The sequence below is a fragment of the Bactrocera tryoni genome, chromosome 5, assembly GCF_016617805.1.
Source record: "Bactrocera tryoni isolate S06 chromosome 5, CSIRO_BtryS06_freeze2, whole genome shotgun sequence".
NCBI lineage: Eukaryota > Metazoa > Arthropoda > Insecta > Diptera > Tephritidae > Bactrocera > Bactrocera tryoni.
In genome coordinates this window covers 4943079-5064974 of record NC_052503.1, presented here as the reverse complement: position 1 = coordinate 5064974, position 121896 = coordinate 4943079, and the positions used below count along the sequence as shown (strand labels likewise).

Below are 121896 nucleotides of genomic sequence, written 5' to 3'. Positions count from 1 at the left end.
ATATAAGTAGGTATTAAATGCAAATAGCATGATATTAAAATATCCATAAACAAAGTGCACATACATATTTAAAGTCTATATACGTATATATGTAAATGTTTATATACGTATATGTATGTGTGTATATGAAGACCACCATTTAGCATGCCATTAAATTTGATGTATATAAATTATGCATTCTTTGTGTCATTGACAATTTTCTAATTAGCTTTGTTCAAAAAAACGCTCCTAGAAATTATAAAAGAACGCATGGACCCAAATACACACATATGTATGCACAAACATCTCTTATACAAGTACAAGTGTATATGTTGTGCGCATGACATACTCACTAGCGCAGATAGTATAAGTATGTACTGGCGCGTTCATAATGTATGTACATCAGTAAGTCAGTATTGGTGAAGGTGGGGCATGCGTTCAGAAGCGAAAAGCTGAAACTTGCCACCAAAAGTAACAACAATAAAAGCAAGAAAAGCTACGCAACTCAACGCACCCGTATCGGCGCAGCAGCTACGCATGCTCGGTTGCCGAAAAATCGTGCACTCGTTTTTTTCATACATATATACTACATGCTTGTACATACATACATACATACATGTGTAACAATCTAGGCAGAGAACATAAACCAAAGTGTAGCAAACGGCAACGCCAATAAACAAACTAAAAGCTGCAAAGTGCATTGCGTCGGCGCAACCAATAGTAATAGACGCACCAATTGTAGTTGTTTTGTTTGTTTTGCTCAAAAAGCGTTTTGGCGCATGCTTCGCCTTTTTGCGAATTCATAATTTTGATTCATGCCATTATATGAGTGCATAGATGTGTGTGTATTTGTGTGCGTGTGCGTGTATGCACAATCTCTAGCTGCTTGTCATAGCCTTTTTGGATGTTTAGACAATTTTTGTTGCCACTGCCGCAGCCATCACCGCTGCTGCCGCCACTGCCGCCACTGCAGACGCCGTCGCTGATGCTGTGAGCGTTTGGGGTCCACATTGACCGTATATAAACGACAATAGGGCCTGGCTAGCTGGTAGTGTTTCGCGACGCTTCAGTTCGTTGGAGCGCAAATAATACCGTTAACGCCCATTATAAAGGATACGCGCGCCGGCGACAAAATCAACAATTCTATCATTGGATATGTGTGTGCATATATATAAAGGATTGAATTAAGTGATCTATTGCCAGTGACTGTCCAATGTGATAAGGACCTTATTAATATGTAGTGAAATCAAAGACTCCGAAAAACAATTTATATTAGAACAGTTTGTAATTTAGAAAATATCAAGAGAACAAGGCATGAAGGTGAGTGCTTAAAAACAAACTAAATAATCGAGGTGTGATCCGTCAAACATATATCTACATACATACATATGTGTGTACGAGTATGATTTGTAGAAATTGTGCATGCTAGTCGGAGCCATAAATGGAAGTGTTAATTTTATAAATTTCAGTGCAATAACAAACAACTGAAACAAATTCATTGAAACTCTTTAAAATTCTGAAGGATGTGTGATGATGTAATGAGGAATATTTTGTGGAGTGTGATCAGAATTGTACCATCAAAATATTGATTTTAAAATTAACACTTACAAATTCTTATTTACTTATGAATCTAATATTGATATTCTTTTTTCGAAAAACCTTCTGATCTACTTCCAACGTAAGAAATTTCCCATAAATCAGTTTGCTTTTAGAAAGCTTCACATAAAATATAAAATAATTATTATTACTTACTACGTGTAAATTTAAAGTAAAACGATATTTCAAAATTAACAAGAAAGTATTGAAACCCATTGAAATTATTGGCTTGTAATTTTAGAATCTAGTGGGAGATCGAATGTTCTAAAGAAGGTTGTGAGGATGATATTTCCCAGAAATATGGAACACTCTCATTGGGACTCCCTAAGCATTATTGCTTTTCAATTTCCCTTACTAACCCGAAAAATACAAAGCCACTTAACATTATTCGATATAAGATATACCAGACACAATAGAAAAAGAAGTACGGTTAAATATCAAGCAGGGGTCTTGAAACTTGCAAGACTCAAATTAATAGTGCAAAATGATCAATGGGATGCATAAAGTTACCTCACTTACTATCATTATAAAAAAAGTCAGCCGGATGTTCGAAAATTTTGACATTAGTTAAGGGCTAGGGCAAGCTTTCACCGGAGTTTATCCATTTTAGATACAAAGGTACTTCATTTTGAGCAATATATTTTGCATAAAGACACCCGTTTGAAGTTTGAAAATTTTTATATTAGTTATAAGGTAACTAAGAGAAGTATTGAGCCGATACAACTCATTTTTGACACACAGACATACTATTATCACACAATGACCGATTTTTTCGATAAAAATTCAACTAAAGGCGCTGGGGTCCCTATATTCGGTACTTAGGGGCTTGAAGAGTTTTCGTTCGATTTAGACATTTTTGGACATAAGATATCACACTGCAAAGACACTATTCCGGGACAGTTTTATCCAGCTGCATTAGTTGGTGCTTTATTTGCATACTGGAATGTGAAAAGATCAGATGGAAATTAAAATTGTTTTATTTGTTATGTGGGAAGTATTTTAGTACTGTAACTTTGGAATATTAGAAGAATCTTATGAGCCAAATTGATATGAAATCGGTTGAGCAGGTTCCGAGATTTGTGATTTAACCTGAAGAAGGGCGTACCATGCCCATCGTTCTATTTTGAAATCGGCTCCTATAATGTCTTCTTTCGACATCCTTGATATAAATTTTAATGTCTCTGGCGAATTTAATTATTGATTTATCACACCTTTAGTAGTTTTTAGCAAAACCGCGGTATGGGGAGTGGTCGGGGTCAAATCCGATTTCACCAATTTTCACACAATCGTAAGAAGTGATATAGCTTTATAGGTTGGAAAGATATAAACATAAAACTGTTTAGTAGCGGAGCCACACGCACTTTTCAAAGATTTTCAAACCAGAGGATACCCTCCTTAATGTGCTTCGTTCTGCCAAATTCAATTTCTGTATCTTAATTTACGCGTTAGTTAATGGCGTTTTACACACCCATCTACAAACTCGTCATTGCATTTGGCCACTTATGGTCATTAAATTTTTGTTAAATTTCTCTTACAATTTATATTTTTAACTTATTCGGGCTCATGCTATGGTATTTTTTATTTTCACTTTCAGGTAGCATTAGCATTATTGTGCCTTTGTAGCACAGTGTGGGCTAGTACGAAACCAATTGCGATTCCAGATTGTATACTCGCTGCATCCGACGGCTATGCTTATCCACCACCAAAAGTCCAGCTGTCAGTGACTCCTGCCAGAGCTAAATATAAATTATCAAGTCAATCAGATGGCGGATATATAAATATTGATTCGGTAAAATCCTCCGAATCATACTACGAGAGTGGAGCTGGTGAAAAACTGCTTCAAATATCCACAAATGCAGCAATAAAAGAGGGAGGTATTACATATGCAGACCAACCGCTCAAAACGCCGGGTATTTTACAACCCCAAATTGCTATTTCAAAAACCGTTCTTCTACCGCCAAAGGTGGAAACGATCTCTAATGCATATTTACCGCCAGCCGCTAATGTCGTGCCAAAACTTGCATTAACTTCACCGGGGTTATCCGAATCTTATCCCACATTACCCAATATACAGTTACAAAGTTTGTCTGCGCCAACTATTTCAAAGAGTGCTGCATATGAGTCATCTGGTTATTCTTACTATCAGTCCAGCCCAACAATTTCGAAAACCACTGCGTATGTTAATCCACTACAGGCTGGGCCTATAAGATCATATGCACCTGCAATATCCTATAGTGCTCCATACACACAAAAATTAGGAAATGCATTAGCCTCGGTATCATTAACAAAATTGGAGGGTAACTTGTTGGCCGAAAAAACGTCCACTCCACTTGGCTCCTACTCGTACGCGCCGAATCTTGCAAGCACATATATTTCAACCGCACCGTCTTCAGCAGGATATCAATCCCAATATCTAACATCTTCCGAAGATTTATCTAAATATAGCACAAGTGGTGGAATTTCTCACCAATATGTTTCGAAACCTATTCAACGAATTAGCGTCGGCCTTCCGGCTCTACCTAAAATCTCTACAGTTGTAGCACCAGCAGTCTCTAAAGTGCAAACTTACGTCGCACCAGCAGTTCTCTCTAGCGCCGGTGTCTCAAAGTACGGAACAAGTGGTGCCTATTCGCATCAACAGATCTCACAGCCAGTGCAATCTACATCGTATGTGACAGGAATAGGCGCACCAGCAACACCGTTAGTAGCGCCGGCAGTAACGTCGATAGGTTACGCAACCCCATCCATTTCATCCATTCATTCAGGATCTCAGTCTGTAAAGTATGCAAGTGGTGGCGCAGTTTCGCACCAATATGTTTCAAAACCGTTACAAATAGCAAGCAACCAGGCCGCACCTATAGCCACAGTTGGCACTGTTGCTATTCCAGCTCTATCAAAAGTCGAAGCTTACGCTGCACCCACAGTAACAAAATATCCTTCTAGAATTGGAATTTCTAAACTTGGCGGTTATGGAGCCTCTACTATTACACAATATACTTCAGGTCATGGAATTTCTAGCGGTGCAATTTCCCATCAGCAAGTTTCTAAACCTTTACAGCCACTTACTTACTCAGCTCCGGCGATCTCAAAAGTTGCCTTGGTGGCACCAGTCGTTACACCGGCTGTTACACAATACTCAACAGGCTCCGGTTTATCATCTATACATTCAGGATCACAATCTGTAAAATATTCCGGTGGTGGCGCAGTTTCGCATCAGTATGTCTCGAAACCTGTACAGACAGTGAGCTATGCTGCTGCACCAATTGCGAAAATCCCGACTGCTAGCATTCCGGTTCTCAGTAAAGTTGAAACTTATGCCTCGCCCTCTATTACTCAGTATACGTCTGGTTTGGGAGTTTCCAAATATGGCAGCTATGCAGCACCCACTATTTCTCAGATTTCTTCAGGTCACGGACTTTCTAGTGGCGCCATCTCTCATCAAGAAGTCATTAGACCGGTGCAAACACTAACTTACACCGCACCTGCAGCACCCAAACTTTCTGTCATTAAACCTATTTTACAACCAGCACTAACTTCTATTCCAACGGGCGCTCAATCTGTCAAGTATGAAAACAGTGGTGCGGTTTCGCACCAATATGTTTCGAAGCCATTAAATACTGTAAATTATGTCGCAACGCCAGTAGCTAAAGTGCCGCCGGTAGCGGTTCCGGCTATTGCCGTCCCCTCTCTCACCCAATATTCATCTAGTCAAGGCTTGTCGAAATCTATTAACTATGCAACTCCAGCTGTAACATCTATTAGCGGTGGCAGTTATGCTTCTTACGGTTCGTCCGGTGCTATATCGCACCAGCACGTTTCCAAGCCTGTACAATCAGTTACTTATTCAGCTCCTTCAATAACTAAGATCTCTGCAGCGGCACCAGCTGTAACACCTGTTTTAACACAATATGCTTCGGGCCCTGGATTAACTTCAGTACACACAGGTTCACAATCGGTCAAATACGAAAGTGGTGGCGCTGTCTCACATCAATATGTATCCAAACCAGTGCAAACAGTGAGCTATGCACCTGCCCCAATTGCAAAAGCACCTACGCTTGCCGTTCCAGCAATAGCTAAAGTGGCCACTTATGCGACTCCTGCCGTAACACAATACTCATCAGGCCATGGCATATCAAGCGGCGCTATTTCACATCAATACGTTTCGAAACCCATTCAACCATTAACGTATTCTGCTCCAGCTATTTCAAAGGTTGCTACCGGGATATCATCTGTTACTCCTATTGTGGCCCAATACCCATCGGGCTCGGGCCTAACATCTTTAAGTTCCGGTTTGCAATCCATTAAATATGGAAGTAGTGGTTCAATTTCGCAACATGGTACCTACGCTACAGTCCCAGCCATTCCTTCGATTTCCTCAGGAGAAGCTATATCACAGCAGCATGTATCGACGCCTTTAACATATTCAGTTCCATCGCTGACTAAAGTTGCTGCCGTGGCGCCTGTTGTAGCGCCGACTCTCACCCAATACACTTCCGGGTCGGGCTTAACGTCTGTACATTCGGGATTACAGTCAGTGAAATACGCAAGTGGTGGTGCAGTTTCACATCAGTATGTATCCCAGCCTGTGAAAACTGTAGGTTATGCGTCAGCACCTGTGGCAAAAATAGCGACGGTTGCTGCCCCTGCCATTGCTATACCTGCCGTTGCAAAAGTGGGAGTCTACGCCGCACCTGCTACTACGCAATATTCTTCAGGTCTCGGAATCTCTAGTGGAGCTATTTCACATCAACATGTTTCCAAGCCCCTGCAACCGCTGACATATGCAAGCCCAGCAATAACTAAAGTCGCCGCCGTGGCACCTATTATAAGCCCAGCACTCACCCAATACTCTTCAGGGTCAGGCTTAACGTCTGTACATTCGGGATTACAGTCAGTGAAATACGCAAGTGGTGGTGCAGTTTCACATCAGTATGTATCCCAGCCTGTGAAAACTGTAGGTTATGCGTCAGCACCTGTGGCGAAAGTAGCTGCAGTCGCTGCTCCTGCCATTGCTATACCTGCCGTAGGAAAGGTTGGAGTATACAGCGCACCTACTATCACGCAATATTCAACCGGTCTCGGTATAACAAGTGGAGCTGTGTCACAACCCTTGACTTATGCGTCCCCAGCAATAACTAAAGTCGCCGCCGTAGCGCCTATAGTTACGCCAGCTCTTACCCAATATTCTTCAGGCTCAGGTTCACAGTCCGTCAAATATGCAAGTGGTGGCGCAGTTTCTCACCAGTACGTGTCGAAACCTGTTGTAAGTTATGGACCAGCACCCGTGGCAAAAGTAGCAGCAGTTGCTGTTCCCTCCGTTGCAAAGGTAGGCGTTTACGCTTCACCTGCAATTACCCAATATTCTTCTGGATTAGGAGTATCACAAGCTGGCTACAGCTACGGCACGGCTCCCGCAGCTGCAACCATACAACTTGCCAGTCCGTCTATTAAATCGATACAGTCGGGTTCACAATCTCTAAACTACGCTAGTGGAGGCGCTATTTCACACCAACAAGTTTCAAAGCCGGCACAATCTCTGCTGTTCGCCACACAAGCTGCAACATTGACAACCCCAGCTAAAGGTTATCTCGCGCCTGCACTCAGTATAACAAAACCATCAGCATATCCAGCTCCTGGCGTAACCTCTATCCAATCAAGTACTGGTTTTGCAAAATATGGCTCCAGCGGCTCATTTTCACAACAATACGTCTCCAGACAACCCATACTACAATCGGGGTCCAGCGTCACGATAAGCAACGTTAACGCATACACAGCACCCTCCACCGCGACAGTGGTAACTAGTCCTGCGATAGCTAAAGTAGCAACTTATGCCGCACCTGCCTTAACATCAACGATCCATACAAGTACCGGCTTAGGTGGATTATCCACAAGTGGTGCGACATCCACTCAATACTCCGGTATATCTTCCAAAACAGGTATAGCTGGACTAACCCTAACTTCACCGGATTTAGGTTTGGGTAAATATTTATCCAATGGCGTGGTCCTACAACAGCAGCAAATTCCAATCGCAACCAGTTTGGCACATTCGCTTTCTGGCAAATCTAGCTACCGTTATTCCGCTTTAACACCGCTTAGCTCAAGTAATAATATAAAATGTATTTGATTATCCTTGCGATTATCCTTGCCTCCTTATATTTGTTTAACCGGTGACCGTGACCTAAATATGAAATCCTCAAACCTAATCCACCTGTCATAGTTCTTTATTGTCCTACTAATAGAATACATAAATCCTGTTTGAAAAATAAAAAGGTGATGTATATGCTAATGTAGTAATATCTCCAAATATAATCCAAATGCTTTATTATTTATGCAAATACCTCTTACGGGTTTGAACAACATATCCGAGTTTCTTTGAACTATTTGTACCTGTACCTATATATTATAAATTCTGCAAGATATACATATATAGTAAGTAACATAAAACCTTCGAACTAACTATAGCCTCATATGGGCAAGCATGTTATTGATGAGCTTTCAGATTTCTTGAGCTCTTTATAATTGCTCTTTTATGTCGATGAAGTTAAAATTATAAGATTATTTAAAATTCATATGTAAGTTTCAGTAAACGCCTTGTTCTAAGGTTCGCCAAGTTACAGTTGTTCTAGCCTTGGCATTCATGGGGCTAGACGTTTCGTCTTTCCCACCCCTGAGAGACTAAAGCTCATACCTCGGATCTCATATCTTTGGCGAGGCAAACTAGCAGGAATCGAAATCAATTGCCTTGGTAAATTTGTGATGGGCTGAAAATATATCGCTATATGTATCAAGGCTAAATTGAATTATTCAAAATGAAGTCAGAAATTCACTATGCTTATAGTTCCGTACACAATTACGAGAACGAATTTTTGCACAACAACCGTATTAAACACCCGAACCGCTAATTCTGTTTTGACCTTCCCGCTTTATTTATAAAAATATTATTTTTTTTGTAATACATACATATATCAACGGATGAGTGCAAGATCGGCCAACTCAAAATGTGTGTCAAAAAAATATTTTTTTTAATCCATTTTCGAAACTGTAAATTAATAAGTATTTTTATTCATCAGTTGGCTATTCCCCCGCTCCCATAGCGCATGGTTCATACTATGGAGCGATCGCTTTAGGACACAGCGGTCTATCACCAATTTTGAAACTAGATGGTTCGGGACCAAGTGCTTTGCATGGACTCGGGGGTAATTTAGGTATTTCGACATTGAAATTAGGAACCCAACCAGCCTTGCCACTTTTAAAGAGCCAAGGAGAAATACTTAATGGCTATGCACATGGAATTGGCGGCATTGGACCGTTAGGCGGTGGACTCTACAGATATGCACCATCAGTATCGCCTCTACTGACGCAGAGCGCCAGTCCCACAGCGTACTTAAAAGCCCAACCGACACTCAAAATACAACCAGCTGTTATTAAAACGATTCCAGAAAAGCACTACGAACATTATGTGTGTACCACAGTGAGAAAATATGTAGATTTTGTAATACAATACCATCTCTTTTCATACATTTTTCAGAGTGATCATGCAAGATACGCCTTCGAGTATGGTGTCAACGATCCTTATACCGGCGATATCAAACATCAAAAGGAAGAGCGTGACGGTGATGTTGTAAAAGGTGAATACTCTCTGGTGGAACCCGATGGCAATGTTCGTACAGTCAAATACTATGCCGATTGGGAGACTGGATTCCATGCTGAAGTCATTAATAGTCGAGATTCCGCAAAATTAGTCACAAAACGGAGTTCACCGAAATCGTGAATAATTGTTAAGATAAATGAATGAAATTTAGTTAAATACACTCATCATCATTTTGTATCATCTTTTACGTATTTGTAGTTAGTTTAAAGGAAATATGAAAGGACTTTGCAACGCATAGCATTTACATATTCATGACATATGTACATACATATATGAAACCAGATATTTATCGTCATTTTACTCGTATACTTTTCCCTTTAGTCGTGGTATGTAATCCGAAAACACACAACAAGTTTGGTCCAAGACCTTATGACATAACTTGCCACCATTTTTGTTTTGTTTGTTTAAAAAACATATCTTTGTATGTATGAATAGCGTGGCATCATCCCAGCAGCTAGAGATATACTCTATATTACATATGCATGTAAATATTTTTAAAATAATTCTCTTTTATATTGACGAATCGCGACTTTTCACAAATAAATCAAGACCCTCCATTTTTCAGCTGATAAAGATCGTTGTAAATAATAAAATAAATACGTATAAGTTAGAATGTAATGTTTTTCTTACATCTGGAATTTTGTCGAGATGCGGTTTTCTAGTTTAAATGTTCAGAAATTTCTCGAAGATTGATTTGTGATTGAATTTGAAAACCCATTTTTAAACTTTGTTTTATTAAGCCCTGTACAAGGTATATTAAATTTGCCACGAAGTTTTTAACACCCAGAAAGAAAGACCGGGGACTATAAAATCACTATTTAAACGAGCTGAGTCGATTTTGCAATGTTCGTACACCGTTCGTTTGTCTATATACATACATACATGTATGCGAACTAGCTTCTAAGTTTTGAGATAAGGACCTGAAATTTTACTGGATATACATATGTAGCTGCCATATGTCAGTGATCTATAGTGGTCTCTCGTATTGTTTCAACAATTCGTTTAACCCAGTCATATGGACGAGTTTGAGGCTCCTAGGTTAATACAACCATTGTTATGTGTTATATCTCCGGATTCCGGATCCGGATCGATTGTGACATGTGATCTGATGTCATTGCTCGCGGATTGCAAAAGCGGCATTGATCCGTGAAAGAGTATGTGTAAAATTCCACAAGCTGCTGTAATTTGTTTTTGGGAAGAGCTTCTGGTACTATCCGGCTGTTTGTATCAGCTTCATTTGCAAGGAGATCTGCTAGCTCATATTGTTTTCAGTAACAACCCAGCTAAGCATTTTTTGCACTCCAGTACCATTAATGATTGGATTTCAACCGACGAGACTGCCTATCACCGAGAACGACTTATCGTTTTGCAGAAGGATCTCTATCTATATATGTATGTATATCATGGGCCTCAACTTGAAAACTGATATTTTGGTAGATGGTCCTACTATATCAACCCCAATTTCATGTGCCGTTTTCGAACCGTCTGTATACGCTGCATTGTGGTACTATGAAGGTACTCTTCAAGGGTAAAGTCCTTTATTTTTGCTGCTCAGGGACTCTTCAACCTTTTCAAAGTAATATCGTTTTTAGGAAAAGGTGCCAATGGTAAATTCTCTTCAATGGCGCTCCGTTTTTTGAGCGCTTATTGCAGGGCTAAAATTGACCTTTTTCCTGACATCTCCACGGCGATATGGAGCGAAGTGAGGACAAGAATCACCTCAAGTGCAGATATTGAGCCTGTAACCATAGCATGCTTGATACAAATGCATGCCAGCTTCGGTATTTTTGTCAACTGTTTCTTAACCATTGTGAGCGAGACTCTAAACAACCTTTACGCGGTCATTGATCCGACTATCATTGTGTACATCCAGTCTGCCAGCTAGACGTTCGCACACCATTGGTGCTCTGGTAGCTATCGCAATCGTGGAATCCACGTGCTTTTTTCACCTAAGTTGTTTTGAATCTAACTACCAGCCCTCGATATTTTATTTCATCAACCCTGGCCAATTGTCGTTCAACGGAATGGACGTTAGCGTTCTCAGGGATGAAAGAGAATTCCCTCGTGGGAATTGAACGAAGGTCGTTTCTGATGGGTTTATTTTAAGCCCAACGTTTATTCACCATCTTTTTGCTAGGATGAATCCTCTGTAGATGATATCACCCAATGTGCTGTCAAATTTTTTTCTTGCTATAATGACAATGTCGTCCGCATAACCTTGGCAGCGGATGCCATTGTAGGTTAGCAGATCCAGAGCTAATCCATGCGGCTTCCCTGCAAAAATGACAGCACTCCCTTTCGTCCTTCCTAGTTGGATGCTACCTGACCCTTTCTTTCTTTCAACAATTCTTGTTCTGAAAACCACATCCACCCGCCTTATACAATACAAGAGCAAATATCGGCCATACAAATTGACTGATCAAAAACAAGTTCTTGTATGGAAACTTTTTATTTGTCAAGGATATTCCAGCTTCAGTGAAACCGAAGATAACGTTTTCTCTTACTTCTTATAAATCTTGTGCAAAAATTAAAACCTTAACCAACAAAGCAAAAAACAATATTAAATAGTCAAAACTTGCAAAGCCAAATCGTTTCCAATCATCTGGCCACCAAAGTACTGGGGTGTTCCAGTCGCAAATATTTTGCAAGGCATTATATTCGACGCTAAAATGTGAATAAAAAGTATATGTATCAGCTAATTATCTGCAGAAAAACAAGTGTCGCAACATTGGTGCAGTTATTTGTCCCCTACAGTTGGACAAGATATGGCTGTGTTGTAATTAACTTGCTTGGCAAATGCAGCTGTGCAGCTCCAGAGGGAGCGTGCAGTGTCCACTGCTCGAATGTACTCTAAGCGTCGGTGCTATTCAAGGTTTTGTAGCAAGCGATTTCTTTACAAAAACTTTCTATGCATTGATCGTTTTTGGGTTCATAAAACCTTTCATTCCTTGTTTTGAGACTTTACCGAAAATTTTAACCATTTTTAAAGCATCGAAATAATGAGTTGTCAAAAAAGTCTTGCTGTATTTTTATTGAGTTTTTTTTCTTGAAATTGAAATGAATTTTTGATGACTCCTGCCCAGCTCTTGACCGATGCTACGGCTGCTACTATGCCGGTCTCTTTCGACCAATTCAGCGATTTTATCGCAATTTTCGACGACGTCTGTACATCTATTACGTCTGTACAATAAAATAAACCGCGCTACTGAATTCCTTTACTGCAACGGCGAAAGAATAGCTTATAACCTTCAAAAATTAACTTATTCAAATTATATGTTTTCCCGAGTTATTCTACAGTGATTTCTATTTATTATGAATTTTCCATCTTTCGCTAAATTAGAAACCGGTCTTAAATAACTACTTAATGAGTTTTAGCAGCTAAACGCTTGTCGCGTTCCTCAGCAATGCTCAATTTAACACCCTTGCCCTTTGGCAGAGAAATGTAGGGTTTATTGCCCTTGCCGATGATGAAAACATTTGTCAATCTGGTGGCAAACACATGTCCTTGCGAGTCCTTTACGTGAACGATATCGAAGGAACCGGGATGTCTCTCACGGTTGACAACAGTACCGACACGACCCAAATTTCTACCTCCAGTGATCATGCAAAGATTTCCTAAAACAATCAACATATGAATCTACCGGCCTTTTAATTGATTTAGCACATGGTATTTACCTGAGTCGAATTTGATGTAGTCAGTGATTTTACCGGTGGCAATGTCTACCTGAACAGTATCGTTGGCCTTGATGAGAGGATCGGGGTAACGGATGGTTCGGCCGTCGTGTGTAACCACGAATGGAACACCCTTGGCACCGAGCTGTGTCTTCTTGACTTTGCACAATTTGTACTGTAGGGAAAAGTGAAATAGAAATTATTTGATATGTTTTCAGAACTAACATGAATCTTCAGAGTTCGTCGAGTAATTTTGTAATTGCACGTAAGTGTTACCAAAGTATCACAAAAATCAAGACATTCAGTGACCGTCGTAACAAAAATTGCTTTTGGCTTACTTTTGAACCACATATCTGTGTGGAATCATAACTATATGGTCTTCGATCAAGCCAATTTATTTGAATCTTACTAAAGCAATGAGTATGAAACATACCTTGGCTTCCTCGGCTGAAATGCGGTGAATGGTGAAGCGGCCCTTAACGTCGTACACCAAACGGAAGAATTCACCAGTTTTTTCAATGGTGATGACATCTGTAATAAAAGATTTCAATATAATGATATACAATATTAAAAAATTTGAAAAACATTACCCATGAAACCAGCTGGATATGTTGGGTCGGTACGGACTTTGCCGTCAACCTTGATCAGACGCTGCATAACAATTTTGGTCACCTCAGCACCATTCAGCGCATACTTTAGACGATTTCTCAAGAAAATCATCAAGGGCAATGACTCCCGCAATTTGTGTGGGCCACTGGAGGGACGAGGAGCAAACACTCCTCCCAATTTGTCCAACATCCATGCCTTGGGTGCTGCTAAACGCTTCAAATGCTTCTTGGGACCTCGCGCCTGTAATCAAAACACACTGATACATTGTCACATCTCACTATCCTTTTAAATATAATCATTAGCCAGCTGCGAGTTTCACTACCAAAGCACCAATAGTTCGCCATTTCACTCAAGTATCAAACAACAAACAGCGACAACAAACTATTGGTTAACTGCACGAACCCGTACATTAAACTTTGAAATATTAACATATACATTAAGGCAGAATGTTCAGCAACACTTTGTAAATTATTCAATAAATTGGTATATTTAAAACGTACGATGGCAGTGAATTTCCCCGGCAACTTTTACACCACCTACCATCTTGTCAAAATACGTGAAAAGGAAAGGAAGACGGCAACGCAGCCGGATGTTAATCGACTTTTTGACAGTTCGCTTTGTTGTGATTATGCGGTGACAGTTCAGTGGAGTGGAGAGTATTTTCTCCGGCCAATATGGATATAAAGCGACACCTAGATTTCGTGTTTTTCATAGGGTGAAGTATATTTATTTTATATTTTATATATTCTTTATTTGAAATTAAATGGATTTATGAACAGAGAACGTTTAATTATATATACGTTAATTAATTATTATACGTTCTCTGTTATGAATTAGCTTCAAGCATAGCAACTTAAAAATAGGAGCAGAGAACGTTTAATATAGAGAAGGTTCAACTATGGACAAGCGTGTGAACTGTCAAGAGCTAACAAAATCCTATTAGTGGATTTCACCACTTTTGGCTCAGAAGGAGAAATTTTAACAATATTTTATGTATCTGCAATTAGCTAATTAATTTTAGTTATTTAAACAGAGAACGTTTAATATAGAGAAGGTTCACCGCGTTGCCAAACTTACGATATTTCATTTTTTGGAGGGGTACTCTTTTCTATTAGTGGATTTCACCGCAAAAGTAGGGGTACTATTTTCTATAAGCGGATTTCACCAATATTTAGCCCATACACGGGCACACAAGTGCGTTCGATCGGTGTGAATTCGTTTGCCCGTACACGACACACAAATCCATTTTGCGTTCGTTCTTCACAGAGTTAACATGTGCGACAGGCAAGCGGAACATTTCTTCGAATTTATTTCTAATGTAGCACGTTTATATATTTCTTTGTATATCGTAAGTTATTCCAACGTTTATTTTTCTTACACTATATGTATGTATGAGCGCTTAGGCAAAAAGCGAAAACTTTGAAGCGTGATTTCTCGGTTTTCATTTTTACGATTATTCTTAATTGGCGAGCAGGATAGAAAAAAACTAAACGTCGTATGGAATTAGGGCAAAGTTTATAATCATTGGCATAAAATTATCTTCTATTTAAACTAAAAAAAATATTAAGAAAAGTCAAGTTTTAACATATTTTTAAACAGCATAAACTAAAATTTTTTTTATCAAAAGCCACTATTTATTCAATTTTTAATAAAATTTTAAATTTTACACTTTTTTTTTGGAATTTTCTTAGTTTAACTAGAAGATAAATTAATAAAAAATATGAATCTCTTTGAATTTTTTGTTTCCGATAGGAATTGCGACCTGCATCCTGCCCGCCGTCCGAAAACTGCACATACGAGATGCATCGGGCAATTGCTTCCGAAAGGCAGAATATCAAAGATTTCGTATCCAAAAAATTTGTGAAAGATGTTCAAGTATATAACTATAAAGCCGAGAAATTTCGCTTGAATCAATTATTTCTTTCCCTCCCAAAAAAATCGTCAAAAAAATCGATTTTTTGAAGCTTCGAAAGCAGGTTCTGCCCTTAACACTTGCCATTGTCCGCGATCTTCACTGTTCGGCGACACGAGAGAAATGAGATTTTGTGCGCCGACAACGCCATACACGATACACATGCTCGCGCACCGATCGTAAAAAATCAAACATTTTCGCGAACATGGATCGGTACGCGAACAAGCCCATACACGATAAACCGCAAGCGCACACATACCGATCGAACGCTCTTGTGTGCTCGTGTATGGGCACTTTTAAGCGGATTTCACCAATATTTTGCAGGAGCGTCGAAAATAGCAGAATTGAGCATTTTCAGTGTTAAATGAGAAAAATTATGCTAATTTCAATGTATTTTACAGATTCGCATCCTGTTTACAATTGCAAACATGGAAACAATTCCTGCGCATAACATATGGATATCATTTATAGATTACATATGTACATATTCTCCATATTTCGATGGTGAAAGCTCATAATAGAGAGTAACATAAAACAAATGAAATATCGTAAGTTACTGGCAACGCGGTGCACCTTCTCTATACTTTAAACGTTCTCTGTTTAAGTTCTCTATATTAAACGTTCTCTGCCCAGTGTACCTATTATTACTATTGCGCGAAAGATGACGCTCCAAAGAGCTGATTGAAGTAAAAAACGTTATTTTACATTTTCAACGGAAAACTTTTTTTTTCAAATACACAAATAATTTTACCTTTTGTTTAAATTTTCTGGAATGAAACGAATCTTATTAAATGTATTTTTAAATTTTTTTTATTGTTTTTGCTACATACACTTTCTGCTTGTTTTCTTTTCGAAACCCCGTTTCTTTATCAGGATTTTAGGATTTCATAAGATTATTGTTAAATCAAGTAAATTTTTAATTTGTAGTGATTTGACTACATTTAATCTGTTCATTAATCTCGACTGTCCTCACTAGCATTTATAAAAAGGAAACATTGTATGTCGCACTTTGTTATGAAAGCATTTCTTGATTTGGTAAGTCAATTGCCAGGTGTTTGTTTATATTTTTTTGTATACCATAATCTTGCTTAATCCAGTAGATTAGTGAGATAATCTACTCAGCAGCTTAAAACTTGTGGCTAAATGACGGTCGAAACACGTTAGTTGTATGGACATATATACTTGTACATATATTTAGAGACAGACTTACGATTTTAAAGAGTCTGTGGTCCCTACTCCATCTCCGATCAACCTGATGAATAATTACAATTTTGCCAAATTGTTGACTCCCCTTTTTGCTCCATTAAGGAAAATATAATGTATACAAATTTTTCCGTAGTAGTTATGTTTATTTGTTTGTTTCTTTGAGTTGACAAACGTGAATGCATTATATAATATATAATCTACTTAAATAATAGAACCTAAACTTCAAATCAATCAATTAAATGTTGACAACTCTCAACAGAATGTAGAATCTTGTATGTAGCAATTAAATATTGTATTGTTTGCTGTTTCTGTTCAGCAATTATACCCAAATCTTTTCCAATTGCTCATTCTGCAGCTATTTTAAAGTAGGCATGTATGTATGTTACAAATTTCTTAGCATGCGATGATAAATATTTTCAAAACAAATTTCAAGATGTTTAACGCAAGTAGGATTCGTTTTGAAAATTAGATCTCATTGGGGGTGGTGTCTCCAAAAGTCCTACTTACCTAAAGTTATAGTATTAATAATTGTGTGGGTTACAAACTAAATTATTTTGTGGAGTACAAAAAAATAATTCAGGGGAAATGATAAAATGTGGAGCATACACATTATCCAGTCGTTTCTGCACATGTCTGTCTACCATTGTTAATTCAGGTCTTTACTCGTTCTTTTTCATTGATTTTAAAGCCCTTTCACGCAACTGCTTCTCTAAGTCTTCATTTACTCCTCCTAGAAGTAAAGATGCTGATGTAGACTTGCCGGTACGTTCGCGGACTTCATCCTCCTCGTCACTGCTTGAAGAGCTATCAGCCTTTTTGTTCTTCTTCTTATGTTTCTTGTGTTTCTTACTCTTCTTGGTGTGTTTTTTATGCTTCTTATGCTTTTTCTTTTTCGACATTGCCTCAGCTTCAGAATCCGAAGAACTATCATCGTCTGAATTACGTTTTGATGTTTTCTTTGCCTTCTTTCGTTTCTTCTTTGAAACTTGTTCATCATCTGAATCCGATGACTCGCGCTTGGATTTTTTCAAACCAGAAATAGAAACTGCACGTTTCCGAGAAGCGGTTTGTTTCGATTTCGAGCTAGCTGTTTTGCTTTCTGACTGTTCTTTCTCAGAATCATCGCTTGAATTGGATGAATCGTTATCCCTTGGAGCATGTTTCTCGACTACTATCTTTTTATGTGCTTTCGAACTACTTTGAACCGCTACTTCTGGTACTTCGTTTAGATATTTGCCTTTACCGCGGTTGCTTTGCACATCAACAGAATTCCGCTCTTCTCGATTTTCTTCTGTGTGTGTATTCTTTTCTTTGCGCCCAGCCTTGCCACTTGATGGTAATTCTGCCGATATCTGACCTTTGCTTGATCCTTTAGAATTCGACTTTTTCTTAGCTTGTTCATCGTCACTATCATCGTCAGATTCGTCGTCACTTGTTACTGACTTTCGTCTTTTAGATTTGGTACGCAATTCAGAATTTTTCATCCTTGACACTCTTGTTTTTTCAACTGCATTACGCTCCTCGTCATCTTCACTGTCATCACTATCGCCGGAGCTATCTGAAGACGAGGAATAACTTTCTTTACGGTTCTTTTGTGGCTTCTTCTCTTGCGATTTCTTTAGCGCATTTTTCTGCAGTTTTTCACGTTCGTGAGGCTTCAAAAATGGTGACGGTGTGCGAGACAAACTCGAACTGTATCGATCACGTAACTTCTCGTTGCGTAAAGTTGAACCAGTAGTAGCGACAGCGGCTACAGCCAGCGGAGCTTGCTTCTTTACTTGGTGAGATTCACTTTGATTTGAATCCACCTTTGCTTTACGATTTTCACCACGTTCTTCTTTGGATAAGTCAATGGTTTTGACCGAGGGACCTGCATATTCAACAGATGATCGTCGTCCTGAATGGATTATAATTTAAAAAATTTGGTCAAATTTTTCTAATGTGCATAGTTACCTGAATTTTCACGAGCTTTTGAAGTTTTTTCCGAAGACTGACTGGAGTCCCGACCGCTTCTATCGCGGGACCGTATGAGACTTCTTGAACGGTCTCCGTTGTTTTTAATTGGACTAGTTTGTTTAGTTGTGCTGGGCTGACGATTCGCTGATTCTTTGACAGGTTCATCGTCTACCTCCCAATTCGAACTCTCTGATGAGGCTCTGGCTTTTGGTTTTTGAACATTGCGGTTATTTTGATCCCACCGACCGAAATTGTTTCCTCCACCTCGATCACGAGAGTTGTCACGCATTGGAGAGGATGGTCGGCGATCACGTGGAGCTGGACTAAATCTTCGTTCTCTTGACCTTCTTTGGTACTGCATATTTTGGGGAGGAGAGAATCGCCGCTGCGGAGAAAATTTGCGGAATTGATTTTGCATCGGTGACATACGGCGATCGCGATCACGTTCGCGCGAGTATCTGCGCTGTGGTGAGAAACGACGATCAAAGCGTCCTCCAGGACCACCTATACCTCCTCCTCCGCCCCCGCGACCTCTGCTCGGACTGCGGCGCCAGAAGTTCATACGACCACGGTTATTTCCTCCACCTCGACCACGAAAGTGCATCATTGGAGAGCGGCGTCGATTAAAACTGTAATATAAAAAAATTGCCATAAGCAAATATGTATATATTTTTCGAAATATACATTCATATATATGTACATATGTATGTATATCAAACAAAATATATTGCTGTATTCAAAATATTACTCACCGTCGGGGTGAACGCGAACGTCGCATAGGAGAACGTGATCGATTTCGTGATCTAGAACGATTACGAGATTTTGAACGGCGACGAGATCGAGAACGTTGATTGCGTCCACCGCCGCCACCACCATCATTTCGCGGACTTCGGTTATGTGGTGAGAATCGTCGACCAGGCATGTCTCCTCGTCTGCCTCTATTGTCCGCCATCATTCTTCGCCCACCGTCTCGATCGCGCTCACGGTCACGTTCCCTATCCATGGAGCTCGCTGAAGAATCACGATTATGCCGGTAATGTCGCTTCTTTTGAACGCTGTTCTTGTTGCGTCGTATCTCGAAGTCCTCTTTTCGCTCAGGCGATGGCGAAAGACTGGTGTTTCGTGAGCTAGATCGACGTACGGCTTTTTTGTTTAAACGTTCAGAAGCTCTTGACGAACGGGAAGAAGATCTTGAACGTGAACGTGAACGTGAAGACACAGCACCTCTTACTGATCTTTTACTGGCGGACCTATCAAAATTATAAATTATATTACATAACTTAAAGCCATTTTATGATATAAATGTATGTATAATTAGAATTTATATTAAGATACATACATATGTAAGTTTAAAACAAGAACCTTAAAGTTTATTTTTAAATAGTTTTTCCTTTATTCACAGAATATACTTACTTTTAAATATTACTTTATAAATTGTTATATTTTTCAAAATTGTTTTTCCCTTATTTTTGGAAATATAAGAACAATTTATGTATATATAAAAGCTTCAAATAGTGTATCCCAAAAATGTTTGTTGTCAAAACGTATTATACGTATACACATGTAGTTCAGGATATACCAGATTATTTTGTTTTTCGGTATCAATGTAAAACTAAAAACATATTAACTATAAAATATTGTTCTAACATTTTAAATTAAATATGTGTAGTTACTTTATACCAAAGATTTTATATATATTACCTTGAACGAGAACGGTCTTTAGATGATTTGCGTGCCGTGGACTTTTTGTCACCATCAGATACACGAGAGCTTTCACTATGATTCGGGGAGGGAGTACGCTTTTTAGTGTCGCGCTTTTTAGCAGGTCCATTGTCTTCATGCCCATTGACAGGTGTATGTGGATTAGAGTGTCGCGAGCTTGAACGCTTCCGATAGGGAGATGAAGTTGTGTTTTTGGAATTTCTTACTGCCGCTGGGGATGACTTTCGCTTTACAGGTGATTTTGAACGTGATCTTGATCTCGATCGTCTATCTTTCGAACGACGACTTTTCGATTTCGGACTTTGACGTTTTTGAGGCGAATTAGAACGTGAAATCTGACGTTTCTTACTTGGTGGCCGTCTAACACTACGATCCCTGGAACGACTACGAGTGCTGCGACGACGACGACGATCTCCGCCAGATGATCTTCGCCTCGGTGAACGCGATAGTCGCCTTCTATCTCTTGGAGAATTGCGGCGTCTTTGCGGTGACGAATTGCGCTCACGAGATGATTTTCGCACCACTGATCTATCTCTGGAGCGTTTTCGTGGTGATCGATTGCGTATTTTTGATGCGGCCGCTTCTGCTGCTGCAGATCTTGCACTAGCATTTGGTGACCTGGAACGATCACGCAGTAAAGCTGCAGCTGCTGCTGCCGCAGCATTCACACCGGCTGAATTACCCCCCTCAAATTGCTTGCTTTGGGAAACATTACCTAAATTAGTTTCTTCAGCCGAATTCGATCTAGATTTAGCTGATAATTGTGACCTAACCTGCTCGATAGCGCTCAATGTACTTGGTGGTAACTGCTGCTCACGTTGACTCATTTCATCACGTTGTCCATCGTTAGAGCGATCTCTACCGGTGCGCCTGTCACGATCGCGATCCCGATCGCGTTCATTATCCCTATCGCGATCCCTGTCTCTATCCCTATCTCGTGAACGCGAACGATCATTTTGACGTTGTTGCTCTTCCCTCTTAAGTATCTCATCTTTCTTTTGCTGAATAAACTCGGCAGGGATTCCACTTTCGCTCTCTTGTGCAGATAGTAACAAAGACCATAATTCACCCATAAACTGTCGTGCATTTTTTCCATTTAGAAATCCTGTCATATTTATTTGCATCTTCTTTGGGCAAGGAAATTTTTCTTCCTCCAACTGATTGTAAACAAATTCAACCACAACATCGTCTTCGATGTGTAAAATATCCGTGATTTTTTTGCTAATCCATGGGCGCAACACATCTAGTTTCACCTTTGACATATCCACACGTTTATTTAAGCAGTCTCCAAACTTCATTTGCTTCATTAATTTCTTCTCCTTGTCGCTGAAGCGAGTGTCTTGCTGTTGGGTGGTGCCCTGGAAATATTTATTGTTACCGAATAAGTTAATTTTAACGAAACAGAATATATGTATGTAGTCTCAAAATTTAAAAAAAAAATAATACATATTTCAACGTCACATCCCTTTACTTTATTCCAGAAAAAAATTCTTTGACATTTTGACATTCTTTATTACAAAAGAATGATTTTCACTTTTTCCCAAATAAAAATCTAAGTGCAAATTAGTGATAATCTTATGAATATTTTTATAAATGTGCGTATTTAACCAATTCAAAACACTGGGAATTTATATGTTACGACAGATAGCAACCAAAATCATTATTGGAAGTTTTACATTGACTTTTAAGTAATCTAATGCTTAGGATAAATATTTGCACATTACTCCATCACGATCATGAGCGATTCTTTTCGCTTAAATTAACGTTGCTTGTGTAATTTACTAGAAAGTGATGAACCTTAAGTAAATTAAATTATCTCATAAAATATGAAACTATTTTTAAATAGTGGTAACTATTTAATAATTTAACTTCACATCCAAAAATGTCTTAACATGCATTTAAAGACATAACCTAATTTTTTCATATTATTTGTTTATAGTTTTAACTCGCATAGCAATAGACGCGTAATCAACCTCTGGGATAACTTATTCGCAGAAATATATTTAATATGTCTCTGTAAAACATATTAGATTAAAAATACGATAAGGTGTGAAACGCATTTTTCTCTTAACATAAGTTCGTTCATATTTTCAATTTCCTACGTTTTTTTTATGTTTAATAGATGATGTTTTGAGATGACAAAAATCACTTCTAAAAATTGTATACATTTAATTATTTGATTAAAGGAAGTGATGTAATATTAATTTCAATCTTATATATTTAAAAGTAATCACACTACTTACCGTGAACATCATTTTCAAGCAGTTTTTTTTAACAGTTGCGAGTGGCTTACAATTTTTTAGATATCCACAAATGAGCACCTTCACGTCATGACAGTGTTTCAAAAAATCTTCCTTTAATGGATTTGGTTCAGTTATAGTAGTTATATACCTTGTTCTTAATTACTCTCAATTAGTTGTTTCTGCCACACGGAAAAAGTTGCGCCCGGCAACTGGGGCTTCAGATACGCACACGGCGGCAAGCGTAAAATTCAGCGTTTTGAACAGAAAAAACAGGAGGCGGGGGTAAGTAACCACATTCGTTATTTTAGCACACAAACTAACCTCAAACGTTATCAACTCAGTATAATAAACTTATTTAATATATTTCCACAACGTTTATTCTAAAACTCCACATATTTTTACTTTATTATATCAGTAATAAACTTTTTTCGCACATTAAAAATTTTTCAATGCGGCCTGCTGCACTGCAAAATGGAGACGACGCAACGAAAAATTCAACGAAATCAGAGCTGCCATATTCATGAAGGAAAATTAATTCAAAAGTAATTACAAAACGAAGAATTCACAATAGCTGCTGGCTAAAAATAACTACAGTTTTGTAAAATCCATACAATACCTTTGAACTTTAATAAAATTATATATATTTGATATTAATTTAAGTTTATATGCAAAAAGTGCTTAATTAAAGTATTCTACAATTATTATTATAATTCAAGACATCGGTATTGAGGATCATCTTATAATTAATGCATTCATTTCAAAATCTTGTGTCATATTTTTTCAAGTGGACTAATATTAAATGTTGATAAAATTAAAACCATAATTGTGTAGAAGCATTTCATTTTTATTCCCTTAAAGTTATGTGTTGAGAGTTTTAAGCTTCTCTGTAAATACATACATATATTTTCAGCTGAAGCTAAAGAAGAATGTCAAACGAATACGTCAAAATCCACAGGAACAGGAAGTTTAAGCGCAAATCTAGTTGAAGATACAATACACAATACAACAATAATATACCAATGTAACACTTTGCCTCGTCACAGTAAGTTACTATAATTCTTTACTAAATACAACTTACTACAGAGGTGTTTTAAGCTATTTTAAGTATTAATACGAATAATATAATTGAGATTATTTAAATGAAGTGTGAAATTGTTTCCCAGAACTTGCCTTATTTAATTAATTTACCTCTATAAATTACGATTGACAAGTCTATCGTCTTGATAGGAATACATATGAGACTGCCTCTCATTACCACACCATATCCGTTTCCAAATCATAAATGTAAATAATAGACTATAAAAATATATTAAATTGTTATTTATTAAAAACGCTTCAGAAGTAGACTAATGTTTGTTGATATTATGGTTTATTAAAATCATTTATTTATTACAAATGTTACAAATACATGCATACATACGTAAATGCAATATTCAGTTTTCCTCCTTAATTCTTATACTACATACATTCATAGTTTTTTATTTCATTTGCAAAAAACAAATCCGCACTTGCGAGTACGTTTGGTACGAGTGTACATACAAGAATATTAACGCTAGCTTAACACATAACATATTATTTTCATTTATAATAGATATTTGTATTTATTTGCATATATGTCATTAGCATAAAACAAATTAAATATAATTTAATAGAGAAAACTTTTAAGCAATCAATAAATAGGCAATCTTAAACCTAAGCTTTTGTTCGTATATTTAATTATTTCTGATATACTGTTACAGAGAGTCATACATACATTTGACTTATAACGAAACCCCTAATAACAAATCTATGCGATCAAAATATCGTATTTAATTTAGCTTGTATGTACTTTTATTATATGTCTGTATGTTTTTTTATCCTGTTTACATTGTTTTGAACCAAAACACCTTTGCAAACAGACAGATATGTGTATATATGGAAATACAATACTTTAAAAAGAATATTTTGAAAGAAAACCTTGTATATCGAAAAATAATTGTATTGCTTTCGTTATTAGAATGGCGACACTCATATATTTTCTTTAACCACTTACATAATTTTAGATTTTTAAAGTTATGATAGATATTCAAGTAATTTGCTCTTCAATTAAATTATTTGTAAACAACATACAACTAACCTAGAGAAATATATTTACGCATATTTATCTCAATATGAATTCATAAATATGTATATTTATAATAATAAATATTTTACGACTAAATATGTTTGTATATTAATAACTGTAAATTCAACAGAGAAAACTTGTTGAATCGATCGTATTTAGAGTAAAAATGGGCATTCGTAGCAAATATAATACAGCGAAAAGTTACATCATTTATGCGTACAAATGTCCATTTTAAACAGTTTACTTTATATGTAGTTGTGTAGCAGTATATCAGATATTAACAAATTAAACTTTTATTTGGTTCTGGAAATAAACTAAGGTATCATATTTGGCTCCTGCGCTGCCCCCGTAGAATATTTGGGTTTGCATACACACCCGCTCTCAACCAATACGTAGTCCTGACCAGTCAGTGTGACTGGACCCAACGGAATTACAAGAAACAGATACGGCACATATGTCTGAGTGCATTCACCACGTACAACGTCACATTCACCCGATCTGGGGAGAATAATAAATGAATTATTAAAGTATTAAAATATATCAATTGGAGTTATGGAGAGTTGCAAAACAAATAAGCTCTGACGCGCTATTTTTCAAAACTCTTAAATACATCTATTCAGAACACAGCTTTTTTCAGCCTAAGAGCTAAACTCGCTTGAAAGATACTAGAAGTGTAAATTAGAAAAATATTAAAGTTACGGAATCATCTTAAAACTCATGATGGATCAAGAGTTAGGAAATTAATTGCTACAACTACTAAGCTTTTAAAGAAATATCGTTTCTTATTGAATTTTGCGACACGTTTTCAACACACATCTTTCTTATGAAACCGACTTACTCGCAAACTTCGAATACGACTTGTTGTAACAGATCAGGGAACTTTTGAACAATGGTAACAGGCTGTCCAGATGTCAAACTGACTCCATACATTGGCGCCGTCGTATTGTAGCGTGTTTTGCACAGGCGAGATGGTGTTTCTCTGCATTGACTGACAGGTGCATTTGACAAAGAGCGACCTATGTGATTTATAAAAATTTAACAAAGATTTATAGAAGTTGCCAGGTATCAAACTGATTGAAATAGCTCACCAAAACGGTTGTTGGTGGGAAGATCATTATTGACTTCGTCATAGGCACGTAGTAAAGCATTCGTTGTTATCGCAGGATCCAGCGTTGAGGGGAATTTACTTTGACGCCCACGCCTGGAGTTACCGTTCCAATTCGAGAAGGTTCGTGCCACAGCCGCACTGATGAGAAAAAGGAAATTATTAATAATTACTTTTTTTTAAGCCTAACCGCTTTTCTTATTTTACCTTGGATAGGGCGAGTTGTTCGGCCCCAGACAATTGGGAGAATCAATTAACGCATCGCCGGACAAATATTTTAACCCCGCACCGCCAGTACATTTCTCGGCCTTTTCAGAATCGTAATTTGACCAAAGTGCCGCACTTGCAACCTGCATGCTTAAAGCAATTATAACAATAGCCAACTTCATCTGTAATAGAAAAAAATTTAATATCAATTATACAGTTAAGTTGAAACAGGAATGAGAAAATAATTAAAAGTATGTATGCGGAACTAAATTGAAATCTAGTTTCGTTTTTATGAGGTAGTTTTAGCTGCACATTATTAGATCAATTCTAAAATAATACCCAATATTGTGACAAAACACAAACATGTTAGCTGATAGAGATTGGGGTTAGGTTACAAAAAGTGTGAGGTTTTACCGAGTAATTACGTACATAAAGACGCCATTATTTTGGAAATTTTTAAAATATTTTTCAAATATTTATTGATCACAAAAACCTTTTCTGCGAAAGATTTATGGTCTTTTGCGAGTAGTTCAGCGAATTAAAAGACAGCGGCTGGACTGACCAGGTCATGTCGTACGTATGGACGAAAACGCTCCAGCTCTGAAAGTATTCGATGCCGTACCCACCGGGGGAAGCAGTGGAAGAGGATGACCTCCACTCTGTTGGAAGGAGGAGGTGGAGAAGGACCTGGCTTCGCTTGGAATATCCAACTGGCGCCACGTAGCGAAAAGAAGAAACGACTGGCGCGCTGTTGTTAACTCGGCTATAATCGCGTAAGCGGTGTCTACGCGAGTAAAGAAAAGAAGATGCTATAAAAATACACCTGTGAAGAATATTATAACTTCGGATTAAGGAGTTTTCCTGGTTTTTATTTATTTCAATAAATTAATTTTCTGTCTGCCTGCTGCAACCTGAATAAAGTTATTACTTACGCTCACCAGCGAAACATCTTAGTATTTTAGCAGTGAAATATTTGCTTAAAAAATCATAAAATCAATTATGCCTCGCCATTTTTTAACTCTATATCGAAAATCACACATACTATATAAAGTGTTTAATTGTGCTTATATGCAGAACTAAATGCCTTTTAAATTATAAAAATTGTTATGAGTTTTTTGACTTCTGTAACTCTTAAGTGGCATAAACCGAGCTCCGAGTCAAGAATTCACTTTCGTTTGCCTACAACGCTTTGTTCTTCTTTAGATACTGTTAACACTTTGCTATAAAACTGTATGCATATGTATGTATATTAAGTGTAAATATGTGTATAAATTTATTTATTGTAGCTCGTTTTATTAACATTCAATTTTGTTTTATTTTTCGTTAGTTCGTTCATTGTCTAAGAAATAGTTGGTGTGAAAGTTAAAACGCGAAATTGTATCCATACATACAAACACAATACATAGACATATGTACACAGGTAGCTACATACATATAAATGAAGAGAGTGGACTTGTTTCGCGATTTTTTGATTATATATGGCGATCAATTTGAGACTTCTTTAAACTTTATAGGTCAAGCCAAGTTAGTGAGTGTATAAGCTCATTCACTTTCACTACAAACTTCCTCTTTTAGAAGTTGTTAATTACGATTTTATGCGAAGAGCAAAATATGTGTCCATGTACACATGTGTGTGTGTATGGTATATTCATATATTTAAGTTTGTAATTCGCGGGACGTGCTGCTGATGCGCCCACTGATTACAGTCTCCTTTTGGATAAAAATCAAGGGAAATAAAATATTCTGTTATGATTGAAATAAATTTCTTTTTCGCCATATGTATCGAAAATTCTGCATAAGTAGTCGATCTATGCATAGAGTGTAAAAGTAAAGAGGAGCAAATTAATTACTTTTATGAACCGAGAACTCAATCAGCGCCGGTGAATATTTGCTGCATGCCGCCCCACTAACCTCCATAAGCTTAGAGTGTTTATAGAATGCAAATGATACGATAATATTGGCTGGTATAATATACCCACGTATACATATGTACATACATAGAAACTCTGTGAACTGACAAGTGATCGGCATGCAGTAAGGCTTGAGCATGCGAATACAACGAAAGACTCAAGTGACAAACTTTCTTTTCTTCTCAAAAACGTACGCAGTGGCGGCGAATGTCCATTCATTACTTTTGATTTTATATTTTAAATTTTTTCCTACTATTCCAATTTCTCTCAACTGTACATGTTTGGTAAAATAATGAAGGGAAAATCATATAATTGCTAAATTTGCTTGAATTTTTATTTGCACTTTATTTGTAGTTGTTTGTAGTTTGAGTTTCATTTGCCCCGAGAAACGAAAGCGAAATTCTATTATTCAATTCTTTATATGGCCGAGCCGTCGCCTTAATGAAGAAGACGATCAAGTTTGCTTTTACATTCGCCCATCAAACTACCGCCTCTACATACATACAAACATATATGTATACATGCAAATGTACGCGCGGCATGCAGAGTCGTTAGTCTGCCGTGTCTATATGATTTAGTGGCTATAGTACTAGCTACCGCACATACACGCACATGCTTCGTAAATACCCGTTGGTATGTACATTTGTATGACTTAATGGCCTACCGTGTGAATCACTCTCGCCAACACCCGGCACTTTCATCTCACTGCCCACGGTACGACTCATAACGGCACGTTATTTTTCGATGATTCTCTTCTTCTTCGCTTTTTTACTGTAAATGTACAAGTTTTTCAACTCGATTAAAATGTAAACACTATTTAATGCAATAGTCTTTTACATGTAATTACTTATGCATATAAATATATGCTTACTTGAACATTGCAGGTGAGTACATACTTATGCAGAGCCGCTTAGGTAAATAGCCTGCAATGAAGGACAATGACATTTGTTGTCATTGAATTAATAGCTTGTCAAGCAAATTTTTTATTCTTTGCTTTGTTTTTGGTTTTTTTAATATCTAAGATGACCAACCAATGTTACCGTATGTTTTATTGCTCGAGTCTACCAAATGAGACTTTCTACTTTAGTCAATCGTCATCGTCATAATTATCAGTTACGAAGTCAAAATCTTTTTTCTTCGGCTATTACATGGTTTAAAGGCATTAAAGTTATACAATGAAATGCCGTTAATGCCACACACTAACGGCAATGTTAAAAAGAAAAGCTATGTTTTGAGATTTAATAAAAGAAAATAAAAGAAAGAGCAGTAATAAAAACTCTGTTTTACCAAATTCATGTTTATTGAACAACTTTCGAAAACTATTAATGCTCAAAAGGGTTTCGTTTTTCATGACAATGCGTGTTTTTGGCGAAAAGCTGCTCTTCATTATAGGTACTGAACCCATGGTAATTTTATTTTTGAATACTGAGGTATATTAATTGGAGCTGACTTGTAAGTTTCAGGACTTTTCAGGCCTTTATGTATGTTATAATAACATTATATAAGTTGTTGAAAAGTTTAAAATAAAATTAAACGAAGGAAGGGCTTGACAGGATTTCAATTACACATATACTCGTAGCATGGCAAAAGTTGTGATTAAAAGCGAAACTACTTATTAAAAATTTATCTTGATGGTCTGAATCATAAAGAGATTGTTCGCATAACTTTAAGCCTTTAGGCATCCTGAATAAAGTCAAAAGGCATTTGGTTGTCAATAAAATTGCCAAAATGACTGTTACTGCAAAACAGCGACGAATAATAAACCGTTGATAAAAAAAAACACTTCCAGCATAATTTTCAAATAAGCCCTAAACCTGAATTACTCCAAAAAACCTTATGAAATTTCCTTACTTTTCTTAGTTACAATAAAATATCTGAAAGGTGGCTGCGTTAACCTCAACTCTGATAAACTTTTCGAGTAGATAATCGACGCTGTTTTACTTACATGAAATTATAATTTCCCTTTCCAACGCAACTGAATAAATATCGACATCTAAATAATAATACGAACAGAATAATCAAAACAGGCACTTTCGTTTTTACACACTGACCTGGTATCATATAACACAATTGGTTAAACCGCAATCAAATTAATTCATTTCTTGGCTTCTTACATATCACCATTATACATACATACAAATTGCTTCGGTCATTTATTTACCATTTAATAATTTCGTATTGCATATAAATACTGATCCATAAATGGGTGTAACTTTTTCATTGGCTTTCGTTTGATCAGTTTTCTTAAGCAGCGAATGAAAGACTTATGCTTTGATCCATGGAAGGTCTTTCCGTCAACACGATGGCACATTGTACAAACATACCCCCATACTTACATACCATACATATATCCGCACGAGCAAAAATCAACACGCGCGCGCGTCTGTTAACAATCACTCTGTTCTATTCGGGCTATCTATTGTTGCCATGAAAAGTGCGAAGACATTGTCGTACTTCTAAGCTTTTTGCTGGTCACACACATCTAACATTCCATAGAAAGAAAACACAACAGAACTAAACTAACTAACACTACAGAGCATAAGAACAAACAAAACAAATAGAGAGAACAAAGAACGGCTTAAGCTATTTCTGTAAAACCCGAGAGCTGTGGCATGTTTGGTTCGGGATCGCTATCGAGTCTAATGATCAGCTGACTTTTACAGGCTATAAGAAGTCTCAGTTAGCAACTAAGTATAATTATTTACAAATATTTTCAAATAATAATTATTTTCAAATAATATTAAGACTCTCAATAAAGTCCTTTGGAATATATCATATTTGCTTCAGAATATTCAAACCAATATATATGAAAAAGAGCATAATTCAATGCAAAAATTTTGCAGAATCTTTTATTATAAGAATTGGTTAATTGATTATTTGTTTTCATTAAATTGAATGGTATTGGCAATTACTTTTTTGACATTCTGTTGATATTTTTTCCCCATTTCTGTTACTTTTTCATCATTTGGTTCCTTTTGGGAGTTTTGGGAATTTATTACATAAGTATTTCCTGATTATTAGCTGCTCCTAACAATAGAGAAAAAAGCTGTTGTTGGTATTCCGATTGTTTTATTCGCGACAGTTGATTGACAACTGAGTACCAAAAAAGTATATTTTTCGATTCTCCAGGTTCAAAGCAGATAGAGGTGCAATTTTTCTGCCTCTCTGAAAGCTTTCGGGATTGACGACACCAAGTGGTGACCGCATGCAGTATGTTTAGAATTATACGCATACGCACCAAAGATACTGGCACAATGTGGTATATAGAAAATGACAAACACCGTTAGATTGAGGTCGATGACCCATATATGGTCAAGTGGAAGTAAAAATTGTATTGGCGATCAAAATTAAATACTCACGGCTACTGTTCGGTCAGAAATAAATACCAAATAACGATAACAAGTATATTTGTATGTATTATACATATATGCAGTTCAGTGTATGTGTGTATATATACCTGTATTCAGAGGAGTTCTTAAAGCTTATGTTGAACAACGGAAGAGCATAGTGATCTCTATTCTACATCCGCGCACTTAAGTGTTTGTGTGTGTGCGTGGGTAATAATGAATGTGTTTGCTTGCAATTAAATCCATTAACAGCTATTAGTATCGAAGCCTCTTGGTGATCGCTTGTCGCTTGTTACGAACTCTACTAAATAAATGTGGCTTTGCAGCTGTATATGTACCATATGTTTGTTTTAGCATTTCCGCAACACATTTCAGTAAGGAAATGTAATTTGGATTGAAAGTAGACTACTGATAATGACGTTTTTTCTTGGTTTTGCTGCTTTTCCGTTTGACATGTTAATATAAAATAAACAAAAAATCGTTGATAAGGTGTACTAGCTTTTTTATGTAAGTTTTATGAGACAAAAAATAAGGTAAACTTGGTTTTCAGACTTTAAAAGTTATCAATACAAATTTAACACTATGCCTGTCTGTAAACCTTAAAGCTTCCTTCGTTAGCTTCGGAGTTCATTTGAACTATACGAATTATTTCAACCACAATCAATCGAATTTCTTGATACACGAGTGCAATTCCTAAGCTCTGGTTAGTTCCAATTCAAGCTTTGAAGAATATTTTAATCGATTATATATCTAACTTTTTAGATAATCATTTCAGAAGGACTATATACAGCTCCATTAAAAATATTATAAGTGATTGATTAGGATATTAAGTTTCCGTTGAGCTATAGTTTAAATCATTTTTCCCCAAATCAGCAGTTGAACACATAATATTTTACAATGGATAAAGCTTTGCTACTTCATTTAGTATAATAATAATTTAATTCCATTTTGGGGCCGAAATGGATATTTCAAGTTACTGTAAACAACACAAGGCGCTCGTATGTCAAAACGTTCCGAGTGTATATACTACCAAAAATGTTAAACTTTACGTTAAGGTTGTGAGTTGCCCGATTGCAGCAATAGGGTTTCTAAATTCCGAAATATATAAGGCAACATACGTAATTTAATATACCCTCAACAGACTATATTAAGTATGCCATGAAATTTTTAACACTTTGATGGAAACATTGGAGACCTTATAAAGTATATATGTATGTATTAGGCATCTCTGTCTGTCCGTCCGTCCGCGTACTAGTCTTTTAGTTTTTGAGTTACCGATCTGCAGTTTTGCACACGTCCCATTCTACACAAGAAGTTACCGTGTTTTCTTCTCTTTTAGTACTCTTCGCTACCTCGCTCCAGCTGCACCAGTTCAAGTTCGTTTCTTAAGTCTTTTGAATATCTCGCCAGCTAACTTTTCCACCGACTGATAAAAGCTTATCACAACAATAATAAACTATTGCAAACAAATGTGGACAAGTTAATGAATAGGATGTGAAGAACAGCCAACATTTACTCGATAAGCAATCTTATTAATATTCAAATATTACATGCAATAATTATTGAAAATAACGCTACCTCCGCTGGCTGCCAAAAGTTTAGCGCACTTCCATCTATAATACTTTTGAGCAGTTTTAATACCGTTTTGAGTTGTCCCATCTTCTGTAATGGCTTCCGGCTAAATAAACAACCCACAAACTTCTTTACAGTCCACCAGACACTTCAACATGTCTGCACTCACATACATTTTCTAGTTATTTAGCACTTTTACGCTTGAAATCCATCACAGTACCGGTTTGTGTCGCCTAACGTTTAAAGTGATGGCATCGAAGATGACTGCATAACGCTTAAGTAATTTGTAAAACCAGTCAACAGAAATATAAAATTTGCTACTGAAACTTTAGAGAAGAAGAACAGACATATAAAATGTACGACCTCATAAATGGTGTAATTTTTCAATACCCGTTGGTGGTCAACTCTCTATTATGGAGAAAGAAGCGAATGCTGATAGGAGCCTCGTGACATTGCTGCTTTAAGAAATAATATCAACGAGAGGGTTGCAAAATAACGTTAGAAGAGTATATAGTCAACAGGTATGGAGAAATAAAGCATAATTCTCTACGCTCTAGCAACTAAATAAGAGATGATAAAAACTCAATAATGTTGTGTGAAATGAGGGAATATTGTTATTCTCTACCAAATTCACAGAAATGTTCCTGTTAAAAAATACCCCGCACAGTAACTAATAAAATTTTTAAATTTCCCATTTTATGGTTGATTTGAATGAGTGCCTTATACCATTGACTATGGTTATTAACGGTTACACTCAATATTATAGCAATATGCACAGTGCTTTGAAGACAAAATGTTCAAATATTTGGATGCTTCCATTTACCGTTGACTCCTATGGTCGTGGGAATTCTCCAACCAGTAACCAGTTACTTTTACAAACGCCTTAAGCAGGAATTTCACTTGTGCATAATAGTTATTTCCCCAAAGCCGCATATATACACACACACACACACACACACTTACCTGCGAGTATTCTCAAAGTGTAAGCATACACAGGTATTATGTACATTGAGCAGTTAAGATTGATGTTGAATGCTGTTCGTTATGTGTATGATGTGATGACGGAGGAGGCTAATGTTCATTTTCCATCACATTTCCACAACAACAACAAGAATAACCCGCCAACTTGTGCGTTCGTATCAAAACGAAAGTCTCGAAGCGGTACTCGACATTGGCACTACGCCAGTAATTACTGCCATTTGACACCAAATTTTCTGAAATCTCTGCAACCGCTTCAGCACCAAAAAATGTTTGACCCAAAATACGTGTTTTTTCACCAAAAAAAAACACTCGAAAGACGCTGTTAATGGGTTGGGCTTCACGCCACTACGCTTGAATATTTTAATATTTTTTATAATATCGTATGTACTTACAGTAAATGTATGTGTATGTAAATATGTTAATTCGACTGCGGGCTTCCATTGCTCTTTCTCCATGAATATGCTTAACCTAGTTTCTTACTCTCCTCGCAATCACATTTATTCGAAATGAATCATTCGAAAAATTATCTCGCTCATCATACGGTTGTACGCAAAAATATGTATGTGTGATAATGTTCTCATTATCAGCATTAAGATCATTTCAATAAAGCAGTATATTTTGATTGAATTCAATTGGAAACAGCAACGCATGAAATTTCACTTGCAAAGTTATTATTTTATTATATGTATTTACTGTTTTAAATTAATTTGAAATATTATCGCATTGGCTCTGTGAAAAGTCTTTCGAAAATTGCGTTAGTGAAGAGGCTTAGACTCGATATTCTCCCTTATTGACAATCTTCTATAATAAACTTATGGTGTATATATAGCTCAGATTGCCCTACAATATTTGTTTTTAAAAAACTTTGCCAACTCATCCTTCAGCGAGTAGCATTCTGCTGATATACTCCTCGATTTTTACCATTAAAACCATATTGTCGAAGCGGAAAGTATATTTTGTTTGGTTTAAATTGGTTTAATTGCAACAGCGTATAAATACGAAGCAAACATTTCCCTACCTAAATATGATCGATACGCTGATTTCGTTGGTTTGGTTGACTTTAAAGCCTCCCTTCAAATACTATATATGATTATATATGCATACATACATATGTATATCTTCCAAACGACTCAATATTATTTCTATGAAATGTGTTACCTTTCATCAATTGTGGCAACTTTATGTAGTTATATATATGTGTATAAATTAATACGTATAAACTACAAAAGGATTTGAAGAAAATGATATTGAAGCGAAAAAAAAATATAAAAAAGATTCCATACAAAAACTTGATTTCTATCGTTCAGTTTGCAACTATATGCATCTTGGGAATAAAAATTCTTAGATCGATATCTCAAAGCAGGAGTAGCTCGTACATATACCGACAGACCGGCAGACGGATGAAGCTAAATCGACTATGATCGTCACGCTGTTCATTATTACTATATACTTGTATATATATTTTATTAGGTCTTAGACGTATCCCTCGGGGAGTTACGATCTTAATATACCCTCATCAGCGTATAACAAACAAATATTCTGGCTGATGCTCTCTTTTGGCACAATCGGAATCCAAGCAATTTTATACACACGTATACTATATATAAATCATACAGTGGCCGACTTATTCGGCATAAGGTTTGTCAGAAAAACGAAAATCATTACATTTAGTACATATATGGGAGTTGGGGTAGTTTCGACGCGATTTTATCTATTAACTCTTTTGGTGCCACATACTAAAAAAATGGTCCCTGGGTTTCATTAAGATACCTCACATACCATCACCAAAGATATGGAGTAAAGTCAGCCGGATGTTCGATAATCCTAATATTAGCGGCCAAGGTCAAGTTTTTACCCAATTTTATCTATTTTAGTCATACAGACACAGTTATAAGTAAAACACGTTCTGTAATTATCATTAATATAGCTCAAATATTGGCCGATATAGCATAAAGTCACCCAGAAGTTCAAAAACTTTATATTAAATGTATGGTGGCTCAGGTAAGTATTGACCCGATTCAACCCATTAACGCCAAAAGTGCCTATTGTTAGGAAAGGTCTCTCTCTAACTGGAGTCAACATATCCATATATTCCATTATATTACTTACTTCTTGATTTTGTGTACAGGAATCAAAAGGGATTTAAAATTGTGCCATATGGGAAGTAGGCGTGGTTGTAGTCCGATTTCGCCCATTTTTACACTGTGGCAAAGGAATATGAGAAGAATCGATTGGTCGGGACGCGAGATATGTGATTTCACCAAAAAGTGGGCGAAGCCTCGCCAATCGTCCAATTTAGGACAGTACCGTTATATAAGGAATGAGCTGGGCTAGCTTCTGATTTCATCCATTTTCACACTGTCGGTTGAAGTTCTTATATTATTTGTGCTAGACATTAAACTTATTAAAGGCGAGACCAATCCCACTTTTTCAAATTTTTTTGGACGCAGGTTCCCCTTGCTACTACGATCGTCTAGACATCCTGATAGTTTATAAATATATATATAACACCATATCTATCTCGATTAGTTTTAGGCGAACGTACAACCGTTAGATGAACAAAACTATTATACTCTGTAGCAACACTTTGCCAGAGTATAAAAAGAGCTCTTTCATGATTAAATTTCTTAATTAATATTTTTATGCGCAAACCGCAAACTGCTCACAGAATTGTTAGGAAACTAAGTGGCCAGACAACTGAAAAAAAACAGAAACCACCTTCACCTGCTTTTAAAGAAAGCGTTGGAAACTTAAATACATGAGTCTTGCCAGCATCAATATGAATATAGTACATATATACATACATGTGTGTAAATAAAGTGACTTCTGAACAGTACTTTAGAGTATATTTCTGCGATTTTCTTTATTCATATCGACAATGTTGATCCTTTGAAAAACTTTTTGTTAAGCTGACTTTTTTAACATACAAAATCCCGCATAGTTGCCTAAATATGTATTAATCTACACTTATATATTTTACATTCTTATGTAGAGATGCATAATACATAAATAAAACAGTAAGCAGACAAAATTGTAGAAGACGATACTGGTTTGCCAGCGAAGAAGAAACCGAAGTCGGGAACAGCAGTAACAGAATTCAAGACGTTCATGGCCATAATAGCCATGCACCAATACAACACCAACATGCTGCTGCAATGAGCAATAAGCGGTGAGCAGAGAATCAACAACATCCATTTTCTACACGATTTTCTCCCTGTTCGTTTTTTAATGGGGTCACTTACATTGGTTATGCTTCTCCAAAAGCACCGGTATGCCATTTTGGGTAATGCGCGTATTTGTTGTACAGCAGATAGCTATTTCCAAGAAGACAGAACACAACGTTACAACCGAAGGGGCAGCTCTCCACGAATGCTTTTCTCAAATTGCCTTTATATTATAAATGTAAACAATTCAAAAAATGTGCACATTTACATAAAAAGAAATCTCAATTCACTTTTCACTTATCGATCACTTAAATCATATGTACGTGTGCATGTGTGTGACTTTTTTGAATTCTTAATTATATGTTTATTTTCTCTTTTGAGCCAAGGTTTGAGTTAATGGTAAAAATATTAAGCGGAATTCCGTTTGAAACGCGTAAGGAACGACGGCAGCGATCAGCGAATGGCAATTACGAACGTTTGCTTTACAATACACGAACCGAACTAGTCGAGCGCTCACCTTAGACTGACGGTTAAAATATCTTTTACGATTTCTTAAGCGTTCGCCTGTGATTTGGAGCCAGTTCTTGTCCAACAGCTGCTTGGCGTTGCTAGCGAGCAGTCCCCCAGCTTAATGATTTGGTCGCTTGCTTGACTTAGCAGGTTTTTGTGCTTGCGCTCTTTCTCTGCCACAGGAACTGTGTTTTCTTCTTTTACCACACACACCACTGCATCTCACGCTATACGAATTTCTTCGCGGTTATATCCACACACACACATGCAGGCATACATCTATACATGTACAGGCGTATAAATAAGTATGTGTGTGATGAAGCTGAAAATTTCTCGCGCTTCATTTTCCCATTCCGTTTGCCTTGATAGCGCGACCATGCCTTTAAATTAATTTTTGTTATTTTTCAACTAAACATATCAAAAAGCCAGACTTACATACGTAATCGCTGAATAATAGTAATAATAATAATAATAATAATAATGGAACATTTTATTTAAGTAGCTTAATAATGAGACAATGAGTGATGCTATGATATTAAAGTACCTGAGTAGAGGTAAAAATTGCAAGTACTCCTTACAAATGAATATGACATTTTCGTAGAAATATGTGAATTTTAAACCCTTCTTTTTAAGCTGACAATCTCAAGTCAACATCTTATGTATGACAGAAAAAACTACAAACAGTTTATTGCAAACAATGTTGTGTATAAAGTACGCAATTAATTTTTTAATTAGAAATGAATTCCTTTTAGAAAGCTCTGAGAAACACTGATTCTATGACAAACAGATTTACATAATAAACTCTTATTGGAGCACAATGAGCGCAACGATAGCTAAAGCGGGACTTGGAAAGGGCAGACAACTATTCCACCCCCCTTTCGATCAATAAACGACCTACTAGCCAAGTGTTAATTGTTGCTCCAAAGTTAAATACTCTGTTACTTATATGTATATAATACGAGGGCTGCTATATATATTCTGGCCTAGGGCAACACTAAGTGTTGCCAGGTGCAATCTGACATTTCCATTGGAAAGTTTGACATTTTTTAGCATAACATCACTCAGAACGTTTTGTCATTTAATCGTGAATTGTTTTATTTACAGGGAATTAAAAAATTCATCTCGGCCAAAAATGGAATTAACTCGTGAACATTTTCGTGCGATCATTTTTCACAACTTTCGACGTAGATTATCACGACAAGAGTGCATCGATGAACCAAAATCTTTGTATGGCTATGAAGCACCATCCTATAGCACTGTGAAAAACTGGTACAACGAATTCAATCGTGGCCGACGCTCGCTCAAAGACGAATTCCGTGAAGGTCGTCCAAAAACAGCCGTTGTGCCAGAAAACATCGATGCCGTACGTGCACTGATAATGCAAGACCGTCATGTAACATACCTTCAGATAGAGACATGCCGATGCATTTCTCCCACCAGCATACATTCGATATTGCATGAACGCCTGGCCGTAAAAAAGGTTTGTTCTCGTTGGATCCCGCACAATTTGACAATCGCTCAAAAAAAGGCTCGTGTGGATTAGTGTAAAGAAATGCTGAAAAAATACGATCGCGGTGCTTCAAAAGACGTTTGTAAGATCGTCACACAGGTGACGAATAATGAATCTATGCGTATGATCCCGAAACAAAACAGCAATCGACAAAAAAAAAAAACATTTTCGTTGATAAATATTATTAGGCCAGAAATATATATAGCCTATAACCTACGTACAATAGTCATTATTTTTTTCCCAAGCTAGAAGAAGTAGATTTAAAACTAGCTCAGTATGCTTTAATCAGTAGCGTAACTACAACTTCGAGCGCCCGGGGCCAAGGATGTTCTGCTGCCCCCCTTTATCTACCTACCTACAAGTTTCATGAGGTGGTTCGAACAAAAGTGAATTTTTACAAAATATCTTCGATTTTAAGTATATAAAATTTAGGAACTAGAAGCCACCCAAATTCTGAAGTTCCAAAATTCTCACAATACGGTTTTTGAGGAAATCGATAGTAAATTTACAAGACATCTTATTAAAAGCCATAGAAAAACCCCATTTTCGCCCTATATCTTGTACACTTTTGACACAATTTGCAGGAATTTTTGCCTATTTTGCCTACTATTTTTAAGAAAGATATAAGCCAAAAGATATAACAATGTTTTGACTCAAATGAGGATATAAAAGCTGAATCGAGAAGGCTCTGATGGCCCTCACGACGGAGCATTTTTCCTAGTGCTATGATGACGAGATAATTCGTTGGCATAAGTATATTGAAGAAGATGAAATGGACAAAATTCACCTTTCAATTTGATCACAGTAGTATACTAGTGGATCCGGCCACGCGTTGCTGCGGTATACAATTTATACTATTATTCACATAATAAACTATTTAATACAGTGAAAATTTTATTTTCGAATAAAGGCGAACACGTTTTGGTCGGTATAAGAATCCAAGGGATTGTACTTGAGGTTCAATTTTGAATATGGTCATACAAATTAATTTCATTGGAAAATATAACAAATTTAAGGCTGCTTTCTCAATGATTGGTTACCAGCTTTTCTGTCCAGTTAATACAGATCTCCGCTTAATAGAGCTTCCATTTAATAGATATATAATTCAATTTATTACACCTTCTCTTAGCCCAAAATGGTAACTGTTTTCAAATAGTTTCTTTTCCCGAAATTGATTTTTTACCACACAAATCACAGTTTTTAACATCATCATCATCATCAGCAGTAGAAACAATGCCAAGAAATCACACAATTATTTTCTTTTTCATTGGGTTGTGATTTTGTTGATATACAAGTGATAGTTCGAAATATTAATAATATTCCTTTTCCCCTACACCCGTTAACCTTTTTCCTAGGTATTACCTGCTTTAGCCAAGGTCTTTTACTCAAGCAGCGGCTGCTTCGATGAAAAATAGTTTCAAGATTAGTGATCTTTTAATTCTAGAGCATTTTAAGAAACCATATCCAACATAAACTCCACCACCATCACACATTAAATTGATTTAAATTATTGAAACTAATTTAACCGTTTAGAAGGAGACTTTAAAGAATGGAGGGAGCACAAATAATAGCAGATTATACTCAATCGAAAAATCCTTAATGGTAACGTCTTCTCTCGTAGCGTTATTGTTATCTTCATTAGTATTTACGCCTTCACCATTAGTTTAATTCTCAGGTGCTGTTAGGTGTTTACAATTAATTTTTCGTAATTGAAAAAAAGTTTCTAACTTCTTCTAAATCCAAATTGTCTGCTGGGTAATCCAACGTACTGGCGGGCATGCGTTTTTATTCAAAAAATTTCACCTTGTACGCGACATTTTTAACAATTTCTTATTTAGCAAAGACATTATAAAGCAGAGCATTGAAACGGAAAGCGTTGCTTATTTGACAATTGGGAATTGGACAGGTGTAAGTTAAAATCAACGAAGACGAGTTCCTATATAATAGCCAAAGCATGACTTTTTTATGCTAACTACATTATTACTAATTGAATTAATTGTGAAAACGGAAAAAATAACTATTATATGTTATAATGCGGCTGCACACGGTGGGCAAAGAGCGTGTGAAAGAGGTGTAAGCATAATGCAAGGCGAAATGATTTGTTGACGTTAGGGAGAAAAATAACTCATATCGATTTCGATTTAGACGTAATTTTGTTCAATTTTACTCGTTTTGGTAGTGGATGCTGGGAATGGAAAGTGAAGATGATTAACAATGGTGTGGGCTGTTACATAACTGTATACAAATTAACTGACAGAAAACGCTGGAACTGATCATTATAATTGACGCATGCACACGCTGCTAAGTATACGCTATGCGACCGCAGTAAGTGTACGATATATTGTTAAACATTTGTGGCTATAATTCAATATATCAAAAGAATGTACTTAAATATGTGTATGCTTATTCCAATATATGTATGTATATGTGTATATGTAAACAATTAGTAAATTTGTATTTTTAGTTCGAAGTTGTTTTTTGAGTATTATTACTGTGATACAGTCGAAACCATAGCAGACAAGGTAAATATTTGCTATAGCTTCATACATATGTACACATGTATATTCAGTAATAAAATACTGGAATGTTTTACAAGCGTAGTTAAATTTTGTATTTTTTTTTTATTTTTATTACCAACTATCTATTCTAATCTATTAACTTCAATCGAACAGTGTCATTTCGAGACTACATTCTTAAATCTCCAAAATACGAAGTCTCAACTCTTATACCTGAGACAATTTTACACTTAAGTCATTAAATGTTGCACCTAAATTCATGGAAAACTAATTTGCCAAACTTTGAACAATAGAACAGTAGTATTTTTTTTTTTAAATTAGCTTTAGCACATATTTTAAATATAAGCCTATGTTGAATTGAAATAGTATCTAGTTAACATATGAACGCTAATATTGGATACTCTATATCCGTACAACATACATATGTACACAAGTAAGTCACGCTCTATTTAAAAAAGTATGTACATAAGTGTAAAGATTATTAATTAACAAAACTATTAAATGATAATTCAATTATTTAAATATTTTCCGCAAATATTACAAATGTGTGAAGAAAAATGTATGTATGTATGTCTATCGTTACAAATACATAAATTGATATATTGTACATATGTGTGCCGTGTGCGCATGCGAGACACATAAAAACGTTTGTAATTATTTGTGCTACAATTGTCAACCAGCTGTATGAATGATGAGAAAGTTGCTGTTGTTCCAACGTAATTATACTCCACACTTTTTATAGCTTTATTTGCAAGCAAATTGAATAAAATACTTATTAGTACAGCAAATTAACGCAAACGATATGATATTTATGTGCTACATACAAGTCTATATCTATTCACGTCAACTGTTATTTCAACACGTTTTACAACTTTTCTTTTGTTATGCTGCACATATTTTGTTGATAGCATTACGAGCGCTTAGTTTCCCTCGCTAAAAGTTAACAGCTAAAATCACTGTTACAAATTTGGCTTAGACCGGTGAGTATGCACGCGCGTACATATATACATGCACTTATAAATACAATTGTATATTATACTACATGCCAGCTCGTACTTTGATGGATGCGACAGCAATTGGCGTCATTAAGCAGTGTCCGATTGTCATCAAGAAATCCGCTACACTGAAATTATAACGATTTTCAAATGCTGAAGCACAACAACGCTTGCATTCAGTACGTACACATTTAGAAAAGTAATCAAAATGAATCAAAATTTTAAAACATCTACAATACACAAAACAAACCATTTGCACAAACAACAACAAATGACATTTTGAAGCAATAAATACAAAACGCATGCGCAGCCAAGTCGTTCAGCGAAAGTAACTGAACAAGTTCCAACGGTTTTATCTTTGGCAAATGACCAAAACTGACCGTACAAATTACCATTTTTTTATATTACACTGCCACATAAGTACACAAGTATTTCTTATAGGGTAGTCAACCATACATATAAGGGTGAACTAATGATTTTTTTATTGGCATACATTTTAGTCTACATCCGATTGTTCCTAGTCAAGTGCTGGCAATATTTCCTTTCGCTATATAAAACCGCAACTGCTAAAAACACATTTACTGTGGTTTCAGTAAATGTGCAACACGTTTAAACGGTTCACTCGATTAAATTATGCGTATCCATTACTCCATAACAACAAAACGTATATCTTGTTGATTTTGCTAAATAAATATGTACGATTAATTACCTTCCCAGTACACTTATACATTCATATTTATATAGAATGCATTTGGAATCTTTAAAAAGCATTCTTTATAAATAAAAATTATAAAACTCCAATTGTTATTTAATATTAGTTTTATAAATACCATTCATTCACATAGGTGAAAAAGGATGTTTATGACTTTATTTCTTTGTTTCAAGAATATTTAGTTCTCACATCGGAAACACACATACATATTGTAAAATTATATACAATGCAGATGTATTCAGATTACTTAAACTACACTATAACTAAATTTCTTAATCTTTTACATTAATTAGCATTGATACTAATGCAAGTTATATATAGAGCGAATTTTAAAATTGTTATTCAAATTTAATTGAGTTAACACCCATGTCAATTTGACCCCCACGATAACTTCCACGCTTCTTCTTGGTTTTTTCATGTTTAAATGACTTTCCACGTGTATATTTCAAATCTTTGTTCGCTCGTTCACCCCACGAACCAGATGCATTTCTCTGTAAAGCAATAAAATTAAGGTTTTCGTAATCATCACAACACACAAATAACACAAGCGTATTTAAAATAGTCGGTGAAATGTTAACGAAATTGTTATGTTGTGTGTTTCGAAAATATTTTGCACTCGTTATCATAGTCTAATCATCAAAGGTGATTTTTTTGTTAGACCCTGATGAATCGAATGATTTATTAAAGGGTTTATTCGCTCCACCGAAGTTTCCGCGCCCAAAACCACGGCCACGTCCACCAAAGCCACCGCGACCGCGATCACCGCCACCAAATCCACCACGACCACGATCGCCACCACCAAATCCACCACGACCACGGTCACCACCTCCGAATCCACCCCGACCACGATCACCACCTCCGAATCCACCCCGACCGCGATCACCAGCTCCGAATCCACCTCGACCACCACGTCCACGACCACCGCCACGTCCGTCACCGCCGTTTTCAAAGCCACCAAATGATTTCCTATCTCCAAACTTTTGGAAGCCGCCATTTCCGTCACCGCCAGCACCACCACCTCTTCCTCCTCTGCCGCCTCCGCGACCGCCAAAGCCTCTTCTATTATTAAAGTCTCCACCTTCACTCTAATATGATCACATAATTGTTTTGTGAATCGGTTGCCAATAGTTAGGATAACAGCACATGAAAAAGGAAACACAAATTATTTTATTTTTGAACAATTTCAAATCAAAATTACTTATTGTAAAACAGATGTTCGAAATAATAATCGGCTTTGTCGCTAACCCCTTGTGAAAAATGTCTTCATAATGTTTTACATTTTATGAAAAATTCATAGAGTTTGCGATAAGACCGTTTGAAAAGTGTAGATATTTAGGAAAAGCATTAAGAGCATTATGCCTAAGGCATAAATCCGTTACAAATAAGTAAGTGCCTCAAACATAAATTTAATAATTTGTGAATTCCATTTTCAGCTGCGATATTGACATATTGTAACAATTTCGTCGTACATTTCACCCACTTAATAAACACCATTTGAGGCACTTACCTTGGCTTCGAATGACATATCTTTTACCCGTGCATCTATTTCTACCTCCTCTTCACGCACTCTTCTAAAGGGTGTATTTTTCCTCACTTCACCATTCGATTTTCTTTGATCATTAAACTTTGCTTTACCATTAAAATTTGGTGTAGAGGCAAAACCTTTTTGTTGTGGCTTTAGAAATTTTGAATGATATGTATTAAAAAGCAGCTACAAGTTTTTTAATATATTTTAAATAGCTTCGCTTAAATTGAACACTTTATATTCTATTTGTAGGAAAAACAATTTTCTGCCGAGGTTTGGAATTTAATGACATAAATTTTCCTTCCTTAATAATTTTTGTTGTTAACTTTACCTAACTTATGTTCAATTAATTTATATTTTTTTACGTACCTTGCCTTCGCCGCTTTTAACGAAATTATTATATTTATTGTTAGACTGATTTTTTCCAGCAGCAGAATCATCAAATTTTCGCTTTTCTCCAACTTTTGGTTTGGGCTTCTCTTCTTCGTCATTGTCCTCGTCGTCGTCGTCATCATCAGAGCTGCTTTCCTCTTTCTTTTGTGCCTTTGCTGGTGCTAAAACTTTTGGCTTAGGCTTCGCTTTCTCGTTTTCGCTGTCATCAGAATCACTGTCGTCACTGGATGATTCAGCTTTCTTGCTTACAGCCACAGCCTTAACAGCCCCTACAGCTTGTTTTTTTGCTGGTGGTTCATCATCAGAGGATGAATCGTCAGAGCTAGAATCTTTCTTTTTAGTTGGTGCAGCAGCTTTTGCAGGTGCTGCTTTCTTCGCTGGAGGCTCTTCATCATCGGATGAACTGTCTTCGGAACTACTTGAATCTTTTTTAGTTTTGTTCGGGACAACATTCTTTTTTACAGCCGGTAAAACAGCGGGAGTTTCTTCATCACTAGAGCTGTCTTCTGAACTGGATTCTTTCTTTGCTGCTACCTTCTTGGCATCTGGTTTGGAATCTTCGTCGGAGCTGTCCTCACTAGATGAGTCAGCTTTCTTTGTAACCGCAGCTTTAACTACGGTCTTCTTTGCAGCGGCAACTTTAGGTTTTTCGTCTTCACTGTCCGAATCTGAGTCAGAAGAACTGGCTGCTTTAACACCTGCCTTGGCTTTAGCGGGGGCAACCCTGGGGGATTTATCATCTTCTTCACTTTCTTCGGAGGAACCACTGTCAGAGTCATCTTTTTTCTGTGCGGCAACAGCTTTGGCAGGTACCGGCTTCTGTGCGAGTTTAGCCTTTTCTTCTTCACTATCACTGTCATCCGAACTGTCTTCAGTGTCACCTTTCTTTGCAACATTTTTAACTACAGGTGTTTTTGATGGTTTAGTTTCTTCTTCACTATCAGATTCCTCACTGCTTGACTCTTGCTTTTGTTTCTGTTGCACTTTATTTGCGGCAACAGGTTTGACAGGTGCTTTGGCTTGAGGTTCGTCATCAGAACTATCTTCACTAGAAGAACTCTGTAAAGTAAAACCATTAAAATCACATACTAATTCCAAATTGTAATTTTTTTTTTACCTCTTTCGTCTGTTGTGTCACCGGTTTGCTCACATTATTTTTTACTGCGGGTTTCTCGTCGTTGTCAGAACTGTCTTCACTTGAAGATTCATCCTTCTTTGCTTTAGATTCTGGTTTTTTAACTACTGGAGCAGCCTCTTCTTCGGAACTACTATCATCGGAGCTAGATTCTTTCGCTTTACCTTTCGATGCAACAGCCTTACCATTGGTTAAAGCAACGTTAGGTTTTTTAGTCTGTGGTGCTGCTGTTTCTTCTTCTGAAGAACTGTCCTCATCACTTGAGTCGCCTGCAATCGATTTGATCACGGGCACCTTCTTCTTGTTACTTTGTTGATAGCTTTCAATAATTTGCTCCAACTTTGGAAAACCTTTACCGACGGTACCCTGAAAATAATTCAGCTTTACTTAAAAACCGTCCTACAATAAAAAGTACTGTACCAAATACATACCGCATTTGTTTTCTGTTGAAACACTTTAGCTAAATTCTTATCTCTTTTCTTTAAATACTCTAGCACGAGTGCGGATATTAATTGCTCATTTGTAGCCATTATTTTTTAATCACTTATATTTCAATTAATTATAGAAAAGCTATATGAAAATAAACGTGGAACTACAACCAACACGTGCTAGCACAGTCGAAATAGCAAAGGGGCAGAATATCAGAATACCAGAAGAACGTTTATCGAAATATCGGAAAGAAAAATTATAATCGCAGAGATGCATTTAAGAAAAATGTGGTTCATAGCGGTGCCACATTATAAAAACGAAACACATGACAAAGGACGTAGTATACCACAATTTTCGTTCTCTGCAAAAGAGATATTAAGAAAAGAGATTTAAATAAAACTATGAACAAAAAATGTTTCATGTATTGAAAATATGTTTATATGCAGGTTGATTTGGAAAAGTCCAGAACTGGGGAAAAAAATTATTTTGTCAGATTTTATAGAAATGGATAGCACAGTTGCTAATTTTTATATCATTTTATGTATTCATTAATAACATTTCGCTATATACTTTCAATTTTCAAATCAATATATAATATTCATCTACCAACCAAGTTTGATATTATATCCTAGATTTTCTGCGATTTATAAAATGAAGCGCTCAAATTAAAGTGACGCCTGTAACAACTACAAAAAAAACACGAAGTGGTGTTCATGCGGGACGTTAAGGTGTGTGATATGTTTTAGAATGGCTTTAACAAATCATTCATGAATGTTCCACATTGAAATTCGTTTTTCCTCTAATGCGCAACTGATCGTCTAACCCCAAATAACTTGTACAATTTTTCAGTTCATCCAACATTTCCCTTAAACGTAGACATATGAAAGTAAAAATTACTGTTTTTGACAAAGCATAATTCATCTAATATAGTACATAGATAGATTTCTTTTATATACAAAGTCATTCCATATTTTGGTTTTGTTTTAAGTTTTATTTTAAATGTTTTTTTTTATAAACTTAAGACTTAAAATTATAAATTATTTGTGTTTTATTTTCAGTTTCACAAAAAGTCCAAACATTTGACGTCTTCTTTTTTAAGGATAAGTGTTTTCATTGTTAGGTTTTATTGGTGGTAGCAGTGTTGTAGATGGTGTTGTTGTTCTTCTTCAGGAAGGCATTTCATATGAACGCAGCAAAGACAGCTTCCCAATAGGATCTATTGAAAATGCCGGGACCTGTCACTGTTGCACCCTCTTTCACTTAGTACATACTAAACTTCACAACACCTGCTTTGTTTGACTACAAATAAACGTTCGCTACACTTAAATTGTAGCAATTTACATGCTCTTTTCGATCTTGATGAGTTCAGTGATGCCATCGTACATTTCCTTAACGGCCTGGTATTCGGTCAGACCCATACGGCGTTTGTTGGAAATATCATAGATACCACCCTCAGCTTCAGTGTGTTCACCACGAGTACCGCGTACCTGCAAGTTATATTTGCCAGCAACTTCCTCCAATTTAGCAAGGTTGGCAGCCAATTTTGGCAATTTAATGTGCACAGACGCACGGATGGTGGTACCCAAGTTGGTGGGGCAGAAAGTCAAGAAGCCCAAACGGTCATCATGGCTGAATGGAATACGCTTCTCAATTTCATTTACTGCGTTTGTTAGACGACGGAAAACTTCACCCAAATCACCGCCCATTTGCATGGAAATGATACGCAAATGATCTTCCTCATTGCACCACACCAGGAAAGTCTTGTTGTCGTTGTGGTAGATACCACGTCCAGATGGCCAGTAACGGCAAGCATTGGCGGCTTGCAAGAAACGATCACCTTCCTTGAACAAGAAGTGATCATCAATCAATTGCTGTTGAACTGATTTCTCCATGCCGGTCAAGGGGTAGAATTTGCCCTTCAATTCGCCTTCCAAACCAGACAAAGTAGATGAAACCTTCTCTTCCATTTCCTTGTACTGGGCTTCGGTGAGACATGGGTTGAATGGATAGCCTTCAAGGGAGCGACCGCAACGCACACGGGTGGAAATAACGAATTCATTGTTGGGATCCAAATTTCCAAAAGTGCTTACATCACCAAAGTCCTTTGGTGGATGTTTATCGGTCTTCTTGAAACCACCATGGTAATCCTCAATGATTGGGTCGAACAAGTCAGAAAAGACGGTGTATGCCTCAGCATCGGGAGCGTAAATACCAACACCAGAATCGTGATTGGCCAAGCCGGATTGAATAACATCCAATAAAGATGAGCCGAATGTTGGGGTCTTCTTGTTCTTCAAGCTGTCGAACACTTCCTTAGTCAAGTATTTCTTCAGCAATGACTTGGAGTCAGAGGCAGCCAACTTGGCGTAGCCCTCTTCCAATTTAGCAAGAACTGCAGCGTCAACCATGATGTTTAATTTTCTGCAATTAGATAGAACGTTGAAAAGAAATTAATATTTTTGAAAGAAATTGCATTAATTTAAGTAAAAATATGTCAATTACTTGCACCAGTCTGTATAGCAGGCATGAGAAACTTGCTCAACACGCAATCCGCGGAGTATTAAGGGTCGAAGATTGATGAGCAAGCGCATTTTCTCAGCTTTTATATGAAATTTTGTTAACGATATAATCAAAAATAAATATTTTAAATGAATCAATCATTTATTGAAAAAAAGGAAAAAAAAAATGTCAAAATATTAATATTAACATTTCTAATAAATTGCTTTAGATATTTTAACTAATATAGTGGTTCCGTTTACTAAAATCCACTAAACTAAACAGAAAGTGCTCGAGCGCACTATGCATATGTGTAGAATGTGGAGTACTCACAAAAATGAAAAAAAAAAACATTACACGAGACCGGCTTTTGTCCTGCCTCAAACCGACTTAATGTCATGAGTAGTTGTCACGCATGCGATCCAAATTAAGGGCGGTTAAGAGGAAAATGCGATGTGTATCTATTTTCTCTACTATTTTATTTTAAGTTACCCCAATTCGGTATATTATACAAACATTCAAAATACATATGTATGTACATACAGTATATGACAGTTCCGGAATTCACATTGTCTCCACCCAAAAAAAACTGTAAAAATTTTGAGACCTGAAATGTGTGACTCATTTTACTGTGGCATCCAACAGATGTAATAATTTAATAGATCCTTTTTAGCGGGCGTTGTTTCCGCGACGACACCGCGGTAGCAAGCGTATGTATACACATATGTACTGATGTATGTATATGCGTAGATATCCTCGTGGATTCCATGTACATACTTATATCAATTACATTTTGAGGAACATTTTATTTTTTTTTAATTAAGCTTAAAACACGATTTTTGATCAAAACTCAACTATTGACCATTTGCAACTTAAATTAAAACAAGAAAAACCATAAAGACACAATTCAAATATGTAGATAATATTAAACTTATAAACAAATGGCTGCAAAAAAGCGAAACGAATATATTTCAAATATAAATTACATATAAATAATATATTACATATATACATATATTATTGTCAATTTTTGTTGCTTTTGTTCCATTTGCTAAAATCATGCATATTTGCAAATATTAAGCAATACACACCCTTCGTTGTTGACCGCGCCGCCATTCGCAGTAGTGGCCGAAGGGTCTGCAGTTGTGTTAGTTGCACCGTCCTCTACATTTTCGGCGGTGCCCGCCTTGTCTGCGGCAGCCGCATCCCCGTCGACCACTGTGTCCTTTTTATCTTTTGAAGCACAACCACCCATATCGCAGACTGTCTTTTTGTTTGATTTGTTAATACTTTGTACAGCAGTGGGATTTTTCGTCTATTTGTTTTTCTATATCTTCTCTACTTCGACTCTACGCGTATAGATAATCCTTAATTTTTGACGTGCAGAATTCAATAAATATCCTACAATACTGGGTACTTGTTTTTCCTCCCTCCTACTCTACTTTTGAAGGGCCTTTATCTTAATGTTAAATCACACAGTTTTCGTTTGTTTCAATATGATTCACTTTGGTCCAAAATGCAAAATGTTGGTATATCAGCGTTATTTTGAGGTTAGTAATTTGCTCAAAAACTTACAAAGTGGGCGTTTGATTATACTTATCTACTTTATGTAGTTTTGATATACTTCGTATATGTGTATGTATGTATATTTTGTACATAAAAATTTGTTAAGAGAATTCGTTTTACTTTAACTATTGCTTAAGTTTGCATACTAACGCTTGAAACTAAATAAATGATTTCATTAGACCAAAAAAAGGTGTAACCCCTTTGAAGTAAATATGTATGTATGTATATGTGTACACAATTTTTTAATTTTCGCAATTGTCGTTGTTGATTGAAATTTCTATAGCTGATTTTCCACTTTCCACTTGTCGACTCCTTTTAGTTACTTGCTTGTGAGATGATGGTGGGTTAGTTGTGGAGTTTTAGTATATATTATATTGTGTAAAAGAAGTTATTTTATTTTAAGTGTCTTTGATTTCGTTGCTTATTGGCAAAAGGACGTCTGACTTAGATATTCATTAAAAATCGTATTAACTTTGTAAAATTTTTAAAATTCCTCGAAATTTCTTCCACAAGATTTTGATTTCACAAAGTTTGTGCGTATTTGTTGATTTTTGATGTTTGTTAATTAAATATGGTATTTTTTCACCAGTTGTTTAGCAATACGAGCAAGTTAATTTAACCGTCATATGCTCAACAGAATTTCTTTGGAGCTTGCACGTTTTCCACGCTGTACAATGTAAGTTAATCTATTTTTTATATTTCTATTTTTTCTATGGGAAACTTTTTTCAAAACGCATTTAATACATTTGATTGTAATTTGAAATGTACAAATATTTTAGACAAAACTATTTTTATTACAAAAAATTACACGTTCGCGTTCGTACTAAGCTAAACGTCGTCGCTTAATGAAAAATTCGTTTATTTGTGGCCGCCGCGCCCAAAAGTATACTTCAGTTATCCTGTGTACAGCTATGATTTTGGTAATTTGATTTGGTAGCTTTGCAAGCGTACGCGAGAAGCTGACCGCTAGCTACCTAGTGATTTGCCGACAACAAACGAACGCAATCGGAAATTTTAAAGGAACTAAATTTTAGATTCAGGAATCAGCTATGCAGAGGTGGACTTTTTAAATGGCACTTCTACCCGGTGAACGGTGGATATTTTGTGGTTAACGGCAGCAAAAGTATGTTGTTGTTGTTCAACAGGCAGACGATGCATGCATGTCAGCTATTTGACTAAAAGCTGAATGAAGAGTAACCGGAGAGATTGGAGAGCGAATTGGTACACACGTGTATATGTGTGTGTGCATTTTTCGGCGGGGGATGGAAAAGGATATTGTTGTTCACATAATGGCAATTGAATGCATAAAATTGTGATTTTATGAAATCAATGGAACAATGTAATAATATTTTTCAATTGCACGTTAAGTGTTTAGTAAATTTTTAGTAATATTTCTACGACAATCATTTAGTTAAATAGTGTTGCATATGTTGACGCTTGCGCATTCAAAAGGTGTGAAAGAATGTGCTCATTCTAAGATTTAATACTCCCGACAAGCCCATAATTATAGTTTGTATTGCCATAACGTAAACGTGCTCGAATAGATATGTATGTATTTACATTGACATACAACATACTAATGAATATTATTATAGCGTTTGGTATTAAAATGGTAATTCTAAGTTGACTTACAATAAAATTTGACCGTCTTATAAAATCACCATTAATTATGTTGTCATATGAAATGAATGCAACGCTAAAATAATCATTTGTGATTTCATAAATTATTTAAATGCAATACCTATTTTTATCGTTAAGTCCCATTCCATCCCTGATCCTATATGAGATATATTCAGATCAGAAGAGAGGGGACAATTCATCCCGGACCCGGAATTCTCAGAGGAGAATATTATTGAAAAATGTTTTGCATATATTTTTTCCAATCATTCTCTATAATCATGGCCAGGCCCCGGGGTTCTCTCTGCAGCCAAGAATATATGTATGTATACTCCAGTATTTCGCTCTAAATCCCTGACTTTGAAACTTTTCATTAACAGTAATGAACTATTGTACGACTATCCTTGCCAATTGTTCTTTCCTCCTGATCACATTACAGGAAATTATTGTACATTTTCGGGTACATATAATAAGTACTGCAAAATTCATTTGGATTAAAAATGTTAATATAGCCTTAACGAAACGCTTAGGATGTGCATGGTGGAAATCTCAATATAATATACGCTAATTAACATTTACAGGTAAGCAGGTGTAAATGTCTTTACTCAAACTATTTTTTTATGTTTGCTAATATTCGCGCTTGCGGTTTTTTTCACACACATACAGGTGAAATTTGCATTCATTGAATTTGCTAATTCGGCTATCTAAATAAGTCCCACAAATAGGTGAAGTAAAATAATATAATGGAATTTGATAAAGAAATATAATTGCTATCAGCGGCAATAGAAACTAAATGCTGATAAGGTACGGAAATTTTTGCTTTGGCCGTCTTCACAAGCAGTGGGAAATGTTAGTGTGATAATAATTAAAATGTGCATATAAATGGACTCACGTAAGCACATACATACATACATATGTACACATTTTCACTTGTGTTTAATTAATGTCCAACATCTTGATTGTTGGAAAATTTACAAAAACGATAACAACGAGTTAAGTGCATCAGCTCTTGGAGTCAGACGTAAACAAGAGGTATTTTCCGAAAAGTAAAAGAACATGCAATATAGAGTATTTACATACTTATTTTTTTTAATATAGAATTTCCTTAAGATATAGATATCAAATCAACTTTTAAAGTAAAAACATATGTCAGTATATTTCAAAAATTACCACGCAAAGACTTGCACTCTAATCATATTTAAAAATCGTGATCAGTTTTCAATATCCTTCCTGTAATTGAAACTATGTTATCAGTTCGTTATTTTATACTTTACATCCCTAATGTAAATTCCAAGTGCAGTCAACTGTGAGAAATAATATTGAAAACGCACGTCAAAAATTAAAATAACTGGAAATGTTTAAACCAGTCAAGGTTATTGGTATGATCTATAAATGTGTGTAGCTGTATATGAACATTAATTTATATCACATTTTACAAATTATTGATTAACATCCGAATTAAATATTCATTAAAAACTGTTTTTGTTTCTTTCACAACTGTTCTTTCAAATTTTACATTACTTAGGTTCAACACATTTGAAAATAATGATTAAAACAAATCAGTAATGTTTAAAATACTTCAGAATTTTCCTATTAGAGTCAACAACAGGTTCATATGTACTAAATTAATTAACCGCCGACTATTATAAACGTTGTTACGCGACCGCTTTATTAACAACGAATGCTGGTGAAAAGGTAAAGGTGTGTTTGCTCATTTCGAATTGTACAGATTTAATTATAAACTCAATCGTAAAAGTTATCTGAGTAGATATGAATTTTTGCTTGACATCTGAATCACCCACTAATTTTTTTCGCCTGTTATTTGATAAGTAACTTTCAAGAGTGCACTTAAAAGTGTCGCCCAGCATACACACACCGGTACGAATATGTATAGTCAAATATATGTATGTATGTATGTACCCACACGATTGCTAAGTGAATAATTAGTGAAATAAATATGTCAAATAAAAGTTAGAGCAATAATCAAGTTGTATCTTTGTATATACATACATACATACATATGAATTTAGTAAAATTGTTTAGTGCGAATAAATTGATAGCTTTCAAGAGCTTCTTAATTTTAATAATAATTGTCAGCACTGAAAGGTCTACGGTGTACCAACGGAGCTCATGAGGAAATGATATTAAAAAATAATATAAATAAAGGTGTATAGTATCTTATTAAGATAAGTTAAATTTTTTTAGAGAATTTATTGTTACTCATTCACCTACAAATACGATTTTAATAAATCTAATTTTTTTAGAAGTTTATTTGATCCTGCTTGAAGTAAAGCGATAAAACAAATTCTATTTGCAAACGCTGAATAATTTTTTCCTTCGTCTGAATATATGCATATGTATTGATGTATTTTTCTTAAAAAACTCGCTTTAGTCATACATAACAAAAAAAACGGATGTTGGCAATTTAAGATTGTCTGGAGCAGCAATAAAGCATGTCATTATCTCATATAAAGTTCCCCAATTTAAAAAGGGGTTGCATGTAGATATGTACATATGTATGTACATATACATATGTACATAGCATATTCTATGTATGCAACATATCTAAAATTTTTTATATACATAAGTGTACAACAAATTCAAGGGTACAGAAGAATTAATAAAGATTGAGAAATTGCACTAATGTATGTATATACATATATTTAGAATACATATTGAAGTGTAATCTTTCTCTACCTGTGACTTTCATTTTATTAAATACTTCATCACAATCAAATTATAAATTAAAATTATTAATAAATGTTAAGAAATAGGAATAACAATAATTTGAAAAAGTTAAATAATTAAAATGTAAAAAAAATCTCTCTAATGCAATTCCACTCACTATATAATGTATATAGTATGCACCACACATACATATGTATGTATCTATTTAAAAGGTATTAAAAGGTAAATCAGCTGTTAAAATTGAATTCCCTGTAAAAAAAAAGAAAATTCACTGCTGTCGAATATGGAGAAATTAACATTTCACTGTTAATCGTAGCGTTGCTGTTAAAAGCTTCCAGCCTCATTTCCCCTGTAACGGAAGCTCAACTTTCGTGCTTTTAACTAACGCCAACTGGGTCAACGTTGCATAACCTAAGTACGGTTATATAATATGCACTACCTACAAACATATATCACTTTTATTTACATTAACTGCAGTTTCACAACATCTGTATTTGCACACATATTTACAGATAAACATACGTACATAGAAAGTTAAAAAGTTGCCTGCACCCCCCCCTCGATTTCTTTGTACTATCCGGGTTAAATGTTGATTACGCAAACATCTACTACTTTAACGATTTATACATCTATGTGTATAAGAATGTGTGCACTGACAGTTACTTTGTTGTGGTTCTGATTGGATTCAATGGGATTCTTTTTGTTTTTAGTATAATTAAAGGAACAACTTTTAAATGGAAACTTGTACGGATTTTTGCATTTCATTGTGGCAAACAATACATAGTATTTAAGTAAAACGTTATATGATATGATTACTTTCTTCGTTTTTATACCTATGCTTATAACTACAAATCTACATACATATGTCCAATTTTTTCCCTTATAAAACGCTCGTAAAATAAATTCTCGATTTCTAGTTATAAACAAAAAAAATTGCACTGGATATTTTTCAGCTTCTGTGCGCGTTAGATCGTCGCAATTGAATGAGCAACATCATTAACGAATGTCTAGAATATAAGAAAAGTTGGAAGTGAGGGGCAATAATGGTGATCGTGATGCTGGCCAGACAATTCACATAAATTTAATAGACTTAATTGAACAATTGTCAAACTTTGCAATGTTTTTCATTCGACTGTGAGTAATTTCTATAATATGTACACAGCTCTTTATATACAGTAGCTATGGACTTATGTGCCTATCGTAGTTACTCATAGCGCGAGTTAATGAAAGGAAAATGAACAAGTAAACGTTAACCAGAATGCCGGCTGTTATTTACATACATACATACATATGTATGTATATTGATGGATGATCGTATGTGTTTGTACTGAAAATATTGAAATATGAACGTGAACAAACGACCGTTTAAGCACACCACACTACATATGAACATACAGCCATATTTAGTTTGTAAAATTAAATTGTGGACATAAGGCTTTTGATTAAGACATCACCAGCGATTGCTTAGGTAGTTATTCAGTTTTTAAGCAAATTTTACTTATACAAAAATATACATATATGTATGTATGTATATTCGATTGTTTGTTTTATTCCTGGCAATAATTATGGACATTAATATGCATATGTGACAATATTAACTTTTCATAAATCAAACAAAATAATATATAAATACTGTGTATATATTTTCATCAGGAAGAGGCGTTAATATAAAAAGGATATGGTGTATTTATTCAACTAATCTAAAATTAGACACGGTTCCGCCTTATACTCTTATTTTAATGATGTATGTATATTTGATAGAGTGTTAAATAGAGATTACTTGAAGTTCCCCACAATTTTCAAAAATAAGTTATTTTTAGGAAGGTATGTACATATACATATAGATATTTCGTAGGGACAAAATTTTTTACAGAAAATTAAAAGAAAAAACTACAATAGAAACTCTTTTTGCCAAAAAATAAAATAAACCATATTTATAATAATTGCTTCATTTCAAGTGCGCTGAAATCCTGTGTTTATTTAATATCAACAGTAATCGTGAAAAATTCCAATCTAAACCATCCATTACAACAATTCTCTCCCTTTGACTCGTATATGTTTGTTTTAAAATTGATATTTTTTATATTTTTTACAAATTAGGAAAGATAGATAGAGTATAAGCAGCGCAAGTGTTCCGAGTTATTGTACAATACTCAATTCAATTTTGGCATCATATGATCAAGAATAATAAACAAGTTATCGGCTTTCAGGTGAATGAGAAGTCAGTAACTTTTAAAAATTAACGAACATAATACATACACCTATATACATATGTATGCATAAGCAATGACGTTTACATACATATATCCTACGAACATTTTAGAAGTTCGTTCGTACATATGTATGTATACGAATAAACAAATTAATAGATGGCTTTTCAAAAATACCCTATATATTACCATATATCCCAAAAATCAATTAAACCTTTAACTGTATACTTACAATTAACAATCTTAAAATACACACAATAAATTAAATATTTAACTACTTGTATTTAGTGTCACGATCACTTCGGCTAAGTATTTATGTACATATATGTATGTATGTATGTATACTCAAATTATTTTCTCAGCCCTAAGGTACAATTCGCCTACGTGACCAACGAGCAGTAATTTATGAAAATAAAATTTGAAAGTAAAAAAAAAAAAAGAAGATTTAACGAACATTTTCATGTCACATTTTCGGATTCAACTGCAAGCAAAAAGAGTACTTAACTTAGCGCACTTCACTTTGTTATATTCGTTGAACGAAAGAAATAAAAAATGGAGTATTTTAGCACGAATGCTTCATCAAACACAAAGGATGATAAATAATAACGCCAAAAATGCCGGTAACCGGTTTGGTAGAAATAAAGCGAAAAGTAATGAAAACACAAAACAACTAAATGCTGACTCACACTCATTTGCGAACTTTTCGCAAGTTTTAACCAAATATTTTAACACAATTTACCATCCAACCATAAAAATTTATATCCCAAAAATTAAGGGAAAATTTTGAAGTGTTGCGTAACGTAGAAACGTTAAGCAAATTTTCACATTTCCGAAATAAGCACTACCAAAACTTTTCATTTTTCCTCTGAACATTTGAAATGCATGAAAGCTTAATTTACTTCATGGTTTATCAAAGCACTTGAATTTCTTATATTTTCTTCCTATATTTTCACAAAATTTAACGATTTGGGAAGAGCGCTCACCTTTTTCAACCGTAGTATCCAACGACCAACTTAACAATGATCAAAATTATTTTGCTATCCGCAACTGTAGCACTTCTTCAGCTTTTTATTCAATTCGTTTTTGTTCAATTGAAAACGCGCACTTTCCCACAATATCCCCGCTAGCGTTGCTTTCGCGCTCTGCCTAGTCAAATCGTGTTACCAGAGAATTTGCAAGAACAACAACAATTGCCACCGGCAAACATTCGTCTGCTTTCAAGCTAACGTCGGAGCGTCACTCACACATTTTTACGGCTTCGTTAATATATAACGGTGCAACGAAAAACGAAACTCATACCTATGCACATCGGCGTACACAAGCGAGCCGTGACAACGTCAAGCGGCAATGATCAACTCCATACATACAAACAAATATACCTACATATATATGTATATTTTTATATATGTGTATGTATAAGAATATTTGAAAATGTAAAAGCTTTATGTACATACATAGATATCTGTTTAGCGTATTTATCCATGCAATGCAACTATTGTTGGGGGCTCGACATTCCTCGACATTCTCTGCCGCAAGAGTACATTGCGTGAGCTGTTACGTACATACATACATATATACATAACTGAAATGTAGTCGGTTCATAGAGAGGCGGCACAATAATTAAAGTACGTACAAATGTATGTATATATATTATAGTATATGGCAGAACATATACATACATACCTATATTAATATATGTAAGTAATATACAGGTTTAACATGCACTCCTCCTATATAACCCAGTAAGCTATATTTTAACAACTAAACCACAAAATTAATAAGTACGAGTTGGAGTTTTAAATTCACACATTTTGAAAAGTTTAAACTTTCTGGACTTATATGTTAACGACGTATATTTACAATAGGGGTATTCTCTTGCTCTTGCAAAACCCTTGCACGGTGCACGAATCGCAGATATTTCTTTTTGGTGCACCGGCACAACAACAAACACACTCAGAAAATTATTTGCAATGGCTGTGAAATACATATGTATGTCAGACCAAAACCCATGTTTATTCTCGTGCAATGACACGTAAAAAAATAATTGCAAACCCTGTGCTAGCTGTCATTTTACTAAAATACATATTTTGACGTTAAATTGTTGAGGAAGGTAAATTTTAAATAGATTTTATAATTTCTATTTAAATTCTAAAGATTTGTTACAGTTTTTTTGTTAAGAATGAATGCAGAAGGTGCGCCAATTCACAATAGTCATGCACAATAGTCATTTACAATAAATTGACCGAATCAGCCGTTCATATATCACTAGATTCTGCAATGGGTGCTCTCGTGCCCTTGTATATTTCGGTATAGGATTTTTGCAATCTGCAATCTTGCAAGAGCAAGAGAATCCCCCTAATATTTAAGATGTTGTACAAATATACATATAAAACTACAGTCGAATTTCTTTGATACGAACTTCTGTACAACTAAGTTTTCCTTATAGCGAAATAATTTCCATAACACTGATTTCGTTAAGTTTTTAGTATTTTTTGCTCTCCTTATAACGAATTTTCTTTTCGCGAATTTTTCTATATAACATTTTTTTCTATAAACATAAGTCTAATTTTCATTCGTTTTATCTTCTTCTTCTTAATTGGCGTAGACACCGCTTACGCGATTATAGCCGAGTTAACAACAGCGCGCCAGTCGTTTCTTCTTTTCGCTACGTGGCGCCAATTGGATATTCCAAGCGAAGCCAGGTCCTTCTCCACTTGGTCCTTCCAACGGAGTGGAGGTCTTCCTCTTCCTCTTCCTCTGCTTCCCCGGCGGGTACTGCGTCGAATACTTTCAGAGCTGGAGTGTTTTCGTCCATTCGGAGAACATGACCTAGCCAGCGTAGCCGCTGTCTTTTAATTCGCTGAACTATGTCGATGTCGTCGTATATCTCGTACAGCTCATCGTCATCATAAAAAAAAAATCGTTTTATCTACCTTTATCCGAAAAAAATATAGACAAAAATATATTTAGAGGAGGTCTCTAATTTGTAATTTGATGATAAAGAATCTCTCTAATTGGTTTTCCAATAGTATAACCATATTTTTTAATAATTTAATGATGCTTTTACGTTATCGATTTGGCTTGTTGGGATGTGATACCCAAGTTCACAACAATATCGCGCCTTGCACAATGCGCCTGCCAATAGACGGGTCCTACGTATGTATGCATGTTGCTGCAAGCGCATATGCAATATATACATATGTATGTATTCACATAAATACATACAAACTTAGCCTCCCACATAAAAGTCTTTGCTCGGATTTGTTAGTTTAAGATATATGTATGTATGTACTTACTTGTATGTAAGAATGTCTGTTCTCACTTGCATAATATCTGTATATGTATACATACATACATGCATAAATGTATGTTATGTGTATGTATTGTGAAGAGCCTTAAAGCTTTTCTTGATGGTCAAGTAATAAATGTGTACATATGTATGTATGTATAACACCACTGCTCCTGTTAAATTTTCCCCTTTTTGTTAATATACATACATATATGCACATAAGTATGTATAAATATTGTATATATGGAAGGGTATTTTTTGAGGCGAGTACTACTTATGTATGTATGCAATATGAGTTTAAACTAAAGTTCTTCACTCTTTCCAGAGAAATTACTTTGTTAGTAAATATAAGTAAATACAAATATTATTAATTAAAATTATGGAATCCTAACAAGTTTTTTATTTTTAATTATAATTCGAAGACTTTTCGTTTCCGCACTTATTGCTTAAGGATTTCGCTTGTTGTAAATCAGTTAAATTTTTGTAAATAAAAAAAAAAAATAGTATAATACATAATTAAATACCATTTATGCTATAATTGTTGACATGTATGTACATATGTATGTATGTATGTATGCACATACAAATGTACTTCAATGTAGAATCTTGAACTTGAAATTTTTATTTTTTCCAAATTGTGGAAAACAACAGCCAAGATGTTATACAATTCATGTGTATGCGTATACATACATATGTATGTATGTACATAAATGAAAATGTATAGATTAAACATGCAAAAATATTGTATGTGTATACATACATTCATATGTACATACATAAGTATGTACATACATAAATATTTCACTTTCTAGTTGACATCTGAAATTCTTGAACTTGAAGTCTTTTGCATGTTTTTATTTGTCCCTAAAAAATTGAAACGATGCCAAATAAGCAATATAATATATGTATGTACATACATACATATGTAGTAATATACTTACGTATGATCACAAGTATAAATGAATGTACATAAGTATGTATGTATGTATGTATGTATATAATTATAAAAAATTTCATAAAGACTTCGTTTGTTGTAAAACGTTATTAGAAAAGGTGGAAAATCAAATACATAAGTACGTATGTATGTATGTACATACATACATACATAATGTAATTCCTCAATTGAATCCTTTTCATCTGTGATGTCATCACCTTGTTCGGATACCGTACTGTTTGGCCTAGTTTAACCTAACCTACCTTACTCTTGACGATAACTGTTTGTATACCGTTTATATCTAAGTATACATTTTAATACGATTTATTATATCTTCGTACATATGTATGTACATATGTACATATGTACATATATACATATGTATGTATATATGGATGGAACACAGATAAGTCAGGGCTTCCATATGTATAACTATTTCTTTAAGGAATAGTAACAGATGGTTCGTGCAATAATCAATAATAGTCTGTTAGGTTAATAATAGTACAATCGTGCGTATGAGAAAAATAAATAATTGGCATATGTTGTTTCTTTCACTTATTATATTGTAATACCTAAGTATGTATGTAAGTAATTCCACATATGTAAGTACAGACATTTATATATAAACAAATAATTTTAGTATAAGTACCTAACATCTGCTAAAAATACAACAAAATAATTATAGATACTTTTAAAGGCAGTTATGTATGTATGTACATATGTAAATGGATTCAAGAAAATATTATAAGTAGATATTTATGTATGTATGTATGTTTGTGTTTTGAGCCTATATCCGTATCCCTTGTAATATTTTAGACCCTTATTCGATTGTGTATGGTCAAGATTACGCAACATGCTACCTTTAACTTTTGCCTGTTAAAACAGTGATTGTCTAAATAGTGAATTGTAAGCCCGATTTTCTTGAGTGAATCATTACTTTTGGTAATTTCCAATGCTGGGAGAGATTTACATAAGTATGTAGCTTCTTCACGACATCGTGTCACCAAAAATCCGGGGGATAGAAGATGTCTAGTTGTTCTAGTTAGCGTGGATTCATGAGTACATACTTATGTATATACATATTTATAATTTGCATGTATGTACATATGTAAATTTACTAAAGGAAACATATGTTTGTATGAATGTGTGAATTTTTCCTTGTAAGAAATTTGTATCTTCACGTTAGTCACTTTTCGCTCATTTACCCACAGTAACTTCTTACAGAAGCGAACCATCTAGCCAGCCTGTCCGGAGTCAAGTCACATGATCTCCCCCACAAAGTTTATATTTGGATCCAGCGCACGTATATCTATAAAATACACACATATGTATGTATGTATGTACATAAGTATCTCAACACGACTATAGTATAAGAGTCTGAATGTGTTTTCATTTCAATTTCATCTAAGCAGAATGGTGCTGAGCTATTTTTATTGTTGTTTCGGGCTTTCGTTTTCAGATATAGTATTTTTCCTACTTTTTTTCATTTCACTGCCTTGTTTTTGTTGCTGTCACTGTGTGTTCAAAAAGCACATCCATACATAAATAAATGAGAATGTATTGAGTAATAAATACGTTTATCATCATCAGTGTATTCACAAATTCCATACATACATACATACATATGTACATATGTACATATTGTATATGCATGTATGGTATGTTATGTGTCAAAAAGTGTCGGCCGATTCGTTTTGAATTTTTCTACAAAAGCGACGTTCTAATATAAATTAAATGTAGATTTGTGGCTTACACAGCTATCATAGAAAAAACAGTTAAGGAGGAGCTGAGGTCGGGTGCAACCAAATTGTGGATGTAAAAGCAATTTTTGAATTGTGAATCCATTTTTAGGCCCTCAGTTTTGGTTCAAAATAGTTTACTTAGACCCCGCTCTTACCCGGGCGCTACATGATCAAGAAATTGTTTTTTAGTTGTAATACACTCACTTTTAGAACTTGAACGCAGTCTAGATATCAATTTTTCTATTCAAGCCTTGGGGCAAGTTGACGATCAAGTTAAAACAGTTTTGCAACGAAATAAAATGCAATTGTCGAAATTATGAATATTTCGTTATACTTGTATTCACGGTTTTTTATTAATTTTGATCAGTAGTATTGGCATTGTTATTTTCGTTTTTCCTGGTAATACCATTTAGTCCAATATATGGCGTCATTATGAAAATTTTCACATTTAAGATTTTATATCTAACCTGAATAGTTTTAGTGTTGATGAACAAAACAATTATACTCCGCGCTACAAGTTGTGTCAGTATAATAATACCGTGAAAAAAGCTAAAATACAATTTATTGTACCAAGATAGTTTTATTATTTTAAGAATGTTTTTATCTTTAATTTTTTGGGAAATTTTCATATTATATTTGTTTAAGAATATTAATATTTGTTCTTAGTCAGTTAATCCTTTAAGCAGAACAAATAACTAAAATCATGTTGACTTGTGTATTAAATAAAATTCTTAGTACAACAAATAATTGTAGTAAATTAGTGTATATGTACATATACATCTACATACATAGTACATAGTATGTACATACATATGTACATACAATGTTTGGTCCTGCTTAACCAATTGGGCAGAGACTACTGTTTGGTTGAAAACTTTTTCCACTTGTGTCTGGTCATGAATTACTTGAACATTGTTGAGTAATTGATTTTTAATCGTAATCAACAGCTCGTACTTTTTATTTTGTTTCAGTAAATTAGTTTCCCGGTTGAACATTTTGTATGATTAAACATATGTATGTATGTATGTACATATATTTTTGAATATAGTACTTTATATTTTTCCCTAATGAGTTATGACTTAAGCTCGTACATATGTATATTGGAGTTAAGATATTTTTCTGAGGTAAAGTACAAACATACATACACATGTGCATATGCCAATTTTGTAAGTATATACATACATACATTAATATGAATATACTCATATTTAAAAAGTTAACATAAAATCTGCGTACATAAGTAGTTTATGTACAGACATACATAAATATGTACATATTCTTTCAAGGTCCCTTTCAAAAGGTTACACAGACTAAATCACATAACATAAAATTCTTAGCGAGGCAATAGAAAATTAGTATTGTTGGTGTGAGAATTATTTATTTCGGCCCAATTAAATGAATAAAAGGCTTGGTGTATGGTGGTTTAGTACAGAAAAGCATAATAATAAAAGTTTTGCACATATCATTAGGAAATCCAACAATTTCTTAATAAATTCTCTTTGCATTCTTCGCCTGACAACACGTAATGAAATACATACATATGCATGCATCTTAGATGCACTGGTGCCGCTGCTCTATACGTACGTATGTATGTACATAAGTACATACGTATGTATGTGTAGGTTCGTAGGCTGCCCGGTCGTGTGTAAGCTGTTCGGGATAAATATCGTGTAAAAGTTCCCAGATTTTCTTACATTTACCACGTCATTTAAGTTCAAAATGAATTTTAGTCTATCATTTTCTTCTTTTGAAATAAATTAAATATATTATGATGGCAAAAACTCGTTGAACACTGTACAGACATACGCACGCAGATTCATGTAGGTGCAACTGCAGAACGCGCCTTTTGCTTAAAATTTTTGACTTGATGCCAAGTTATTGTTGAACAAACAAGTGGCCAGTTTTTGGCAATATTCACACAAAACTTTTACGTAATTTTGCACAGGAAACGGTAAAAATACATGGGAGGCAAAAATATATTACACTTTTTAGCGTAATAATTTCTTTTTTGTCACGCTGACAAATTCTATGCTTGGTAAATTTAATTTCTTTTAAATTATGAGATAATAGACTTTAATTGGTAAATTGAAATGTGTGCAAGTTTCAAAAATCTTTAGAGACTGGGTCCTCACCTCACCTCAAGCATACAAAATGTATATATGTATGTACATACATATACATATTCTACATACATATGTATGTATGTATGTCAATACTATACAAATAATTATATCTATATTGTTTCCAAAAATTGGATAATAATTTGTTTATAATTGAGAACATGAACACAGAGATGAAGTTTTTTACCGAATAACTGTACAACTTAAAAAACCCGAGAATTTAATCAACGTTTAACGCTTTAGCTGCAGCTGCTTCTTAAACTTTTTTTTAACTTTTGTATAATAAATATTAAACAACGGGGAATTTATGAGGTATTGCGCATAAAATAAATATTATGCCACAAAATGTTTGTCACTTTCTCAGAAAGTGCCGTTATTAATAGGTGTTGAGACCAATGACATATATTAAAACGTTCATGGAAACCGCATAAACCACTTTTGTAAGATTACGAAAAGATGAGAACATGCTATATAGGGCTGCTCACGATTTGTTTAGTAACTGAACAATATTGTTATTATACATCTACTTATATGTACATAGCATATATGTAAGTATGTATGTATGTATGTATTATATACTCATGATTCAGAGCTGCTTAATTATTGTTGTTAAAGGATGTTCCCAATTTAAGTCGTTTATTTCAAATAGTGTTGAAAGAAAGTCGCCCACTTTTGCAATTTTGGTAAGCCTTTAAGCATATTTTTCTTTAACAACTTGTTCAGGTTATAAACTTGAAAAGAAAGTTAGCCAAAATGGCAACCTAAAATACTTGCAACCAAGGCAATTGCTTCATTAGCCTATATAGACGGGTCAGCCCTGGCAATGCCTTTATGACAATAAGACAAAGGGATCTCATTCATTTAAAAGTAGATAACTAGGTATTTCTATATTATTTATTTATATTTTATTTATTATATTTGTATTAGGCACGTGACTACTAATTATTTCTTAACCATCTATTGTATACCTTTCTGGTTCCTTTTGTGATTCGCTTACTAAGAATCCAGTTGTGGCATCCTTCAAGTTAGCTTTAAGTTTTTCATTTCCATTTTCGAAAGGCTTGCTAGCTTCTTTTAACTTTTTATCTAAGGCATCAGGCACTAATTCTTTTCTGAAAGTAGTAGGACTTGGTGTTGGTTTTATGGATGGACTTGTTGTTGGCGTCGTTGGAGGTGTTGCTGGCGCCGGTTTTTCAATTGGCTTCGGTGGACTTGGTGCTGGGGTGGGAGCGACAACGGGTTTTGGAACCGGTTGCGCTGGTTTTGGAGCAGGCGCCGGTTTAGTTTCTGCAATTTTTGGGGCTACAGCTGGAGTTGGTTGTGATTGAGGCGCAGGTGGCTGCTTATTCTCTATAGCTTTATTAGCACCCTTTATTTTTATATTAGCGAAAAACCAACCAAAGTGTTTTCTAAAAAAATAAAAGTGGAAAAAGAAGAGAAAACAAAAACGTAATATAAGATAAAGAAAATTAATAATAAATTAAAAAAACAAAATTTTAAATGTTTAAATGTAGGAATAACAAAAAAAATCTAAGTCGAAATGACGCATAATAGATAGAAGATAGAGTAAACTTAGGCGTTTCTAAACAAATTTAAATTTGTTTTAAATGCCTCCTAGTAATTAATAGTGCTTAGTTGTTGGTTATTTTTAATATTTTGAGCGGCACATGTGGAGAAGTGTGCTAATATGCGAATTATCTGTAGTTTCACGTTAAGCGTTTATTTTAACAATTTTTTTTTACTTCACAAAATGTAAACAAATTTGCAAACAAATAGGCACTGCCATTTTTATTTTAAATAACAAAATGTGCATAAATTAAGGAAAATGCATACATATGTATGTATGTACGTACATATAAAATGATAATAATAAGAAGAAGCATTCGCAAATAATAGAAAATTTACTTTACCGAAAAATAAATAAATGGTAAGCTGCTAATTCCATTAAGCTTGTTGAAATATTCATATTCCTTAAGCTTCATACATATGTACGTATGTACATACATACATATGTACATATGTAAATTGAAATTGAACGAAAAGCTTAAGCGGTTGGTAATTCATAAATCGGTAATTACTCCGCCTTTTGGAAAGCAACGGAAATTAAGCGATTTCTTTCAAGTGCATATAACTCTACATATCTACATATGTATGTACATATATGCATACATGGACATACATAAGTAAGTACACATACACACATAAATATACATACATATGTATATACATATGTACATATGTAAGTATTTTCGCTTTCAGAAGTCGATTATATAAAAGTGAATGGAAAATGGGCGCAAGCATCTGCCGTAGTCACACCTTTTTCCTGTTGCTTTCACATAAAATTAGTTAAATACATGAATAAAGGAAACAAAAACAAAATTGCATTCAAATGGGTAGACAAACATTAGATTAAAGAAAAGTACTGTTCGGATGATGTTGTTTCCAACCTGTTGCAAAAATGCAAAGCTAATTTTGTCACATGATATAGCAGACCGATTCTTTATACAAATCTATAAACATACATACATACTTATGTACACCTATGGTGCATACCTTTTCACCGCTGAGCAATTAACCACATGTTAGCGATCTACATTTTTCTATATACTTTTAGTCTTATTATGGTAAATATATACTCGCGTTCGCAGAAATCTATTGTATGCCATATGCAATGCAAATAAAAGTATGTATGTATGTGTGTATGTTCACTTGCTGTGCTGATGGACTGGCAATATACAGAATTGCAATCACTCACCATGACAGTTAATCGGACAGATTGTGCCCGCAACACACACACTCATAAAAAAACAAATAGCAATTGACGATAAACACAGTTTGATATGAATATATCATGTGCCTAGCCATTATGCCGGTTTGATGATTAATAACGAGCACCTGGTAAACACTCAAGCTTCCGCACCAGCACCAAGCAGTTTCGAGAGTTCGATAACCACAAACAAAATTACGTTTAATAGTTCTACTTATGGAAAACCATAATATGAAGAAAGAGGTAGTAGCTAATAATGAAAATATATATATAGCTGTCAACATTTAAAGGTTAATCCTTGAATGGATCTTGCACCAAATTACCAAAGGAGATGCGATATTTGGATATCCTAACACCCAGAAGGAAACGGTGGAGCCATATGAACATATGTATATTCAGCATAATATATGTATAAATGATCAGGGGTCACGCCAGTGATATAGCCGTGTCCTTCTGTCTATTAGCCCTGACAGACGAAAGCGCTAATATGCATTAGCGGGCTTAATTTACATTTACTTGCGCATTTGAGCCATGTTAATGCAAATTTGTAATGCACAAGAATTTCGTGCATTTAACTGAATTTACCAAATTTGAGTAGGCAACACTGCTCAAAAATGGCCGATTCTTGCTATTTTTTGACAGATTTGCGCTTGAAGTCTACTACCTCCTTTGCGTTTACAGCATCAGCATCAGTACATATGTACATATATTAACAAAAACAAATTTGAATATTTTTAGATGGCAGAAAATAAACAACGCACAGTTTGCTATCCATTTTTCCAATATTCTTACCTTTTTCGCACACTTTTATTTCACTCTTTTTTTTTAATAAATAAACAAATTTCACTATCAGCTGTCTAAATGCACAAGTCTGCGTCTGTCACCATAAAATTTCAACGCGCATTAGCGTTACTTAAGGCGCAATAATTTTGCTCGTCTGTCAGGGCTATATAGTAGTCCGATCCGAATAATATGATCGCTGGCTTGGGCGATAATCTATGCCGAATTTCGTGAATATATTTTTCAAATAAGAAAGTGTTCCATACAAGAACTTGATTTTGATCAGTATGACAACTATATGCTACCAAAAATGTTCGATATTGGCGGTTCTGACAACTTTGCCGCTCCTTGGCATAAATTACAGTTTCATTTCAGACTCTTTCCAACCGATTGGTCAGCGTTTTGCTAACTGGGTTGCACTAGGTATATGCAGAGTTCTTTATTCGTATACACATGCATACATACAAGCGCATTGAGCGATTGTTGACTATACAAATTAGCACAGTAACAAAATTTGTTTAAAATTAGTTAAGTAATCATTTGTCATTTATAAAAGTGTTAATTGAATTGAAGATAGTGGCGATGATAAGGGAGTATTGAAGGAATGAGATTTCACGTCAAAAAGGAACTTCTGGAAATTTGAAACAAAGTTATTTTTGTTTCCTTTTTTATTCGGCTTCGCTTCTTTGGCCAAGCAAAGAACCGCGTACGTGACAACGGTGGTGTACAGGGGAATCTTTCCTGCACTGGCCGAGCCTATCAACTCTGCAAATCGGCGATCGGCGTAGGTGGTTGTATACGTACATACAATCATGTTTGTTTGTATATACTTATATACATATGTGTGTGCAATCAAAAAATTGCAAACGTTTGCACTTATTTGTGTTTATCTAGCTTTGTGGATTTAAATACACAAAAATGTATAAACACACACACATCCATATGTATGTAGCTATTGCAAACAATTGTGCCGGTTAAGCCATTGGGGCAGGTTGCATAACGGTTTAATGATTCTATGGATAACATAACAGTGCAATTTGTTAGTTTGGAGAGTAGGCCTGCTTATGTATGTATGTATGTACATATGTAACGGATTGCTTTCGCGCAAATATGAAGATTTAAAAAATCTGAATAATCGGTTGTATGGGAGATATGTGATATACTTACATATGTACGTAGTTGTCCGATCTGACCGATTCTGACAAATGATCAATAGAATAGGGCAATTCAGAATCTTGTGCATCTGAGACGAACAAAATTTTATAAAAACTAACAAACTTCACTATAAAAATCCTTGGTTCGAAACCGGTTTCAGACCAGTAGAACTTGTAAATCGACCCAACCCCACCTTCATCACACATCCATACATACATACATACATACATATGAGTGGCCATAACTCGATGTTAATATAAACTCTTTAACCCAATCCCAAACCAAACACTTCAAAAGTTCAAGTTTTCTTGAAAAAATTTGATTTGGTGGGGTCAGTTTGGATGGCAGCTAGATGATATAGCGGTCTTCGGGGTATAGATATATAGTTCTTCGGAGAATGTATTGTTGACTTGGAGTTGCAATCATGCAATAGTCCACGTAAAATTTTGTAAAGATATCTTTTCAAATAAAAAAGTTTTCCATACAAGAACTTAATTTTGTTCGTTCATTTCCAACAAATCTGCAGCTTCTTAAGGAGTAAAGGACGTGTACACAATTTCTGATCGATATCTCATAAATTTAGGGACCAATTAGTGTATATACAGACAGACGCACGAACAGAAGGACAAACAAACAGGCATAGCCAAAGCGATTCAGCTCGTCACGCTGTTCATTTACCATATACAGTAAAACTTCCCTAACTCTAATCACCCTAATCCACAAAAAACCTTCGAGTTAGAGAGACTTCGAGTTATGGAATGAAATCTGTACGAAATTTTACTAATTTAAGAATTCGAGTTATGGAGAACTTCGATTTATAAAAGTTCAAGTTAAGGAAGTCCAACTGTATATATATTTTGTAGGGTCTCTGACGGTTTATTCGGGGTGTTACAAGCATCGTGGCAAAATTAATATACTCTTTTGAGGGTTTGAAAATAAGTGACGGGAATCACATTTTTTTATGAGAGGTCACCAATGAAATTGACCAGATTTTAATTAATTTTGCATCCAGTTTCTTTGAGGTATTTTACTACATAGAAATACTTGTATGTGCTGCATGAAGAGGAGAAAACTTAATTGGTTGGATGGAAATTAGCTTTTGATCATTATACTCGTAGGATGACACACGAAATTAAAAAAACATGTTATGTAATGACACGAATTCAATAATTAGCACATAATTGTCGTATGTGACACGACTCAATCGAGATATATGTACATACATACATACATATGTATGTATGTATATTTCAGTTTTTATACATCTAAATCATCAAGATCACTCTTCAAATTTACTTTTGTGTGTCTGTCTGGCCGTTGTTCAGATCTTCCCCTCTTGATTATAACAGAAACCCGTTACTCTTTTTCGTAATTTCGTAATGCGAAAAATCGGTGACAAGAATATATCTTCTTAAACAAAATACATTAGGACTCTTGCAAAACCCTTGCACGGTGCACGAATTGCAGATATTGCCTCTTGGTGTATCGGCACAACAACAAACACACGCAGAAAATTATTTGCAATGCCTGTGAAATACTTATGTACATATGTCAGCCTAAAACCCATGTTTATTCTCGTGTAATGACACGTAAAAAAATAATTGCAAACCCTGTGCTAGCTGTCATTTTACTAAAATACATATTTTGACGTTAAATTGTTGAGGAAGGTAAATTTTAAATAGATTTTATAATTTCTATTTAAAGGTGCGCCAATTCACAATAGTCATGCACAATAGTCATTTACAATAAATTGACCGAATCAGCCGTTCATATATCACTAGATTCTGCAATCTGTGCTCTTGTATATTTCGGTATAGGATTTTTGCAATCTGCAATTTTGCAAGAGCAAGAGAATCCCCCTATTGTTTTCAATTAGTTATATTTTTAAGGAAAACAAATTGAAAGAATATGGCAACACAATGACACATTCAAAGCTCCAAAGCTTATTCACAAAAGCGCAACGTAAACTTTTTCAATGGCGAGCAAATGTGCATGGGAGCGGACACTTAGTTAGAATCCGCCTAAAAGTATGCAATTAATGCTTAAAAGCTATCAAATCAATATCTACATATAAACACATGTTTGTATACTTATGCATAAGCTTGAATATTGCTAATTTAATTAAATAAAATTCACGCCAAATTATTTTTGAATGCGCAGTACGCTTTTATACACAAAAAGCATTTGTGTCAACGAATTTTTTCTCGATACAAAAATCAAAGTCGAAAGAGAGTTTCTTGCAAGTGCATGCAGGAAATAAAATATTTCGAGATATTAGCTGCTTCGGATTCATAGTTGATGCGTTTTTTTAGTTTTAACTTACTTATATATTGATTTCCGTTACTCACCTTATTTCATCGATGGCGAACGATAAGTACCACAAAGCAAACATTTTTTCTGAAAAATAAGAATAAATTGTTTAAATATTTATAACGACAGAGCAAATAAGAATCTATGTAACTTTCTAATATGACACTTTTTCAGCTATCTATTCACGTTTAGATCATAAAGCTGGTATTTTAGATAAAATAAAAAATTGCAACATTTTGTGGTTTCGTCGTTAGCAGCTAGAGGTCGGAGACACAATCCGTGAGTCATTCAAGAAAAATTCGGGTGCTTATTAGTCGAAATGTCTCATTCTTTCGATTAACAATGAACATTTTTAATATTTACAATGAAACTGATCAGTCACTTCGCAAAACAAAAATAAAAAAAAATGGAATTCAAGCCCGATTTTTGGATATTTTACTAATTTTACTAGAACTTTGAACCGCAATGATGGATAATGAATTCCTCCATTGCTAGCATGACTATTCCATTGTGAGTACAGAAGTGGGGTAGTCATGCGGGCACCTTATATTTGCTCATACTGTGTATTTATAGCTCACGTACGAGTACAGGAAATCTAAAAGATTTGTGTAGTACAAAGTTACCGGTGCGACAGCTTTGCTAACTCAGCCACAGTCACATGCATATATTTATATGAACACATTTCTCTGATAAAATTTGAAATAAAGCCGCCGAAAGCAATTTTCGTTGAGCGGTCGTAGAAAGTCTATAACGAAATAGACAGGTGAATGCACGTAATTGCCATTGCGCATTTTGCGTATAGACACACATTCTTATATAAATTACAGTTATACATTAACTAATACTTAAAATAAGCCATAAAACAAATTTCACAGTTATAAAAAAACTTTTTTAAATTATCTTTTTAATCTTCAAAGCATTTTTATTCGAATTTTCAACAGCGGTTAGCAATTTCATCTGAACGAAGGCCTAAAGCCCTTAATTTTCTCAAACACTCCTCAATTAGAAGAAGTACCCCCGCCAAGGTATAGATATATGTACATACATATATGTACATATATAAGAAGTTTACCATTAGAACATCTCGAAAATCTGTCTAGTTTTATTCTTTTACGATTTTAGAGAGATTCAACAAAGTGTGATTCTTAAGCTTTGAGTTAAGGTAGCATAAATTACTTTGACTAAAAAATTATTCTCGAAGCTGCTATTATCCTAATGTATTGAATAATTCTTGTTTTATGTACTGGAAAGTGAAAGCTTTAAATGGAATTTAAAATTGTGTAATATGAGAGATAGGCCTATTTCGCCCATATTCACACTGTATCATAAAAATCTCAGAGGAATGCCACGTACTAAATTTAGTTTAGGTTCTCGAGATATGTGATTTCACGTAAAAGTGGGCAGTGCAACGCCCATCGTCCAATTTATAAACTGGCTCCTTTAAAGCTCCCTCACATCATCGCGGAGGTTAAATTTAATGTCTCTGGATTATTTAGTTATTGATTTATCGTGCTTTTGGTAGTTTTGAACAATACCGTTATATGGAGAATGAGCGGGGTTATCATCCAATTCCATCATTTTGTCGGTAGGAGTTCTTAACAGTATTTGCGCTAGGTGAATTTGGCTGTTATAGCTTAAGTGGTTTAGGAGATATGTACATTAAACTTATTAGAGGGCGGGGCCACGCCCACTTTTCAAAATTTTGTGCCTAAAGGTGTCCCTTGCTTCTGCCATCTCCCGTACCAAAGTACAGTTCTATATCTTATTTTAGTGTTTAGTTATAGCCCTCTGACGTTTTCGATTAATGGCGTTTTGTGGGCGTGGCAGTGGTCCGCTTACAATCATCTACGAACTCTTTCTTATTTTTTTTTGCCAAGAAAGTTTCACCAACTAAGTTCCATCAAGATATCTCAATTTTTAATCAAGTTCAAGCTTGCACGGACGGACGGACAGACAGACAGCCACCCGGATTTCAACTCGTTTCGTCATATTGATCATTTTTATATACATACATATGTATGTACATACATATATATGTACATAGCTCTATATCTACATCGATTAGTTTTAGGTGATAGGAGGTTTTAGGTGGAACTCGCTATAACCGCGTAAACGGTGGCTTCACCGAAACTATTATCCTCTGTAACAACGTGTTGCAAGAGTATAACGAAACGGTAAATTTTTGCGTTTATTTGATTAAAAATTAATAAAAAGGTATCAAAATTCAAAATGACGGAAGAAAGAGCTACATTTTGGGTTTGAAATATCAAGTGGAAAGCAATGTGAAGTTGAGATAATACACCTGCGCTAATAGCAGTATGGAATTTTTGCTTTGGTTGCTTAGAAAAATAAAATATTCGGCAGTATTTGTTTCAAATTTCTCGCAGGGTACTTATGTATGTCGAAAATTAGCCAGAACTTCACATCTAGCCTGAAGCGCATATTTATCATGGCATAAACATACCCAAATGCAGAGATATATGTAAATATATAAACATTTTTCGATTTTTCAACAATTTCATTCACAAATGTCAATCAGATAAATTCGACCGACTTGTGCACGGTATACAAGTGACATTTTTTTGCCGACAAAGTATGCCTGTCCCGTCCCATTAGTTAAACATTTCGGCGTTTGTTATCAAAAAACATTGTGCACTGTTACGTCATCAAAGCATGGGAAAAAGCGTGAGTAATTCTGCCCGAAGCATAATACTTACAGCTGTACATATGTATGTATGTATATATATAACAATGTGTGTGGATATGTATAAAGCGCTAACTGTCATGTGTATCCAAATTGCACTCACCTGTTTCCTCTCAACAAATTTTACTATAATCAAATATTTTTGTAGACTCTTAAAATCTAGCGCTCTTTATTATTACTATTATTATTGTTTTCCTTATGCTTATTTGTGTTCTATATTGACTTTTTTCATTAGCAGAAATAACGCTTTGTTAGAAATTCTTCGGTTTTTCGTTGCGTTTGACGCTCCTTGTAACTTTTATCTTTTAAGGCGTTAATTGATATAACACGATACTTCTTTAACACTTTACCAACACAAATCGCTGTAAACTATATAAATATGTATGTACATATATATACTGTTCGAGTGCAATATTGAACGCTTAGTGGAAATGTTTTCTATTGATCACCGAATTGCATGTGATGTATTCTTATGTACATATGTACATACATATGTAGGTACATATATACATACATACATATATCAATTGTACATTAGATATTAGCACTAAACACAATAATTTGCTCAATTCCACATGCAGTAGGGGGACGACTTGCAGCTATTTACGTTTCACACCGAGTTTAATGCTCTTATTGTCGTTTAAAATAAATAGAAATTTTGCGATACAATTTTTACGAATAATTTACCTGCTTCACTTGACCAATTTTCAAGATTTCAATTTATCACAAAATTTCGTGCTCGCGTTTTCTTCGCTCAACGGCAGCCAAATGAGACGTACAGATTTTCAGTTTCAATTATTCACCGGTTACTTAAGAGCTCACCAACTCACTGATTCGCGGTTCCACTACTCAGAGGACACATACTGACTATCTGTATCTACAAGCATATACATATCTATACACATACCCGTATATCGTGCTCAGGAAGAATGTGCAGCTTTTGTACGTGAATTCGTTCACATTTCGGATGACATAACCCAAACAAAATGAGTTCAATGAAGAACTTTTCTCTTTACAAAATTGCTGCAGAATTGAGCATGAGTGACGAATAATAAACTGTTTATGCGAATATGTATGTGTTCACTTATGTGCTATCCAATGTGTTTTGGTTAAAAGACTCTTTTCGCTTAGCGGTAATGTAAACATTGGCGTTAATTTAAGCTGTCACCGCGAGTGCAGAGTGCGTATGAGTAACTGTCATTTATCGATGAGAGTAAAAGCAAGTAAAAAACAAATAAGGTGTGAGCAAGCATACCTTTAGGCGAAAGAGATAAATAGTGGGAGAGGACAATGTCATAAACCCCTTTTCCTTGCTCTTAATCAATACGCACATTTTCTACTGACTTTCTTGTTATCAGATCGATTTTGGAGGGTGAGGTAACAAATGAAAGGTCATTGTTACGGTTTTGATGCGAGTAACAACGATGAATTTATATAGAATACGGTTTCGCTGATGAGATCCCAAAACTAATCTCCTTTCTCTGTTAAGTGCTTAGTCATATTCATCCAATAGATTCACGCTTCTGTGCCAAAACTTTAAATTTATATATCTTTCATAAATTGTTTTTCGGTTAAACTTTACTTAGCTTCTTTTCCATATAAAAAAATATTTAGTAAGAAGTAAGCAAAAAAGTCTAAATAATCCCACCATTATTTAGAGCTTTTTTGTGTAATGGGATTTTTGGCAAAACAACTAAATTGGCAAGATGATAATCAGGGGTATTGTGGAATCCAAGACAGAATTGCTTAGCTGTCAGAATTGAAAACCAGTTCTGATTTTCAATGGTGTCGTCACCAAGATTCGAATCAGCTGTTTACTAATGTGACAAAACTTGCAAATGAATACATTTGGAAGCAATCCTATTAAAGTTTATAATGAGTTCCGAATTAAAGAAAGCTTTTAAGAGATAACATTTATCGAATGAATAAAGGTAAATGGGTGTTACATTTTTTTTCCTAAAACTCAATAATTAAGACATTTCGTGTTTTATACTTATGTTTTCCCCTAAAGAAATAAAGATAAATTTATTCGATGTAATAAAATAACTTGATTTCTTAACTTACATTTCAAATCTGTGAGCGACTATCTTCTTGCTTTGTTTCTGATAGCAAAACCGATAAAATTGGTTTGCGTGACACCCAAAACCGATACAAATTCTGTTTCGAACATCAAACCAAAAATATCTGAATTCATGACACCTACTACTTTTATTGATCGGTTTGAATTCTGCTTCCGAGAACTATCAGATTCCACAGCACTCCTGAATAGTTCATTTAAAATTTGTTTAGGAAGAATTCCATTTATGGTTTGAGAGAATAAAAATACTAACTCGAACGAATCAATTTGTCAAACTTTCAGAAATATATAGTATTTACTCCACTAAATACTTACTGAGTTAACCACCAGCTCCGATCAATTACTGCAAACGAGTATAATAGGTTTATGCATTTCTAGATTTACGAAAACGAGGTTTTTTAAATGGAAATAAAACTAAATTTTTATTTACACAAAATTACATAATTAAAGGAAACACTTTATAATTATTATCGCAAATTACATTTTATTTAAATTCATATGGACAATGCGCAGAACACAGGTCGATCTTGGAATAAGCTGCTCTGATCGCAGTTAGAGAAATCGAACATTGAAATAATTAATCAAAATTAAAATTTAAAAATTTTCAGTAAGTGCTTTGGGTTATTACGGCCTTCAGATAATCGTAAAATATGTATTACAGAAAATTATTAAATTAAAAATGGCGGTGTCGTTTAATCCTAAGCACTAGCGACCGTAAAGCTAGAGTTAGCAGTATCTTAAATCCTTTACTGCGATTTTCACATTGACTTCTCCAAATTGTAATAAAAATTACTTTTTCAAAAATAACTATTTTCATAATGGTAATAAATTATTTAAATACTTTTAAGATATTTGTTTGTGATTTCGTTTTAAGTTTTTATGATATACATATGTAATGCAAAACTGGACAATGCTTAAAGGAGAAAAACTTAAAAAATTAAGGCAGGTGCAGGTGAACTAATACATATGTACATACAAAAGTACTCGGATTAATCAAGAAAAAGACTAATGGGTTTGCCACATATTCATATTTTACGCATATCGAAACGTATCTTTACGGCCGCTAGTAGGCAAATATTTGTTTAAAACTTCCATTTGACTAAATTTTGTTTACTTTATCTTCTTTATCTTTACAATTTTTGACAATTCTGGTTTCTTATACAATAATAGTTATAAATAATAAATAACGATTTATTGTGATTTTGTTTTCATCTTCTCTTTTTAAATTGCACGTAATGTGATTATTTCTTTCTCTAATACTCAACTATCGCCATTTTATATATGTATGTAATTGCGATTAACAGTTAAGGTGTATGGTAATTCGAGCTGAGCATTTGTAACGTTCATGGCAATGCTCTCGTATAATTCAGTTATTTTCTGGGGTCTTTTGCTTATTTTTATTTCAAATCTTAATTTTTCGGATGTTGTTTATCATTTCTCCGTTTAATTTGATTATCACAGCTCCACTTAATGATTTTATCATTTCTTATCATTCATGTTGTTGTTATAACAATTTTATATGTACCTACATTAAGTATATATATATATATATGTATGTATAAGGATGTAAGTGTTTGTGTATATACATACATAGTATATCGGTGTCGTTAATATTTGTTGTTAATATTTTTATTTGCTTAAATTGATTTTCTTATAAGCGTATGTTGTATGTCTTAACGACCTTTGCTACTAATACTCACATTCAATTTCAGAAGTACATAGCTCTCCATTGAAATGATGTATTTAAACGATATCTTTCAACAGAAATCTAGAATCATGAAAAGAAAAAATCGTTTGGTTTTCCTTATAATAATCTAGCTGCACGACCATACCAAAAAGTCTATAACCTCCTCCCCACTTAAGTATGATTTCGAATAGGAATGAAACGTGGATTGTTCAATAAAAGACTAAGAAAGAGATTTATTTTACTCTACAGCTATCGTAACGGCTTTTTAATTACATATACATATGTATTTTATATGACGTCTTCTTGCCGCCTTTGAATTAGAACTGAAGTTTCGATTATAGTGTTTTATGGCTTTGCCTGTACTGTACTGCGTTTCGCCATTGTTTCAATACAAAATTCTGGATATATTATCAAATATTAATCAGGTCAACCAGATGTCAACCCTTCTAACCAAAAGTTCTCATATTGAAAGAAAAAAGGGAAAACCAAAAAGAATAAAAAAATTTAAAAAAAGTAATAAAATTCCGAACTTACATATAGTATATTAATTTAGAAATTTATTTAATACTTTTTTAAGTATCAAATCATATCAAATTGTTCAATTCATATTATGAAATAATTCATTAATTAGAGAATGACAAAATATAACACTAAATAAAAAAATTAGAGTAACTTTTTTCAAGAAAAATTTTTCGTAAATATTCATTGTTTTTCTATTGAAAGATATCACTTTAGTACACATTTATATAGTATTGAACAGTTTTCTAATAATACCAAAAATTTTAACCTAATCATTGAAATCAAACGTTGACCAAAATATTGGATACATATATGTAAAAGTTTCACAAAATATTTGTGCAGCTCGCTCAACTTTAAAAACCAAAAATATTGTGAATCTATAATCTTCTTAATTTCTATTAAATTTTTTGAAAATTTTTACGTATCTCTTGCTCTAACAATGTTTCAACTGAAGAATGGTGAAATACAAAGCTGTCAACTGACTTATTTGCTGAATGTCATGAGCTAGAAAATGTGTTTCTTCTACGAAAATTTCTTTTAATCTTTACTGTCAAATTATCTTTTTATTTTACTTGTATTCTCAAGTATTTTTTGTTTACATTTTGCTGATTTTGAATCTGTTGTAATATATTCGTATTCAACGCGAATGGATGAAATATTTAATTTCGACATTATGAGTGTTAGCTAGATGCCAAATTGTGGTTTTTGTGCTAACGGCACAACTTTATTATATTATTGAAACATTTAGAATGTAATACTGCCTTTTTGAAATGGAACGAAATCTTAGGATTCAAATGAGTAGAGCAATTACTATGTACAAGAATACCATCATCAATTATTTTTTTAAAGATAATCCCAAAGTATATTCTTAACAATTTGCTATGGCACAAAATTACGAAAATGTTAAAAGAGAATGTCAATGCGCTTTTTATGGCTAGTCAAGGTTAATGCTTCCAAAAATAATAAGAATATACATAGATTCACAAATCTTTTTGGCTGCTCTGTTTCAGTTTTTGTTTGTTGTTTGTGGAACACTAGTAAATGAAATGCTCTTTTCTTATGTCTTAAGCAGTTTGATTTCAAGTTATAATCATTAAGGATCACATTGATTTATTGATTGCTGCTTCTCTTAACACTTTCTATAGCACAATGTTGTTTATTTATCGATTTGGCAAACTTCACATACTGCCTTTCTGTTTGTTTTTAATTCTGTTCTTCTTTAAAAGCTATATTAAAAGCTCTTTTGCCATTTTACAATTTACAATGCTATTACTATAATTGTTGTTGTTGTTGTTGTTCACGTTGTTTTTTTTTATTAAATAGTTAATATCACTTAAAACACTCTTTGTTTAGATGTTGCGTTTGCTTGTTTTTGTAGTAGGTTGTTGCTTGCCGCTAACTTATTGTTGTTATGGCGGCCGCATATCACATATCATTTAAATTGCATAATACATATGTATGTACATTTGTTTGCCCATACATACATATACGAGTACATTGGTACAATTGTGTTGTGTACGTACTATAATATACATATAATATTTACCATTTGCCCTGGCTGCATTTGTTCTTATTTTATTGACATACAGAAGCTGTTAATAAATTTGTTGTTTGTCTTTCAATTCTCTCCTCGCTAAATTACTTGGTTGATATATTCATAATTATACTTTGCATCACAATTTGTTGGTTGTTGGTTGTTTATGTTTTGTTTTTTGCTTTTCATAATGCATACTCTGCTTTTGTGTATGTGTTTTTGTTTGTTCGTGCATTTTGGTACTGAGTAGTTGGAATTTTTTCTAAGTTTGTACCACGTTAGGTTCTTAAAAACAGGTTCATGCTGTTAAATTTGGTTTTATATACACTTCTAACACTTTATGTGGTCTACTTTCAAACAAATATGCACACTTTACCAGCATCTTTTGAGCATTGTTGACATTTGAGCTTATTATGTAAAGGTAACTAACATATTTTCTGCTGGATTGAGCAGAGAGCTTTAATTAAAATAAATTACAATTGTAATAATACTAATTTAGATGATCTTATTTTGTAAATGGTAAATAACAGTACACAGGTAAAGGTGACGTTTGTAAGTTACATATAAAAAAAATACATGTGTTCTTTGTTGTGCCCTTTAAAGATATTTTTATAATCATAAAAAAATTAAAATTTGGTAATGACAAGATCGGCTTATATAATCCAAATAGCACGTATTTATAATCATCAAAAATTGTAGTATTCAAGGATTTTTTTTCTAATTCTGGCTAATATAAAAATGTATATGTATATAGTTTTTGTAAAATGCTCTTAGGCTTATAAAAAGATTTGGAATGCTATTAAATTAACACATAAGTCAAATAAATATAATTTCAAAATTTATCAGGCACATTATATGTACTTAAAAGTTGTTCGAAACACATGCATATATGTATGTACATATGTATGTCAGTGCTGAGCTTAAATTTGACTGTTATAATTAAATGTTTTCCTTTCTAAAGATATGTTTTGGATTATTCGAATATTATTCATGACCATTTCATTGTTTATTTGTAAAAGTGTATTCTGTTTGCGGTATGAGACTTTTGTTCTTTAGGCTTTAAAATAGTTTAACACATGTTGTTGTAAAATTTAGCTCTCTGCCCACTGTACGCACATACATATCGATATTTGTTTATTAATTGCTGTCAACAAATTTTACTTAACTAATCTAAACATTTTAATTATAATATATGTTCTTCATCTTACAATGGATTTTGTTGTTGTTGTTGTTTGTCGTTTTTTTGTTGTTGTTGCATTCTTAACGTATGCTGGCTTGCATAAAATCACAGCTTTGTTTCACATTAAACAAAATATTAATGTTGTTGTTGTTTGTTTTTCAATATTTGTTCAGTTTGTTTTTCTAAGAGATTTCCATTCACTTCAATTCGAATTCCATGAATTTCGTCATATTAACTTTAAATTAACGTTCGCTCGTTCTTCATCATAACATTCATAATGGTCTTAAGTCTTTTGAATCTCGTTTACACTTGTAGAATGGTTACATACAGTTACATAAATATACAGTTTTCTTAAAACAAAAGTTTAACACCCATTTGTCGCTGAACAAATTACATACAAATAAGCGTTTAATTTCAAACAATTTTTACATGTGTAAAATATACTTTTGAATGCGTTTAGTTGTCATCAAATGCACCTGCTTATTTTGTTGTTTACAGTGCAGTGTTCTATTAAATTATGTCTATAATATTGTAGCAGTAGTAAGTGTATTGTGAACAAAAATGCGGTTAAGAAATATTATGCATTTGCATTAATTATATAAAGATTCACAAAAATATAAATACATATTTCAATTTTTATTTTTCTACGGGTGCCTTTGGGAGTTGTAAGTCGGCACCTTTGCCTAATATGTTGCTACTTTTTTGATTTATTTTTATATATTCGATGTTATTTATATATTTACATTCTATCCTTTTTCATGTTTATCGTTTGCAAAATTTACATTTTTCGAAATAACTAATATTAACTAGCACAATTTTATATTTTTTTTAGTTTTGAAATCAAAATTTTCGAATGTAATTGTAATTATTCCTGCAGCTAATAAGCCCTAAATTGTGAGGATGAACATAAATATAAGCATTAAATAATTCCGTTATTGGCAATAAATTAACGTCAATTTTAGGTTATGTGCAACTGTTATTCTTTTCTGTTATTTAGTGACCCAATTATAGAAACGTACAAGTGAAGTAAAATTATTTTCTTTATAGTTATTTTTTTATAAAACAAAGAAATAAAATAATATGGAATATATCTGAGCTTTTCATATATAACACAATGCTTATTAGTTTATGTGTGTATATGTAGGTCTATATAAAAATTATGAAATAATTACTTTCGCTGCTTTAGTGAAATCTACAATACATTGTTCTTGTTGTTACAATATTCCGGTGTACTATTCGTACTATAAATAAACAATATGGAGTATAACATCTGAAGATAAGTCCGGCTTGTTGTTAGACTTCCATGGCTCATATTAGATGTTGTGGCATTCCGACACCGTTTTTGGTCGATGTTTTCTTTGTGGTTTCCATTGCCAATAAATTGTTTTCTCCGGGAGCGATTTGTGATTTTATAAGGATCTTTATCTTTGTTAGGTTTGTGTTTCATTTGAGTCAATGTCAATGTCATATATTTAATTACAAATTAATTTTTCCCTCTTTTAGTACAAGAGTGGTTGTTATTGTTTTTTCTTAAACTATAATCGCCTATAGATATATATTTATATAGTAATGAATATGTAGGTAATTGAGTTTTGATGCTTCCACATTTTTCGTTTTTTGTGATTTTTTATACTAAATCTTGCTCTTCAATACGGGTTTTCAATTGATAGTTGTTTGAATTTACCAATATTCTCTCTTTCGCATTAACATACTATATGTGATTTAAAGTTATTGAAAAAAGTATCACTGCAATGCTTTTATATTTCAACTTTTACTTTTACTTTGGTTGTGGTTTTTGTCTCTGTGGAGCTTGCTAAGGTATTTTCGCTATGCACGACGTTTTTGCGCTCATATGTTGGTTTTAATGAATATGTATTATTACTTTACATATTTTTTATGTTCGTTATAAATCTATAGTTAACCTAAAATCATTATTATGCTTTTACTTGCTATGTATAACCGGAAACAAAAGATGAACTCACCTAAATTCGCTTAAGTGGTTGCAATTAATCTTAATAGCCCATATCACTGCGCATGAGATCGAAGACGTATTTATCACGTACATCATCTGTCACTGGCATATAACCTAGTGCTGGATGTAATTTATTTGGGGGTATGGGTTCCCATTTGTGGCCAAGCAAGGTATTTATTTCCTTTAAAAAAAATCGAAATATATAATTTATTGCTTATAAAATAAAAATATGGATTTACATCTATGAACGAGTCCATGCTTGCTTCTGTTGGGGTTTGGTCAATCATTGAAATTTCTAGGCGCTTAAGGGATTTGCCGCGCAGACGTGACATACCAACAATATTATGAGGATCTATTACATAGCCATGTATTACGATTTCCTCCAAATTTTTGCAACGCCAAGCCATCATAACGAAGGGATCTTGACCGGATCGTATAAACAAGTCCATCACATTTTTATTGGAATGTTTGTATGCCTATTTTTAAATTATATTTTTACAAAATAAATTTGTTATTTTTATTAATTTCTTACTGAATCTATCCACTGTATACTCTTCAGCGTGCTGCTATTATTGATAGACATCCAATCTAAGGCCTCTGCGTTCATCTGAAAAAATATATGAACTTGTTTTATATGTCTACATAGAAAAAAATTTTAAACCATCATTATCTTACAATGTCACAAAATAGCACGCGCAAATGTGTTATAGGCATACTACGTCGTAGTATGCGTACTTGCAGCACTTCAACCGCTTCAAATGCGTATACCAATGACACAATTAAATCGATATTGGGAAACGTAGCTCCAAATCGAGCCCAAGATTTATTGGATATACCAGGATGTTGACGATTTACATTGTGAACACAGATTAAAAGCTTTTTCAATGGTAGTATTTCCATGGCATGCAATAGATTCTCATTTAAACAATCGTAATCAAGCGATAAAGCCTAAAAAGTAAATAGATAACACGATTTCAATATTGATTAAATAATTTAGATAATTTCTCTAAAACAAAAAAGTCACCTGCAGTGAAGAACATTTTTGTAACAACGAAGGCTCTATGGTAGGTATGGCATAATTACAGGAGTCGAACTTAATTGAAGCCAGAGTTAACTGGAGCAATGCGTCAGGTTTGCCTAAGGATTTTAGTATTTCAAAGCCATAGTAGGTTAAAGCTTCAATCGCACCTAAGTCCAATATTTTACATGGATAATTTTTACGATTTAAAAACATTTTCAGAGGCTCTATGAAACATCTGTAAATATAAATACAATAATGTTATCAAATTCGATCGTTGAAATATGTCGTGTTTTCCTACTGTTCAATATCGATAAGTTTTTCCTTATTTTTAATCCCAGGAGCGATTATGCCCATATTACTTGTGGAGAAATGTAAACCTCGCAGATTATTACAACGTGCGATCCTATAAATATATATAGTATAAAGAAAATATTCGCTAGAGAAACAATATCATCAATCGAACATCGATTTTATATTGGTACGTACCTGTATAGGATTTTTCTTACTTTCTCGATATGGAAAACGTTCATAAAGTCAAAATTAATGGTAACTTCAGTTGCCAAATTACAAAGGGTTTGCCGAAAAAACGTGTATTGTCGTTCATTGTTTATTTGTAATGTAAACTTAAAGTTGCTGAAAAATCTGAAAATGCATTTACGAGTGTAAAAAATTAGTCTGAAAAACTGTTATTTATGAAATAGAATAGTAGAAAAAACTTTTACGAATAAGCTTTAAATACATATGAACAATAAAGTGTATACGATTATATACTAAAAAATTTGCAGGTAAGGTAACTTGTATCTTATTTTTGCCAACTTTGTAAACAAGTTTTACGAATATTTGATATCTATATTTTGCTTATATTTGCGATACACACCTCTTTTGGAAAAGCACCCCACGCCAGAGACGACACGTTTGCGACGCGTTTAATCGATCTTGTGGTTCCAGGTAGTTATATATTTTACCCAACACGACAAAGGGTAACTGATCCCATGCTGGTAAGACACAGCGGTTCATGACTAGGACCAAACTCAGCACTAATTGAGTGTATTGTAGTCTCACTTTTTGCCTTTAAGTGCGTAGCTGTCGCTTCAATTTCTACACGTCTGTTTTCGCAGCTCCAACTACAACAAAAAAGGGGTTCAATATTTCGTCACATCTGCCAACTATCTACCGTTTATTGAATATTATTTTATTAAACGTTATTTTTCTATGCAACGGATTTAAATTGGTTTTTGTGTATTATATTTTCAATAGTTTTGTATTTTTTTTTTTGCAAAACGACACACAAATAACGACGCAAAAATGAATTGCTCAAAAATTGAAAACTAAAAATTTTGATAATCAATAAATATTTCGAGTTTCAATCTTCTTTTACTTCATTTGAATTGTATTCAATTCAAGAAAGTTAGCTTACCGTTTGTATTTCAACCTTTTTCGCCTTTCAAAATTTGTCTTTATTAAATTTGTGCTGAAACGACTTTCCTAATGCGTCTTTTGCGAAATACCTTTTTATTTTTCTGCATTAGATTTGCTTATGAGCTATTTTTCATTTTACATCAACTCATTTTCAACAAAATAAACACAATATTGCCAGGCTATTTATAAAATAATGCTTCGTCTACACCATGATTCAGTAATATGGTAAAAGGTTATGTTTATACCGAGCGTGCTTGCTCTTACGAAAAAGTACTTGTATTCATAATGTCAAAATCGGTAATTTTTGTTTTTCTCATAAGTTTTCTGATTACATTTTGATATTTTTGCGTTTATTACAATCTTATATTCAGTTGTCACTCAAAAAACGCAATTTCAATGGTTGAAATCTTTGAAAAAATTAATTTTAAAACAGAAGAACAAAACCATACGTCTGGTTTCGACAATATGAATCTAATTACTTTTGACAAGTTGTTCTTTTTTTTGGGCTCGACCCAACCTTTTATAAGGTCTACGTACAGGAAAAATATTTGAACATTTAATCTTACCATTTCGAAAGTACGTTTTCATTTTGCCTCCATCTACAGACGGTTTCAACCGTAATGCCGCATCTTCACTGGCAATGTCCTTTTTAGCAATCTGTCAAATACATTGCCATTGAAGTTGGCAATGTTCTTGTGTGGGCATTTGATATCAATAAATAATCATTTTCGAAATGCCGTCGTTTAAGTAGGTCAAAAATGATAACTGAAACTGATAAAATTTTAATGAGGATCACAAAAAGTGGAAATAAATTTTTATTGTACAAATGTATATATATTAATATGAGCAATGATTGTTACACACCATACATATGTATATGCAATATTATTAGCAATTCAGATTTTTAGCAATCTCAAATTGCCTGTCGAGTGACCCTTTAAGGGGGTTCGCAATTGCGATTGGAGAAAGCATTTTGCCAATGTTTAGAAATTGATACTTAAATAGATTTCATGCCATTCATTGCTAGCAATGTACTGTTATTTTGGTGGTTTGGTAGCGCGATTTTCATTTTAACACGTACGTGCCTATCGTTGTCAACGTCATTGGCAATGTATTGGACAGATTGCTAGCAATGAACAATGTCTGTCGAGATAAATGATGTCAATTTAATTTATTTAAGATAATTTATAATAGTACTATACGTATTATAAATTTTACAAATATATCATATAAATTAGTTTTAGCCGATATCCTCTGTCTTGTATACGATAATATACAAAATTCTGCGATAATTTAAAATTATTAACTTCGAGATACCGTGATTGTTCAGTTTTACAGTCTGAAGGTACATTCACAATTAAGCGACGTTTTCCAATACTTTTTTCATTGACATCTGTGGCCCCAACCTATCAGCTGTTTTATATTTTGATTCTATTTTCGTATATTATAGTATAATAGTAAATTCGACTGTTTAGTTATAATAAAATATGTTACCTTTTAGAAGTTTGCAAAGGGAAATAAAACCATGTCTTCGCCACAACCGTCAATATTCTATATGTGGGCGTACATTATCGTATTTTGGATCAAGCAGTAGTTTTTCAAAAAATTTGTTCAGGGAAACAAATAGCATTTTACCAAGAACATGTTTGATGCTGTTACAACACCGCAGTCTCTCGGAAGTTACAAGTGCGCCTACTATAGCTGCGACACAAGTGCATTCACCGTTCACAGGAATTTGGCATACACTTTCACAAAGTACACCAGTAGCATATATACAGGATACACTGACAACGATCCATGATTACAGCGGATTGACCTGGTGGGCCTCCATTGTCGTATCCACAATACTATTTCGCACCTTAATAACACTTCCATTGGCAATATATCAACATAAAATTATGGCGCGATTAGAGCTGTTGGCTTTGGAAATGCCGGCAATTGTGGCCGAACTAAAAAAAGAGGCGGCAGTAGCCATGAAAAAATTCAATTGGACTGAGAAACAAACCAGACTTGTTTATAATCGGTCGGTGCGTAAGTTAAAAATCATGCATGAATTTATAATTTGAGTTAAATTTTTTCAGTTGAAAAAACAGTGGAATGCATTGGTAGTGCGGGACAATTGTCATCCAGCAAAAACATTTATCGTGCTATGGGGTCAAATACCGTTATGGATATGTCAATCGGTAGCATTAAGAAATCTTGTTCATATGATGCCTGACCCAACAACATTACAGGCACAAATTATTTATACAGAGATGACTATCGGAGGTTTTGGTTGGATACCGAATTTAACAGAAGTTGACAGTTCATATATTTTGCCCGTCACCTTAGGTGTAATAAATTTGGCCATAATAGAAGTAAGTGATTTTATTGCTTCATACATATAAAAGTCTCAAAAGTGAAATTTTATTTCAGATGCAAACTGTTCTACGAAACCGTCCCACTACCCGCTTGCAAAAATATGCGACTAATGTTTTTCGAGCATTGACCGTAGCAATGGTTCCTGTTGCCTGTTCTGTACCATCGGTAAAATATTGCGATTTCGAAATTTAATTTAAATATCAACTGTGCCAATTTTATTTTAGGCTCTTTGTCTATACTGGGTTGCTTCAAGTAGTTATAGTTTAGCGCAAAATCTGCTGCTCACTGCACCTATTGTACGACGTTCAGTTGGCATTCCGCAAACGAATTCAGAAATAGCGGATCCGTATGAAAGAATATGGCTAAGGATGAAAGCACTAACATCAAAAAGCGATCAAAAAGCTGAAGAAAAAGATACAAATGTAACACAAAATGAGACTAAGTCGAGATAGATTTATTTGGTTAACAAAGGGAAATTTTCCGCAGCGTTGGTTTTACTTTTAATTATATGTGTAAGAAAAAAATTATTGTACGATGTAAAACAAATCCTAATTTTTGAGTTTGATGGAAATAAACATCATAAAAGGTACAAATCTTGAAATTAACTTTAGCGCATTTGAATTAGATCAAGAAGTATGCACACATGCATACACATGCACGCTAATAAATATTTGAAAAGGTCTAAGGAAATATAAATGCTTAGATAGTATATTCTTTTAAATATTAGCTTCTGTTTTGTTTATTATTTTTGTTTTTTGCAACAGTGGTGAAAATGTATGCAATTCGTCTGTTAGTTAATTAAATATAAATTCATTAAGCAATATTCGCCTGTTACATATAAATATATTACACTGCTATAACACTCAAACCAATCTAAGCAGATGTATAAATAAGTGAATACATACATACTTACATATTTTGCTATCGGATGAAAGAAGCGACTTATTTAGCTCTATGCATTTACATAAATCTTCAATGTCTCTGATAAGAACACTTATATATGTATGTGCATTCGTATGTATAGCAGAAAGGTCTAGAGATTGCCACTGGCGATAATCGATGCTGATTAGTTGAAGTCAAAACATTGTAGCTTATACAAAAGGTTTTTGTTTATTTGTCTATATAAAATCTTCTAAGTTTCGCATATAAAATGAGTAACATTCCCAACGACTTATAATTCTTTATAGGCAGAAGAGCATAATGCTTTTATGCGCTCCTGCCTTGCGATCCCAAACACATAATTATATGCACACTCACACTTACAACCAAAAAATATACTTGTATAGATGCATATACATACATACATTCATAACGTTCATTCTCTACGAATCCATTGGACATCCAGATGATTCAAAAATTGCTCTCATTTCGCTGGCGCAGTTTTAATTGTCTCTACCACGAGATACTGGCAGCGGAAGCTTAATTGAAATTGAAACCGTTTGTTTGCTTTTAAAACGCAAATACTGTCGGCTGGGAAAACACGAACTTAATTGCCTAAAAGTACATGGGATTTTTCGTGCTTCTGTCTTGAAAAATATTGTGCGATTTTACCAAAAGTTACTTGGAAAATTTACTATATAAATATATTATATGTACATATATTTGTATGATATAAATATGTGCGTGGCTATGTGCTGTGTCAGTTTAATTTAATTAATAAAGGACTAGTGGATCAACTTTTTGCGTACAAGTGCCCTTAAAGATCTTTGTCTTTGTAAATAATTAGAAAAAATTGTGAATTAATTCTGTTTCTTATCGAAAAGAAGTGCAAAATATTTGTGAAAAATTTTTGAAATACTATGAAGAAGTGTTCATAAGAGAAAAAGGACTAAATTTGGAAGAGAAAGTCTTTATGATTGAAGTGAAAATGATTCCGAAGCTGTGGCTTCTTATTTGCGCGACTCACATCGTTATCATTAAGGGTGTAAGTACTTGTTTTTATATAAGTACATACATGTACATATATGTATATCGTCACTTAAAGTGCAAAACAACGTATAATTAAAAAAATTGAAAATTGAGTTTTTATTGATTAGGATTCAGCATAATATATTATTAGTCTATGCCATCATATACATACATATAACGAAGTTATAACCAAATTTAATTTTTTTTCAATATGAAGACTCCGTTTTATACCGTGTTTCTTCTCCTGAAAACTTTTGAAAAGTGATGTTATGTTATTTTACATTTTAGGTGACGATATGCACATATGTACATATACATACATATACTATAAATGTAATATGTGTACATAAATTTGTGGTTGTAGTTTTTTTTAAATTAATATGCGCTGAACATAATCGGAGTTAACAAAAAATTAAACATTAATTTCTTCAAATAAATATATGTGAATGTAGATTTGGGTTTAAGAAGTGTACATAATATTCATTTAGTTGTTATAGTTATATATACATATCTCCACGCGAATATATATGCAAGGGCTGCATATTTCTCTGCAGGAGATTCAATGCGAACTGATACTTCTAGGATCTACATCCATATATTCTTTAAATAGTACTATATAAGTTTGGATTGAGCGTTGACATCAATTATATTGACTTTTAGGCGTCTCTGAGATAAATTGCATGAATTTGTCTATGTTGCCTGTACAAGGTTAGATTTGGGTCAAGTGAAATCTCTTATCACCATTCTAGCCGATTTGTTTTTGTACGTTCAATGTCTACACCACACTGTGCATTGGTTGGATGCAAAGCGGCTAGTAGAAAAACGGGAGTTCTATTGCCTTCATATATGTGGAAATTAGACTAATTACTGTTAAATCTCTTGCCAAATTTATGGAAGTTTTCGTCACATTAAGCGAAGCCTTAATGTATGCTTTGTTTTTTGCTCCTAATTTGCTTGCGATGGATGTGTCTGCATGCGTATATACATACATACATATGTATGTAGTATTGGTACGCAGAGCCTAAAAATGCAAAACACTTCCTTCCTTTAGAATGCTAATGTCGTCTAAGCTCTTTTATCATGCACTGCATATGATGAGTAAGTAAAACGAGTAGCGTGGGAGTTTCATGGGCCGGGAGATTAATTTACTTTTCAAACGCCCATTCAGCCCATAGCGTTTGCACGCAATAATATCGGTTTTTGGATTCTAAGTATTTGAGTCACAGCAAGCGGCAGAGATATGCTGTGTTGTTAATTCTTCGCCGGCATGATTCAATTGGTTTTTCTTTACTGCAACTGTAGCGCGCCGCACTATTTTATTCTCTAACTAAATATGTAAGTAGGGCTTAAAAAATATTTTATTGAAAATCATTCGAAGTTCTAAAGAGTTAAATGCGATTTTCAGCCATGTTTCAGTATCTGAGTTTTGAAATTCAAGGTACATCGCAAATTACAGGCGAAAGCATTGATTTTATCTCTACATTTTGTACACGTTGCTGGCTCAAATGCATTTCTTTAACTATTTCTAATTTTATAAAAAAAATATTAAATTTCATTTTACAGACCTACGACCCAGCTCTTACTGGTATAAAGACAAGAAACTACCATCGAACTTATCCAAATGCTGAGCACGAGCCATATACCAATGCGCAGTCGTATGAACCCAGACCCACTTCCAATAGTAATTACAATGCCGGTTCAGTGAGGTTATCACCAACTAATTCATACCAACACTATGATGGGCCTCGCACTGAACAACAGCCCTCACACAGTCACCAACATCAAACACAAACCGCACAACAAACGGCCTCTTATCAGCAACGCGAATTACCGCTATTTAATCGCAATGCACACGTGCGTCACTCAACGCCAACACAGCGCTCGGAGCGCAGAGAGAGCGTTTTGAGCGGCGTAGAGAGCACGACACCAGACTTTGGCAGTGGTTGTCCGCCACAGCATACAGGGCCGGTGCCGTATGCTTATGATTGCCGGCGTTTTGTCAACTGCTGGCATGGACGCGGTCACATACAGAGCTGTGGTCCCGGTACGGTCTTTAATCCAGAAACTCTTGAATGCGACCGACCTGACAAAGTTGTTTGTGGTACTGCGCTTACAAATGGTGAGCGTAGAGAGCAGCAAATAACTTTGCATAACGCACCGCAGCATAACAAAAATCGCGTTGGGCGTTTAATAGACGCAAGCACAGATAGCGTGAGAGATCTTTGCCCCAACGGCTTCAGTGGATTGGCGCCTCATCCAAATGATTGCACGAAATTCTTGAATTGCGCTAATGGCAATACTCACGTACAGAACTGCGGTCCCGGTACTGCGTTCAGCGCTTCGAAGAAGGTGTGCGATTTTAAGGAAAAAGTTGATTGCGGTGATCGCGAGGAGTCGGCTTATAGAGCAGTGAACAACCGTGATAGCCGTCAGTATGGTATGTACTTGCACGCTTTCGAGTTTTACATTCATTATACCTGTAGTAGACTTAATACACCAAGAAAGTATACTATTGTTGTACAATACCCTTCTACTTGCCTATTACATATACTTTTAACCGGAAGACATTATGAGGTTAACGAAATTCGATTACATCTTTAAATACTGTTATTTTAAGTTGGTCTGTGGCATATTCTTAACTTCTCTTACCGACTTGATTTAGTCAGTTATGATAAATTTAAATACCATAAATACTATTGAACTTATTAAGATTTTGGAATACCTTTTAAAATGATTTAGGGTTGCATTTAAGATTACAAGTCCGTAGGTGCAGCTAACTTTTTCGAAATATTGTTTCAAGTTGAGATATTTGCCTCTTTTTACATCGCTTTTATAAAGGATTCAGGTCTTTGGTATATCTTTTGACATGCTTCACATTATCAAAAATGTGTTCAGTCGATCCATAAGAGATATTGAGATCTTCTGCTATCTCTCTGAGGCCAAAACGACGATTTTCTTTAACCTTTTCGATTAAATGGATATACGATGGCTTCTTGACATCACTTTTAATGAAATTTAGTATATTGTGACCTATTTCGAGATAAAATTATACCAAAAATGTATGTGTAGATAGGTTAAGGGTATTTACATACAAGTAAGTTCATAAAACTAATGTAAGATTATGTAGATGAAGTGTTTTGTCCTTCGGGCGCGAGTGGCTTATACCCACATCCTTACGATTGCGCTCGATTCCTCAATTGTGCACACGGTCAGATGGTGGTACAATCCTGTGGTCCTGGTACAGCATTTGATCGAGTAAAGTTGATATGCGACTACGTGCAAAATGTTGACTGTACAACAACAATTAAAGCCAAATGTGAGTTTAAATGATTGGTGCTCGCTTATCCATCTCTGCGATTGAACGCATTGCGCTGCTCCATTACTAACAACAACAAAAAAGCAAACATATAAACGTTTCGAATGCATGCCATCAAAAACAGTTTCCATATGAGTCACTTAAATTATAATATTTTTTTTTTAAGAAATGAAACAATCATTGCTTATCATCCATTTACGCCGGCTTTTGCTTCTTCTTAGAAATAAAATATTTACATAATTACTTATTACTTAATATTGTATATATTTAAGCATAATAAAATATTCATGAAATACAATCGATTGCCTTTTAAGCCAATTTAAACTATGTGGACACAAATGTTAAACAGAACGCATTGGGAAGAGGTGAGGAAAAAGAAGAAGGCGATATATTCTGTCCACCCGGCGTGTCTGGACACTTTCCATATCCCTTTGATTACACCAAATTCATAAACTGTAAAAATGGCAACACGGCGATACAAAACTGTGTGCCGAACACTGCGTACAGCATATCGAGGAATTATTGTGAATCCAAGGAGAATGTGCCGCTCACAGATCACGTTGCTTACATAGTGTCCGAAGTACGTTATGAATATTGTAAGTGCGCAGTAGAAGTCTCCTATACGAATTTTCTGCTTAAACTCACAAATCTCGTAATTTAAATAGCTCTGACCATTGTCAGTTGTCCACCATCCACGGATGGCCTACATTTATACCCTTATGATTTTACTAAATACATAAGCTGCCAACAAGAACACATGAGCATCGTCGCGTGTGCACCGAAATATGTATTTAGTATATCTCGCAGAGGATGTCTGCCCGAAACTCAAGTGAATATCGCCGATCGTGTACGAAATGCTTGGGAGCTACGACACAACGTCGAATCAACTGAGAGTAAGTTTGGAGTATTGAAAATTATCACTTTCTTTAAAATGTCCTTCCAACTCGACCTTAGCCAGGAATGCAGCACTAAACTATATGAATGAGTTGCCCGAATGCCCTCAAGGCCACTCTAGCCTCTATCCATACCCTTTTGATTGTAAAAAATATCTGCAATGCCTTGACGGTAGGCTGTCTATAGAGACCTGCGATTCGGGCTATGTTTTCAGTTTGTCCTCAAAACACTGTGATCCAAAAGATTTGGTTGGCAATTCTGAACAGGTTCCACTATCGTTTGATGTTGACCAGATTAGCACATCTGAAGGGGATTACGATTACTGTGAGTGGTTTGAGTAATTGGGTATATGTGTTTGTATCCATGATTCCCGGATCTTTGCTCCTTAAACTATATTGTAATGCAAACAATAAAATTGTTAGACCTATACTTTTTTCAAGGTAGTTGTCGAGACCTCGTTTTAAACTTGTAGACAGCGCAATTCAACAAATCTTTCTTATGTATCTACAAAGTAATTAGTTTTTTAACTTAAAATATAGGTTAGGTTTTAATAGCTGATTATTAATCCGGAGATTACACTTGAAAAATTTGAGAAATTTCTCTCACAAGAGCATGACGGCTCTCCCTGCAATGTTCCAGAAAATTTCGACGGTGTGGAAATAAATATTCGCAGTCTTTTCTGTAGAAGTATCTTTAGGTCAATGACCAATCAGCACTTCAATAACTAGAAAGAAACGTACCTTAATGTGCCCTAGACCTCTAAGAGTTGATAATGTTGATGACTGATCATCATTAAGTTTGGCTGGTATGAAATAAAACAGGTTAGTGGGTGAGAATGTAGGAAAAGAAAGTTACCCATAATATTTTTGGCTTCTAATATCATTAAACCGGGTTCATGTTTACAAACACATATATTTAGATGAGATAAAGATTCAATTTATACATGCTCTTTCGCAAACAGTTAATAATAATCTCGGAGGCATACAATTACTTTGTCCGCAAGATGTAAGCGGCTTCTTTTTATATCCCTTCGATTGTACTAAATACTTGTATTGTCGTGATGGTCAAGGGCAAATAGAGAACTGCATTTCTGATAAAGTATTCAGTATATCGGCTAGGGAATGTATAAATCGTAATCTGGTAGAGGCATATGATCGCGTGGAATATTTCAGTGAGGTTCCGAACGAATTCTCAACAGAACTGGAGGCAACTAAAAGTGAGTTCACACATTTTTTGGCGAAATCGAAATAAATAAATATCATGTATCTTGATCTTCTTAGATCAATTGTATGTGCCAAACTGTTCTTTGGGTGCTGACGGACTCTATCCATATCAGAATGATAAAACGAAGTATATAAAATGTGTAAATGGGCGGGCTACCGTTGAGAATTGCATAAGTGGAATGATTTTCAGTAAAGCCAGAAAATACTGCGACTATGAGCCGAAAGTTTACGAATATGACAGTGGCAAAAATGATTATGATACATTCAATAAAGACCACTGGGTTCAAGGCACCACACATGTAATAAGGGAGGGTAAAAGTAAGTTTGTCTCTTTCTTTGAAGTGTCGTCCAAATACTCACAACAAACATTTTATTAGATGCGAACGAGAACGTAGGCGCGCAAATTGCATGCCCTCCAAATTCTGTGGGAATGTATCCACATCCACAAGATTGCAGAAAATTTCTTTCGTGTGCCAATGGCATAGTTGATATCAAGGACTGTGGTCCAGGTACTGCGTGGAGTGTTGAGATGGAAGTGTGTGACTTTGAGAAAAATGTGAATTGCACGGGACGCACGAAGCTACATACAACCGCTAAGAGCACATTTACAGAGGATAAGGTGGCATGTCCATCTAATGCAAATGGTTTATTCTTACAGCCATTTAATGCTTATCAATACATTGAGTGTAGAAATGGCGAAACTAACTTACAAAGTTGTCCACCGGGAAGTGTGTTCAGTATTTCAAAGAGATTATGTCTCTCCGAAGAGCAAGTCAATACCTTGGATCATGTAATGTGCGTTCAAGAGTATTTGACGGATATAAGTGAGTACTTCTACAGAAAACAAATATCACAGTTGAGCTAAAGCTTGATAACCTTACAGCCCTGCACAATAATTACGTCGTCTGTCCGGCACACGCACTTGGTTACTTCATTTATCCTTTTGACGGCTTACTATTTATTGAATGCAAGGCCGGTCATACAAACATACAGAACTGTGCACCGAATACGTTCTTCAGCTTATCAAATAAGATTTGTATACCCTCTACTGAGGGAAGAGACACCGACCATTTGTGGTTAAGTTCAGTTGGTCAGGTTGGTGATAATAGTTTTGGCGTCTACGATCACAACCGTGAGTGGGGGACTGTAGATATGACAGGTGCTGGTACTCACACCCTCAGTCTTGAACATACCGTTCAAACAGCATCATGTCCATCTGGCGCTTCAGGTCTTTACCCTCATCCAACGGACTGCACGAAATATTTGCGGTGTGCCAATGGTATCACTTATGTAATGGATTGTGGTCCTGGTACAGCTTTTAATGCTGCGCTCGAGGTGTGTGATTTTACAGACAAAGTTGACTGCTCGTATAATATGGACCTTAATAATGTAGCTTTGGGCCATGACAGAGGTGAAATTTGATCTATGAAAGATTTCTTCGCTATGTAATGTAATGCTTTCCGAAAACCTCATACAGGTCCCAGCATTCACCGCATCACATGTCCTGAGGGAGCCACTGGTATATATCCCCATCCTTCGGATTGCAGAAAGTTTCTTAATTGCGATAATGGCATAACTAATATACAAGATTGCGGCCCCGGTACTGCCTGGAATGCAAAACTGGAAACTTGCGACTTTATAAAGAATGTCGATTGTTCAGATAGTAAGTGCCATGAGCAAGGTTCCTCAAAAAGTTCGAAAATATTATTATAATGGCAATGTGTGGTAATTACCTCTGAAGAAAATTGTTTGCATTTGAAATATAAAGAAATTAATCTGTTGTGTTTTTGGACATATTGCCCTAATTTTTTCTAAATCTGTCACAATTTCCAACCCTTCAATTAATTTGCATTGATTTTGAAAAACACTTTTGGATTCAGAAATAGTTTTAATGTACAACCTCTTATGCTAAAAAGCCAAATTATTTCGTTTCAGTTCACAACGTCCCTGAAAGTAATCCTAACGCAAACTATCAGCCTCCGACAACACGATCGAACTACCGGGATTCAACACAAATCGGCTGGAGGCAGCAACACCATGAGCATGGTAGTTCTTCTCAAAGAACTGCTAACGATAGACAAGCTTATGGAAACGGTGTGCCACCGACATCTACTCAAACGGGCAGTTATGGAGATCGTTGGTCTAACATGGATGTGCAACGCCCTATAGCTAGTGACATAACTTACGGCGGTGTATATAGTGGCGATCGACAACAACGTCTACCTATGCACGGCAGAGAATTACAACAGCATGGCAGTTCAAATAATTGGATCGCTTCCGGCTCTGCAATTGATCGGCAAACGCCCACACAAAGCGTCATCTACGAAGAAGGCTCGCTGCAACCAAATCGTAATTATAATACTTTCAGCACATATACAACTCCTCTAGCACCTTTCAAACCTGAGTCCGTACCTGCTACATCAGTAAATAGTAATACATTTACGAATGAGACAACAAACATTTACTACGCACAACCTGTTGGGTCTGAAGAAAACACGGAGGAAGTATTTGACGATTCCAGAATACCTACACAATCTTCAAACCATTTGCCAATTAATAAAAATGAATTTAATGTTGCACAAACTTCGAACAAATGGATTCCAATACCGAACCAAGAGCTTTTGCCACCGAAGCGCACTCCTGAGCCGCAAACTGAAGAACAAGATTTTCCACCACAAAATATCTTTACTCCAGCATCTTATATTACACCTCCACCCGGACACGCTCATAGTTCTACGGCGGACAGTTCGACATTTGTACCGCAAAACAAATTTGACTCTTCTAATCTCTATGGCGGCTTGCAACCACCACCGCCACCGCCACCAGCTCCCACAATCCCTCAAAGTCTTTTGTCGCATGCTTCAAATCCTGTTCTCAAGTTTGAGCCATCAAGTCCAACTAAAGGTGGCCCCTCGGGTAGATCCCTAGACGAAATCGAACCTATCCGAGGTTTCAGCACTAATGCTCGGGGAAAACCGCATTTGCTTTCTCATCCTTCAAGCGTAAATGCTTATAAAACTGACATTGTCATGAGTACACCTGCGACTTACCTTCAGCCGCCTGCATTGCCCACACCTGCAGCTGCAACTGCAACTAGATCATATTCGACGGCTTCGACTCGTTTAAAGCCTGTACACAACGTGCTAGAGAATACAACAATAGCAATGTTCCCTAAAGATCCTCACTATAGTGGTTCATATTCAAATGTTGCGCATGCAAGTCCACCAAAGTCTGTCGATTTTGAAGACGTACAGGCTTCTGAAGATTTACTTATGGCTGATGCTTTACGTCTACTTTTGCGTCCCTATTTTAATCGTAGCGGCACAATTTCGGAAGAAAATGCCGATAATGTCGAGGGTCACATAATGAAACTCTCACCCAAACTTACTTCACACACATCCGTCATAACTTCATCAACAGATAAAACTATCAAAAACTCGCCGGTTGGTGCTGAAAATGAAAAGGAGGTTGAACTTATACTTGCAGGTGAACAACATAGTTTGACCACAGTCCCAACCCAGAATAGCACTCACGAAACACGTACTGAGCTTTATTCGAAAAATACAAGACAAGAGTCGAAGACTAATTCCAATTGGCACAATCACGGACATAGTCGCGAATTTCACCGTAAACATCCAAATTTGCTTGACCCCTTTAATGAGGACGACCACACAAGTACTCATACACATCATCGACACAATCATAATAGGGCGTATCACCAGAGACACCCCGAAATACCAAATCCGTTTATAACACCCGAAGCACCACAGACCACAACCAATTTTGAGTTGAGTAATAATAACCTACCAAATCCACATGCAGAGAACACGACTCCATTCAGTGTGAGACCCAGGATCGATGTGAGGAGAGAAGATATTAATTGTCAGTTTGATTGTGGAAATGGCAATTGTGTAAAGTCTCATGAGGTGAGTATCAGTAAACCCATCATTATAATTTCCGTAATGGGTGAACAATATTTTCCCTTAGGTTTGTAACGGTGTTAATAATTGTGGCAATCGAAAGGATGAAGAGGATTGCAAACATTTGGGTTACGAAGTGCGTCTGGCTGGTGGCGAAAGTTCAAACATGGGGCGTATTGAGGTTAAAGGTAAGTATACTTTGCAAATAACAATTTGGTGCCGTTATGTTCCTCAATAGATACGGGCTTTAGATGTTACGACAATGACTAAACACCCAGATCACATTCAGATGGTTGGAACTATTATTCAAGGACGTTTGATTTTTGATACAGATTCGTCTAAATTTCTTATCTTGTCATATTTGATCTTCAGTTCGTTGCTAAGGTTTCGAACTATGCAGACATCAATAGCTTTATCAGGAATTTACTTTCGATTTTTAAAAAATATATGCAGTGTTTCGGATGTTTGTTGATCCTTTCGACAGGTAAAGGTAAAGAGTAGATCTTTGTTAAAAAAGCGTTGGAGAGAGAAAAAATAGATTCAAGAAAAACTTGAATGCTGTCTTAGGTCCTGCCTAGTTTTAAATCGATTCTGCTTAAGCAAATAGAACAAGATTACCTTACCTTATCATATTTTCAATAATTCATTTCGGATATTACGTTACGTATACTTTTACTTTTGGCAGTTCTTGGAAAATGGGGATACGTGTGTGATGACAAGTTTGGTCTAAGTGATGCTGAAGTGGTGTGCCGAGAACTGGGCTTCAAATTGGGAGCAAGCGAAGTGCGTGGCTTTTCATATTACCCACCAACAACGGTGGATGTATCATTTGCGATGGACGAAGTCGAATGTCGCGGAAATGAAACATCTCTTAAAGAATGCAACTTTAAAGGTTGGGGAGTTAGCAATTGTGGACCGGACGAAGTAGTCGGTGTAGTTTGTAAGGTACCGCAACTTAAATGTCCCAACAACTACTGGCTGTGCAGTACCTCACAAGAGTGCATACCACCGGCATTCGTGTGCGACAATACTCCAGATTGTGCTGATAAATCCGATGAAAGTGAGACTGTTTGCAATGTACGAAATCAGTGGGAAACACGTTTTATAAAACCTCTATGTTCAAATGTTAATTTGTATTTGTATTTGTTTTGCAGTCTCCCATAAAATATCGGCTGGAGGGTGGGCGTAGCCCGAATGAGGGACGGCTCGAAGTACGATATCGTGGTGAGTGGGGTACTGTATGCGATGATGATTTCGGTTTGAAGGAGGCTCGAGTTATGTGCAACTCAATGGGTTTCTACGGAACACCGGTGTGAAAATATATTTTTTCTGTTCAATGAACAATGAATGAACTTTTTATTTTCCAGACTATTGTTAAGAACAAATATGGATCTGGTAGCGGACCCATTTGGTTGGATCAGGTATCTTGCTATGGCAATGAGACCACACTCGACCAGTGTGGTCATTTTACATGGGGCGAACATAATTGCAATCACACTGAGGATGTTGGCTTAAAGTGTACACAGGGCGCGCCGCCACGAAAGGAGATCTCGTCGCCACAGTTGAATGATTATGAAAACACACAGAGAGAGTTGGATGACACACAACAACAGTTAGAAGATATTGGCTTATACTCCGAACAATGGGAACGTAAGAGCAAGGCGGTGGGCGATCAAAGACGTTGCGGCCAATTCAAAAACAATCTACTCGATGAGTTTGCACATCCGGAGGAGCGTGTTGTGAACGGTAGCATTGCGAAGCGTGGTCATCATCCTTGGCAGGCCACGATACGCACACGAGGCAGGGGTGGCATATCGAGCCATTGGTGTGGCGCCGTACTAATTTCCTCCAGACATTTGTTAACTGCTGCACATTGTCTTGCTGGCTATCCAAAAGGCGCCTACCTTGTGCGCATGGGCGATCATTATGCAAACATAGCAGAATCTTCGGAAGTTGATTCGTTCATTGAGAACTGGTATGTACACGAGAAGTTTCGAGATGGCTCCCATATGAACAATGATATTGCCGTGATTGTGCTGAAGACGCCGGTGAGATTCAACGATTACATTCAACCGGTATGTCTGCCGAACAAGGGTGCGGCACTGGCAGAGAATCGTTTGTGCACAATATCCGGTTGGGGCTCTATAAAGTCTGGTGTTTCGAGTACGTTGCATTTTCCAAATAAGAGTTAAAAATACTAAAAACAATAGTTCATTTCTCTTTCAAAAAAACACATATTTAGCACCCTCAAATATCCTTCGTGCAGCGGAACTGCCAATTTTGTCCGATGAAGTTTGTAAGCAAAAACATGTCTACGGCGCATCTCTCACAGAGGGTATGTTTTGCGCCGGTTATATGGACGAGAGCTCGGATGCCTGCGATGGTGACTCTGGAGGTCCGCTGATTTGTCACGATGAAGGCATGTAGTGCAATTGCACAATATATGAAATTTATTTAACCAAAAAATTACATTTTTACTCTCTTCTAGATGGTGAAACATTGTATGGTATAATCTCATGGGGCCAACACTGTGGTTATGCAAATAAGCCCGGCGTTTATGTGCGTGTGGAGAAATACGTTGATTGGATTTTGGAAAAAATCAATATTTCCATTCAAAATAAATTGTAAAATAGAGAAATTTAAAATTTGTATATCGTTATACATACATACATATATACTTATTAGCTTAGAAATGCTTGAATAGATTTGTAAAATAAAGGGGAATGTTTAGTTATTCCAACATTTAACTATCTGTGGATTTCAATGAAGCAAATGTTAATACTTTGTTACTTACCGGTCAAATTCCGGTTGTATAAATTGGCTGTTTTGGGAACGGGGAAGGTTGTTCTATTGAATTTCGTTATGAAATTTGTAAGAACACAGGCTCCACAGAGCAGCAAAAAATATTCCGAATCCAGACCGTGTTCATCTCGATCGTATGAGTTTCTGTTATACATATAAATATTTATTTAAATAGTAGATAGTATAGTATAAATACAGAACCCCTAAAATCCCTGACTACAGCAATGTGTTGCATCGTTAGTCTTTAGAACATCTAATCGTCATGACTCTTCATACAACATACTGAGCCAAAGTAAAGAATACTCAAAAAGCTTGCAGCATTTATACTATGGACCAGATATTCTTGAACGAAATTGAAAAATAATATGAAATAAATTTGCAATTGAATGTCATACTTGTACGAAAATACATTGGTGATTGCTCGTTGCCTCAGCATGATTCATACCATAATCTTCAACAAATTGGACCATATGAGTAGAGCATTTACGGTCAACGCCATTTATAGCGGTACTCGTATAAAGGGCAAACATCAGGCCCCCTTGGCGAACTCACAGCATTAATTGATAAATTTCAATTCAGTGGAGGCGTTCAAGAATTCTCTCTTCGCTCACCATTTGCGGCGCTGCCAATTTACTATATTGGTATGCAGTTTTCATAACATTTCGACCCACTCAAACCAACCACACACACATAAACACACCTTATGCATATGTAGAAAATACAAAGTGTTACATTCAAATATACTTATACCATTCATGCTACGATCTGGTAATACGTATGTGTTCGTAAATACATATAACTGTGAAAAGCGAATTGTGCTTCTAAACTGATCCGTGCTTTCCGAAAGCGAGCTGTGAGAGCGTGTGCACGTACCGTTGTTGGAATGGAATAACAGTAGCTCCCATCCTCTTTATTAATGTCAATAGCTAGTAAAATTAAGAAGAATGAGCATTACAACAACAATGAATAGCAACAAATCGGCAATAATGTTGAGTGCTACTGGAGAAAATATCGCTTATCGCTCCTGATCTGCTTAATGGTGATGAGCCGCCCTCTCCAGTTGAAAACTGTGCTGCGAGCTTTAACGTTGTGCGCGCTGTGTAATGCTCGAATAATAAGAAGTCGGAATAACTACAAACTATTACGTTAATAAAGTGTTACAACTGAATTTATTTAAAAAAATATTTATATGAATTTTTAAAATGCACTTGCAAATTTATATGCGTTTTCTTGTGTTTCAATTCAGCATACTTGGCTGTTTCGCCATAAACCAATATCAAAGCTACGATGATGTGCCCTCAAGCACGGATCGAAATTTCTACACAAATTCACTACTGTGCATGGATATTAAGCCTCAACACTCTGTGGATATAGGACAGGTGGGTCAATGAAAAGATAAATTTAAATTAATAGTTTGAATTAACTTTTTGTGGGTAAAAACGAACTCTGTAATGGAATTATGAAAATTACAAATTTTAAGCCCGTGTCACATCTAAAAAGTTTACCCACAACTATTTATTATATATTTTCAAACTAATCAATATATTTGCAATAATATCAACAAACACATTTGTACTAAGTTGATTCGCGTTAAATGAAATTAGAAATAAAAGCATCTGATAACATCTACAGTAGCTGCCGGCCCAAAAGGTACCATATTACCTAAATAGTTACTAGATCGAAATAAAAAATATATATTCAAAATATTAAGCAGGTACTAAGTATTCTATGGCATAAAATTATTGTAACTTTTTGTTTATGATTTTACAAATCATCTAAAGTTTGCTCCAAAGTATTATCACTTAAATGCTACTTACTACATTAGGACATGTATAAGTAAAGGGCTTACCGAGGTATACATATGTCAAATTTATATTACTACTAAACGAATTAAAATTGTTAGGATTCGAAAATCTTAACTCTATTGTTCAATTTAGAGGAGCGAAGTATAGTTATATGAGTATAAACTTATGTATTCAAAATGTATGGTGCACTATATGTACATATTAGGCCCTTGGTGATGGTACCACCTTTAAAAAATTTTACTATTTTATCTTTTATTTTTTTTGGTTATAACCATTACCTTTTGCTCAGTACTTGTTTGTTCAATACCTGTTCAGATTAAGGATTTTTCATTGATTTATTTTGTAAAAGTTTCATTTGCTGGAATAATATTTATAATCTAGCGACCTGTTGCTGCAGAGTATTATAGTTTTGTTCACCTAACGGTTGTATGTATCACTTTAAACTAATCGATATAGATATGAGGTTATAAATATAAATAAAAGTTAAAATACGGGTGACTGTCTGTCCGTTTGTCTGTCTGTGCAAGCTATAACTTGAGTAAAAAGTGAGATATTTGAATGAAAGTTGATGAGCGTAATCGGACCACTGCCAGTATAATGTGCCTCTCTCATAAACCACTAAAGCTACAACAACCAAATTTGCAAAGCTCGAATATTCTAAGAACTTCTACTGTAAGTATGAAAATTGATGAAATCGGAAGATAACCCCGCTAACTCTCCATATAACGGTACTGTTCAAAACTACTAAAAGCGCAATTAATCAATAAGTAAATACGCCAGAGACACTAAATTTCCGAGATAGCATGAGAGAACTTTATGAGAGCCGGTGTGTAACTTGCATGATGGGCGTGGCACCGTCCACTTTTTGGTGAAATCCCATATCTCGGGACCTCAACGACTGATTTCGACTAAATTTAGTACTTTTCACATCTTTATATCACAGTGTGAAGATGGTCAAAATCGGACTACCAAATCCAACCAAAACTGTTCAAGATCTTAGGTACCGAATATGTGGAACCCAGTATACATATTTAGTTGATTTTTGACAAAAAAAAATAGCGGTCAATGTGTGAGATATATAACTGAAATTCAGCCAGAATCCTTTCCTGACAATTGTAATTCTGTGTGTATCAAAAATGGCTTGAATGGTCAATACTTTCCTGAGTTCCTATACACTTAATATAAACATTTTCGAACTTCCTGGTGACTTTATGCTGGATATATCCACCAATTTATGAATTATATCAATGAAAATTTCAGAACATATTTTACTTCTAACATACATATATCATTGTGAATTCTTGACCTAGCGCCCATATAATTAATACCAGGAATTTCGAACAACCGGCTGATTTTGTACAATGACTACGTAGAATGATTTTGATTTTTCTAACAAATCGAATGCCGAATATATTGGTCAGTGTATAAGTTATATATAGTGTATCTATATCCTCATTCTCTGGTTGACGTCTTATGGTATTTTCCTGGCCTTGATTCCTGCAAGTTGCAAGAGTACAAAATGAACTTAGCTCTTTCTTACTTGTTCTTATTGTTAGAAAAACAATTAACTAATGATTTGGTATAGTATGTACGGTACTATATTTATTGCAGAGACTGTATAATAATCAGGTTGAAAATTATTTAAATTTTGCGAATTATAAATCACTGTTCTACTAGGGGCATATTCTACAACGACGTGCTTGTAAGCTACAAGGCTTAGCAGAGTTGTGTCGATAAGAATTCAGCGTACGTGGAAATATGCGGAATCAGTTGTAATTAGAGTAATTACTTTTTCAGTGGAACGACAACTTGAATATACAAGTATAAAGAAAGATTCTAATCTCAAATGTTAGGGTATGTTTTATTCAGTTATCAAGCTAAATTTTAAATATCTATTCCATAGACATTGTGGGTGTTGTGCTTTTATATGACGTGGTTAACTTATAGAGAGGTAGGAGTGCTGCACTTTCTGGCTCAATTAGCACTGGAAGCGACAGTTTGATACATTATCGTAAGACTTTATAGCTTGATATTACTTTTTATTGTTGTGTTTATACCATTTGCTGCCCTCAATGGAACCTCTCCTTTCCGTTATGCTTTTTGTAGATAGACATTCAAGGTGATTGATTCCAAAAGTTCGATGCCAGATTTGTGATAGACCCAAATGACCAATGCTCTGTTATGGCAACTGTATATACTTCTTTTGGACCTATGTAATAAATCTTTAGTTTTTGTTTTGTAAAAATTTGCCCGTATTTGATTCGCTATCCTATATTCTGTTGTAGATTTGTTCAAATTGCGTATTGAGCTCTCTCCGGATCGTTTCTAGTTAACATGGTATTGTCTCCGCCTCGGTTTCGCCTATAGAGGCTACTGACTTACCCAACTCGTCTGCTTTTTCGTTGCAGAAAATGTTCTTGTGACGAGTAAGCTTAAAACCTTCTTTGCTTTGTTTAATAATGTGGAGTTGATCTTTGAGGATGACAAGGCTAGCTGTGAAATCTGTTGCTTTCTTCTTCCGTAGTTTTTCAGTAGAACTCCAAAGGCCTTTTCTCTGCCTAATATTTCCGCTTAAAAGATACTAGTTGAGTTTGGTAGATGGAAAGATTAAGATATATCAAGATATTCGGAGTCTACCCCTGTCCCTACACCATTTTGGACTCATCGGTTCAGATTGTGGTAGTATTCTCCTGCCCGACTAAATCTCTTTCCCATTCACGTTTAGAGGGTAGGACTCAATATTGAAGTCCAAACTTAGGAGGATGTACTCCGATTTATTTAGATAACTTCCGTGCTAGCATAGTTCAGAATTTCGCTATGTCCATAACATTTCCTGTTCCAATTACCAATTCTTATATCAGTGAGTGCTGCCATTTTCCGTATGTTGCGTAAATAAACATCATTTTAGAAAAGCCAAAAATTTAGAACAAATATTTTAATAAAGAATAGTTAAAAGTACTAAATTGCCAACCAGAGTTGGTTTCCAGGGCTGTTTGTTGTCAGTGAATTAAGTCTTGAATTGTAAATTTTTTATTTCCGAAATGTAACTGCACAAAATTTCAAAATTAAATACATATACGTAACAATGCGTGAAAAGTTATTTGAGTACATACGTATCTACATATACTTATGCCAATTACATACGATACATACGTTTACATTTGGTTTCTTTTCTGGCGCTCATATGCTGAAATGCTCTGACAGAAGTCAACAAAAGGTTACACAAATTTAATAATACAATTGACGAAGAGTCCATTGATCATATCTAGCAAAAAGAATGAGTGGAAGTGAATGCACCGCCATTTACCATATATATATGTATGTATTTAAGAGACTGTGTATATAGAGAAAATCTTTTCTTATATTGCGTCACAAGAACTAACCCATACATTGCCTGTTGTTTTTGTATTTTTGCAGATCACCGGCATGTGGTATGGCAGCGAGATCATTATTCATACACAGGATATACCCGGTATATACGAGTATGACAGTTGCGTAATAATTCATCTAAATGATATAACAGAACAGGTGAGTAGCCGAAAGATTTTATGCATATGCGTGAGTCACAAATGAAGAAGAAAATATGTATGCTTTTGCTCAAATCAATGGTGGGCATATGGATAGATTGGATTTATCTCATAAATATTCAATGAATATAGACTGCAATTGAATATTTAAAAAATTTGTTATTTTGTATTTGAGTAATTTGTATTCTGCTCATGAATCTATTTCATATAGCTTTTTATGCTATATTGCAACCAACTTGAAATCTTTATCACCAGAAAATTTGCAAAAAAAACCAAAAAAGACTCGGCGATGGGCAGAAAAGTTCCTATAAATTAATAAATATTTTTTTTCCTCTAAGTTCGATTGTATTTTTTTCAAATAGACTTCAGTTATAACGATGACTTCCGAAAAAAACAAATTTGTCATTTTTCGTAGAGTAAAATCATGCTTAGCATATTTATTTTATTTTTTTGTACATTCAATAGATTCATTTTCTCGATGCACATTTGGCCACCAAAGAAGGGTTGCCACTTTTTGAAATCAGCATTTGTTTTTTCATCAAAAAGGTCAATAAGACCTCACATTTTTTTTTTTAAATTTTTTGTCCTTCGATATACCAAAGCGTGCTTTAAAGGTGCACCGGAGCGTATGAGTTATATTACAGCAAGCCTTTGTTCATTTGTATGTTTTATCTTGGAACAGAAATCCGATTTTTTTTTGTATGTTTCGATAAGTTATTATGTTATAATTAGTACAAAGACTTTATAATTAAAAAAGATTTTGTTTTTGAAAACTGTTATTATGGTGAGGACTTTCTTCCAAGTGAAAAAGACATGTGCCGTGGCGGCAATTACAGTTTCATATCAATCAAAGCCCAGCCCTATGACATATTTGTAAACACTTCATTTGATTGTTATTGTATTATTATTATTTATATAGTTTATTACAACAACAAATATGAGTATTGACATGCCGCTGATTTACAGATGCTCAATCATTATAATAATCAACAATACACTCAACAATATAATCAACGACGTACACAAAACGGTCAACAACAACAACAGCATATACAAAACGCAAACAACGAACGCAACTCAGCACGCTACCTCCGACTAATTTGGAGCGAAAGTGAAAAGAACCTGGAGTACATGTTCAATTACACGGAAAGAAGTCCAGGTCTATGGACCAATATAGGGGAACAGCGGGGCTCACTAGTGGCGCTCAACTCCTATAATCAATTTACAGGCACTGTGCAGGTGGTGAAAGCCGTTAATGACCATTTGGTATTGACATTTTGCGGCAACGATTTGTCCAGTTCCATTTACACGCTGGTCCTTAGTCGAACGGAAAAGGGTCTAAGTATAGAGGTGTGTATGCAATAGTATGAATTTATTAGTTTCAAGAAAAAAATGCGTGTATGATTACAGATTTTATTGCAAAATTGTATTTCATAATTTACGTATATAAATAATTTATTCGCTTACAGGAACTGCGTAGCATTCGAAATCTGCTGTCGAGACGCGGCTTACACACGGAGACGATTCGAAAGGTGTGCAGTTCGGCGGCTTCGAGTCCGGCGATAATGCATATTTCTTTTTTAACACTACTTGGAGTATTTGCTATGCTTAAATTCTATTACTAATTACTGAAATCATAATTGAATTCTAAGTATTTTCGAAGTTTGATATCTCTCCCATTCTTAGCGCCTAAATTCATGCAATAATCTTTATACTTGTACAGCTAATTGATTTTAAATACATTTCCTAAAACCCATTAACTATATGTTTTCGCTTTTTTTTAATAGTAGCAGATGTATGTACATAAGTACATATTTATGTATATTTCTGTGTATACATACACACATGCACACACTGACCACAACATGAATTTTTGACAGCATACGAAGTCTTTTCGAATTGTGGCCAATTAAATTCAATTCAATTAAATTAGCTATCGTAAACTCCAGTGTCAGACAGAGTAGGAAGCGATGAGAAAGCAACTGATCACATACACACATATAAATTACAACGAGAGATGTGTGTAGGCGTATGTTGCGTCTAATTAAATTATTTGTGCAACTAATTAAGTTAAGATTACAACAACAACTACATAACGCAGCATTTATTAAGTAATACAAACAATAATTTCCTCTTACGTAATCAATGTGTGTGTGGAGCTTAACTGAGTGACGACAGAAAGTCTAGCGGTCACTAGTGGTAGTGAAAAAACTGTGTATTTCATAATATCTTAATTGTGCGGAATAAAGTTCATAACCTGAAAAGAGTTCACGAAACTTGTAACAATTTAGCTTTTGACCCATATCTGAGAGATGTAACTATCTATAAGCCCGTCAAGATATGAAGTTAATGTGGTTACTTAGCAATTAATAAGCATCTAGGGTCTAATGTTAAATTTTTGAATGGATAAACTAAACACATTGAGAAAACATACTGTTTCTTACTGAAAATAATTAAATTATGCTTTTATATTTCACACACTCTTATCGACAAATAAGTATCTAGCTAAACTTTTCTTCATATGAACAAATATTTTTCTATTGAGAAGCATCTAATTTATGTATTGGGCTTAATTTTCTTGTGGTACAACGTCTTTATTAATGAATCCTAAATATAGACAGAATTGCAGATAACCTTGCCGCCACTGTACTATGCTTCTGGCCTAAGGCTATGATCATAGTCAGGCAGCATATAAGAAGCGATGTGCCGCATAAAAATAAAAGCTATTACGATTCAATTCGGAAATTAATTACACACGAAATGAAGTTCGTCCATTCAAGTTTGAAGAAAGCCTAAGAGAACCGGTTTATTGGTTTTATTCCCAATTAAGTAATAAAACTTGAATATAAATACATATGTACATATGATTAAGAGTGATATAAGTAAATTATAATAAATTCAGATATAAAACCATTTAATATAAACGAGAAACAAATGACAGGGTTGAATAATTTCTAATAACTGTAAATTTATAAAATAAACAATTCTCTTCCATCAATTAAAAAAATATTCCGAGCTTAAAATAATTTCTTTATTATCTATAATATATCCAAAATCCAAAATATGATGTCTGGTTGGGTCTTTTCTTTGTATTATCTAACAGTAACAAATTTTTATATTGTTTAATCAGCGGCATTATAAATGACTAGAGCAAGAGCCTTAAGTGGACTATGTCCATTGACGTCAAAAATATTCCTACCTATCTACATCTGAAATAAATAATTTATTTGTATTTAAATTATATATTTAAATTATCAATTTTTGGAGCATTTAATTTTAATTTTTTGGTCAAGGTAAGGTATAGTTAGTTTTCGCCATAATCAAATTTTATAAGCGACATTTGGGTAGATGCATTTAGTTGCAAAATTTGGTTGATTATGATAGTGATATTTATATGCTCACAATGTATATTTTAACCTTATAATTTAACAAGTAAGGAAGAGCTAAGTTCGGGTATAACCGAATATTTCCTACTCTTGCAACTTGCAAGGATTAAAGCCGGCGTAATACTTTCAGGTACATGAGACTTGTTAGTTATATGGGGTCTAGGGTGAATTTTTAATCATTCTAAGCAAAAAAATTCACCGTTAATAGAAAACACGCTCTCTTAATTCTATTAAGATAACTCACATATTGGCTGATGTATGCTGTATAAAGTCCCCCGGAAATTAGAAATTTTTTATATTAGGTATATAGGAGCTAAGGAAAGTATTGACCCGACTCAACACATTTTTGACACATAGATATACTACTATAAAGAAAGGATCCCATCGGAATTTCAATTATACATTTATCCTACACATTTACAGTTATTTTCGGTAAAAAGTCATAAAAGTACTGAGTCCACATATTCAGTGCCCAGGGGCTTGAGAAGTTTTGGTTCGAATTAGGTACTTTTTAGTCATAAGATGGCACATCACATCATTCTTGATTTGTGTACTGGAAAGTGAAAGCTTCAAATGAAGTTTAAAATTGTGTTATGGCTGTAGTCCGATTTCACCCATTTTCACACTGTAACATAAAAGTGTCAGTGGAACACATACAAAAATTTAGTTGAAATCGTTTGGGGGGTTTCGAGATATTTGTTTCACCTAAAAGTGGGTGGTGCCACGTCCAACGTCCAATTTTAATCCGGGTACATTAAAGCCTTATCATACCATCTCGCGGGCAAAATTTAATGTCTCTAGCATATTTAGCTATTGATTTATTGCTCTTTAAGTAGTTTTTAACAGTACCGTTATATGTGGATGGAGCTGGGTTATCATCTGATTTCATTCTTTTAGACTCCGTCGTTAAGAGTTCTTATAGTATTTTGTAGTGAATTTGGTAGTTGTAGCTTAGGTGGTTTAAGATATATGACCTTATATGTGAAATAATTAAGGGGCGAGGCCACACCTACTTTTCCAAAATGTTTTACCCGTAGGTGCCTCCTACTGTGATCCCCTGCACCAAATTACAGTTCCATTACTTCATTTAGTGCTTAGTTGTGGTCTTTATAGGTTTTCAGTTATTGACGTTTTATGAGCGTGGCAGTGATCCGATTATGGCAATCTACAAACTCATATTTTTTTTGCCTAGAAACGTACATTCATCAAGATATCTCAAGTTTTGCCCAAGTTGTAGCTTGCGCGGACGGACGGACAGAAAGACAGTCACCCGGATTTCAACTCGTCTCGTAATCCTGATCATTTATCAATACATAATCCTATATCCATCTCGCTTAGTTTTAGGTGATGCCTAACACCGTTAGTTGAACAAAACTATTATACTCTGTAGCAACATGTTGCAAGAGTATAAAAAAATTGCAGTAATAGGCTTTATTGAAATCATCACATTTCTATACACATTTCACTAAATTTGCTTAAGTAGATAATTATGCCGATCTCTTTAAATCGAAAAAGTTCCTCGCACTGGTTAGACTGCATAGCAACTGTCTAACTTTCGTTTGCATTCCTCCATTTATGTTTATTGTTTATTTACAATAACATAGCCATAATCTAATCATTTTATGATAAGTTATTTTTAAAATATTCCGCGAACGTCTACCGTACTGGGCAAAAGAATTCGGAAAATTGTACACAGCGCGAATTTAAAAGTTTGCACTAATTGCGATTTTCACCCGAAATCAATTTCACTTCAAAATAGCTGAAACAAATCCGAAGCAAATTAGAAAAAGCTATTTAATTTCTCTACAGTATCGTCTAGACTTCTATTTTTGTATTCTTAATAATTAACTTTAAACCCTCTCTTTCATTCATTATTGACGTCACGAACCAACGTACTTTCTGTCAAAGTCACTTCAAAAAACTAATAGGACGAAATTTTCTTATTATTTATTTCTTTTACATCATTTGATAAATATTTCATAGAATATTAATTTCCTACGTTTTTTTATTTTTTTTTGGGTTCTTAGAATATCGTGAATAATAAGGTTCAATATCACAACTTCTTTGACTGAAATTAATTTTCGTACAATTCTCGCGGAGTGTATAATCGATTAAAGTTCTAAGCCAATATATTCTCAAGTACTCTGTTTATTGGGTAGCCCATGTGGCACCGTGATGATTTTTGGCAATAATATATACCACATTGTCCTAATTATTTTCAAGGCAAATATTTTGAACCCAACGCATATTATGGTGATTTACCTTTTTTCAATTTCATTAGCTTTTATAACTCTTCTAATATTAAAATGAAGCAAAGATTTTGCTAAACTCTTGTTATAATAAATAAATATTTTTCATAATTTATATGTTGATAAGCCTATTCAATAAGCCAGCAAGCCAGTAAATGATTCATAAACACATTAAAACAAATTTGTTCCAGTTTATATGCAAAATGTAAAGACAAGTATTGAAAAATAAACTTTAAACTGAACTTAAAAATGAAGGAGATTTTATTTGAAGCGAATTACAAAGCCAAAAATTACTAATACGAGTATAGCATACCTCTCTTAATTGCACTTAAGCTATTCTTCCATATGGTCACAAAATTTACAATTTAATATTAGTTATATATCACCGCAAATAGTGGTGCATTGGGTATAATTTATTATGTTTATATTATAACACTTCCTACATACATACATATAACATTTCATAATACTGATATACACATGTACTCGTAGGTGTCAATGTATTGGAATTTTATCAGTTTTGACTGATGAAGAAAAAGCACTTTATACATTGACAACCTCAAGTGCGATTAGTAATAACAAGCAAATAAATGCGAGGTGTTCCCAATGGAAGTCACAGTTAATTGTTTGATAAGCTCGCAGACATGCTAAATCTTCGGCGATAAGCATGTGCGAGGGGCGTGCAAGTCCGTGCATAGCAAACCCTTGAACTTGTTTCCATTATTTGTTTACAAATTAAATAATACTTGTACTTCTATTGTGTGACAGATATATTTAGAGCGTTAAACGACTTTTTTGTAAGTTACAACAACAATAAGTAAAACAAAACATTTTTTAAAGGAGTATTCTGAAGTGGGTGTTATAAAATTAATACCTCACCACTTCAGCGGAACGGGTACTTACAACCGTTTAATAATAAGAAGTTCGCAATTAAAAGTCGACACGTAGAACGCTACATATTTTAATCATTTATGCCTACAATTTTGCTTGAACAAATCCAGCACTAGTTCACCCAATTGATGAAATCATGTGATCGTCTTGTGGTTCTAAAAGTTTGTATGGCTTTCTACAATAGGATTTGTCTAGAAGCATTTCTTCTAGAGAGGAAACTTATTAGAAGTAACCTATTCCTAACCTTTTAGATTTGACTTCAATCGAGATTTGAACTCTCAAACCTCCAGTAAATTCACAACCTTGCTGTTTTTGGTATCAGAAAATATTTTCAACTGTTGACATTGCAAACGACGGTGATAGGAAGCAGATTTGGCAAACATCAGTTTTTGTATGATTTTAACCAGACAACTCTGACAAAATTTCTTTTTTTTATTGTAGGTTCAGAATACCTTTTATTTAATGGAACATTTTGATTTTAATGTCCATGATAAAATATTATCTTATTATACTTAGATCCTTCGTCCTTTGTTAGAACTTTAAGAATATCAATGTATTTTATTGGGCATGTTACTTCCTTAAAACCCAGGTACCGAGTTGTAGCCGAGATCCCGAAAACCTCAACTGTCACGCAATTTAACAACTTACTGAAAGCAACATTTTGATAACGGCGCAATCAAATAGAAAGATCTTAAGTACAGGCTTAACAAATTGTAAGTAACATCATACGAGTATCATCAATAGACTTGCCGATCAACACTGTTATCACTCATTACACTACGTATGGAAAGCTGGTGAGTCAAGCGCCGATATCTGTTTAAATAAATTACAAACATACATACATATGTAAGTATAGCATTAAATGAATGCTGGATTGAATTACTACTACGCATGCGCCAATACTAATAAGGCAAGCCGTAAAACGCAGTATTTTATCTGTGGCTACTAATAAAATATATTTATTTATTTGCATCTCTGATTCTTGTTTACTGTTGTTTTTAAGTCATTTAACGTATATACATAAGTATATTTTTTAATAAATATTTTTCAACGGTATATCGATAGAACACGCGCCCAAGAAGCCTTTGACGTAATCGATGATTGCGATTAAACAAAACATGGTTTACGTTTGCGAATGAAATGGCGATCCAATGCGTATTAAGCGCAGTAAATAATTCATTGTAAATTCGTGTAAGTGAACATTGTTCTACATATACATATGTATATACAATGTACTTTGTACCTAGGTGTGTATGTAAGTGCATATATTTTAAGCTCATTGTTTAATAGATAACGGTTTGCCGTTATATAAATACAAGTATATGTATATGAGCACAGGATGACGCAAGCTTTCACAATTCTACCTCCTAGTCTACATCCTGGATGATGTAACTAAAGTGATGGTGATATTTACAAATAAAATATTTATAACGCGTGACATAAGTATGTATGTACATAAGATATTCACCTTTGAAGTAATACAATGTTGCTATCGAGTATTGCTACATAATATGTCTACATACTTATATAAAGCATACTTATGTACATAAGTATGTATGTATATTAATTTAAAAGTAAGTTAAGTCGTCATTAAGCAGTTATGTACATACATACATACATACATATATCCACTGCACGCCAGAAAAAGCGCGTTGTTTTGTGATTTTTTTAATAGAAATTTTATTAAATATAAAAATTATAATATGTATGTATGTATGTACATTTACAGAATTAACTTTAATAATCGGCGATTAATTTTGACAAATTATGGATTCCGTTGATGCCGTAGCAGATCGTCAGGAGAACATCCGAAAGAAGGTACCCTTCGGTGATGAATATATTTATGTTTAAAATTGTATAAAATCCAAAAAAAAAATATTATAGCCATAGGTGAATAAGGACTAGTAAAATTTTGATTTTTTACAAAAACGGTGAGTTTCATAAAATAGTAGTTTTTTGTGAAAAATTTTTAAGCTTGAACTGGTTTAAAAATTTGAAATTATTATCAAAAATCTTTTGAAATTTTTTGAAATTTTGTTTATTAACATTTTCAAAGCAAGTTATGTTATGTGTCATTTTAACTAAAATTTATTTTAAATTCAAAGTTTGGAGCAGCATCTAATTAAGGCCAATTTAACAATTTATGCATTCTATAGAATTGTGAAGCTCTGACCACTTTTAGTCGGGCTTCTGAATTAGTGCTTACTTAAAAAATAAAAGTACAATTTTTGCGATTTCAAAACTAGTGGTCTTTCAAAATATACAAAAATAGTTTATAACAGTAATTTGAGTCAAATTGTTTTTCAAAAAAACAAAAAATAACAATAATTCAAGTGAATGCTCTTATTGAAACCACTTGTACGAGCACTTTAAAAAAAGTGATATCTCTAGAAACTACAAACTTACACATTAATTCAATAACACCATAAACGTTTATTTGAAATCACAAAAAAACTGCAAACTACACGCATACACTTGCAAACGAAGTGAAAATTGATAAGAGCTAACAGGCCACCAGCTGATTGCTGCTCGAATCACTAGTAAAAACCAACAATAAAACAAAGCGACAGTTGAGAACTAAGACTTTGGCACTTAAGTGACTGACTATATAAAGATTGTACCAGCTCGGGTATTCAGCAGATTGTCGTGAACATTGAAAACAGACGCAAGAATATTAGCACTCAATTTACTTTAGTCGCACTAAGTAATTTTATTTAGAACAAAAACATATTTAAAATTAAAAACAAAAAGTTTTCCGAAAATGTCTGCGAAAAATGTGAATTCACTTGTCGGTGCCACCACACGCTACATCGCCGGCCGAAATGCAATGCAGACAGTTTATTGGCGCACAATGCCCGGAACTGATGGACGAATGGTGAAAATACATAAAAACTGTGAATTCGACAAAGTACAGAACCTGCCCGCCAAAATTCGGATGCAGTATTACAATAAAAACTTCTGGACATCAACGGATGGAGCACATTGATCTCGGCCGAACAAAAAAAACGAATTTTTAGACTACGAATTTAGTATAAGATGTGCGCTTGTGTTCTTCTTTTAGTTATTAATGTCGCAACTCAATTAGTTAATTAGTAAAGTATTAACACTGAAATATTTTCGTATTTATTTATTGGTTTGTTTTTGTTTTGGTACAGTTAAAACGGAAAAATGCGCAACTACAACACAAATTCAACCATGTTGCTATATTTCATTGTGTGGGTGCATGTATTAAAGTACGCGCACGCTTCATGTAAATGTCCATACGAAACATTTCAATTCATTTAATCGCCAACTAATGAGCAGCAATAACGCCGCCTGTGTGTGCGTACACCTTGCACATGCTCATGGTGTGATTTGGATTGTAGGCCAATGGAAGTCACTACGTTCAAAGTACTTAAGCCCATATTCACTCTAATGCCAATTGACACATATTAACATACATAAACACTTGGTGTTTCAATAATCTCTGTCAATCATACTTTGTGTATGTGGAACATTATGTGACGTCAAGCTCCCACGTACTAATGAAAGATTAAGAAAATGTGTGAATTTCAACGCCGGATCAATGCGGTTATAGCCTACTAATTCTTAATACAACTATACCACTTCTAGCTCGAGATTGCGGACAGGCTTGCACCTTGTAAGGAGCTTAAGCGCGATATGGCTATTCGCGTTGAGGTTTGGTCTCATCATATAATAGTAACTTTTTCAAAGGGTTCTTTTCAACTTATACTATTAATATTTAAAAATGAGACTGAGAATAATGTAGCTTCCTTATTTTCCTTCAAAAAATAAATATTTCTTCTCTCATATTATTTATTCTTTTACTGAATATAATTCAATTATGATGTTCCTTTTGCACCTAATCTTCCTTAACGTAGAGGTTGGGCTCACTCGTATTCTCATATCACTAGTAGACATGGTCCATAGTCCCAGCTTTATCACAAACACGACATAAAATACTTGAAACCCTTCAGACACTAAACCTTGAATGGTTGTCCACAAAAAGCAAATCGGTAACAAGTGGTTTCATTGTGAGAACCAAATGGTTTTAGCGCAGCAATGAAACGGATTACCAAGATTATAAGGTCCTACGATAGTGCATCAAAGTGATGCATCCAGCGCTAATTGAGCCTCAGATGGTGGCAGCGGTTCATAGTTCTTTAATGTCACAATGCTTACTTTTAGAAGTTATTGAATAGCCTTCAAGAAAGGCAGCGTTACACTAAAGTTTTATGAAGCGAAGAATAAAATTTTCCAATTTCAGCAACTTATTTATTTCCACTGAAAATTATAAATGCATATTAATATTTTATTCAATCTATTATATAGTACTTGTATGTAATTTACACAGAAATAAATTTCAATTGGCGAAGGCTAGTCGTCGATTAATGGGCATTTTGGAAATGAGCCAAAGACATTGACGTGATTGCCACTTCAATAAGAAAAAAACTACAATACACATGTTTCTGGAAATGAGAAATTAAAACAGTATTGCAATTGCATTTTAAATGACCAAAAGTGCGTTGAAAGCAATTTCTATGAAATATTCAAATAGGCAGAACGTGAGAAAATTTATTTAGTAAAACTTTTATTGATTATTATAGATGAAAGGAACATTTATTGCACTGAATGCTAATTCCTTTCTATTTAAAAGTCTGTCGAGGAAACGTGATAGAAATCAATAAAATATGACCGAGTTGCAAATAACAAGTAATATAGTGCATAATATTCGAAGTTATAGTATAACTAATCATTTGGAGTTAAAACTTATAAGATGGAACTATGTTTCATTCATTCTCGTACATTGACGCAAATTTTGATTCTATTTCAAGCACTTCAACTTCAAACACTGCCTGGTTAATTTCTTTTTTGTTGATTTGGTCAGAGAACTTTGGCATAAACAAATTTTATGAACTACCTTTGTTCAATACATAGGTTCTTTTGACGTCTTCAGATTGTCAAATCCCGATTAACTGCTTTTAAAGGTTAAATAAAATCATGTAGATGCTTACTTATGTTTTCGCTTGAACATCCACTTTGAAGATGGATTTTCAAGGATAACAGATTATATCATCGCAATATACCCAGAACGTGAAGAACAGTTTGCTGTCAGTAGCACATTTTAAGAAAAAAAGTTTTTCTTGAACACACGATACTTCTAATTTAAAGCCTGTCTAGGTTAAAGTTTGCCAGTGCTTTAGAGCATCAAACATACAAATGTATTAATTCAGTTGTCGTGTTAAAATATTACCAATCCTAAGGAATACCTTTTACCCAGCCTCCTAATAAACCTTCTCATATCATCTCGGGTGTAAAATCGTATGTCTCAGCCATACTTATTTAGTTGTTGATTTATCGCAGTTTTAGTAGTTTTAAACAGTACCGTTAAATGGAGAGAGAACGGTGTTATCTTCCGATATCATTCCGATTATTTATGTATACAGTATCAGTAGATGCTTAAGGCATTTGTACTCAAATGAATTCGGTTTTTGTAGCTTAAGTAGTTTAGGAGATATTTACACTAAATCAATTAGAGAGCGGGGCTATACCCACTTTTGTTAAATTTTTAGCCCAGAGGTGCCTCTTGTTACTACGATCCCCTGTTTCAATTTTGTTTTTTTTTAGTGCTTAGTTATGGCACTTTATATAATTTCGATTAACAGCGTTTTGTAGCCGTGGCACTGGTTCGATTACGTCCATCTACAATACCAAGCGCCTTATGGGCCGAGAAACATGTGTACCAAGCTTCAATACACCTTGCACGGACGGATTGACGGATGACAGATAGACAGTCACTCGGATTTGAACTCGTCTCTTTATCCTGGTTTGTTTTAGGTCACACAAACAACCATTAGTTGAACAAAACTCTGCATCTTATACGATGTAGCAAGATGTTGCAAGAGTATATAAATGGTGGCAGTGAAAAAATAAATGTTCAGAGTCTTCTATGCACTCTGTACACGTCAGACAATACGGACTTACGGACTAACGACATAATGATTGTAAGGCCCTTGGTTCTCTCCTGTTATTTTTTGCTTGTAGGCGGTTCTGATGCAGGTCCAATCGCGCGAATTCTCCCTGGATGTCAATGGGTGGCATACTAGCTAGAACTTTAGTAGCATCGCTTGATATAATTCGGAAACCACTTATTACTAGGTTGCAGAGAGCATATGCACTGTGTTTACTGGCCTACCACATGATTTTACGTCTGTATCCATATTGGTGCTACACACAATACTTGTATCACGGTAACGAGTTCTTTCTATTAAAAATCCTTATCGATGGAGTATGGAGATGGAGTTCATTCGTTTGCAAGTGGGCTACGTTTCTAATTAAAACACAAGCATTTCAGATGATTTTACGAATATTTATTTAGTGTTAGTTTATTATCTTTTTTATATTTTATTATTACATACATAGAGTTGTCATAAATATTTAGTATATGTATATTTATTGTAAGATTAATTTTAGGTAATTTCTTTGAGTGGGTGAAATGTATCTCTTTTCAGTATTTTACGTGTTCAGTATATTTATATTTATTTATTTACGTTTTATTTTCAACATTATCTTCTTGTGTCGAATTTATTTAATTGTATTTACTTAAAATTACAGCCTTTATAATTACACTTTATATATATATGTATATATATTTTTATGAATTTCTTTATCGCTTCATCAGCGCGCCCACTGTTCATGCCACACTCGTACTCGTCTTCTCGTTTACCGATTTCCTTGCGCCGGAAATGAATTCGTGAATTCGCGTTGTACTACACACATACATACGTACGAGTATTGCGTGCATTTCCTTTCTACTATTTCCGTTTCAAGTTTGTGCTTTCAAATATCGCACATTCATATGTATCTGTGTATTGGTTTTACCTTTGTTGTAAATGTGTATGTGTGACTGTCAAATATCTGTTAGGTTTTGTCACTTGTGTGAGTATTAGTTTATTTGATATATTAATTCTGTTAATTTTGTTAATTTCTGACACATTTACCATATTTACTGGAAATATTTGTATGTACTGTATACTTCATCTAAATAAGTTGTATATTTATTTGTAACTGTTTTTTCTTGTTTTTTGTTTTTTATTTTATTTTTTTGCTTTCGATTTTCTTTATTGGATACTTAGTTCAAATGTGTGTAGACGAGTTGAGTTCTG

General features: G+C 34.6%; 11 protein-coding genes and 1 non-coding gene across 21 annotated transcripts; 5 read left to right on the top strand and 7 right to left on the bottom strand.

Moving 5' to 3' along the window:
• Positions 1 to 1293: 1293 nt before the first annotated feature.
• LOC120776908 (mucin-17) lies at positions 1294 to 9465 on the top strand. The gene is made up of 6 exons (XM_040107979.1): positions 1294 to 1299; positions 3170 to 3401; positions 3435 to 5864; positions 6021 to 7676; positions 8646 to 9034; positions 9104 to 9465. The coding sequence occupies exons 1-6, from the start codon at positions 1294 to 1296 to the stop codon at positions 9344 to 9346; spliced, it is 4956 nt and encodes a 1651-aa protein (XP_039963913.1). The 3' UTR covers positions 9347 to 9465.
• Positions 9466 to 12498: 3033 nt separating this feature from the next.
• Positions 12499 to 14116, bottom strand: LOC120778185 (40S ribosomal protein S4). Its single transcript, XM_040109921.1, has 5 exons — positions 14048 to 14116; positions 13489 to 13747; positions 13332 to 13429; positions 12902 to 13073; positions 12499 to 12841 (listed from the first exon to the last, which is right to left on the bottom strand). The coding sequence occupies exons 1-5, from the start codon at positions 14048 to 14050 to the stop codon at positions 12588 to 12590; spliced, it is 786 nt and encodes a 261-aa protein (XP_039965855.1). The 5' UTR covers positions 14051 to 14116; the 3' UTR covers positions 12499 to 12587.
• On the bottom strand, positions 13150 to 13294 carry LOC120779244. Its single transcript, XR_005705637.1, has one exon. It is a non-coding gene; the product is annotated as a small nucleolar RNA psi28S-3327 (small nucleolar RNA).
• Positions 14117 to 16739: 2623 nt separating the features above from the next.
• LOC120776682 (serine/arginine repetitive matrix protein 1) lies at positions 16740 to 23026 on the bottom strand. The gene is made up of 6 exons (XM_040107559.1): positions 22710 to 23026; positions 22547 to 22657; positions 20283 to 21661; positions 19334 to 19831; positions 18579 to 19210; positions 16740 to 18522 (listed from the first exon to the last, which is right to left on the bottom strand). The coding sequence occupies exons 2-6, from the start codon at positions 22556 to 22558 to the stop codon at positions 17285 to 17287; spliced, it is 3759 nt and encodes a 1252-aa protein (XP_039963493.1). The 5' UTR covers positions 22559 to 22657; positions 22710 to 23026; the 3' UTR covers positions 16740 to 17284.
• Positions 23027 to 24755: 1729 nt separating this feature from the next.
• LOC120778294 lies at positions 24756 to 37050 on the bottom strand. The gene is made up of 5 exons (XM_040110080.1): positions 37015 to 37050; positions 25963 to 26144; positions 25739 to 25896; positions 25489 to 25666; positions 24756 to 25148 (listed from the first exon to the last, which is right to left on the bottom strand). Exons 1-5 carry the CDS (start codon positions 37048 to 37050, stop codon positions 24965 to 24967), a joined length of 738 nt encoding a protein of 245 aa, XP_039966014.1. The 3' UTR covers positions 24756 to 24964.
• A 6231-nt stretch (positions 37051 to 43281) lies between these two features.
• Positions 43282 to 46850, bottom strand: LOC120777717 (nucleolar protein dao-5). 2 transcript variants are annotated; one of them, XM_040109207.1, is made up of 5 exons: positions 46664 to 46850; positions 46215 to 46598; positions 45074 to 46156; positions 44687 to 44854; positions 43282 to 43670 (listed from the first exon to the last, which is right to left on the bottom strand). In XM_040109207.1, exons 1-5 carry the CDS (start codon positions 46760 to 46762, stop codon positions 43518 to 43520), a joined length of 1887 nt encoding a protein of 628 aa, XP_039965141.1. In that variant the 5' UTR covers positions 46763 to 46850; the 3' UTR covers positions 43282 to 43517. The 2 variants fall into 2 exon arrangements, with proteins under 2 accessions (XP_039965141.1, XP_039965140.1); XM_040109206.1 differs by lacking the exons at positions 43282 to 43670; positions 44687 to 44854 and adding an exon at positions 43719 to 44264.
• Positions 46851 to 47701: 851 nt separating this feature from the next.
• Positions 47702 to 75829, bottom strand: LOC120776370 (arginine kinase). Of its 6 annotated transcripts, none has more exons than XM_040106949.1 (4): positions 75727 to 75829; positions 72374 to 72422; positions 66292 to 66732; positions 47702 to 49082 (listed from the first exon to the last, which is right to left on the bottom strand). In XM_040106949.1, exons 2-4 carry the CDS (start codon positions 72415 to 72417, stop codon positions 47999 to 48001), a joined length of 1569 nt encoding a protein of 522 aa, XP_039962883.1. In that variant the 5' UTR covers positions 72418 to 72422; positions 75727 to 75829; the 3' UTR covers positions 47702 to 47998. The 6 variants fall into 6 exon arrangements, with proteins under 6 accessions (XP_039962883.1, XP_039962884.1, XP_039962886.1 ...); XM_040106950.1 differs by lacking the exon at positions 75727 to 75829 and adding an exon at positions 75143 to 75424; XM_040106952.1 differs by lacking the exon at positions 66292 to 66732 and having other exon boundaries at positions 75727 to 75820.
• A 6648-nt stretch (positions 75830 to 82477) lies between these two features.
• LOC120778006 (F-box only protein 33) lies at positions 82478 to 86576 on the bottom strand. 2 transcript variants are annotated; one of them, XM_040109668.1, is made up of 10 exons: positions 86447 to 86576; positions 85907 to 86153; positions 85516 to 85671; positions 85328 to 85432; positions 85033 to 85264; positions 84684 to 84956; positions 84541 to 84615; positions 84248 to 84484; positions 84019 to 84189; positions 82478 to 83958 (listed from the first exon to the last, which is right to left on the bottom strand). In XM_040109668.1, the coding sequence occupies exons 2-9, from the start codon at positions 86044 to 86046 to the stop codon at positions 84049 to 84051; spliced, it is 1359 nt and encodes a 452-aa protein (XP_039965602.1). In that variant the 5' UTR covers positions 86047 to 86153; positions 86447 to 86576; the 3' UTR covers positions 82478 to 83958; positions 84019 to 84048. The 2 variants fall into 2 exon arrangements, with proteins under 2 accessions (XP_039965602.1, XP_039965603.1); XM_040109669.1 differs by having other exon boundaries at positions 82478 to 83947.
• Positions 86577 to 87903: 1327 nt separating this feature from the next.
• LOC120778838 (cytochrome c oxidase assembly protein COX18, mitochondrial) lies at positions 87904 to 89414 on the top strand. The gene is made up of 4 exons (XM_040110860.1): positions 87904 to 88475; positions 88530 to 88805; positions 88864 to 88974; positions 89034 to 89414. The coding sequence occupies exons 1-4, from the start codon at positions 87936 to 87938 to the stop codon at positions 89259 to 89261; spliced, it is 1155 nt and encodes a 384-aa protein (XP_039966794.1). The 5' UTR covers positions 87904 to 87935; the 3' UTR covers positions 89262 to 89414.
• A 797-nt stretch (positions 89415 to 90211) lies between these two features.
• On the top strand, positions 90212 to 102820 carry LOC120776390. 3 transcript variants are annotated; one of them, XM_040107002.1, is made up of 19 exons: positions 90212 to 90733; positions 92281 to 93154; positions 93845 to 94033; positions 94348 to 94629; positions 94699 to 94926; positions 94988 to 95251; positions 95889 to 96143; positions 96208 to 96468; positions 96528 to 96974; positions 97034 to 97561; positions 97628 to 97813; positions 98086 to 98499; positions 99637 to 100076; positions 100138 to 100258; positions 100756 to 101147; positions 101225 to 101380; positions 101438 to 102233; positions 102313 to 102489; positions 102559 to 102698. In XM_040107002.1, exons 1-19 carry the CDS (start codon positions 90662 to 90664, stop codon positions 102696 to 102698), a joined length of 6222 nt encoding a protein of 2073 aa, XP_039962936.1. In that variant the 5' UTR covers positions 90212 to 90661. The 3 variants fall into 3 exon arrangements, with proteins under 3 accessions (XP_039962936.1, XP_039962934.1, XP_039962935.1); XM_040107000.1 differs by having other exon boundaries at positions 98086 to 100076; positions 102559 to 102820; XM_040107001.1 differs by lacking the exon at positions 93845 to 94033 and having other exon boundaries at positions 98086 to 100076.
• A 952-nt stretch (positions 102821 to 103772) lies between these two features.
• Positions 103773 to 111213, top strand: LOC120778233. The gene is made up of 4 exons (XM_040109991.1): positions 103773 to 104251; positions 108095 to 108205; positions 109171 to 109554; positions 109674 to 111213. Exons 1-4 carry the CDS (start codon positions 104075 to 104077, stop codon positions 109827 to 109829), a joined length of 828 nt encoding a protein of 275 aa, XP_039965925.1. The 5' UTR covers positions 103773 to 104074; the 3' UTR covers positions 109830 to 111213.
• A 6145-nt stretch (positions 111214 to 117358) lies between these two features.
• Positions 117359 to 117842, top strand: LOC120778862. Its single transcript, XM_040110895.1, has one exon. It carries the CDS (start codon positions 117492 to 117494, stop codon positions 117714 to 117716), a length of 225 nt encoding a protein of 74 aa, XP_039966829.1. The 5' UTR covers positions 117359 to 117491; the 3' UTR covers positions 117717 to 117842.
• Positions 117843 to 121896: the final 4054 nt, after the last annotated feature.

Bases quoted from the DNA above. Each gene is read 5' to 3' on its own strand.
- LOC120776908 (XM_040107979.1), top strand. The intron at 3,402-3,434 runs GTGAAAAACTGC...CCACAAATGCAG, and splicing joins ATACTACGAGAGTGGAGCTG to CAATAAAAGAGGGAGGTATT. The intron at 7,677-8,645 runs GTAATAATATAA...TTTATTCATCAG, and splicing joins TTTAACACCGCTTAGCTCAA to TTGGCTATTCCCCCGCTCCC.
- LOC120778185 (XM_040109921.1), bottom strand. The intron at 13,074-13,331 runs GTATGTTTCATA...TTTTCCCTACAG, and splicing joins TTTCAGCCGAGGAAGCCAAG to TACAAATTGTGCAAAGTCAA. The intron at 12,842-12,901 runs GTAAATACCATG...TGATTGTTTTAG, and splicing joins CTACATCAAATTCGACTCAG to GAAATCTTTGCATGATCACT.
- LOC120776682 (XM_040107559.1), bottom strand. The intron at 19,832-20,282 runs GTAATATATATA...TAATTTTGATAG, and splicing joins AAAGACCGTTCTCGTTCAAG to GTCCGCCAGTAAAAGATCAG. The intron at 19,211-19,333 runs GTGAGTAATATT...TTTATATTACAG, and splicing joins CGTTCGCGTTCACCCCGACG to TTTTAATCGACGCCGCTCTC.
- LOC120778294 (XM_040110080.1), bottom strand. From the start codon at position 37,050: ATGGCATACCGGTGCTTTTGGAGAAGCATAACCAAT. The intron at 25,897-25,962 runs GTAAAATAAGAA...TTTTCTCATCAG, and splicing joins AACAACTCGCCCTATCCAAG to TGCGGCTGTGGCACGAACCT. The intron at 25,667-25,738 runs GTGAGCTATTTC...TAAATCACATAG, and splicing joins TCCCACCAACAACCGTTTTG to GTCGCTCTTTGTCAAATGCA.
- LOC120777717 (XM_040109206.1), bottom strand. From the start codon at position 46,762: ATGGCTACAAATGAGCAATTAATATCCGCACTCGTGCTAGAGTATTTA. The intron at 46,599-46,663 runs GTATGTATTTGG...AATTATTTTCAG, and splicing joins TTCAACAGAAAACAAATGCG to GGTACCGTCGGTAAAGGTTT. The intron at 46,157-46,214 runs GTAAAAAAAAAA...TTTACTTTACAG, and splicing joins TGACACAACAGACGAAAGAG to AGTTCTTCTAGTGAAGATAG.
- LOC120776370 (XM_040106949.1), bottom strand. From the start codon at position 72,417: ATGTTTGCTTTGTGGTACTTATCGTTCGCCATCGATGAAATAAG. The intron at 66,733-72,373 runs GTGAGTAACGGA...TTATTTTTTTAG, and splicing joins TTCGCCATCGATGAAATAAG to AAAACACTTTGGTTGGTTTT. The intron at 49,083-66,291 runs GTATACAATAGA...ATCTAATTGCAG, and splicing joins TCACAAAAGGAACCAGAAAG to AAAATTAAACATCATGGTTG.
- LOC120778006 (XM_040109668.1), bottom strand. From the start codon at position 86,046: ATGAACCGCTGTGTCTTACCAGCATGGGATCAGTTACCCTTTGTCGTG. The intron at 85,672-85,906 runs GTGTGTATCGCA...ATGCATTTTCAG, and splicing joins GGGGTGCTTTTCCAAAAGAG to ATTTTTCAGCAACTTTAAGT. The intron at 84,957-85,032 runs GTGACTTTTTTG...TTTACTTTTTAG, and splicing joins AAAAATGTTCTTCACTGCAG to GCTTTATCGCTTGATTACGA.
- LOC120778838 (XM_040110860.1), top strand. From the start codon at position 87,936: ATGTTACCTTTTAGAAGTTTGCAAAGGGAAATAAAACCATGTCTTCGC. The intron at 88,476-88,529 runs GTGCGTAAGTTA...AAATTTTTTCAG, and splicing joins GACTTGTTTATAATCGGTCG to TTGAAAAAACAGTGGAATGC. The intron at 88,975-89,033 runs GTAAAATATTGC...ATTTTATTTTAG, and splicing joins TTGCCTGTTCTGTACCATCG to GCTCTTTGTCTATACTGGGT.
- LOC120776390 (XM_040107000.1), top strand. From the start codon at position 90,662: ATGATTGAAGTGAAAATGATTCCGAAGCTGTGGCTTCTTATTTGCGCG. The intron at 100,077-100,137 runs GTGAGTATCAGT...ATTTTCCCTTAG, and splicing joins ATTGTGTAAAGTCTCATGAG to GTTTGTAACGGTGTTAATAA. The intron at 100,259-100,755 runs GTAAGTATACTT...TACTTTTGGCAG, and splicing joins GGGGCGTATTGAGGTTAAAG to TTCTTGGAAAATGGGGATAC.
- LOC120778233 (XM_040109991.1), top strand. From the start codon at position 104,075: ATGCACTTGCAAATTTATATGCGTTTTCTTGTGTTTCAATTCAGCATA. The intron at 108,206-109,170 runs GTGAGTAGCCGA...GCTGATTTACAG, and splicing joins TAAATGATATAACAGAACAG to ATGCTCAATCATTATAATAA. The intron at 109,555-109,673 runs GTGTGTATGCAA...ATTCGCTTACAG, and splicing joins AAAAGGGTCTAAGTATAGAG to GAACTGCGTAGCATTCGAAA.
- LOC120778862 (XM_040110895.1), top strand. From the start codon at position 117,492: ATGTCTGCGAAAAATGTGAATTCACTTGTCGGTGCCACCACACGCTAC.